A 120,732-nucleotide genomic window follows, 5' to 3' on the forward strand; every position below is an offset into this window, starting at 1 on the left:
CAGCACTGAGCAGGATTGCAAGGACCTTAACGATGTTAACGATAGCAAAGAAGTGCATGTACTACAGGGTCAAGGTAATTTCCTTATACCATAGATTCATTAGCAATAAGACCAGTAAAGCACCTGGATACGCAGACTTTCTGATTCACGGGATTAGTTACAATAGGCCAGATCCTGCCCACACATTTTTCCATTGACTTTCATGGTAACAAGATTAAACTCCAAAGCTCCCGACCCCAGAGGAGGTGAGGTCTCCATCATCCCATTGACTCTCCTACCTGGTTCCAACAATCAGGACATTTCATCTGTTTCTGGGAACTGGGAAACTTGAAATTGACAATTCTTCCTACAAGATTTCCTCGAGTGGCTATAAGCAGCCAAATAAAATCAAAGCCAGATCAAAAAATACCATGTAATCATTTGTTGCTTTTACCTAAAACAAATTTCCAGAAAGTTTTCTTTGTGAAAAAAAGAAAGCTTTAGCAAAAAAAAAAAAAATTGTCAAATTTTGATACCATTTCAGCAAAACATTTTACTCACTCCAGAACAACATAGTTTAATTTATATTTTATCTCTTTTATTTTATTTTTTTAAATAAAATGGAAGTAATTTTGAAAATTAAACAATATTTTAAGTTGAGAAATTTCATTGTATTTCATTGTAGAACATGTTGGAAGGTTTAGAAATGCTGAAACGAAACAGGATTTTTTTGTCTTTTTTTTTTTTTTTTACTTTTTTCCCCAAATTGAAACAATTCACTAAAAGCAGCAAATTTCATGACACATTTTGATTGACCGAAAACTGCATGTTTTAAACAAGCACTCGGTTTCAGATTAAACATTTGACCCTCTGCTCTGCCTGCTAATATTATTTTACCTTCATTACACATATGCTTATTATGAACTCTGACCTGTTTGTAGTGGGGCAAACAATACTTTGCTGGAATTTTTGTTTGTTAAGTAAAAATAAACATAGTCAGTGTTGTAATTTGGAAAACTAAATAGCTCACAACTTCGCAAATAATTCTTCAGATTGTGGGTCAAATACGAGGATCATCAACTATGACTGGCTTTCTCTAAACATAAAAATTAGGTTCATGAGGGGTTTTTTTAATTTTCTAAAATCCACCCCTTCGAGAAAAGTAGTGATCAGCCTATTAAATTTTCTCTAATGGCAATAGGAACATACCAGTCAGTGTACAGATATTAATCAAAACTGTGCTGACAAAGATGCCTGAGGGTGAAAAAACCTGTATACTCAAGCAATTGATTTTGCTTTTATTTTTTTACCAGTGTACCCTTGCCAAACCAAACGAGATTTGAAACAACAATGCCTGCCATTTTTCACTGTTAATGGCACATGATTGGCTGTAAGTGTAATCAGTTGCTTGGTACCCACTAACCATCTTGGAAAACAGGTAAATGCAAATCTGTATTTGTAAGAATATAAACACGTAATTAACATGTAGCTACAGAAAAACTACCGGAACATGAAGACTTAAAGGCTTTGACATAAACCCACAAGGCAGGAAGAAAAAAGTTGTTGCTTATTCAGGTTATTCATGTTTATTTTCCTTGGTGACAAGAGCATTTGGTCTCAACCTAGCAGTAAATTGTAGCCACCGCCCTGGACTTCCATTACAGTATTGACATCCAGAAGTAACCAAGGAGCTGAAAGAAATCTCACTCATGGATATAAATAATCATAGGGAGATAAATCGGGGCAGCTAATAGGCTTTCTCTTTTCTGTAATTGTCTTCCTAAAGCACTTCAGCACACACTGATCTGCACAGAGGCACGACAGCTCTGGGCTCACCCAGCCTCCGCAGCAGCAGAGCACAGCCGGACTTGGCTGAGTGTGCTGCAAGTGGAGGCAAAGTGCAATGGACAAGTGGGTCCGGCTGGTGTGGGCAATGTGGTGCAAGCCAGTACTCCCCGCCTCTGACCTGCAGCACTGGCCTGTGGATGGGGCACCCACGCAGCTACCACCACCACCCTGGGGCCAGGACCCCCACTGCGCGCTGCCATCACCAGCAGCAGTACATACATCTACTGCAAGAATCATAGCGGACACACGGTTTTCATTCATTGCAGAAGAGATCGTACTGATGAATGAATGCAATGCCATCCCCCCCCCGCCATAGTCCTTTCCTACAACTTAATTAACAGGAGGGACCCGCCACTTCCTCATAAGTGGAACTGAATTCAGCTTCGTTACAGGATCCAAAGACCAAATAGTTACATCTTCTGTAAATGCTTCCCATTCCCTCCTCCCCATCCTGTGAAAAAGCAAGGGCATTCTTTTACATCTGGCCAAACTTATCTCCATTTTAAAATCCTAGAACGTGCTCTCACGCAGCTGATTGAAGGAACGGGAATTTGCCAATGTGTTGACAGGACAGGGCCGTTGGCTGCAGTGGCTGCACCTCAGAACTCGCTCTGTTTCAGTATCCATTTGTCCTGGATTTAACCTGGTGACACTATCTGGCTTCCTCATGCTGCCATCTGTCCAGGATTTCTCCAGAGCCTATCCCAGAAGGCTGAAGTCTTGAAAGAGGGGAGCCACGGGACACCAACCGAGAACTGGCAACCTGTTGGGAATTGACTGTCACCCAGTCTCAAGGAAATCTATCCTGCAGACATGAGTTCTTCCTAAGATCCAAGAGAGTTACCAATTCCCAAGAAAGCTTCTACAGCTGCTAGCCAAAGGGCAGCTTGGACTAATCCTGCTAGAAGTGAATCTTTTAGATCTGGATTCAAGCCAGGAGGTGGAACTGGAGCTATTTGAGTGGCATTGATGGATGATACCCTCCTGTCAGTGGGGAGAGGGCAGACATCCATCCTCATCCTCCTTGACTTCAGCATTAACCATGAGATATTGCTGTCTCATCTGATGGGTGGCAGAAGTCCAGGGTAATGTACTAAAATTATTTTGAGTCATTCCTGCTGGGACACACTCCGTGACTTGTGAAAAAACATTATCTCCAGCACTACACTCCTTTCTCTTCTGGACTCCCGATCCGTATTCTTTGTGGTGCTTCCCTGTGTCTACACAGAGCCACTAGGTGACCTGGCATGGACTGAATTGCCAGAAGCAGTTAGGTGAAATACAGCTATACCTAAATTTCTGTGTATACACACACACTGCTACCGCCAGCACGGCAGTGGAAGAAAAGCAACTGGTTAAATCCAAGCAAAACAGAGGTAAGACAGATGGGAGACAGGAAAGCATCTTTAAGAGCTTGTCACTTGAGTGCACTATGCCTGGCATGAGGGTGCATTTCCACAATTGGTGTGTTTGTTTCATAATTTAGGAGTGCTCTTGGATTTGCTACTGATGCTAAGTTTTCCCATAGCAGCCTCTGCAAGTAACACTTCTGTTCTCTTCCATTGGCTAGGAGGCTCTCTGCCACCCTGGCAGGTGATGACCTTGTCTCCGTTATTCATGGCTGTGTCACTTCTCAGCTGGACTATAGTCATTTGAAATATGCAAGCACGCAGCATTCATGCTTAGAAAACTTCATTTACTGCTGCAATGCATCTCTTCAGTGACAAAGGCATATCAAACCTGGCAATGGGCCTGGCACCAGCTTCCCATGGAATTCCTAATTGAGTTCATGGTCTTCATTCTTATCATCCTCATCACATATAACACTTTGTATAAAGCTGCAGCGAAGGAAACGTTTGACAGATTCGCTCCACTAGCCCTATGAGCTCTCTGCAGAAAGAATCATACACATCTGTCCAAAGCCCTCAGCCTGTGGATTGAACATCTTCAGGGAACGCAAACCTTCAACTAACTTCCTCTCCATCATAAGGCATATTTCTCTGACTTGCATAAATAACAACAGCCGAAACACAAAACGAAGATGCTCCATATCCACTTCTCCCTTGGCAGGAAGGAGGGAGAGGGAATCGATGCATGACTGATGCACAGGTATGAGGCTTAGCATAGGGTACGGGGAGCTGGCTATTATGGAGATGAGCCACATGAGTTCACACCCCACCAGCTGACTACTGACCTCAGCCACCAATGACCCATTCCTAGGCCCCTCTCCCTGTCAAAATCTCTTTGTTTTGCTGCATGACCCCATCAGAAGGCTCTGACAAACAGTGCAGTGTCCCTTCCTGGAGGACTTTTTCCACAATGCCCGTTCCCTGTGACAGACTCTCACTCTGCAGATAGCACCAGTCCCACCAGCAAAGCCAAAGCCTGGTTGGCATAGTACGGTTGGCTTGTCATGGCCCTGGCCCCGGCTGCGCTCTGCCTCCCAGGACAAGGTGTCTACCTGGGGGGAGCCGACATGCAAGGCACACACTTAGGTCAGCAGTCCATATTGGACCTGTCACACCGGGGAGTTAACATGCGTCCGACTGGAAGGAAACCAAATCTGTCTCACCCAGATACTAAACTGCATGCATCAGCTCTATTTTTATTGTATATATTTTCCTTGTTCAAATAAGGAATTTACGTTGGTTCTGTACCTTGCCAGCCCCTCAGCACGGCTATTATTAACTGAGAGTGTAAACATTCTTCTCAGCATAGTAAACATGGTTTTAAAGTATGTTGGCAGGTCATTCGGCCTTTAAAATCACATGTTCTCTGAAGCACGAACCTTAATCCAAATAAGACTTTTTTTAATTGATTTTTCAAGTGCTGCCATATTTTTAAAGCATTGTTACAAATCCCATCTTCAAATAGTGAGCTATGGCTGAGTCCTGCAATCTAAAAAGATCACAGCAGATGATGGTAGGTCACGCTACCAGGAAGCACATGGAAATTATTTACTGTAAAAAATCTAGGAAATATGAAGATCTGCATAAGAGATGAAAGCACTTTGCTTAAGAGCAGCATTTGCTGAAATTCACACTGATTAAATTATTGTGGCAAGAGTCACTTTTTGGAGGTTTCCTTACTCACAGCTAACTTACAAGTCACTCATAATGCGGCTATTCCTAAGTATGTCTATATTTGGGGAACTAAGTATTGTAATGCACCTTTTTTTTTGCTGTAAGTACTCTTTATCTTCAGGGAAGACTTCTACCAATGTAATGGTCAGTTAGAGGTATTTGTTTTTCCAGTGTATTTGAACTAGTACAACTCCTAACGTACACCAGAATAAAAGTATTTATACAGTATGGCTCTACTTGCCTTGATTCTGTACTTGCAGTAAGAAACCACTGACACAAAGCATCTTTCTATCAGCTGAATCGTACCCACACAGTAGAGGTTGTGTTAACTTAATCAAGCCTGCATGATCTAGGACAGATTAAGCAAAGCTTGCTTAAAATGTCTGCAGCTACCTGCTTGTGATCTTCCTTAGGGAGAGGGATCACCAAAGCCACCACCAGTCCCTGGGGCACAGGTCTCTGCTGTGAAAACCAGAGAAGCAGATACTCTTTGAACAGACCCAGCGAAAGAAGTTGGCAGAGAAGGTATAAGTCACAACAGGTTATGTTCGACCATGCATGTTTTCCAGCCCTATAAGCCCTTCTAAGATTTTGGTGAACTGATTTTTTTTAAAGTTCAGCCGGAGCATTTTCAACTATTTTTGTTAGTGTGACTCACTGAAATTTCAAAATCAAATAAATGAGAGGAAAAAAAAGGACCTTTCCTTTCCAAGGTGACGAGACTCATATTGAAACTTCTGAAAGCCATAAAGTTTGACAGATACAGCCTACCCACTCAAAAGAAGAAAGAAGCATCTGGGGGAAGCAGCATTTCCTGACCTTCCCATATTCCTGCATAAGGGCCTTACCTGGCTTTATCCTCCATCAGTCTGTCGAAATCGCACCACCTCCTTCTCCTTTCTTTTCCCAAAGCCTGGAACAGCTCAGAGAATATGCGGCTGCTTCATTCTCACTATAATCATTATTATTATTTTGGTCCTGAGGCGAGGTGAGACCTCCAAAAGCGCCCAGCATAGGCCATGCCTGGCCGCCCCCGGCCCTGAGGCGTCCAGAGGGGCCTCCCCTCTGCCAGGGCCGTGGCCCCCGCGGGCTGGAGACAAGCCAGCAGGTTCACCCGCACCCACCCTCCTTTTCTGAAGTTTTGGGAGGAAAGGGGAAAAACACAAACCTGAAATTACCTCAGGAGCCAATAAGCATAAATGCCACAGGGAGCTGTGTGGACGCAGGCCATTATGGCTTTAAACGTGGACTCTGGCAGGGGGCAGCTAAAACGCTCTGAGGGACAAAGTTACAGACAGAAATACATATACCGATAAGTGGCTGGTAAATTCCTTGAAAGTGGAGGATTTTCTCCTCCCGTGGATCCTGGGTGGCCCTGGTGGGAGGGTTACCTCAGCGGGCCACTGCTGTGCCCCCGGGCAGGAGGGAGAGGCATGGTGGCAGCAGCAACGGCACGGCTCCGGCCGGCGGCGGCGGGGCTGCCTCTGAGAGAAACACCGCTTTTGGGTACAGATTGTTGTTCCTCATTTCCCTTTGTTTGCCATTGTAATCTCCGTAGTCATTCTCCTTGATAAACAAACAAGTGAAAAGATGCAATGAGGTGTAAGAATAGATTTGCACAGGGCAGACAACTGAACATTTAATTTATTTACCTCTCCTAACAGATACCTGGGGTGACATTTATTAATAAACGGCATTATCAGGTGTCTGATATGTAGCTCACAGAAATTAATTACCCAGCCCATGGTAAAACCATAACAAGCCTGCAGTGCTGTAACATTTGTGCTAATTGAAAATGAGATAAGTGCTGTGGGTGCAATTTGCATTCAATGCAGTGTATTAATTATCTTCAGTTCTCTTCATGATAAATATACCTGACTGAACCACTCTGCTAATTTACTGGGTAATAGAGTCATAAGTGGATTCCCTTAGGTGACCAGCTACAGGCATCGGGCTCTTTGCAACGTCAAGGCCTTCCTCTTTTCCAAGCACTTAAATGGCTTAGCAAACACGGTACGCTTTTTCTTGCAGGCTGCCTTGGAAGTACACGGCGGCAAACTCTTTTTGCGGCCCCCACGGCTGCTCAGTACAGAATTAGGAAACAACACCGCTCGGCCCGGGACTCCTGTACTCCGTAAAGTCGAAGAGGAGGTGGGCTCGCCTCCGCCGATGGCGCGCCGCAACGTTTATGGCAGCTCCACGAGGAAAGGCCTTTCCCCCTCCCCACTCCTCATCCTCCCCTCCCATTCATTTCACAGTCAGGTTATCGTGGGATTTAATTACATTTTGTGTGAAATATAAATTAATTGACTCTTGTAATACCCATAATGATCAGGAAAATTCAGATTTAAAGATACCGTGTAGTTCCAGTAGATTAAGGCACTAATTGTTCCGCTCTCACCGACTATGATTTATGTGGGGATCAGGTTACAAAACCAATATGTGCTCGAGTTAAAGCTCTGCGGTACCATACAATTAGGACGAAAGCTTTTTGTAAATGGGCCCAATAATGCAAAAAGCTCTTCGCTAATCCTGGTCTTTTTAATTCAGAGGTCACGCATTGTCTAAGGCAACCGCTTATACTGTACACAGCCACTGTCCTTTATTCACCCTCCTCCTCTTTAGCTTGGGTATCTGAATTCGCCACTAACCTTGGATGTGCTGTTACTAATTTCAGGGTAGGTGATGGCAATGCAAGGAGATCAGGGCCAGCCCTTTGCCGTGCTGCCCCTGGAGCAGCCTGGGCACGTTGTGACTGAGAGGTGATATCTGCCTCCCCCGGCTCCCCTTCAGCTTGCAGGCTGCAGATGGGGTCAGCTTTTGGGCTCCGCTGTCAAGTAAGCGGACATCCAGGGCAGCAGACGGATGGAGGTGACAGTCACTCTCGCAGATGAAGGGGCCAGGAGGTGGTGAGCAAACACCTCAGCCCCAGGAACAGGCAGTCACGGCCCAACCGGCTGGGTGGCAGCCCTGCAGGCAGGGAGAAGGGGCAGAAGCAGAGGAGGGGGGGACAGGCTCTTCTCCCCTTCATCCCACCTACCCCACAGCCAGAGGCACTTGGTTATCTTCATGCAGCCAGGTGCTTTTCCATCGTTTTGTCCTTGTCCATAGAGTGCTAAAATTATCTTAGTTTTCCCTGTTGAGCATTACCAGGACAGCTCTCCACCACTCTCCATCAACTACAGGATACCCAATATTGTGAATGTGTGCTCACAGGGCAGGAGGAGGCATTGGATGGGCATGCAGTCAGTGTGCCAGAGCAACTAAAAGGTGAGGAAGATCCATTCAATACCAGAAGAATCAGTTTCAAAAGAGGGTCTTAGGGCAAAAAAGCTGAAATTTCCCTTTTAAAACAGCGAAGGCTCTCCAAGCTCTTACTCTGTTTCTAAGCACATCAACTGCAAATACAAGTTAGTTTCCCAAAACATTTTGTGTGGCTGCCCAAATACTCTTTCCTTCTTGAGTTTGGTCAATCTAATACAAAAGGAGCACCGTAACATGTTAGAGCTATTTTTAACATGCTGATATGATCTGTGCCAGAGACCTTAGCAGTGACATCTACAAAGGCATCAACTGTACCTCCCCAGCCCTTTTCTCATTTTCTGGTAAGGAATTCTTTGGAAAGATAAAACCAAAGAAATCTTGTTTCTTAGAAAACTGGAGGAGGGGGGTAGGCTAGCAGTAGCATTTGGTCCAAATGACAGTCAAAATCAGAATTCTTATTTTTCCCATTCAGTGGGCAGAGGGAAGGAAAACGTGGTGGAATAGGCAGTTCTCCCAACCCAAAGCTTTCCTGAAATAGTTACATTGCTACAAGGACAGCAGGGCCTACCTGATGAAGAAGGATCTTGTAATGGCAGTGTACTGGAGGGGCTCCTCAGCCCAGAGCGAGGACAGGGTTATCCCACCCAAACCAGAGCTGTCTGATCCCATTGACATCTGGAAACAAGCAGGTATGGGGCAACATGCACTGCAGCCACCTTTGCTTTGCCATCCACTCCTTTTCATCCCCGAGGCCCAAGCTGGGCTCCTCTCAGCTGTAACTCCCCACATGGGCTATAAATTCTTTTTCTAAAGGAAGAAAAAGCCCAGTGAGGTGGGGGAGCCACAGCGTATCTGCAGTGCTCAAGGACCCCCAGCACAGATGACCGAGCTGCATCCCTAGCTAAAGGTGTCGCAACACCTGCATCTCTCACCACCACGCAGCCCACCAGCAGCTTCAGCAGTGTCGCAGCCCATCCTGGTGCCAGGGGGGCGGCTGCTGCGGTGTGCTGCAGGGGTGTCAGTGTCCCCACCCCTTGGGAAAATAGGACACCGCAGAGCGCAGACACGCAGCTTGCCCAGAGGTGCCCCGCAGGCTGAGGCAGGGCTAAAGCAAAACCCTGCGCTCCTGCATCCTGGTTTTGTGCTTCATGTATCAGACCCCACTGCCTTTGCACAAGTGCAGTGGATAAAACACTTTCCTGTTTCAGCAAAGCCAGCACTGCATTAGAATAGGACGTGAGGTGCAATAGAAAAAGCGGGGGGAGAAACATGAACAAAAAAGTCTTAACTTTTTGCGTGAAGCACACATTTGCTAAATAGAAACCTAATGGCATTATTGTAGCTAAAAACAGAGACTTGAAAATGCTGTATACATTATTATGCTCATTATCCACCAACTGCAAGAATGCTGTGCTAAAACTAACTCAAAACACCTCAGGTAAGGTAATTGCTACTAATGGATTTGAAGTGTACAAAATTGAGCATTATTACACAGACATCACATTCTCGACTTGGTGAAGCTGTTGGATATTGTAGTTACCAGCTCACTCATCTCTCGATCGGGGAGAGATTTGAGGAAAAGGGCAAGCTCTCTTTCATTCAGCACTGGAAGGAAAATTCAACAACACAATATTACAGCAGCCTGTTTGTACCTCTGTGGTTAAGATGGGGTCAGTGCTTGCTTTCTAAACCAATGCTTCAGAAAAACATCTACAAAAATTTGCTCCAGAAGTAAATGTCTCGGGAAAGATCTGAGAGTAAACTTTGCATTTGTAAACTTTTGCAACTGGTAGGTCTAAAGGAAAGAATGGGACAGGAGCCTGCAAAATTATTGTAAATGAGGGGAGCCATGAGTCCAAGTGACATATTCTGATGCAAATTAAGGCCTGGCTCTTCGAGATATCTTAAGGCACTATAAAGCCCTGCTGCCTAAAGACAGAAGACAGAAAATGATCTTCATAGACCCCCTCCTACATAGGGGGATGCCTGCAGGTCAATGACTGCAAATGTGAACTTTGTCAAAGCCCAGGTTTGTTTGAAACAAGAAATTTGATTAACCTACTTGAAAAATCCCATATAACAAAATACATCTAACACATTTAGTTTGCTTGATACCTTTCAGGGTGGGCAGGATTAATTTTTTTAAAATGAGTGACTATGGATAAAGATCCATGATTCCAAACACCAGTTTAACTGTAGCTACATCAGCAGCCTCCAGGTTATCCTCAAAACAAGTGGCTCCCAGGAGTTTTGATCTCTTTCATGAAAACTAAAAATAAACTCTACCAGAGCAAATGCTTTTCTAATCTTTGAGAAGTTAGGATAAGGTCATTTCTTATCTTAGTTACAACACCAAAGCTACGAATTTGTGTTTGGATAAAATTATGTAAACTATTATCATTTCAGTTAATATGTAGAAAGAGTATGTGGCCAGTACCTAACAAGTTTCAGTTCCTTATGATTATCTTGGGGGAAAGAAATTAAAAAGGCCGTGTATGAACAGGATTAAAGCAGTCTCTATCCGAGTAAAGAAAGCACAAAGAAATTTGAACTCACAGCTGCAGCCGAAGGCAATGGGAGCTGTGCTTTGAACAGATAACAAGCTAAGTCCTCTGAAAAATCAGACCATACATCTCAGATTGGGAACTTAAAATTAGTGAATACTTTTGTACTTAATCTCTTTCTGCCTCAGTTCTTCATCATGAAATGGGGATAATGCTACCACCCAATGCCTCACTGCAGTGCAGTGAAAATAAGTTCATTAATGTTTATGAAACATTCAGTTACCATAGTGATGAGTTCTATAGAAAAGCCCATGTGGAAATTAATATTTCTGTCTTCAGAGCAGGGTTTGAATAGAACACATTTAGTAAGGCCTGGGGCCACACAATGAGGAGAAAAGAAAACAGTAAATAACTTGCCATTGAAAAATAAAAACAATAATCAAATCAAAATGGCCTGTTAAATGAAATAATTTTTTAATAGAAATTTTTCATTTTGGTAAAAATGTTGTTAAAAAAATCCAAGGTTTTTTTTGCTTTGAACTTTCACTCCTCTAGTTTTCTGCTTTCGTCTTGCTAGCATGGGGGAGAGGGGTTCACCATTTCAGAGCCACTGTCAAAACTAGAACCCCCCCATTTTTTTTTTTTCTTTCAAGTTGTTTTGCAGTCAAAAATGTGGTCTTTCCCTTAGGAGAGAACATTTGCCAAAAAGCAAGGAAGAAAAATCTGAATTCTCCATCAGAATACACCTGCCTTTCATTGAAATAGATTATTCAGGGCTTTCTCCCTCTTCTCTGCTTTACTCTTTGCTCTTTTATACATTTCTGCCATTGCGTCCAATAGAAATACAGTGGGAGAGTCTTCTGTAGCAGCTTTATTTTCATTTGGTGACTATGCTCTTCTCTGAAAAAAGAAGTTTTGAAATGTTACAGAATGACAACATTGAGGTGGGAAGAATAAACTACTGGAATTATTTATTGAGTTCATGTATTGATTTGATACCAAGGCTGGGTTGCTTACCTGCTTTTTCTTTCTGATGAGTAACACTGTTGTCCTGTTAATTACCAGTTATTTTAAAACTATTATTAACAGTTTTAAAATATAGAATAATAGAAATAAAATATTTCTAATGTTCCTTTAATAGGAAGCAGAGGATCCTGTTCACTCATGCTGAACTTCCACAAAAGAGAAACCCCATGGTGCGTGGCTACAATTGCCATGAAACCCTGGTTAGCCTTGCTTAGCCTTACCGGGGGGTGCCTCTGCCCCCCCCTTGTTAGCACAGGGAGACGCTCCTAACGTACGTGTATAAGCTGCGGAGCTTGGCCTGGGAGCCAGCACTCCCGGCAAAAGACGATATTTCTAGTTAAGCACAGTGTCAAATGGGCTCGTGCAATCCACAGTCCCAAAATCCTGTTAAGACCAAGACATTAACAGGATTTTGAAAACAATAAATAAATATTTTAAAACCCATAAATTTTAACAACAGTTCAAGCAGATCTAGTTAAAGCCTTTCAACTAAACAAAGGTAAGACGGGTATAATCTTTTACATTTCAAGCCAAAGTCTGAAACTAATTGGACTTTGCAGGAAACTCCACCTACAAGAAAATTATTTCATGGTTCTTTATTATACAGATGCAATTCTCAGGCAGGCCTGGTGCTGAAAACCAGTGAAGAACAGGCGCTCGATTCGGTGAATGCGGATTTTATTTCAGAACACCTACACTTCTGCATGGCACCTCAGGCTAAGGAAACAGCAGCATCGCTAGTGCTGTGTTCTTGCTGGGACATGCCGGGAGAGAAAGAGCAGCCGTGCCTGGACCTTCAGCATCTTATTGCAGGGGGTGGCCTTGCCCCACAGGCAAGGACCAAACGAGCCCACAGCTATAAGCTTGCCCCTTTGCGACAGAAAATAATGCTGGCCTTTTTCACAAACTTCAGGAAACTTCCCCAGGCTGACAGAAGCGTTAATGTTTTCCCTTAGGAAAAGCTCTTCTAAGCCGAGGAAGCCTAATTATGAGACCTGCAGTCTGCTACACAGAGCTCTTGTACCCAGAAATGATGTGAGGGACAATTGCCAGGACTAAACATTTAACGCATCAACAGGTGTTACATGTTATGCATCAATGAGGTGTACATCACTGAAACATAAAGACCTAGCAAGCCGGCAGCACAACTATCAACCAGAACAACACAGCCATAAAATCCTAATTAGACTCATACACTTGTTATGGACATTTTTATTTATTGACATGGTCAAATTAACAGGCAGCAGCATTTTATTTTAATGATAGCCTTGAAATCAGCCCAGGAAGAAAGTTAGCATTAACATCCAGATACTGCATGCCATCCACATTTAGCCACATGAACGTATATTTTAAAATAATAATTAAATGTTGTCACCCTAATTACGTTACCTTGAGCAGGTGAGAGAAACCAAGTTCTTTATCAATGCGTATCTTGTTTGTTCTATTCCCCAGCTGTACAGAAAAACCACCCAGCAGCAGAAATTCAGCCAGCTTCATAGTTTTACGTGCGCACAGCCACGGGCCTGATCCCTGCCTGCTGGAAGGAGCAAATTCAGGCAAGTGCCAGGAATAAATAGCTTTTATCAGAACACGGCCAGCCGGGGTTTATCTAAAAGTGCCCACAAGTTTGTGAGCAAGATTGGTTGCCCCAGAGGAAAAGTATACTTATTTATATACTTCCAAAAAGCAGTTGCTTTACTGAATGAATTATAAGTTGTGGCTATAAAGATTTGTGTCCATCACCGTGGAGTGGCAGACTCTGTAAAGCAGACAAGATGCAGTTGCCATTAAATACTGGCGCTAGCTTGGCCACGCAACAGTTTACAAGGCAGGGGGGAATATCTCAGCATGTTTATTATTGGAGGGGGGAATTTAGACGGCCAGCCTAATCGTTCCTTGAGATAGGTAAAGAGAAAGGAATTGGGCAGCAGTACGGTTAGCAACTGGGTTAGAGAAAGCACACAGAGCAAAGGAGAATAAAAAACATTTTGCAAGGTATTTTAAGCAAGTTTGCATTTCACTGAAAATCGTAGAAGTTCTTTGGAAATGACGCACTTTTGGAAATTAAATCATTGCTTCATGCATATAAAACGTACTCAGTGTAGGTGCCTTCACAAACCAGATTCCCCATTTTAAAACTTCTCTTTTATCCACCTTAAACAAGAATATTCCAGAAATTGCAAAGGAAAACTGGGAAATGATCTGTGTGTAATAGCTGAACCAAGCAAATTGCATATTTTGCATGAATTACTATAATGTGCTCTGCTTGTTGGTAATTTCTGTTGTATACAAAGGATCACAGTTGCAAAAAGTACCAACATCCCACATTCAAAAGTGATTCAGGAGTCTAATTTCATAGTCCAAAATGCTGAGACACTTAAAAAATACAGCTTGAAATCATAGTTCACTTCATCAAGCTATAAAGTTTCACACTAAATCCTGCTCCGTAGCTTGGATATAAGTTGAAAACTGGAGAAAGAGAAAAGCACTTTTAGGGGTTTCCTTGGTTCTTTTGACTTGGCACTTACACATATGTGTGCGGATAAACCCACCTGAATCTGTGTGTTTTTAAAAAAAACAAACAAACAAACAAAAAAAAACAACAGCGAAAGAACCAGAAAAGCAATTTTCACTTCAATTTTCACTGAAAGATTTTGGTTTCTTTGGGGAAGAGCAGGCCTGCAAGCTTACGTGAAAAAATGTTTTGCACAGCATTTTTAATTAAAAAAAAAAAAAAAAAAAGTTGAAGGTGGGAGAAGGATCCAATCTCTGCCCGTGAGGGAGAAGGGGGAGGGCAGGGTGGGCATCTCGGGCTGCAGCCGCAGGTGTGAGACAGGGCACGGGGCAGGCAGAGCAGCTGCCCCCCCTCTGCAGGGGGCTAAATTACTGTCCCCAGAGATCTTCCCTGTCCTGGCCAAGTCAGGGTACAATTTTATAGCCTTTCTTCAAGTGATAGCAATATCTGGGGGGAGGGCCAAAAATGGGGGGGGGGGGAAGGCAGTTTCCAGTATTTGTCATTATTATAGGTTATATATACAGGAAGAAAGTTAATTAAGCTTTAAAAAATCCATCACACATCAATGGGTGCATTTTAATGAGTACAAAAAGTTGAGGTGTTTACTGCCAATTAAAGTGGTTTTTAAATAAGCATTAATTAACACAGAAATTCAGAAGAAAGTTATACCTTGTCAAAGAAAGGCCAGTGCAGGCTATGCCCACTTCTGCTCCCATTCATACTCAGATAGTAATTACCACCAACCCTATATTTTCCATAATAATGAGGAGAGGCTGTCATGGCTGTCAAACAAAAACAAAACAAAAAAAAAAAAGGTAGTGCACAAAAATACCCTCAAACTGAAGTAAACTTTTTTTTAGCGCCGAAGCCAGAGGAGACGGCAGCGTGGAGCAAGGCAGGGAGTGGGGCAGTCAGACGGCCACACCATGGGCAGCTGCCCACGCACGGCCCCTTCCCGGGGAGCACAGACCTGGCTGCATGGGGGGAAGCCTCCCCAAACTGGGGTTACGGCCTCCATCCGGCTGAAGAAAGACCAAAGAAAAGCCAAGGAACAAGCAGTTTCATCCCTAGGGCTTCACCTCGTGGAGGAGCTGGCTCTCCTGTGAAAGCCCAAGGAGCTGGGTTTTTTCCACAAGCAAATGCTGCCAGATTCACTCCCTGCTTCCCAAAGTCGGGTCAAAGCAATCACTGAAAATAAGTTCAGTTTGCATGTGCACTTCCAGCTGGTGCAACTGGTGACATGGAAAGCGGTTTGGGCAGCGCTCCTCCATTCTTTAAGGTATTCTTAACAATTTGTTGGGAGTTTCAGCTGTATTTCAACTAGTGTCAGTCCCTGAGTGGGGAGCAAAGGGAGCAAATTCTCCCATCACTAATCAGTTACATCTTTAAATATCTTAGGAAATATCTTATCCCTCCCCTAATGTGCATCTGAGGTGCCAAATAAGATTTTTAAACTGCCTTACTGAGAATGGATTCTCTCCTCAGTTCCCCAGCTGCGGAGAAACAAGAACCGTGCTGCCTTTTCAGACGACAGGAGAAACGAGTCCCGTTCCCAGTACCCTAACAAGTTTCGGACAAATCTTCAGTGCAGTGTGTTTCAAGTTAATTAAAACAAAAAGAAACATAGAGAAGAAGGATCTAGATACGCACAGACTCCTGTTCTTCATGTCCCTGTCCCCTGGCAGGTCGTTCGCGTGAGTTGTGTCACTCAGAGAGTGCGCAGTGTATTTCTTGTGCCTATCGGGCAGTATCTGGGTGCCTTTTTCCTATACCATGTCCTCAGGCGATATCTGCAGCGAAATAAAAGGAGAACATTAAAGCCTAGGGAAGCTTTGTTGAACTTCGCTGGACAGGGCCTTCAGATCTTGCACTAATCTTTCTAACATATCCGATGGGGCTTGAGAGGAATATTTTATTGCTAGAAATAGTTGAGCGATTACTTCAGAGAAAGGACGGACGTAACACAAAAGAGTTTCCAAGTACCGACAGGAAGGAGTGTTGCTCATGCGAAATTCCACATTAGGCGCTACAATAATAATAAAAAACCCACCGGCCCTTGTGATGTCTGAACTCCCCGACACTGATATATGGAGAGGGGAACAGAGGAGGAAAAAGACAGAGAGAGCAAAGCAAATATGCCGGGATGCTTACGAGCAGAATACAGGAGCCAAGTGTCACAAGTTGACCCTTTGTGTTTGCACTGAAATTTGACCAGTCCAGGCAAAATTCCTTTCGCGGTTTATACCTGGTTTGATTTTTGTTGATAATGGCTATTTCTCACAGCGTTGTGACATTTAATGCCGTTTAATCAAGACTTCAGAGAAGGAGTTACAATTTTAATCACTAAAAAAAAATTCATTGTTACACATTTATGTTTTCCTTAGATGGATTTGACCCAGCTCTGATTAAGGGCTGTAATACATAAGCGTTGTGCATACAGAGGCACAGCAGGAATACAGCTTGCTTCATAACAAATGAGCTGCGCACATCCAAGGAAAACGCTCGCTCCCTGATGACTGCAGAAGAGCCCTGGCCCGTCCCATGCGAGAAAACCCCTCAGGCTTCCCGGCAGCAGAGCTGCACATGGCGGCGATATCGGTGGCCTCCCTGGGGTGCTTGTGGCTGCGGTCACCTGCTGCTCAGCTGGTGATCAGCTAGATCTGCTGTACATCGTCTTCAGACTCCCACCACAGAGACACCCAGACACCAGCACATTCAGGTGTTTCATCATTCAGGAACAAGGAAAACAAGTGAGAAAACTGTAGTGGATATAAATCATCTGCAACTTACTTATTACAGTGAGTATGGCACCGGGCGTGAAGCTTCATTACTGTGAAGCACCTAAAAAGCACCTATTTAGGTGTGTATCAAGCACCTAAAGAAGAGATTGAAGTGCCAATCGCATCACGATCAATAGTACCAAAGACCGAGGCTTCGGCCCTGTTTTTTCAGGCCCTCTGACATGAGGCTATTTGAACTGTCAGTGCTCTGAGGCTGGGGATGCTCCTTCCTTCAGGCTTGCATACAGGTTGTACAAGATCACAACATGAAGACAAAACAGTGGTATCTCCCTGAACACAGAGCAGACTTTTTTCTCTCATCCACCAGCCCTGTGGCTTGGTGTCTTTCTCTGGCAGGTCCACGTCATGATGGTTGGGATGGGGACCATGCCAGCCCCACTGCTGGCAAGAATCATTGGTGTTTTGGTTTTTATACCAAAATCCTGTTTAAAAAAAAAAACAGTGGTGACAACAGACACATTACCAACAGCACGGTTGAAAGGTGGAAACCTGAAGAAACCTGACCTACTTTCAGCCACCTTCTGGAAGCTCTACTGACTCTGCTCTGAAGGTGGACTCCAAATTCAGCCGACTGTGCCGGATTTCTGCGCTTACCTCTCTTCAGTCCCCAAAAAAGGCTAACTTCTCTGTTGTTCTTTGCGGCTGTCATGAACTTCACAATTATTTAAGTGGCCAATTGATCTATTTTATTAATTATATGTAAAGATAAGTTGTTATTCCTCTTATAATGATGAAAGATGAAGGGCAGAAGGAAGGTTTTGTTGAAAAAGACCTCTAGCTGAATGTTGGCTTGTGTCCTGAGCCAAAAGAGTTTGTATTGTTTCCAAAGCTCTTAATTATATTCAGAATATTGGGGTTTTTTTTAATATTTCATATTCATCTGGAAGTATTTTCATTAGCCACATAAACTTGTGCAGCTCTTGGGCCTCAACATACAAGCTATGGGTAGGTACTAAAAAGAAAGGAACATGTTTTTAAAATGCTTGAATGGAATGAAAGCCAAAATTCCTGCAGCAAACCGTCCTTTCAGTGGGTAGGAGGCAAGTCAAAACCCTTGAAAAAAGACCGAAAAATAACTGAGAGTCAGAATTGCCGTCACATGAATTATAAAAATAACATTGAATAAATTACATGGTTAATAATTGGAAAACTCCCCAAAAGCATATGTAGGGAGGGAGGAGGAAAAGGCGATTCCCTTGGAACTAATGTAGGGACTGTCCAGGCTTGAAGGCTTCGACTGAGGCTTCCTGGCCTGGTCAATAGGCAAAGCGCTGTGCCATACTCCAAAGACTGTATACTTACGTTGGGTTTTTTTTTTTAGTTAAGTCTGTTCAAAAAAGTACCTGTATGCTCTGAAATCAATGGGAGCCTGATTTTATCCACGTGCTGATCTCTACGTCCCCATCAGAGATAGCTGGCCACCCTAAGTGTCCTTCCATAGGATACGCAGGATTTTTCACAAGTGTGCATCACACAAGTGTGAATCTTCATTATAACTAATGTCTTGCACTGACATCAGTACTTCAAAATAAAAACGGCGGATAGCACTGGCCTTCCCTGCGCCTATTAGGAAACTGATAATAAGTCTCAAAAACCAGCAGCACTGTCAGGTTCAGCTCCAGCAGCAGTTACAGCCTTAGGAGAGACACCTTGTCCCTTGCCAACATCTTCATGCATCCACAGCCTTATGAAAGAAACGTCCATCTCATTCACTGCCACATAAATACACAGTAACCAATCTCTCTAAACACTGATTTGACATTTTGGTTTCAAGTTTTTGTCCAACTAAACAATAGGTTCCTATTTCATTCAGGCCTTCTCTTTTGGTCAACCCTCAATAATATACCTTTTGCTTAAAAAATTACCTGCACACCCGAAGCATTGTAAAAGAACCACAGAGACACTATAGCGTAAAGTAGGTCTGAAGAAAGTCTCAAAAGACATCTTTTTTTTTTTTTTCTTTCCCATTGACTGTGTGGCAGGAGTCCTGACTTACACCACCCTCTCCCTATTTAAGTGACAAAGGTCAATTCAAAATTTCCAAAACGGAAACAAATCTTTAATTTTAGATACTATATTTACAGAGATGAGGCCAACAACGTGACAGGATCGTACGCTGGTATGAAGGCGGATATGGTTGTGCAACAGGAGGGAGGTCAAAAAGCCACCCCCCCAGCTACAGACAGGAGGCAACCAGTAGCACAGGTTCCATGCCCCCGTGCCAGAAAAGCCAAACCAAAACACACAGCCTCACGTGCCCCCGCGCACGTGCTCCAAACCAAGGTGTGGGACCCCTAAATGGGCCGTGATGCTGCTGGGGACATACCGCAGACAGGACCTAAGTTCTGCCAAGAGATCTGTTACCTGTATCGTAAGGCCAGCTTGCCAGATTTTTTATTTGAAAAACAAAAATGACACCTCTTTTTAGAGAAAAAAAAATATGAATTAACCACAATAAATAAAAAAAAAAATAGAGTACTATATTTCTAAGAGAGTCTGAATAACAAGATGCCCTGAAAATCTCACGTGCAACAGCTCTGAGCATTTACAGGTTTCTCATGCGCTGTATTGTAAACCAGCAGCTCATTCTTCTCAGAGCTTCAGAGGTAAGAGCGCACAAATGATTAAACAAGCAGGTTTAACTGTCTTGCACTGACGAGGAATTTGTCAACATGGGCTCAGTATTTATGCGGATCTGCAGCAAATACTGTACGGCTGCAGGAGTCAAACAGCTGTCTGTCAATAAAGCTATTCTCCTCGCTGGAACATAATAGCACAGACTCAACATGACCCTCAGAGGCCTCTTTAAGCTGCCTGGCTGTCTCCTCCTTCCCCATCCCTCCAGAGTCCTTCACCAGCAAGAGCTGAATTAAAAGGGAGAAAGAAAAAAACAAAACAAGAAAAAAAAAAACCACCAACAAACCAAACCCACGCACGTATTAGAATCTTTTCTATCCATCTTAATATTAAAAGCGACTTAACCCTGGGCAAGCCTGCCTACATGGGCGACCCGGAGCTAAAGCAAAGTTAGGGAAAGACAGCTTTGATTCACGGCACGTGAAGGGCTACCGACAATCCCTTTTAATAGAGCTTGCAACATTAATGTAGCCGGAGCCACATGCGACACCCATTAGGGCCAGGGAGAGCTCCCACGCATATATTTCAAGGAAGCAGTAGATTCCCCGGTCCCAGAAGCTGTCTTCATTACAAAAGTCTAATATATCAGAAGAGAGAGAAAAGCTCGGCTTTTAGAATGCATTTTTTATTATTCAGCCTTCAGTGGAAATGTCACCTTTCTAAAGCAAGCTGTTATCATGTGTTTCCCATGCCAAACACATGGCCTCTAAGGAGAGGGTTTTATCTCTACATTTTTAGTGATTTGTATTTCTCTTTCAAGGAGCTCCATGCCTTAAGGCACCCCAAACGCTCACAGCACAAGAAGGTAAGGTTACACGAGATGCTGCCAAAGAGGACAAAAAAAAAAAAAAAAAAAAAAATATAACAGGGCCGGGAGTCAGCGCAGCTTCCGATGGCAAGCCACCCTACCAGATAATTCCCCTCCTTTAGTAGATTTAATTATTATCCGTTTCCTTGGTTGGGACCATATTCTCAAAGAAGCAGGGCGCCCATCAAGCGCCGCCGCCGCATGACAGGCTGCGGCGCAGCCAGCACCACTGCCCCGGCGCCTGCCAACCAGCCAGATGCTGCCACATATTGGCATCTGGGGCCTGGAAAAGCAACCGTGCTCTCCGTTTGGCGGCGGATCCTGACCCCAACGACTGAAGGAGACAAAAGGAGGATAGACGGGAGAGGGGGGTGGAAATCTCTTCTGACAATTTCACTGGTAAAGATTTAGACAAAAACCTATTGTTTAACCACTCTCAAATGAATAAGTTTCGGAGGGGGCGAAAAAAGCCCCGCACCCGGCATGTTCTAAATGCTGTCAGAGTCCAGGGTGCAAGGACAAGGGGTTATTTATGAAAAGAAATAATGAGGAAACCAGATGCCTGCCTTTCTCAGCCCTCTGTGCTCCGGTCACCCTCACGGGGCATGTGCAGCGCTGCTCATCAAAGACTTCTCAGCCTTAAAGCGAAGGGCAGGCGATAACTAACTCTTCCCATCTCTGTTACTTAGCAAAATGCCCTCCCTATTTTACAGGGAGGCTCACGCAGTCCAACAGTGGCACAGCAAAGGCTGAGGGAGAAGAGTTGCCGACCTCACCCCGTCCAGGGACAGCAACGGGACAGCCATGTTAAGTGCACCCGCCACAATAGCATATAATAAAAAACAAATAAAAAAAATAGCCTATTTCTCTAACGCTGAGGCTGAAACTACGCAGTTATGCTTAAAAGTAGGAAAGTAAATAAGCTCTCCATACCTGTTTTCATGAAATTGTCTTCTCTCTGTAATTGAAGGGCAAACTCCTGACCCCAGCAAAGTCAATGGGAAAACTCCTGGTGATGTTAATGGGGCCGGGACTTCACACCGTGCACTTACTTTACCCTAGAAAGCCGATTAGTCCAGGACTCTCTGCAGTGTCACAGAGGTGCCTACAAGGAGCCGGAGCAGCCCAGGTCCTTCTCAGGGGAACTCACCTCTTGCTTCGCCTTACTGGGTCTCAGCTTTGCTGGGCCTGGCAGACACCATGAGAGACCAGGGGCAGGTCATGGGGGACTTCCCTGAGGTCAAAGCGGGTGTGAGGCTGGAAAGGAAGGATCCCAAGGAGGCAGAGTAGCGGGGAAGGATGTTAAAAAAAAAAAAATAAAAATTAAAAAAATCTGGAGAAAGGATAAATGCCACTTGGCTCATGGTCCACGTTGTTGAAGAAGCTCTTCTCCATGCCTGGTTCGTAAAGGAAGATTATGAGCTGGAAAATGTCAGACCACGGTGCACAGGCAAGTCAGCAAGTGGAGCGTAGCTAGCTAGCGCCGTGCTCTAAATCATGGCACAGCACCGGCCTCCACCGCTCTTGGAGGCTCCTTCCTCGTTATCCCACCACGGCGCAGGGCGCCATAAAACTCTTGTTATTCGCACGCTGCTGGGGTAAGCAATTTCCTAACCCTTTTACAACCCTCGTGCTTTAATTTTGTGGGAGTAATTCTCTCCCTTTGTTTTCATCGGTACATGGGGATAACAGCTGCATCTAATAATCCACTCCTGGGTCCCAGCGTTTTGGGGTGACATTTCAGAACCAAAGGCACAGAAAGATCAAGAAAATCTGTGACCGGGGCTGAAGGATGTAACACAGGACACGGGTGGAGATGGCTGGGAAAACCTAGAAAACACCCCAGGGATAAATGGCTCAGCTCATGGAAAGGGGTGGGAAAAACTGCTAGAGGTGAGGTCGTACGGAGGCAAAACAGCTCTGTCTCCAAGGCAAAGCAAAATGAGGTTAGCAAGGCTTTGCTGAGGAGGACCGCTGACCCCCACAACATCTGCTCTTTCCCTGGCTGGCCCATCTTTATCCAGCTCCACCACTTGCCAATTGGCTTGTCTAGCTTATTGCCCCCAGAAGGACTTTTCCCAAACTTGCCAACCTTAGGATCTCAGCAGCGAAGCATCAAGGCGACCGCCCACAGCCTTCCCAAGAGGACGCTAATTCCCTGCTGCCCGGCATTGCACGCTTCCCCAGCCCTCCCGCCCATCACAGTGCCACTGCAGCCCTCTGGCAGCAGCTCTAATCCCTCCTGATGGGTCCCTGGGCCAAGAAGATGGAGACAGAGCTGCCTTTGGAGAAGGAGAGCCTCTGGTCTGCCAAGAGGTGGTGAGGTCCTGTTGGGGCAGCGCATTAAGCCATGACCCACTGCCGGGAGTTCCAAGCATCCTCTCTGCTGCACCCTGATTAGCCCCCTCTGCCCGGCAGCGGGGGCGCAGGAGATGGCACTGCACAGCACAAGCAGGAGGTGGGACCACCTCCACCGCAGAAGTTGAGATTTTCTTGAGGACACCGCACCTTTGGACCAGGGCTCCCTGTCTTTGTTCCTGCAGATGGCTCAGGCAGCGACCAGCCCTGGGGTGCAGGAGACGGCTGTGCGCTGCCAGTCTCAAACCACTGCTGCCAGCAGCAGCTGCTCGGCACCTTTTAAGCAGGTCCCATTCTCCCTCTGGGAGTTGGCTCTGACACCCCTTGCCAAACTGCAGCTGGAGCTGCACAAGGCGCCCTGTCCTGGGGGGCTGCCTGAGCCTCTCACGCACACCCCCTGCCCCCACTGCCAGCTTCCCCACTGCTCTTCAGCCAAGTCCCCCCCTCACCTCACACCAGCAGAAGCTGCATGGTCCAGCCCTGTAGAGGAGATCACACAGGAAGTCCTTACAGCCACAGGGTGGCCAAAACCCCAAGCCTGGTCTGGTCCTCACAGCACCCCAGCCTGCCATTTGTTGGTGCTACACGCTAAATAACAACCTTAAACATACATGGTGCCATGTACCGCTGCAGAGCGACAGCCCGCGGGAGGTCTGGCCTGCCGTGCCGTGCAGGAGGCCACTAGGCAGAAGCACGGTGGACAGGAACAAAGGGACAGGTTACAAGAAGGGCCTCTCCTTAAGCATCTCCGCACCCTGAACATGCCGTGCAGCGAGGACAGGCAGTCCTGAGGTAACGCAATGCTGAGGTGAGGGAAGGGGCAGCGTTTAAACGGCCACTGCAGCAGAGAGACAAAGAAATCCCATCCATCCAACCCCTCAGACCCTGTCAAAAAGCTGCGGGGCTCCGATTTGAATGCCACTTGCGGCTCACAGGAGACACATGGAGCTGAGGGCCAGCTGCGAGAGCTGCTCTTCAGCCACAGACGCTGCTGAGTGGCAGAGGACTTTGGGGTGCTCAGCCATGGACTCGCCGGCACACACTGGGGCCGGGTAAAGGCCCCCTCAGGCACCGCGTGGGGCCAGGCAGCAGTCGGCAACCAGAGTTCAGCTCACAGCAAAGCCCATGCAGAAAGCACAAACCCGAAGAAATCAACAAATGTACTTTTTAATTTTATTGCTAAAATCCCTACCATAAATCTCACCAGAGAGGAAGTTTCTGTTTCTCCAGCTTCCTACTCAGTGTCCTTGAGAAAACAAATGACACCACACTCAAAAAATAAAAAAAAATCCCATAGTGGTTTACTTCGCACTTCCCTGTACCTTGTTATGCTGAGTGCTTCATTTAGAGAAGGCTGACCTCCCCAGCCTTCTTCATCCCAGTGCCCTTCGCTGCGGGGACACACCAAGGAACAGGTTTAGCACTGGAGAGAGGAGCCGGGTGGATGTTCCAGCGCAGGTAACCCTGCCGACTCAGCATCCCAGAGGTGCACCGAGAGTCAGCGTGACAGTGACTGCTGTCTGAGAGGTGATTTTCACAGGAGATATAGGACCTCTGCTACAAGCACAGCCGCTGTGAATACAGCCATTAAAAGCAAACAAAGTTATGCCCCTTGTATTTCATCAGATGCAATTTCTTCTGTAGGTCTGGGCAGGAGCCCACAGCAATTCTACCCAATGCAAACCTTCAAAGGTCTTGTCTCCCAGTTTTTCTTAGTAGGACGCAGAAAAACAGAGTGGTTCAACAGGGTGCAATGAATTACCACTATGAGATGTCCTAAGCGTGTTATCTGCCTTGCCTGAACACACACAGGAGAATAGGAAAATTTATAAGCTTATTTTACTGTGTTTTACATGGACTCTCGCTAATTCCTGTGAACAAAATGGCACTGATTTGTTTTGCTATCAGCCATTAGATGTAACAGAAGGAAGGTGGAATGGACTTTGCGCTACTTAGCAATCAGCAAAATAAAGATGTGTGCCACAGGACTTCATAAGAGGCAACAAAAAGAAGATACCTAGAACACTTTCAATTTGTAAAAGCCAAGGACAAAAAGCATTGATGAGGTAGGAAGGATTGTCTTCAAGAACTAAATGTAAAGTTCAGAAACCCAGGGTCTGAATTAGGCTTGACAGGTTTTGTTTATTAAAGGAATACATGTAAACACCAATACAACATAATACACGTTAAAGGAAAAAAAACAAAAGATAGAAGCAGGATTTTTTGTGTGCAACTAACTCCAGACTGCACTTCCTTTACCAAAACCATTACGTGAGTCAGCGGTAAGGTTACAAAAACCAGTGGCACCTCAAAGGCTCAGTTCTGGCAAGCCATATTGCCAAGTGCCCCACTCCTTCCAATCTCCGTGATCTAGATTTCCTCACTACTAACATACTTGAAAAAGAAATATCTGTGTCATTGACTAAACCAAGTGCCTTGCAGTGAGTGACTGGTCCTCTGGTTTCTGCTAGAACAGCGTTTTCCTCCTGCTGCTCGCAGAAACCAGCTTGTGCTCCTGTGCTACCTTATCCTACCTTTACTTGCAACTGGCACACGGGCACAACCTGAACAAGAGAGCATTTTAAGGTAACATGGAAAATTTTTAATTTCTTTTACAGTTATCGCCAGGCAAATGCAACGGGTCAGATCAACCCAGGCAACAACTTTATCTGGTGGCCGGGCTAGAGAGCCCCAGGGATGGAGTCAGGTGGCCGAGGGAAGGGAGGCTTCCCTTGAGCAACGAGCCCTCTCCAAAGTCACAGCCAGGGCAGTGCTGGAAGGAAGCTCTGGATCAGCTTGGTCTCCGCATTAGAGATTTCCGACCCGCTCGGCGCAGGAAGTTGTTCCTGTGGCTCACCTGAGGGAGTTCCTGTTATGAAGCCAGAGGGTGGTAGGTTGAAACACAGTTTCTGCGAGTGATGTAATCTTGGACAGCACTCCGTAGGCAGTGATACTAGTGACCTGGTTACAACCTGCGGTGTTGTTACAGCCCCTCTGCTGGCCTGGTGATCACAAGAAAGGGAAGAAAGAAAAAAAAGAGGGGAGTGGAATAATTTAAAAAGGAAAAAAAAAGTTTCCAGATTTCCTTTGTTTAAGTGAAGCATTTTCCTTTTCCACTTTATTTGAATACACCGACCTGGTGTCTAACAGATGGAGACTGTGCAGATGCACTTTTGGGAGTGCCCATAAAATACACTGCTAAAATACAAATGGAGCGATACTTTTTTTTTTTCTTTTTTGAGTTGTAAATTCAATAATCATTGCTGTCACCTCACTTTCCCAAAGGAATTTGCCCTTTGTTCTCCGGATAAAGCTGGGGAGAAGAAGAAAAAGGAAAAAAAAAAAAAAAAAAAGGAAAAAAAAAAGAGTGAGAGCGAAGGGAACATTTAGGAAAAAACCCACAGATTCATAATCTGTACAAGCATCGCAGCGTACAGCATTTGTACGTCAGGAGCCCATACAAGCATGGCTGCTTAGCAGCAACAGCAGCGCCCAGCAAAATATTCTGCATGTCTTATATTCTTCTCCCGTTCTCCAGACCTTTCTAACAAACAAACAGGTCAGCTAATTGGCTCACGCCCAAGTCTTACCCACTAGGGTTTGCTCAGAGATGTCACTTAGTCATTTGGCATGAGCAAATCCCAGGCTTCTTCCTGTTCGAGCAGCGGAGTGGGTGAAGGCTTTCTTTGATTTATTAAGACTATTAACAAACAGGAGAGTTCAGAAGCTTCCTCAAGCAGAAGAGCACGAGCAGAAAGGTTTTTTCCTGAAGTAGCAGCTAAAAATAGGACACTTAGAGGAAGTAAAGTTCATTAAGTGATAAAGTGGTGGCTGCAATAATGAGCAGAGTTTTTCCTTTCTTAATCTATACACTTATTTATGTAGCAGTACGTTTTCTTACTCCTTATTAGAGTGCTAAAGGAGTGTTTATCCAGCTGAGGAAAAGAAGATTTCCCTTTCTGTAGTGACTTTAACATGTAGCTCATCAAATACAAGGGAGTCAAGAGTTTTAAACAGACATTGCCAGCCAACAAAGTACAACGTTTGACAGCATTATTTGCCTTTTATATGCTCTTTCCACGGTGGGATATGATATGCCATTTTCAAGACACATTCCACAGTATTATGTAACAGCTTTCTTAATTTTTAATGGATATATTATTTTCAATGTGTCAACTTTTGCATAAAGCATTTTAGTATTTTATTCAGCATATACCATTAATAAATTATTTGCTCCTTCCTCCCCCCACCCCCCCCAGAGCTGCACTTAGCATAGGGAAATGGGCTATTGACACTATAAAGATACTTTCAACTGGCACAGTCTATAGACACTTCCATCATCAGACAAAGCACCAGGAGCACATTCCTGTTTCTACTGGCAGCGCTGAACGTGCTGCCCAGGAGTTTCATCAAAACCCACCCTTTGGTGAAAAGACAAACACGTAGCAACAAGTTGCTGTAAAAATAAGCTAGCACCCTGTACAACCAGTGATTCCTGTTAAAAGTGGCCCGATTGCTCCAACGTCCTTTAGTCATCGCGTCCAAATAGTTTGGGACATCCAAAGGAAGCAAGTCAGGGTGCTTCTGTGCCAGAGAAACTTGTCCACTTGACCTGAGTTTGTTCAGAGGGCACACATCTCTCATCTCAGCAGATCTGCCCATTCTATAAGGGCAAAAAACGGATGAGATTTGATGTCTTCCACACCAGCAACGCCAGCACCAAGACGCTCCGCAGGATTAAACTGCAAAAGCTTGATATAAAAAGAAAAAAATATATATGGATTCAGTGAGTAAGAACAAAAACAACTGCTTAAAAGTTCCAGAAAGGTCTAAGGTAAGGGACATCCTACCGTTTTCACGCTCTATGAATTACTTTCAAGAGTGCGAAAGCATACTTGAAATTCCTAAAATCCAGTAAATGGAAGAAGACTTTCCTTTCCTTGAGTCTCAGTGGTACAGTCTTCAGAGCCTACTGATCACAGCATGCAATTCCCTGAAGCACTGCACATGGGGACTTCATTTTAAGTGTAACCTCATTTTAAAAAAAATAGAGAGCAGCAGTCAGAGCCTGCATCGGTAGAACTCTGGACACTGCATCTGCTTCATGTTAACCTTTGCTCACACCACTGTACAGTGGTCTGTAACTTTCCGTTTCATAAATTGTGAGTTGGTCCTAAAACATCAGGATAAAAAAAAAAAAAAAAAAAAAAGAAAAGTTGTAGAGAGTCCTACAAATGGACGAAAACTGAAAAATCAAACCCCCACTGAAAGAAACAAAACAGTGTAATGGCTTCATGGAAATTTCCTAAAATTCAGCACCTCGTTTGCTTTTTAGTTGTACATCACATGCTGAATTCATGTGAAAAGGAAATCACAATATTTACATCTGTTTAAAGATACCAATCCATATAAAAGGGAATGCAAAGGTAATACTCCAAAGAGACTAATAAAGACACACAAAAATATTTTGCAGTTTTAGAGAACTGTTTATACTCTATTCAATTACAGCCAGTACAAAGGCATGATTTCTTTCTTGCTTTTTCTGCAACAGCTAATAAGGTAGCTTCTCCCGGTTGTCACTTGGAACAATGTGTATTCATATCTTAATGCACTCAACATCTAAGTGAGTCTACATCCATAAACATAGGAATTTACACATTTTAAGATGGCTCTGCTATTTACAGTCACAATGTCACATAGTAAAGGTAGCTCGGTGACAGTGAATTGTGCTGCTCCGGTATCTTCCACAAGCCAGCAGAAACAGATGCGGCCAGTGTCTCTCTGCCTTCTGCTGAAACACAACCGACACCAGCAGGGAGAAAATACGCACCGACACATTTTCTGGAGTTTGTCCTTCCAGAACAACTTTAATCTCAGAAAGCAGATGCAACACAAACCACAATAGAAAAGCCATGTTGCATGTTTTGTTGGTTGTAAAGCCTGGAGGTGCCTGAAAAAAATACCGGGTGCAAAATACCAAACCAACATAAAAATAGCAACTTCATCTTTCACCAGAAATAAGCAGTTCTCTGTTTTCTTAGAAGCTGGCTAAATGAAGGAGGTGTTTACAACGAAGTCACCTGCACTGGAAGCCACAGCAGGAGACAACGTCTGACACGGTTTTCTGTATAGCTGTACATTGATCCCGGAGAGTTACTCTGTGATGCTTTGACCTGTTTACCCTTGGCAGTGGGGGGAAGGAAAGTCGCAATGACAAATTGCTATCCATGCCAAGAGAGCTTTCTTCCTTTTCCTGACAAGGCTTCCTCAACAATGAATGGCAGCTTCCTTGGATAGTCACACAACAAAAATGTGATTTACTATCTCATATAGCCGAGCCTCCACCAGATAAGTCACCACCCTACACTAGAAGGCTTAACCTAACAGGCACTGGGGTGACTGTTCTCTGAACAGACACGGCCTTGTAATATATCTGCGAGTGGCAGAGATATATTTGCCACTTAAACCACAAGGGGCAAAAGAGTCACTCTTTGGCATATTTGAAAATAGGCAATACATTAGTCTGCAGTGAAGAACTATCCTACGTTGGCCGGGAGAAGTGGACTGGACGACTTCATTTGTCTGCACTTATAGTCTTAATGGGAGGAATTGCCTTCATCAAGTGTGGTTTTGCTTTCCCTTAGCCATTTGAGTCCTGTAGCACCTGTGGGTGAGGGCAACAATTTGCTACCATCTAACAATATAAATGCAGATTATAGAAAAATGGGATTTTTCTTTAGTCACTTCCTTTCTACGTTTGCCAGAAACACAAAGACATGTGCTTTCATGTTGATTGACTTCCTGTCACCTAGTCAAAATAGGAGGTCCAAACGTCTAGTGCCATTTCCATTAATCGTTTCACAGTAGTGGCACAGAAATCAATCTGTCATGGGGTCTTTTGACTCACTGAATTTTCAAAATCTCTTTCCTTTGTTTTCTTCAAGAACTATTTTTTCCACTCTGCTCTGTTCAAATCTACATCTAAGTGATGTCGTTATTTATGCATCCACTAGCAAGATACTCTTCAAAGCCAAACAACACAGTTCACATTTATCACTTATTCTACTCAAGTGGAATAGGCCAGATCCAGGCTCCACTTCCTCAGTTAGATCAAAATTAACTAGAAGGAAGATAGCATTACCTGAAATTCAAGACCCTGTACTACAAGTTTATTCTCTCAGTCCTGACCACCTAAAGCTATGAGCAGGCTAAAACCAGCAGCCAATGCTATTCCCATTAGTTTGAAAATGGTGTATCAGTCTGGAAGGTTTTCTATATTTTAAGGTTTCCTACTCTGTCTCTTGTCCAACCTACCAGTTATCTTCTTATTACAAAAGTCATTGTATTCACAATTTAAAGTATTTTTCTTAACAATTGGCATCCAGAAGGTTTCCTGGAGGACCGCTACAGATTTTCAACCACATCAAGGTGACACACTTCTAATCAGTGTGTTACAGGTTTCATAGTACTTAAAGCTATCTTGCTGAATTGGCATCAACATTTTTTAGTTTAATTCAATTAATCACAAATATTTCCATGAACATTTAGGGCAGAATCCCTAAAATGTTCATGCATCACCAGCAGGTGTTTCCAAAGCACTCTGCATTGACCAAACTCGTTCTTTGAAGAAATGGCAAAGCACTCCAGTTTTCTACAGACACCTGGCAGCAGAAGACAAAGTTTCCAGATGCAACGAGACAGCCGGGCAAAATTCATCAGTGCCGACATAAGACTCATCCACATTCCTATCAGCAGCTTTCTGTTTTTACGTTTACTTCACCAGAACAACTTAGGTAGGTAAGTATTTGTCCAGTCTACACATGTACCTATAGAAAATAAATTTTCCCCTCAATTACCTGCTGAATCAGTGATCTGGCCTCCTTCGATACATGGTCTGGTATACTCAAGGAAGTGTGAGTGTTTATTCCTGATGGATGGCACTCAACCAGAGGCTGAAGAAATATTAAAAAAAAAAAAAAAAAATCAAAGCAGGCAGATACATTTATGAATTACAAAACTGTAATGTTGGATTATCTCCTAGTATGCATGCAAATTAACACACACAGATAAAATTTCAGTGCTTCCTAGTATGAAGTACAGATTCTGGGAGGAATGTCTACAGGCACTGATGTCCCCCTGGAGATACGGTTTTAGAACACTTACTTCTTAGTGCTTGTGCTCTATTGTTCAATCTTGAAGAGTCTGGGAATCTGGTGGACTTTGCTTTCTTTCTGTCAACTAATCACCAGTTTGATTTGGCTGAGCACTCAAAATGCCAAATTAATGCGTAACAGCAACATATGGTTTCTACACTGTCACAAGAAATAATACTGAAATTATAAGGGCAAAAATGTTGTAAATGTAGAGAAGGAAATGTTAGAGAACTTTGACTTCACTGTGGTTAAGAGGGTAGCATGGGTTTTGGTTAATTTTTCAGTCATGAGTTTGATATTGCTATATCAAGTTGTTCTGCTGAAGCCTGAGCATGTTTCGTTTCTCTGGTGCCATGCAGACCAAGCAAATTGAGGGTACTCAGGTTGGCAAAGCCCATCTGAGAAAGACAAGCAAGGAAATCATAACTGGGCACACTACTTGTGCAAAACTACTGGCCAAGAGGTCAGTTTTACCAAGTAATTTGCCCCCAGCCCTACCTTCCCGGTGAGGAGTTCAAAAAGAATGGCACCCAGGCTCCACCAGTCACAGGCTTCTGTCTCTTCTAGGATAGCACCAACCTCTAAACACGAGACATTTCAATTAATATTAAAAAGGTCAGTTACACCTTCAAAATTAACATATATTTACAAGGTGACTGTTTAATGCTGACAGAACATATACTAAATACCACAGAGCTTTCATTATGCCTGCAATTTAGTTAGCCTTTTAGCCACCTACAGATTGCATTGTTCAAACACAGCAACACTATACATTTCATGCATAATTTGCCTTTTCCGTGCATACATAGGCATTTTCAAGACTTGTAAAAGCATTACACTTAGGATTCTTCTATACTGGACTAAAACTGGACAGTGACAGACAGTAAAGCAAAACATATTTAGCCAATTTACCCTGGTCAGAAGAGCTGGACTGACCAGAGTGGCCAGAAGCATCCGTAAGAGCAGCACAAGGGAGGTTATAATAGTCTACTGCATGCCTTAATTTTCTCTTAGAGGGCAGGATTCGTCTCATGGATAACCCACACCCTTTGCTGGGATCACCAAGGGAGGCTTTTCCCAATAGCCTCTTGTGTCTGTTAGGAACCAGATAGAGATGCTAAATCTATTTCACACAGCCTAATCGCAGCCAGCAATGGTGTACTGCTACAGCTCAGCCCAAACTGTACCTAGGTACAAAAAGTTGTTTTCCCCAGCATCCAGCCAGCACCCAACACTCTCTTATCGCTGCCCGTGCACAAGAGACAGCAGAGAGGTGCGATGTGAGTTATAGAGTCCCTTGCTAAAGATGTTCACATATTCAATAGCATGATCCGTGCAGAAAACCTGGCCTTCACTGACTCATGCTTTAAACAACAAAAATTACTAAATACAAACACACCACGCTGTCTACTCTAAAACAGGCAGGAAAACAGATTGCAATGAAGATGAAATCTTCATTTTGACTGTCAAAAAAATGCAGAAGCTGCACTAAAATACCTTTGGTGGCAAAAGCCACTCCAGCTTCCCAGCAGAGGACAACAATTAGCATATAGTCACATAGCTGTTGCCGTGAAAAGCATTGTGGCGTGCTTGAAAAATCTTGCTCATCGTTTTATGGAGCTTAGCGTGAGCACAGCCAAGGAGAATTACAGATGAGTCACACTCCAGGGTCAGGGAAAGGAAGGCGGCAGCCCCAGACCTCCCCAGATGCAGGGATGCGCACACAGGCGGAGCACAGGGATGCGCAGAGGGCTGCCCCCTCGGGCAGCTGCCACACCAGCTGGAAGATGCTCAGCACCTTACAGGACTCGGATGAGGTCGCTCTCACAAGAGCAACAAGGAAGGATGGCTCAGACATTGTTTCTTTAGGTAGGACATCCCTCACATTGAAAAGTTTATTACAGCTAATGGCATTCGAATGCCTAATACATCACTATAAGGGTGCCAAGCGTTAGAATTTATTCCATTCCTTACGGATTAATACTTCTATCAGTATCAAGAAACTTTTACAAAGATACAATGGCAGCCACATGAGGAACTGTATCAGCATAATTACGTGCATTTTTAAAATGTTTTAAGATCCCAGACAGGCACCCAGATTAAGTTGAAATTATGGTAAATTGAGAGAATCTGTGTAAAAATCAAAACCTGTTCTTGCAATTTAGTTTCACGTCTCTTCAGAGAGGCAGACCTTTTAGGTAACTGTCCTTTAAAAAAGAAAAACAGCAAAAAAACCCCACCAAACTCAGGCCTTTTCACATGAACCAGCTTACTGAAACCTACTGAATGGAAATGCCTTTCCAGTCTGACTGTGATTTCCTAGCACTGTATGTTCCAATAATGTACATTCAAAAACAAGATAACATGAATGGAAAGTAAAATCTAAAAACAAATACTTTAGGCTTAAGTGCAGAGTTTTCTTTCCCGTGTGGTTTTAATCCTGTGGATATTCTAGAGTAAGGGAGCTTTCTTCCAAACAAGTGAAGATTTTTATTTTTAAACTAAATTCCACACTTATTCCAGAATAAGGACAGTAAAGCCAAGAGTTAATTAAGATTAACTACTACATTCTCAGTTCCTAAACTACCATTAACTTCCCCATATTGACACATCTCTAAATTTTCGAATAATGCCACAAAAGGTGATAATCCATTCTTCCCTAAAGACATTCATCTGGGATGGGCCCTCTTGAGTTACAGCCCATTATAAAACAATATTCTAAAGATGAAAAAAAAACCCCATCATTCTGAGCACAGGGAAAAGAAAAATTACAAAAAAAATCATTCCTGAGTTTTGGCATTATTTCCTTTTACATTGGCAATCACAGATGCTGATCCAGTTCTTTGAAGCATCAAAGTTACACTGCCTTCTTTTGCAGAATCACACACTGTTCATTACAGGAAGTTGACGTAACCTTACTTACTTCACTGATGAAGAAAATGGACACAGAGTAAGAGTCAAAAAGTAAACTAGAGTCCACTTCTCCAAAATCCAAGCTCATATTTTCAACTGTAAGAACACTTTCAATATATGCCAAGTCAAACCAAATGTCATTGCAAATCTCTTAGGAGAGCAGCACCAAACTCTTCCATCCACTTTTGACCGTGACCACAATGACACAAGTGGGATAAATTGAGAACAGTCAAGTAACACAGATTTCTCCCTGGGCTGAAGGGCTCTGTCTGGGTTCTCATGCACACAGCATGAAACTGCGTGACAAGTCATCTGAACCAACACAGAACAGAAAATGGAAAACTCAGCTGAGGGAAACATCGGAGTATCCTTTTTTACAACAAACTAAATTTTAGCTCAGCTTTTCTCTTATTACCCAATGTCTGCTTTCCTGCTGCTTTCCCTAGGTCCCAAAGTTTCCTTACTTCAGATTAAAATAAATGTTTTCCTTAAAAAAAAAAAAAAAAACACAGAAAAAAGAAAAAAATCATTGTGAATACTACAAATAAACATGTGTTGTTTACATTCCCTTACTTCAAACAGGTCGCATTACTTCTGATCCAATACGCTGATCATAATAAGTTCAGGATATCACATCAATATTACTGCATTTTATCTTGACTACACATCATGGGAAAATTTAGAAACTATAGATTATGAAGTGCTTTCAAGTGATACAGAGTAGCTAGCTAATGTAATATACCACACAGGGCATATGCTTTTTTTAAAGCTTTAATATTGCAATAAATCTGAACTACAATATCTACCTTCACTAAGAAAACATTTTCATCTCAATCCATCAGCAAAGTAATTTAGACAATAAATGGTAGCGACCCATAAGCTTAAGTGAATAACATGGGGATATTCGTGCCAATTCTTTACTTCATGAACCTTGAAATCAAGGACCTTATCCACATTTGTACAAACATAAACGTGCGCACACATGTGCACGCTGTTGGTGTTTTCTAGGACTAGCAGTACAAAATTTGCAGGAAAAAAAAATATGCCTATCATTCTCAAATACAAAATCCTTTAAAATCAGAGAAATAAAACAAGTAGAGTGGAAAAAAAAAATCAGTAGCTCTTCCAACTTTACTGCAATTTCATCAAAAGAGCAAGCTTTCTTCTTTCTCCCTTCCTGATGCACGCCTATATGACATCTAGCACCAAGCAGCACATGTCAATGGCGAGGCTAAATTCCTGAACAGATGCAATTTCAACAGCAGCCGTTAGGGTAACTGAAGGGAAGGAGATTTGTAAAACGCTATCAGGTTCAGATAGAGACAGATGGTACAGGTAAACACCTTCACTGCCCAGCACTGTCCTCCTTCCAGAGCAGCTGGGCTCAACCGAAAGGCCATTTCTTTATGGTTTCCATACTTATCTCAATATTTGCATTATACACAGTAATACCTTACTTCCTGATAAGGGATACGTAGCTGGCAGTGATCTGTATTTTTAAACAGAAGTGCCAGTTCTAAAGTAAAAAAGCAAAACCTCACCTCTCTTGAACACACATCCTCGATAAAGTTATTAACCGTAACACCAAGGCTGATTTTCTCATTCTTTCTACAGCACCTTAACCTGAAATATGCCCTTCATGCTGAAGGATTTCAAAGGCTTTTACTACCACACCTCAAACATTTTCTCCAAAATACAGTTTCCTCCAGGGCTGACGATAAGGCCTCACAACCAGCACATACAAACACTACTTAACATAAAAGAAGCCAGGCTTAAAGGTGGACTTAGACATTCACTGCGCAACTCTGGACAGATGGCTTGTGAATCACCAAGAACAAAAACTCAAACAAAAGCTTTGCAGGATAAACTGTAACATCCAAAAACATGCATCTGAAGTCAGCTCACAAGAAAATGGGCTCTAGGTGGAAGTACTGCTTCTCCAAACACCTGGGAGTCAGGAAGGGCTTTGCACTGAGGTGGTTCTCCTGGAGTTAAGAAGGGAACCATTTGACTGCTGGTGGACTGATAAGAATTTCTAAACCTGAGAAGGCCCCTTCCCTTACCCTGTGTTCCGAGCAGAAACGGCACACCTTCAAGTATCGTTTCTGCCCTGATAAGAAAACAAGGAGACCCATCTGAACTACCATCAGGTGTCTGAAACCGTTCAGGAGGAAATGGACTTGTCCAACATCCTGAAAACATCAGACACAATGTTTTCCCCTTCTGTGGCCATTAAGATAAACAGTATTGCACGAAAAACCATTAGAGTCGCTTCGAAAATTCTATTTACCTTACACTCATTTAATTTTAAAAGCTTACTATTTTGTCATATTTTAATATCTATATATGTAAAGAAGCATTTGCAGAGAACCAAGTAAAATGAGTCCAAGCTAATTTACCCTAGGCAGACTCAGTCAGCCAAGATATCATCAGATACAGCCACTAAATAACACATCACAAGCAATCTGGCCATAATGCTTTGCCTAAAATGCTTTAGCAATTTATAAAACGGAGTATTGAACCAGCTATAGTTAAGTATAAAAAGTTTATCATGGTCTTTAAACAATAAGGTAGTGAGGCAAGTCCAATGAATATCTGCTAAAATCAAATGGAGCATGAAAATAGGAAGTTTCATCTTAAAGGTATTCAAAAACATGAGTAGCTATGTTCCTCTTTGGAAGGAATTTGCTCATGTCACTAAAAGAAAAAAAAAATTAATAGAGGGAACTGTGTTCTTTCTTCCCTTTAGCAGCCCAAGATGGATTTAAAACTTCCTCTAAAATAATCAGGTGACAAAGACACAAAGAAACTTTTTACTGCTCTGTTATCAAACCAAAACAAACACTAATTAACCTTTCAGCTAGCTCCATTTATTTTCAAAAGGCATCTTGTATACTATCTTCAAGTTTTAGCCCCACCTGTAATAATAATAATAATATTTTAAAAATTTTAAAAGAAAATAAATAAAAACCCAAAACAACCACACAGGTAAATTACAGTTTCTTCCAGAGTTAATAACTGGCTTGTATGTCACACAGTCTAAATTAACAGATTTTTACAAATTAACAGCTTCGGTACATCTTACTGCTTATTCTAGTTACAGAGTCTACGAAAAACCACAAGAACACGTACTTCACCTGAAACATGTAGAGTACTTACAACAAGCCTGAGTGCCAAACCGCATCAGATTATTTTCAGAAAATACCTGATTCTCTCCCCAAACCTATGCTTTCAATTACCTACTCCAGGTTCATGCCATCTTGCTAGTTTGGGAGCAGTCAGCTGTCATGGTTTTCTGTGGGACACTCAGGTGTCTTTGGAGAGCAGTATCGCTCCAAATGGTGGTCGTAAAGTCGTTACTCCCAGCTTCGCAGCAATCAGTACTTTTTCTGCAGCTCCAGACCTTTCCTCTTATTCACACCAGCCATACATTTTTCATGTTAATATTTAGTCCTGTTTCCTATTGCCAGGGCATTTCAACTCAAGCTAGCCCATCCTTCTTTGCTGCTCGAAGCTCTTTCACCTGCCCTGTTTTTTCTTTTCCTTTTTAGGATTATCCTGAGACATTAATGTCACACAAAAAGCTAGGACAGAGTCAGAGACAAAATCTAGGAAGTCCAGTCTTAAACTATAACCACGAGACCAGCCCACCCCTCGACACCTCTCAGGGTCAACGGCACTTTAATCTACCACAGTTATTTTGCTTCTTAAACAACCTACTCAAATTAGATTACTATAATACAGAATCGTAGATTTAATGAGTGCCTGCAAGCTCCTACTGCAAAACACGTACACAAATAATATGCAGGTTTTCCAACATCAAATATCTATTTGGTAAACAAAGGCAAACTATTTTTTCCTTATTCAGTAAATAAAAATTATAGCGTACAGGCTAATAATAGCAACCTAGCAATTCTTATTTTCATGCCATATGTTTTAGGTTATCAGCTGCACTTTGCATCTGTATTTTCAATTGTCTAAGAGCAGAAGTGACATCTTCATTTGAGAGCATAAAAATCAGGTTGCACATTGAAACATTTTGGTCTTTTCAGGAACAAAATCCTTTACTCACAAAGCCTTCTTTTTGCTTAGGTTTCACATTGCATACAATCAGTAGCAGGTCAGATAAAACCAAATATACCATATATTTATGTGCAGGCTTCTGCGAAGGCTAGTTTGTGTAAATAAGGCTTGATTATAGCACACCGCTTTCGAAAGCATCAGAATAATATGATGCATTACTGATGGCCAGTTTCCTACTTAGGTTTTCTTTTGTAAGCTTCCCTTTAGCTTTACAATCTCAACAAGCAAATCTCCAGTTTTTAGTAAACACAGTCCGGTGAAAACTCATTATTTGCACAAGAAAGAAAAAAAGACTCCAGAAGCAGGCCAGTTCTGAAATCTCGTCCTCTGAAAACACTACAGGGATGCGCAGAATGCATCCCCGCTGCCGGAACGAGAACTCAGAGAGTAAATAAAACATCTCATTCACACATCGTATTCACACAAGAGGTTAGACCAGCAAGCCACTTCTGTAACGTGACACTTCACAGGTGTAGATTGAAAGTGTACCAATTATGAGTAAATCCTCCACTTACTCAAATGTTTTGGTCAAAGGCAGTCTCGCCTAGGCTGTGGCTGTTTACAATTTTGTCTTTCTCTCAGGTATTAAGCATACTATGAAGGGGCTTTATTAAAGAAGTTACCAATTTGATTGTAAAAATCATGACTCTCAAGAATAGAATATAATTATTATTCCATTTAAAAAGTAACGACTCTTTATATTTAAGATCACAAAGATGGCAAAACCGGTACTTAAATAACAGAAGGTGATCATTTGCATTTCAAAATTCATCTATCTTGCTTTTCCCTCAATTAGACCAAAACATGTTGATTCACAGGTTTGTGTGTGTGTTTGTTTCTTTTTAAAACTTATTTATAGAGCAGAATAATGGCCCCCCTGCTAGGCTGGCATTTGCTCAAGTTTCTGTCCGTGTAAATTGAATCTGTTACTGGAATTTTCCCCCCTTCAGAATACCAAGGCACATTAACTAAGAGATAAAGAGATACATTGCTGATACTATCAGCCACCAGGCAGGTGGATAATTCGAGGGGTTTTTTGTTAGTTTTTGTGGGGGGTTTTGAACAAATATGTGATAAGAGTTCTCAGGGGGCATGGAGAGCAAAGGGCTGTTTAAACAGAAGTGAATCATTCTCATCTGATCTGCTAATAACTTTGTATTCAGACATCAGCTGCTTAGCACGCTTTAAAACATTCAGAAAACAAAATTACTATAAAGAGGAGGAAAGTTAAAGAAAAAAACCACATAAACCTCACATTAGTCACCTTAACCATATTAACGCAGCAGAAATTCTCAGTTACAAGTGTTTATTTTCCTCTTTAAAAGCAAATGGGTTATTCTTGGCCAACCCCCCCCCCCCCCAGTTTTACTTGAAGTGGTGTTGAGTTTATAGGGGATGATTTATAATCCATCATTTCCCTTGTGGGTTAGAGAAACAACATTTGACTTATCATAGGTGAACAGCAAAGATTTAGTTTGGCCATTAATCAAAGTATAGCACAGCCGCTACTTTTAAGCATCTGCGGATAGCTTTGTTGTTGCAGTAGTTGGTTCAGCGTGAACTTTTTTTTTTTTATTGAGTAGAACTATGCAAGGGTAAAGAGAGTTATCCAGCTTTACCAACAGATTCAAGAGCACTATAACACACCACGACGCTGAGCTTGCGAGTACAATTCTTGATATGCAAATCATTACAAATAAACCGCATCATCCGTCTCCAGTTCTTATGCGAAGTTAGGCAAATTAGAGTCAGCAAGTGCAACAGCAAAATCCATTAATGGTACAATGCCACCTGCCGTCAATAGTGGAGAAGTGCCACTTCTTGCAACAGATTTAGCCCTGCTTTTAATTTATGCACGATATAAAATGACAATTGCTATTTCATACAAAATTAATTATATTGCTAGCAGGGAATGGCATGCAGCATTTTTAACTATCTCTTGCCTCATCTTTTTGACACTTCTTCATTTATAATGTTTGCATTTGTTCTATTATTTTATATATACGCTACACAATCTCTTTTCTACATACGCAGTCACATTGCCTCTCCGCTTTTCGTAGGATAACAAGAGCTGAGCAAGTTCTCGCTATTCACCAAGGACCTGATCACTGTTTGTGTACCAATACTACCTTGCTTTGCTTTAATACAAGGTTACAACCTGGGGCACCGAAAGTCTCAAATACAAAATCCTAGATCTTGCAAGCAAGCTCCACGTAGTTGGACCTCTATTCTCCCCTGGGTCTGAAAAGATTCGATATTGATACCTTATTATCCCTAGTCCTTCCAGGAATTAGAGCCTGATATATAAATTGTAGAATCTAGACTCTTAATAAAAGCAACTTGAAATTTAAGTATGTCCTCAGGCACTTCACTACTAAGCACTTTATAACTTGTGCTGTAAATAAATAACACCTGAAACCTTATAAATTAAAAAGATAAAATTCTTTCAAATATATTTTTTACGTTTCACATAACTCTGCAATACAATTTCCTACCTATTTTAAATTGAAGATACCTGTTTAAATTTCAACCTGCTTAAATTTCACATTCACATCCTCTCCTTTTTCTGCCTCCAAAATTTGCTCCTTAAAAATCAATGCAGAAAAAGAACTGCATGCCAAGACTCATCATCTGTTCTCAGTTTCCAACACCAGACCCTAAAAGAGAGCGTTTTGATAAAGACTTCTTCCTTTCCTTGCATACTTTTAATGAGTGTGTTTAAGTAACAAAATGTTGAAATCAAGTCACATGCAAGTTATCATATCAAAATCCTATTCTATCCCGAACTCTGATGAAAACACACACCAAGCTAAACACATGGAAACAAAATTTTACAAGCCAAGTTTCACTGCATCCTTCAGTTATGAGAGAAAAGGAGAGGGAAGGCTGAGTAGCCAGAGGTAGGGCAACACAGCCCACAATACTGGAAACACCAGGAAAATTCAAAACAAGATAAGAGACTCACTTTGAGTCACTTTATTTAGTCACTGTGTTGTTTTATGGTGAGAAATTGTAAGACCTGATGAAGTTTTGTGAAGATAACTTGTTCACCTCTAGAAAACTGCAGCCTTTCCTTCAGCCAGAAACAAAAAGCAAGCTGTGACCAACGTTTACAAACAGTTTTAAAAAGCAACTTAAAAATAATAAAAAAAACCTGAACTTGCCAATTTCTCTTAGTGTATTGAACTAAAGCACAAGTATAATTTCAAAATCCTTATTCCAAGAAGCAGCCTGAGGAGCAATTATATCATGATAAAGGAGAAACATGGGTTCCGGGGACATGGTACACTCCTTAAAATGAAAAGTGATCACCCAAATAAAGGGCTTGCTTTCCCTGTAACACTGGAGCCTTAAGAAAGCCCACCAACATGATTATTTTTTTAATACCGATCAAAAGTTCTAGAAAAAGATTTACCAGCAGCAGTAGCTCTAAGAAAGCTTCTCTGGACTCAGCTATACAGCGTTATTGAAGGTACAGGTATTAAACCATTGCTCCGAATTTGGAGCACTTGGCTCCAAAACATATTTTGTACTGCTAAGTTATACCAAGTATTACTCTCCTACGCAAACATTAGCATGAAATAGCTACACTAAAACAAGAGTACCCTTTGCAGAGATAACATTAACATCAAGAAATAGGGAAGGTAAGAATCATAGAGCAGTATCAATTCAGCCATCTTGCATTTATCTAATATTTGCATTTGCAAATCTTCATCTTGTAGCTCGCCAGCTACGGACACACAAAGCAAACTGCAGCTTGGGGCAGGGCACAGAGGGGAACTTAACCAGGAAAAGCCCGGATGGATACCACACCTGTGCTGTGAGGTGGAAATAATGATGGTGTGCAAAACTTTAGTCTTGCATTTGGGGACTTCTAAATATTGTTTCAACTGCTCCCTAAACACTTAATTACTGCAGGAGTTGGCTGGTTGGGGCTTAGGGGGCAAAAAAAAAAAAAAGCCTCTCTTTGGATCCTCATTAAAACACAGAAAAATTAAGCTTTGACTTTCACAGCTCATTAATGATGACAGGGTGTGAAAAGGCTGCACTTCCATCTTTGCTACTACTCAACTAGGGAGCGCTTTGTACAAGGCGGGGTTAGGGAGGCAGGAAAACACCTCTTTCTAACAGGACGTCACGCCCGTTGCCAACCAGGACACATTTCTATTTAACAACTACAAGAATTGCTGGGATTCCCCAATTTTCTTGTTCTTGAATTAAAGTGGGGTGAGGGTAGAATGAAGGTGTTGTGTTTGTTTTGGTAGGTAAAAAGAATTCTTTTCTGTATTTCCTGCCCTTTTGACTTGCACCCGGATAGAAAATATTTTATTTACTATTTATCTCAAGAGGCTGGCATTCAGATTTTTGTTGAGATCTTACCCCCTTTATTCACAGAGAGCAGTTCCTTACTGTATTTCAGTTGCGGGACTAAGTCACAGAATAAACACCTGATGCCAAACTAATTTCAGAACTTCCATTGCTGAAAATTCTTATTCTAAATCTTTTGAGCACGTTTGCAGACTCTGAGCTTGAGGATCACCTGCACACCAAGTTGCAATGCCCAGCCAGACCACGCGCTCAGCAGGAAGAGTATGTTGGCATTTCAGATTCAGAGTAAAAAAGGGGAACTGAAAATCTGAAGAGCCTCACACTAGTCATTTCAACTCTAAAAGTAGTTTTTCTATGCTAGCTATGAAATTTTTAAAATATGCAGTTATAAGTAAAACACATTATTTTTGGCTGTCACTACCATTTGAACACTATATTAGCAGAAAATAAATTGGAAAAAGGAAAAGAGGGAGGGCTCAGTTTCAAGCGCCATCCCTGATATAGAAACCCAAGAGATATTGATTTTATCACCCTCATGATTGATGAAAGCAGTTCTAAGAAAAGGGCTCTCTAAACTATTTCAAAGCCCACTGTAGCTCATCAAAAATGTCAGAGGCATCTCTGAGCCTATTAAGGTTGTATTTTTCAAACTGCTATGGTTTTTTTTCCTCCCATGTTCTTTGCATGCATAAATTTTTTGTATTTTTAAGGCTCTTAGCGACATCTTTTCAGTCTGTGCTTTCCCTTATTTGCTCTTTTCAGTTATCAAGACGTACTCACACATAGCAAATAACCGCAAGAAAACAAAACATTCCTTAAATTTGCTTAAACAAGACATTAAATACAATTACACTTTATGGAAATGATCTAACAAACACCACCACAGTTCAACAATAAAGCAGTTATGAGCCCTCTAGCTTTTTAAGACATTCAGGAAAAAAGCAAAGAAAATTCAGATACTGCATGATCTCGAGCTCTACGCTATAGAGGCTCTGTGAGAAAATGAAAGCTGATAATCTACTTTCCACCAAGTGAAACATTGTAGGTGATTGCTCTAACCTGGGGCACAGTACATTCTCTCTATGGCATCGTTGTCACAGGAATCTTCAACCTCCCTCCACCTGCTAAAGTACGTTAGCTGAATGTGTCCTAAAAACAAAACGACAGGAGAAATCAAAACATTTTTCCCTTCCATTTTCTGCAGAAGTGAACTGTAATTACTCCTTTTGTAGCTAAAAACAGTATCATTAAGAATAATGGCATCATTAAGTACTAGAAGCTATTACTGGGGGTGAATTTGCTGCACTGATAATGAAGCTCTAGACAGGAAATGAAGATACTAATTACAAGATAAAACGCCTACTCAGTTAATTGGAAGCAACAGCGAATAAAAAGAAATGCATTTGCAAAAGTTCCTGACCTCTATCATTCAATAAGATGTTGTTTGGGTTCAAATCGCGGCACACAATTCCTTCTCTATGTAAAGCATCAAGGGCTACGACCATTTCAGCTGCCCATCTTTGAATGCAATCCTCTGGGATATAAAACCTGGAGGTTATCGCTAATCTTTCGTCGAGGTCCTGAAAAATTTGATGTATTTCCTTGCTACTTGCTACTGCTATTTTGTCTTCCCTCTTTGGTGCTGTCTTTTTACTTTCAGCTGCTGGTAACAAAGCCGGGTCTGTTTCCCCTTTCCCAAAGTCTCCAGTTTGATCGGAAAACAGCAACACTGCTTCATTTCTTAACATGTCTCCGTCCAAGCTAGTATCTTGAGCACCTGAGAGCGGGTTGGAAACAAATAAACTTTCTTCTTTGCTTGTCACGTTTAAGGAGCAGGCTCCAAGCCCTTGAAACAGAGCCCCGTCTTCTGAACTACCTACCTCTTGATCAGATGTAAAGAGGGTCCCAAGAGCTCCCTGAGTGACACCACTTTGTCCGTTTGCTTCCTTGCGGGAAGGATTACCCACTTCTGGTGCCACATGATTTGTCTCTTGATCAAGTGCTTTGCATGGCTCTGCAGAATTATTTAATTGCAAGACATCAGGTGTTTCTAACAACTTTACTTCCAACATGTCCCTATCAGTTTTTGTAAACTTTGTCGGCCTTGACACTGCTGCCTCTTCTGTTTCATCAGACATACCGGGTAAGTTTATTAGGAGATCAGGCCTTCCTTCATCAACGCTATTTACATCATCAAAAGCAGCATCCTTAAAGGAGATAACTGGCACAGAGTCATTTGAACCCCTGCTTACAGTGTCATGAGCTTTCACACCCATTTTGCTCTCTAGGGCATCCAAGCTTCTGTCATGATCTGGGACAGAAAACAACGGCTTCAAAGGCTCCGATTTCAGGTTATATATTTTTTCTCCAAAATCAAGCCCCAGGAGCTCACTAGTGCTATCTTTGCTGTCTATCCTGAAGAGTTCCATGGGGCTGTTCTTTGACTTAGTTAATGAGTCCAATATCCTAGTAGGGCTAGCTATTTCTGACTCAACATCATCAATGAAAAGCTTTCTTTCCTGAGATGTAATCTGAGAGGTGAAGCTATCACTGCCAACGACGCTGCCTTTCTGTAAGCAACTTCTCTCTTTGGTATTTAGACCTTCGCTCTCTAGTTTAACCACCGGTTCCTCATTTAGAGAGCCAGAATCAATTTTTTCTTGCCCGTATTCATTGCATAAGGTTAAATAACTAGTAGTGCACTCTTCTTCTGAGCTGGATCCCGAGTCCATCCACTTTGAACTCTCCTGGCCATCTTCCTGGTTGCTGCTGTCATCCTGAGAGCTTGGCGTTAGGCTGCTCTTCAGTGGGACCACCTTCAGCATGCTCTCCCCATAGCTTTCTCTGGAATCAGTGCTGCTACCCATTTCTTTAGGACTAGGTGTTGGCTGCTCCAGGTATATTTTAGTTGAACTGGATGTTCTGGGTTCAGGAATTTCAAAGCTCTCCTCAGGACTTCTGTTTAAGAACTTACTGACATAAGACCACAGTTTTCCTCCTGCAAGAAAAGAAGGGGGGGAATCTCTTAGTTTCACTCAAAACAGAATCTATTTCATTATGAAACAGGAAAATACCCTTATTGTCACAGTACACTATATCCTTAATGCCCACAAAGCAAGTTGGATCCGCTACCTCAGGAGGAAATAATTACAGGGACCACAACTTGCTTTTCAAGCAGATTTGTATTAATATATAAATATTTAAAGAGCTGCATCTGAGATTAAGCTTCTTTTTTTTTTTTTTTTTTTTTAAACTTCAGTAAAGTCTCATTTCAGAGTCTGTCTCAAGTTCCATGGTGGTGACTACTCTCCATCTGCTGTCTCAAAAGAAAGTAAAAACTAGGGAAGATCAAATGGTCCAGTGCCTATCACCACTTCTGCCTGTACTGAATACTTCTGTACTATAGCTCCCAGCTCATAAGCAACATTAGGGGAGATGGACTAAAAACTAATTAGCAAGTTCAGTAAGGGGAAGGGAATTACCGCATATTAGCAGGATATTTTAAGGATCTGTTTCTCTCATTGAAGAAGTGGGTTTTGTTAGCTAGGTGTGGATGTATTTCTTCCTTTAACTTTAGAATTCAAAAATTTTTTTACGCCTTGCTGCATTACACAAGCATTTATCAATACTCTAAGTTACACTGGCAAACCAGCTCCTTCACATTAAAGACTCAAAGAAAGTTACAGCTCCAAAAGTAATAGTTACATTTTAAAAAAAAATACAAAATAAAACTCTATGTTTCCAAATATTGTACATAACAAAAAAGTTTACAGACTGCAAAACATAATTTGCACAACATAAATCAAGAAGTTGCTGCATCTCTTGGTCAGGCCAAAGAATTTAGCTTAAAGCTAAAAAGTCACCTTTGATAACTTATGGAAAAATACAAAGTCAAGATATTTCAATTTAAAAGATTGTACAGAAATTCTGGAAAATGCAGGGGTTCTAAGAAAATCTTTGTAGAAGAAAAAAGTATCCAGCCCACTGGGCATCTGCAAAGTTTTTTATTTGTTTTCTCTCTCCTTTTTTTTTTTTTTTTTTTACTTATTTGGATAAAACAGATTTTTTTGTTTTTCCAAAATACAGTCTTTAATAGTTATTTTTAAACACTCTCCAAATCAGGCAAAATTCCTTTAAAAAGTACAATAAAAGAAGAAAGTATTTTTCATTTCCTAGGAACAAGTCTTCTATATTCCCAGGTATTTCAAAAATAACTTATCAAAGGCAGAAAAACCTTGATACTTTAAAAATGAATTTGAATAATATAACATGGAGTTTTCTTGCCCTCCATCTCCCTGGCTAAGACAAGATTTGTTTTTGAAGGGGGGGGGAAATCTCACTGGTTGCGGTAAAACTAAGTGTATTAAAAATATTAAGAGGGAATTCTAACAGCTTGAGTCCAGTGGTAAAAATGACAATTTAAATCTATTAATCCACATGGTTTCTGACATAAGCTACAAAGGGACTTAGTAGGCCAGAATGACCCTTGCCACCTTCTAGAAGATGACAAGAAAAGATGCCAGGTAAACAGAGAGGAGCAAATGGAAGTAATGCTCGTAGAGAATGGAACAAGAACTGCTATACTGACCACTGCATTGCGTAAGCACTTTAGATACTTACCCAAAGACACACTTAAAATACACACTTAAAATACCTACAAGCCTGCTGTGCCACCGCAGCAAGACACGGCTCGTGAGTCCCTCCCAGGAGAGCAGCAACCCTCAGCCCAGCCAAGGAGACTGCCTCCCCAGGCAGAGACTGGCTCTGAGCTTGCCTGGACACACAGGACAGCCTGGACACCGAGGGCCCTGGTCCTGCCAGAAGCGCCTGACGAGCAGGACCTTGCCTCCGTGAGAAGCAGTGAGCCCATTCAGACCCTAAAGATGAAGCTACTTTCCTTGAATAAGACGCGTCACACAGCAGTTCAGCAGGGCCAGGCAGAGCCAGGGCACTGCCATGCTTTCTGAGCCCTGCAGCCTACTTAGGACTTTGGAATTACTGGTTTTAAACTAATTTGGTAAAAAATAAGAGTTGTTCAACCCATAATCGCCAATAATTCTTTTTCTAACATTACATTCTTACATTCATTCATGCTTTCGCTATGGAATGACAGGGAGAGAAAACAACAGGAAAGCAAATGAGAAAGAGAGCAAGAACATACGCTTTTTTATACATGTGTGAAAGACTTTCTCCTCTTTCCCACACTTTCATCCATGACAAAAGAAGCAACACAAAAGTTTAGATTTACTCCAAGATTCTGATGGAACAATTTTTTATAACAATTAATTTTCTTTAAAATTTCAATTAGATTAAGTAAACAGTGCTTGCAAAATAACTTTGCCCAGTTTATTAACTAGGCATGGAATTATTCGGGGTCATTTAATACCAAACAATAAAATCTCATTTGACAACCACGCCCCTGCTGCATTTAATAAAACACAAAGTGTCCCCATCCCACCTGCATTATATTAATTAGTACAAGCAAATGCTAAATATTTCCATCTTCATATTACTAGTGTTTATTACTTGCACTTCACAAATTTCTTACGAAAACGCAAATCTCGGGTTTCAAAGGGTGTTCACAGACCATGACCCACGAAGACCCACATTACACGTTTGCTTTGGACAGTGCCTGGCACAACAGCCCCTCTGCCTCCAGGCACGGCTTTAATGCAAATATCAGCACCATCAGTCCTTCCTCAGATCCAAGTAGCAAGAAAAGGTCTTTCTAATGGAGGCCTGAGTTGAACTTTGACCCAGGGGCACAGAAAGCTCAAAATCTTATTTCTGTGATCTATTGTCACGGTTTTTCCCTGTGTCATTACTGGATACCAGGTGTGCTTTTACGTGTGACACCTGAACAGCTCTCACTGACCTAAATGTTTCGTACCCCTATGTTTAGGTAAGAAAAGGCTGGGCTGCCCGACAGAATGAAAAGTGCAAGAATTATCCTCGCACAACTCCGCTTTTCACCTGTAGACAGGTCAAGCTGCTCTCAGGACAACTCCCGACTTCCCCTCCCTCCACCTCACTTCATGCAAAATTTCATGCAGCCTCCACTAGATTTTGGCCCCTACTCGAAGTCTAAGTGTAGCCTAAGAAAGGAGACCCAAGAAGGATGAAGGAAGGAAAAGAGACATGTTGACATCAATCCTTCATAACTCCACAGAAAAATCACTGAAAGAGTCAAGAGGTTCAGGCTACGTTTTTAAAAATGTTCAATTTCAAAAGCTTCCAGCAAAACTAAAAATTTGCAGAAGACAAAGAAAAAAAGATAAATCTCTTTATCCTTACAGTATTCAGGAATTCACCATTGTCCACCTGTGAAAACAGACAGAACTGTGACAATGACTCATTTTCTACTTATAAATGTATTACTTTACCTTTTTAAAAAAGAAGTTGCTCATTAATAATTGCTTGGACCTAGAAATCACAGCGGAAACGACTACTTACTGCAACACCAATTTAGAGTTAAAATGCAAGTAAATATGAAATAAAAATTTTATTATGTCCAAATATGTTTACATACAAATATTTCAAGACTGGCCTCCTGGTCAAGTGGAAATACGTAAATAAATGCTATTCAATAATTGTGTTCTATAGTGAAAAACAACAATTTTATTCCTTTCTGAAAATGTCCAATCCAGGGTCAAACAAGAGTGATATTTATATCTGGGTATATAATTATGCCTTTATGAATGACATACTAATAATCTTTCCCCCTCTCCCCATGTGTTGTGTAAGATCAAGAAAACCCATTAGCAAGCCATGCTAATACAGTATCAGGAATCTATAAAAACTAAAATTACAGAAATCAACCCAAACAAGGAAGCTTCAGTCATTGTCAAATAGTCTAACATACTAAATAACTATAACAGCTACCGGTTTAAGCTAAAGTTTATTAGTGTTTAATACAATTTCAGAAGTACAGTATTAATAAAACCAATTATTAAGATTATTTTCTTCGACCATGAACTGACTCTACAACCAATCTAGCTCGCTCTTTCTGGTTTTATTAGCACATGAAAATCACCAAGCTCTACATTACTTTGCAGTAATTCAATGTAAAATTACTTATTAGAATTGCCTTACTAAACCACATTTCCAGCACTCTGGAGGCTATACCTCTGCTTCGAGAGGCAGAATCTAAAAAGTTAGTGTCCAAAATAATCAACAGGAAATTTCAGCATAAAGCGACCAAGTGATGAAGCTGCCTAGGAATCTTGTTAGTTCCATAATATTCGTATATTCTTTCAAATATTTCTGCAGTTTTTTGATGTTCTGCAGGAACAACAAAGAGAAGAAGATACAGGGACTATATACTACATATAGTACTATACAGGGGCCTACAGGAAGGATAGGGAGGGACTCTTTATCAGGGATTGTAACGATGGGACACAGGGCAATGGTTTCAAACTGAAAGAGGGTAGATTTAGATTGGATATCAGGAAGATATTTGTCACTATGAGGGTGGAGAGACACTGGAACAGGTTGCCCAGGAAAGCTGTGGCTGCCCCATCCCAGGAAGTGTTCAAGGCCAGGCTGGATGGGGCTTTGAGCAGCCTGGTCTGATGGGAGGTGTCCCTGCCCATGGCAGGGGGTTTGGACTAGATGGTCTTTAACGTCCCTTCCAACCCAAACCATTCTGTGATTCTGTGATATAATGGGATAAAATGAAACCTAACAGATCAGCAAATTTAGTCTCCTAAACACGTTTTTGTTCTAGCTGACAAGAAAAATTCATGACCTGTTGGATTTTTCCTCACCTGGTGCTCAGACACTTACCATTTCAGCTTCACATCCTGAAAGACTGGCTGACGAAGGAGGCATATTCCAAAATAAATCAATGGCTTTTGCTAGCTTCCCATGAGTTTACTCTGAAGGATGATATACTCCAATTCCTGCAGAACTGGAATGCAGCTAAGAATGCAGTAATCACTGTGCTTAAGAAATCCCCAAAAAAGTTAAAGTGAACAATCCAGGCTTCCAAATAATTGTGGATCGGATAGAGAAGAAAAACAGAGTACTGAAAGACATCTGCCTGAATTATTCACCAAAACCGGGTGCAACTCTCTACATCACTGCATAAGAATTTGTTTATGGCCACAAGTACCAATCATAAGTCATGCACCTCGTGCAAATTAACATTCTTCCTTGCTGGAAAACGAACAACCTTATGGTTTTCTTAGAATCACTGTTCTCCTTTTCAATAAAGGTATGTCTACTGGTAAACTTCATCATGTTAATATACAATGACTACATAAAATTATGCTTGTAGAGTTTCTAGGCCAAAAGGGAACCCAGACATGTAGGCACTACCATGATATAACAATAACATTTCACTGCATCCCAATGGCTGCCCCAGTAGGGTTGCGGCGTACACATGAATTGGAAGCTAATCTCCAGCCTAATCTCTAACATGACAGTAGTTACAAACACCAGTCTTACATGCACGGCTGCTTCCACGGCTGCTGGTGAATCTCTGCTACAAAGTTTGCTAGTTTAGGCAAAGCTCCCACTTCCCGATGCAGTTTGAGCAAAAGCTATTCTTTCAAAGCAGCCTCCTGAAAAAGTCACTTGCCAAGGACCATATCACCTTTCCTGCATTTTCCGATTGCTGTCAAATATTTACAGCTAGTACTTATCTCCTTTCCTAATGACAAATCCCCAGCTTTGCAAGCCAGAAAGCTACCGTGCTGTTGTCTATCAATTCCTGCGTGCAGCAAGCCTCTTCAGCATGAAGTTTCTTGAGTGCTCTCCAGATTGATAGGAACTCCAGCTTGTTTGTGCTTAAAGAGATTTGACAGCTTCTAACAGCCACTTAAACTTTGATGTCCCATGGAAGCCCCCCAGCCTATTTTTGAAGCATCTGTTTCTAAAATTTCTGGAGTTAGTAGTGCCAAGAAGAAGCGAGGCCTTATTAACATCGGATTGGCTCTCTATCACACTAGAATTTGCCAAGTGCTTTCCAACAAAGCTACAAGATAACTTTATGGACTTTTGTGCTTCTGAGACACCCTTGAAGCCTCCAACTGTGGCCATGAGAAAAGCCTGTAAGAGAACCCAAGACCTCACTCACTGATTCTGAGCATGTAAGGGGCATCCTGATTTACAAAAAGAAAAGAAAGAAAAGAAAGAAGTCTTCCTCCTAAGCAAAAGTCTGTGGTCAAGCTTGCAGAATTCCATACGAACCCAACAGTGCTGCACTTAATAATACAGTCAAATTTTACTACAAACAGGAAATAGTAAGATGCTTAGCAAATACATACTGTCTATACATAAAATTAAAACCTCCTCTGAACTTGCTATAATTCAAGCCATTGCCCACTTAATTTAATATTTTACCCTTGAACTTCACGATGGTGTTAAGAGCATTCATAAAGTTATGGAATAAAATTTCAGAGACTATCACTTAAAAAGTACTGTCCTAGAAATTTTTATCCTTTCCCAAAATGAAGTACAAGCACCTTCTCTATTTATATTTGGTCTGAGATGGACAAAATTTTAAGATAGCTTTATCTGTAGGGATTCCTGATATTACCATCCTTGTAATTTAAACGGTAAGTGCTACTAACATAAGACTGATGTGATAAAGCCCATCATCAGTGGGGTGAGCAAGACTAGTCCCTGCATATATAGTACAGCATAACTTCAGCACTATTTTTATTCTTGTTTTATTCACATAGAGACAGAAAATGAAGGCTTTCTCCTGAATCACTTTCCAGAACCAGTCTCCTGGGACAGGGTGAGGTGCACAGGCCACGCAGTTCTAGGTACAACACAAAATTATTGCCCCCGTTAGGGATTTGGGATCAGGCCCTACACCTGCAATATGCTTTTTACATGCATTCTTGGGCAATTTACTCATCATTTTGTACCCCAACTATCCCTCTTTAGAACAGAATATATCACGCCTTTTTCTCTCCCTTTGCCTGTTCTGAGCCCAGACAGTAAGTTCATGAAAGCAAGGGACTATCCTTAAAGAAATTAACCTTGTTAATTCCCTGATAATCAGGGAAAAGTCCTTATAGCACATCATCATTTTTGAATGCTTTGCAAACAAGGATAGAGGTGAATCCATTTCCAAACTGCACGCTGCTTTAACAGAAAATTAGGGAAAAACCCTATGCAGTTTATAACTTATACCCACAAGTGTCCAAGTCAAGTGAATCCATGTATGATGTATAACCAAAGACAGCCCTCACCCACATTGAAATCCCTTCTGGTCCTCACAGCTCTCCCCTTCCTCCCCAGCACAGCCTGCCAGTCCTCCATCCTCTCTGCAATGCTCACAGTTCTTCGCACGCCCCCTACCTCCTGCTCCCCTTCAGAGCTCTCCCCATAGAAAGCACTCATACCTCCTCTCCCATCTCCACCGAAAAGTAACCCATCTCACTCCCATGTCTCCTGCTTGCACAGCTTTCACCCACAGCTGGGAGAAAGGCAACATGAGCTGTGGCTGCCTCCAAGTACGTGTTTGCTGCACGGCCAGCCAAAATTGAGGATGCCTGACAGACACCACCTCCGCTGTTGGCAGATCAAACAAGTGGTGTGGGGTGCTGCACGAGGCTGTGTGTTGCACAAACCTGATTTAGAAGGCACTTAGTAAATTAAAAATTCTCCTCCCATAGAACTCAAAACACGTAAAAATGTTACAGCCAATGTTGGTAAGAGCAAGACATTCAGGCCAAGCACATTTCACTGGATTTGTGACCACGTCAAAGACAGATGACCAGGAGAGAGTTATTCTTTTATAAGGACAACACCCCATCCACCCCAAATATTAAGCTGAGGTTTCTGTTCTTAAATGAAAGAGCTCTGATCATGCAATGTCTCCTCTTGTGATTCTTCTCACTGTTGTGCCAATAAAATTATCACTTCCAGGAGACTGATTATCTTTATCAACTGGTCACATTAAGCCTTCCTCAAAATTTTTGTTCTCTCCATCTGACCGCTACTACCCCCAAATTCCACTAATACTTCCCCCAGTTTTCCATTTGTTTTGAGCAGAAATGTTCTTCCTGAAGAGAAAAACTGTAGGTATTCAGGAGTATTAGGAACAGGTTTGAAAAATTATTATTTTATCCTGCCTCTAATCCTTTGATTATGCCAGCCTTAAGGGCAGTTGGTATCTGACAAGGGTTGGTTTTTAGCTTGTTTGGGTTGGTTTTTTTAAAATATTGTTTCTCCAAACAAAATGTACCAGCTTATGTGGAGATTACAGTTCAGGCGAGAGTCTCCAAGTTATTCTGCTGAATTACAGAGACCTCAAGAAAAGAAGCATTGTACAGTGCAGCACTGTAAACCCTCAAGATCACCATCAGGCAGCACTGTAATGTGAGGCCTTTCTTCCTGCCTCACTGCTCATGGCAAAATTAAGTCACACATACCAGAAACAGTCATTCATGTTGTAAAGTTAACTTTAATTGGCCTCGTGTGACAAATTGTTCATGAAAGAGCCAAAATCTAAGTTATTAGGAAAAAAAGAAATAATATTCAATGTAATAAAATTATCTTCTCTACCAGTTAGCTTAGTTCCTTCACATCATCCATTCTGACTGAATTATTAACATTTCCTAAAAAGAGAACTATTAGCAATCCCAAAATTTATATTCTGCAGTCATTCTAAACAAATATGGGTAATTACATTTAGGGAATATTTAAATCCAGGTGTTAGACAAAAAAATCAAAATGTAATTATTTTGTGCCACCTGTTCCCTGTACATTTAACAGGAATTTTACAAATAGTTTGAAGGCACAACTCTGTGGTTCTGCTTTGAACTCCTGTGTGATACCACTAGCTATTTTCTTAAAAATCCAGATGAGAATAACTATGTGATATTAACCAACAGGCAAATGTTCATGTTTTTTAGCAGCGAGTTATTAAATTCCTGTGTGGATACTTGTCATTTTAACTATAAGATGCTAAAAAGATTTACTAGCCAAAGACTTTATCTCTGAGAGATGGCTGTAAATACTGCAGATAGTTGTTGCAGTCAAAGCACTCATTCTCCTGTAGAAAATAAACAGTTGGAAGCTTTCGATATTGCTACAATTCAAGTAACCCATCAGGATTTGAGGCCATTTGAAACAGGAATCAGATCCACCGCAGAACAAGGGGTAAAAAGGGGGAGGGACGGAGGATTGGAGTGGGGTGTCTTACATGACACGTCTTAGGCACACTAGAAATATTTTAATTAGATGTATAGGAGATTAATTTGACAATGAAACATACCGTTGATTAAAACTTAAACCTTTTGAGTCTTTTCAGCAATATACTTAAACAAGAGACAAACCTTCTGCATGCTGCAACACGAGAAAGACAGACTCCTCGGAGATGATGTACTTGTGCAGACACACCATGTTGGGCACACAGCGGGGGATGATGGTCGTTCTGCTCCTGCTGTACTCACTACTTTTCCTTAGACCCTGACAGAGAACAAAAAGGTCAGTTGTACCCTCAGTTGCCTTTGGAGCCTGCTGTGCTCTGTGTTTATCAACCAAACTAATCTATCCGAGTTACTCTGGGCTTCAGAGAAACCACTCATCTGCTGCTCTATGCCCCTCGGTCCCCCGAGGCTGTGCTGATGGCATCTGGCGCATTTCCAGAGAACAGAAGATGGCACAAAGCTGCCATTAAAATCAATTACATGGGTCAATGTTTTTATTAGAATCTCTCTCAAACTAAGTCATCAGGATGACACTCAGTTATTTCCCTGTGACCTTTTTTTAAAATTTTATTTTTGTGTGTGACCAAAAGACACTATTAAAAAAATTCAATTCAAGTTCTAAAGACAAAAGAATGCCTCAGCCTTACAGGTAATCCTCACATTTCCATTGTACTTTACTAAAGACAACAACCACCACAACAAAAAGGAAAGGAAAGGATTAGTCTCCTTGAGAGGTAATGATTTTTGGGAGGTAGCGCAGAGATGAAGTTGCCAGAAGTGAAAAAATTGATGTGGGAGGGAGAAAGGGAGGGGAGAGAGAAAGAGAAAAAAAAATTATGTCAATAGTGTGACCTATTACAATATTGATAAACATAAGCAGTTAAATGGGAAATTCAATGTTACCCTATCTGCCAGTAGATAAAGTGAGGTTCTAATATACAAAATCCACAAATAAACCTGTCTGAGGAATGAACAGGTTTTCTGTACCCTGCAGATACTTCAAACAAACAATTTCAAAGGCCAGATGCACAAAGTTAAGGCAGGGTTGTAAGCCAAACCTGAAGCGAAGTTTCAAATTGTTAACAAGTAATTAGAGCTCCATGTTTAGGACACAGTTTTTCAGCCCTTCCTCACATCAGCAGTGGAATTCACGTCAAGGGGAGCCTGAAATAATGGCCACAATAACAATACTCGTACTAAACTAATTCTCATCATCACAGATGCTCCAAGCATATTGAGATCTTGATCTGAGCACTTTCTGAAACACAAGAGAATAATGTGAAAAACTTTCTCCTGACCAATTAACTATTCATTAATTCAAAGGTTTAGTGACTTTACAGTCAGTTTTCACAGCCTGCTGATGTAAAACACAGGAAAACAATTTTAGATAAGACCAATCGTCCATTTCATCCCTAATCCACTTTGGCCAATATCATATTCTTGAGCTAAGAGAAGACCAAACACAAAGTGTTGCAGATGCACTTGGGCTAAGGAGAATTTTCACCTTCACCAGCAGCCTGCACGTGTCCTGAGCCACCAGGGCTTCACAGATGTTTTAAGCAGCACATCAAAACTGTGATTCTTTACCAAAGCCTGCTAAGGTGTCGGCCTCAACTGAGTAAACCAGCACATCTGAGCACTAGAGAAGTTACAGAGAAAGGAAGGGAAAGCAACTGAACACCAATGAAAAGAATTCCAATGCACTTAATAGGCATATATGTATTAACATAACAATATATCACAGAGGTAACTCTATACATTAGATGCAAATCGATCTTTGTGTGGTGATGTAATTTAGGAGGCCAAACTGTTTAGAGAAGTAATAAAAGACTTCACTCACCTTCAGTATAAAAGTCTGCTGTGTTCTAGTGTCCATTACAAGCAAAACCTAAGCAAAAAGTATTCAGAGAATTATTTAAGATTCATATGAATAAGTTAAGAAAACATGGTTCTTAACTCTAACATTGAATATTCTTACAAAGGAAGTGATATAAGTAATAATTAAAAAAAATAAAAGCCCTGCAGTATACATTTGATAACCAGTCTTTTTTTCGGAAAGAAGTATGATTGAGGATATAGAGCTCTAGAGAACTTCCAGAGTGTCACCTGATTCCCAGTCAGTTAAATTAAAGAACGAACCCCAACTTGGTAACAGAAATAACCAGTACTTTATAATTAGAGCAATAATCTAGCAGAACCCAAGTTATAGAAATGCAATGGTAGCAACACAATGAAGCACAAAAAGTAACCTTCACATAGCATTACCTTCCTGCCACACTTCACTTAAATCCTCACTGTAGCTACCTTCCTAGTCCAATACTTTTCCGCCATCAGGCTTCCTATACATCAAACATGTTGCCTACCAATGGCTTACCAGAGGAGGTTTTGTGTTTTGGGTTTTTTTTTTCTGTGTGGCTCAATAGCTTCTTTCCAAGCAGCTAAGCTAAAAACTGGCCACACACATGCTCAGGCCACAAAAAACTGTTTTATCAACCGTATAGTCACTGCTGTCTCATTCTTCCATTGCTGTTTTTGTTTTGCAACACTCATAAGCCACAAGAGAAATGACTGCAAGGAAGTCCCTTTGTGCTACTGTAAACTAGTATTAAGGTAACAGCAACCAAAAAAAGAGGATTTATTTAGGGAGAAAAGAGCGGATGGGTTTGCTGCAGAGAGAACACCTACAGCTGCAGAGAACATCTGTTAGGAGTGCATCACCTCTACTGAAAACACTTTAAACACAACACAGCAATGAGAGGAGTACTAAATAATGTCTTCCTTCTTAGTAAGCTCCATTTATTTATATGTTGAAAACAAACCAAACAAAAATATCTATGTCTATACATATATCAGAAACTGCATCTTTAGGGAGCTGGAACCCTCCGCATCTCCATCTTCAAATCACCCTGCTCAGGAGTTAATTGTTTTCAAACTCCCAGAACTTCTGTTTGTTGTATGTACTTGTACATACAAGAGGTACTTGAAAAGCACCAGCTGCAAGACCACCACACAAGCAGCACAAGCACAACCCTCCTCTAGGAACAAGAGTGTGCACCCACTGTTTATTTACAATAGATATAGTAAATTTCCAGTATAAACATTCACACACAGTTATCCCAAAATATTTAGGCTGCAAAATCAAACCGCTAAAGAGCTGAAAATGCCAGCACTGGGGTTCCCAAACTGAGTTCAACAGACAGGATGCAGCAACTCCAAGTCAACAGACACGATGCAGCAAAGACTAAGTCAGCTTGCATCAAAAGAGACTTCCTGCAGGAGGAATGACGTGTCAGGAGCAATGTGGTGTTAGATTCAATCAGGTGACAGGAGAAGGACAACACAGCACACAGTCTCCCTTATCTCCCTGCTGCGTGGGGCAGCGATGCAGTCATGCCCCGCTATCTCTTAAAGGGTGAAGTCTACCCCAGGTTGACATGCTGACTTCCCCCACACCAAGGGGACTGCAGAAACTGCTGTCCCGTGCAGTTTCAGAGGGTGCAACGGGCCCAGGAGGGGAGGTCTCCGGGCAGGGTTGCGCTGGCTCCCCCCAAACAGCAGCTCCAGCTAAGCAACCTTGGCTCTTTGGGATTGCCACATTCAAAACACTGCCCTCCGCCTCTCCCCATCGCATCCCGAGCATCTCAAGCAAAAGGAGGAGAATTGGGAGTCTTTTCTAATCATTCTTCTCTCACCAAATTTCATCAGAAGAAAAATGACAGACAACCTCTCCATCTCAAAGACCTCCTCTTTTACTTTGCTAGGGTTGCACCCAATTTTAAAAGCTGTTCTGTATCTTCTGGCAAAACAAGTATCAAGTGAAGTTGGTGCTGCTGAGATTTTTTGACAAAGGAATGACACGCAGTTTCCATGTCAAGGGCACCATAGGGAAAGGCAAATGTCCCCAGGCCACTGAGTTTGCCAAACAATTTTTCAGGCCTTTTACGTGGGGCTTCCAAAGCTACCTGGGAAACCAGCTGAATAAAACTGTAAAACTCGTTTTTTTATTCTTGATTAACCAAAGGGCGTAAAATTAAAATTAAAAAACAAACAAACAACAAAGAAAACCAAGGGAACAAGAGAAAAATAAAAGCCACTTTACAAGAGGTACCAAAAGACGGACAGATAAAAATGTTTTGGAAACAATTATGTGTTTACAGTCACTTTCCTTCTTCTTGTCCCAAGTTTGTTCGTAACTAGACACTGTTCACATTGAGGCAACAAATACAAGAACATATGTGATTTTTTTTTTTAAATGTGCCCTTTGACTGTCAATATCTCCCAAACAGGTGTTGGCTAAATGATTATAAATTGGCCTCTGGATACACCTCTTCAACTGAGCCGTACAGGACTGGCGATAATATAATTAGGCCTAAAAACATCAGGCTGGTGAATGCTTTCCATCTGTTTGGCAATAATGTTTAGTTAACAATAGTCTTTAAAAGAAGCACCTTCAACTTCAGTTCTTAAAGTTATTTATAGGGCCATTCTTAACACACCAGCACTCTTGCTAACAAGAGCTTTAGCCACTTGGAAATTATTAGCCATACGGCTGTATATGAAAAGGAATGGCAGCATTTAACATCTGTATCTCTCCAGATTTACAAGCATCAACCTCATTTAAAGTCATTTCTTAATGAACAGCTCCGTGGTCTGTATTAATATTATAGTTGCATGCACAAAGATCATAAGGAGCCAAACATTTTTTTAATACCAACAGTAGGCCAATCAGTAATGAAGCTGTCAGCATAAAGGACAGAATAATAGCTTCTTTAACCCTCAAACAGGATTTGTTCATTTGTAGAGTAGAAGACACCAATTTAAAAACTGCTCATGGGTTTGCTCACCTTTATAAAGACAAAAATCTAATTTGGTACTAATTTGATACAATTGTCTTTCCAATAAAAGGCTCCTAAAGCCATCTTTTATTCCATGATAAAACAACTGCTATAACTAAAACTGTCATGAAATAATTACCTTTGATAGCATACCTTATTGCACAAATACAATTAATGTATTCCTCCCTTTCATTTTTCACACTTGCTTATCAGCACTGTATTAGCATATGGTGTAACAGAACAGATTACTGAGCCCTCACCCTATAAGATGACATATAGAATGACTACCACTAACAGGAATAAAGCAGACAACGGGTCCCTTTAGGGCTAGCTTCAGCTGTTGCTGTATTACAACATCAAAATGAAAGCAGCAGCTACAGTTTTTTAACTGTAATAGCAACAAATAACATTTGTGTGCCTTTGAGGTTAACTACCTAGATGGACTAACCAGTCTTACTAACCAGCTTCTTTCTTCTTCCTTCCCATCAAGCATCATACCTTCCCCCAGTGATGATCAACTACACCTCCACTTCATTTCATAGAAAATTATTTCTTTCCTGATTCAATACCGACCTTTCCGCAAGGCTGTTTACTTCGCAAGGGACTCCAAGAAGCCCAGGAAGATCCATAAAAGTAACTTCAAAAAGTCACCTAGTGATGCTCTGTTTGGCCCTGGCAGACTATTTACATGCCCCCTCCCCAAGACAAAAATCTGCTTCAAGGGAAGGTAGCCTGCACATGTATTACAAAAAGCTGGTTTAACCAGATTCACCCAAATAATTAAAGGACTACATGAATGAATAAATCACCGTCAGAAAACTGACATTTCAGGAAGGGATAAGACCAGGAAAGAGACTGTCACAAGTATATTTGCTTGACTTTTTATCACACATCCAGAGCAAAGTGAGCAGCTCTTGGATGCGATACCAAGCTGCTGCAGAAGTGCGTAACAGTAAGTCTGTCATTGACACAAATGTCAACTTATTCTCATCTCATGCTTTATAGCCAATTTCTGGATAGTCGTGCTACCCCAGCAAGCCTTTCCTGTTTGCATTCCTTCACACTTCTCCCCAGTTGCAAAAGGCAGTGCTTGCAAGTTCTTCAATAATGCTTTTTCTAAGATTTCTTTTTGAAATGCAAAGTGACAAGCTTCCACCTTATTGGCACAATGGGACAAAACAGGATTCCACATAGTATTCCCTGCTGCATAACTCTGTCCTTCTCAAAGCAGACCACACAGAAATGCTCGCGTTAGACGGGGCTGTTCCTCGCCTGCATAAACTGATGGAACCTGTTTCACTGATGATGATGACTACCGTGTAACTTGTAATATCTAATACCTTCTAACAATGAGCTGTCGGCTGTAACATTCAGCATCCTTTCTCAGAGGGGAGGGAGAAAAATGCACAGCAGGGCATTCCTGGGCACTGAGCAACTAGACTGTGACACAAAAGGAGACAAGGCAAAATCCTATTTGTATTACTAATGTACGGAGTCAAGGTCTACGTATCATGCTGGCTTTTGCAGCACTGTTGCCTACTCGTTCTTTCCCTATTTTTCTGCATTGATGACAACCTCAACGTGGCCAGAAACAGTGACAGACAAATAGCAATTGCCACAAATAAATATATAATGCAAATAAGTGTATTCAGCAGCACAGACATCCCTATTTTGTACAAGCATCGGGCTCCCAGGCACATCACAAAACACAAGTGAACACAGCAGCGTTGCATGGCAGCATCTCAGCGAAGTGGCAGATAGCAATAACCCTCCGTGATGCCAAATAGGATTTTCTACTTGTGATTTTTTTTTTTCCCCCCTAAGTCAAGGGTTAATTCTGATGCTGACAGCAGCTACTTAAAAAAATTAGCTTCTTAGATTTGATTTACAGTGTATCCAACAGCTTAGTGGAAAATAAATTAAATTCAATTCAATATAGTAGGTACAATTAATTGGAGAAAAATAAAATAAAACCTTCCTGGTAAATAACCATAGCCTAGCTTTAAGAAAACAGTTAATTTTAGGATCCTTTAAATGCACAGAAATTAGCAAATGTTTCAGTATGCTAATTTTTTTTAATTAAAAGATATTTCTGCAGTAAAAGCTCTTTCATATGCACTACTGATTCTTCATCAAACGTTAAGTTTCCAACTTAACACCAGTATAGCCGGTGGCAGCCTGAAGGTTTACCATCTGCTGCCACCCAAAGTCACGGTGGCCACCTTCAGAACATATGCATCAAAGCCCTGAGATAAGAGACTGAAGGAATACTGCAGAAGTCAGCATAAGGGGAATCACAAACCCAGAGGCAGGCAACAGGCAAGTCACCAGGAAAAAAGAACGTGGTGAACCATTAGTCACCCTACCGAGCAGCCAACCAAGGTCGCGGGGGACAACACTGGAAGAACTAAGGACTGCTCTAAATGCACTGCTCTCCTGCAGGTGGCTTTAACATAAATGCAGTCCTCTATCACACTGCAGATGTTTGCTTCCCCAGTCCCCCTTTCTTTTCTGGGATTTTTTTCCTCCCTTCCTTCCCCCCCATTATCTAATATTGATTTTTTTTTTCCCCCAGACTCCACACCTTCAGGCTGTGGCACAGGACATACTTATGCTTTTTAGTTACTTGAGCAGGTTTTTAACACTGATCAAAATAAACACCTCAAAACATATTTGCTTACAAAAACGTGGCTTTAAGTTCACTAACATGGGTTGAAAAATAGCTTGTGCCAGATCAAAGAAAATGGAATAGGACCTCTTACTGCAGTACCAGATACCTGAAGGGTTTTGAAGACACACAAGAGCTAAGGGATTACTTTAAAACCAGCTCCATTTTTTTATTAAATTGCCATTCTACACTGCAAACACATCATGTAATAATGTCACCAGTGGGCCATCTACTAATTCTGGTCCTTATCTCCTAAACAAACGGAATCTTACCATAGGATAGATTCTCTAGCACAAGTCCTACAAACTTCAAAGATACATCAGATGATCACCTAGGATTTTAATCCTTGGGTTTACCTCACCAGTTGGAAAATCCCGTTACAGGTAGTGACAGATAACCAGAAAGGAGAGAAGTTGGTCACCTGATCCTAGCACAAGTGCTTGGGATGGCAAGAAAACCTTAGCAGGGGCTGGTGCACAGCTGGGTGCCGCACTCAGGCCACGGCTGCAGTGATGAGGCAGAAGCAGGAGTGCAATTCTCCCCCAGCTCTCCTCAGCTGCGCCGGCTGTCAAGGCTACCAGGATTAAAAGATCTACTTAACACAGATTTATTCTTGTCACTTTTCAGATTACACCACCCGGACTCTCGCTCGTCTCCCTCTGTCGTTATAAAAAGAGATTACATTTGGCTAATATGTATGAAAAACGTGATTATTGCTTATCCTGGTACCTGTGCAATATGAATTATCTTCAGTTTGCAATTATTCCTCCTTTCAAACCATTATTCTAAGGAACTTACGGCTCGTATATTCTATGACTTGCAATAATAGTGTACTTAAAAGACAAATGGTGCAGCTCTACATAATGCAAATGCTAAAAAAGCAGCATATATTCAAATTCCAATTTTTAAATACTTTTACTTGGTCAGTAACAGAGAGGAAAGTCCACTTTCTTAGAGCAAACTAAAAACTGGCCAATAAATGACAAATGGTGAAACATTAACCTAGAAAATATATCTGGCAGGTTATACTAGAGAATACAGTTTACAATATGAAATGCCACCAGGCATCGCAGAGAAATTGCCTGGGACCAGTTATGTGCTAAACAATAATATGTAGGAAAACAAGCTTAATTGTAGTTTGAAAGAAAGTATCTCTATAAATTATTTCTTTCTGGGGGCCAGAAGATACATAATAGTTCAGCCTGTACTGCAATATTCAATAATTTAATTTCTATTTTACAAAGGGAAGGGTAAAATCTGCATTACTTGACTCAATCTTAGGACTGTTTTATGTCAGATGTAACAAAACATTCACTAAAGTCAAAAGAAATTTTAGTGAGACAAATAAGAAAGAAGCTAGAGAGAGACAAAGGGTTATAACAACAAAACACTCAGAAATGTTCAGACCGGTATAAATGGATAAATCGAAAGACTTCAGGAAAACAAGTGGCAGGTGTTTGAGGGCAGGGAAGAAGGAACAGAACTATTTCTAGCTGGGAGAGAGACTGGGTTTTAAAGTTGAACAAGCTTTGTTGCTTGTGGCTTGAAACCTGACTGTAGCTTAGGAATAATCCTGCAGCAGTAGGGAAAGGAAGGTAGCAAGCCAAGAAATCAGTTTTGACAAAAACTCCGTAGTGGATTTGATTTTGTAGGACTTGGCAAGTCACTTAGGAAACTAAAGGGTTATCAAAACTTGAAACAAGCTCTTAAAAGTTTCTTTACTTGTATTAATAGTTACTATTATTGCTCAATTTCAGATTTTTAACCATTTTTGCAACTGCTATTTTTCATTATGCCATGTTCGGATGAGGAAAACTTGCTAGTCAGTTGAATTCATTACAACATGTGTTCAGCCAGTTTCTCTAAGCATTGCAATGAAACAAGAATGAATGTCTGAACTCAATGGTGCTGTTTATTACAGCTCCCTTTTCCCCACACCTCTTATGTACACCCAGCTACTCATTCAAATCCATAAGATGATCTAAAGATGCTTGGCAGTGTGCACCTGAGAGCCATGTGAGAGAAAACATCTGCTATGGTCAACTCAATTTCACAACAGCAACAGTCTTGTAACTTCACCTCAAAATAAAATTCCCAATACTTAAGTTTCTAAAAAACAATAATGGGACATAGCTACCTATGTCCTGTTATTCATGCACAGCACACACACTGCCATAAAAAGAGCCCATTTCTCCTACCCTCTGATTAAATTCCATTAAAACTAACCATAAACTGTTTGAATTCAACTATGGGTCTGCAGATCATGCATCCAAACTCTACGTATTTGCTATATACTTGTGCTTTTTGGCACTTTCACTCATCAAGCAGACAAATAGTAATCGCACTTTCTAAATAATTAATAATACTGATTTGGTGGTTCTGTATATTTCTAAAGATCAATTCATCAAAATGTACTACCATCAGAGTTATGACTTCTCACAATAGCAAGACAGCCACAAAAAATAACCCATACTCAAGATTAACAGAATTGCTTCCAATTCTTCAGAAAATAAGTTATTTACTTCTAGAATCCTCTTCAGAAACTCCCAAAATAATTTTAGCAAGGCCCTGATGAGAGTATTTTATTTTATAAGGTTTCAGATTGTTCAATAAAGCTTAACGAACAGCGTATTGAACAACAAGCTCAAATGTACAGACATCTGCGGAAGAACTGATCACAGTTACACCAGTGCCAATACAGACAATGTGGCTTGATGGGGGACCAAGGGAGGGGATAGAAAAGACATAAAAGACAGTCATTGGTTACAGAAGCATAGTTATTACTTAATGCACTCTGCTTTCAAGATGAATCTTTAAACTGAATGAATCTAAATAACAGAGGGTTCTAAAGAATAAGAAATTGGGTTTGAAACAGCATTGTGAAGGTATCCAGCAGCACCATAACAAAGTCGTTTCTTTAGGGGCCAGTTGTAGCTTCAAAAGAAAGACTTGCCTAGGGCAGAAACTCAGCACAGAATCCGCAACCCTGATTTTTAATTAGGCAAATTTTGAAAGCAAAAATCTTTGCTATTCAAAAAGAAGTTTTCTACTTTAAGGTACGTGAACTGATAAAATAATTGATCATGGCTGGTGATAACAGTAGCTAAAATATTAGCCTGTTTTCAATGCAGTACCTCTGGTAACACTAACAAGAGCTTTGCTGCCCAATCAGCAGCACCTCACACTCCACTTTCGCAGGACAAAAGCCACCTCCATAATTAAATTAAACTTCTATTTTCAGAAACCTACTCACAGGTATAATCTTCCCATAATAAACATAAAATACCTGCAAACCCCACCTAGTTAGCCTTTGACACCATGAAGTAAGCAAACACAGCAGCAGCAGAATTCAAGAAAAACGGTTTCCTCAAGCAAAGTGTAGGTCCTCTTGGGTCTATTAAAATAGTTGGATTTACACCACAGTCTTTGCATGAGAGCGGCAGCAGCAGGATGGGAGGGGAGGCACAGATATGGTCATTCTGTGAATTTTTACAATATTTTAAGGAGTTTAGTAAGTTAAGATATCTGACTCTCCGATTCAGCAGAAAAGGGTCAACATAAAACACAGCAAAAATTATTCAGGTGACAAGGAAGGTGGAAAGGCAGACAGAGGGAAAGATGGCACATTCAGAATAAACTAGGCTAAAATTAAATGTCTAATCATCCTGCCTAGCCTGAAATAGTTTGAAAAACCCAGAGTTTCAGGTAGCAACGAGCATTTTGTCTGCGAAAATGAAGCCAATTCAAAACATTTCAAGAGGCTTCAAAAGAAGAACAAAGACTGACATTACTCTAAGGGAAGGCACTGAACCTTTCAGCATTTGATGGAGCGCAGGTTAACAGCTGGTTTTCTCGAGGCAGCACTGCAGCAGGCAGACACCACTCTGGGCTTCAAGCAGCTGTGGGAGAACAAGCCTGCAAACCAACCACCACCATTTTTAAGTCAGCGTGTTTAAGCCAGTCTTGCACAGGATTAGACAAGACAGCAGTGAAAATGATGGTGGCCCATTACTATCTATGCACCCATTTTCTGTGGAAACGGAAGCAGCTACCTCAGAGTTAGAATAAGGGAAGAGTATTTTCAGGCAAAACTTTGTGTGACACTGAGTCACAGACTTGTGCCCAAAAGCACAGCATCTTCATTACTGGCCCTGAAAATCACAATCCATTTTCAAGAACAAACATGCTATCTCATCTGCTTGGCTCCGGCGAGGATACTTAAGACATCTATTTGGATTTCTCCACGATGTGAGCTTCAGGGCATACGCAAGCAGAGGAGGCAGCAAAAACCAGTGATGGTGAGGAAGGAAGTGAGATGGTGCTTTAAACCAAAGGCAGGGGCATCATCTCCAGCACACAGATACATGTGCACACTTTTGCTTCATATTCACGTGCATTTTGTGTATGCATTATAAAACCAAATAAAACACACTCAGAACATTTGGGCTTAGAGCAGTTTTTCATTTGCCTCACAACTTTATGAACACTTAAAACATATGAAAAAAGACAGCATGCTCAGAATAAAATTAAGTTCATAATAAGGAGAATCTGTAAGCAGGTATGCAAAGTACAAAGACACCTGAAAGAATATTGCTCCCTTTTTTATACAATACTTAAAACATTAACTCTGACTCCTGTGATATTGTTTACACATGAGCATACCAGCTGTATACCCAAGCCTGTTACTCCACACACACACACACATCTCCAACACCAAGATCTTATATTTTTGTCATCACCAGAACCCTGATTCTTCCCAACTCTGCCGCAAAGATCTGGACGCATTCAGCTCGCACCCAGGACACTTACTAGGGCTGTGCTCAGATCTAGGAGATCTGATAACACCAAGGGCTCCAAAAAGTTCATTCTGGTCAAGCATCTTCTCCAGTGACTGTTCATTATTCTAATACAAGAACGAAGATACCGATAGTCTTTCTTGTCTCATTTCCAACACTTCTGCAGCCTCACATCGTCAGACTAATTCACAAAGTCCATGCCTACTGCGCCCATTTAGTGGCTACTAATTTAGTTAGTGCCTACTAATCCAACAGATGGGTGCTCTTTCCAACCTGTCTCTCCAATACGTATACAGTGGCACACAGGATAAATTCTGTACTTACAACTGAGAAAAGAAGATACAATGAATATGAAGACAGAGATGAGAAAACCTTGTGTGCTACAAAAACAACGATAATACCAAACGCATATAGCCCTCTGAGGAGAAGTTATCAACTTATGCACATAATTACAACAGAATAGGCAAAGAAAAACAAAAATCAGTCCCTGTAGCTAGGTTCAGTCCAACAAGAAGAAGAAACCAAGAAATACAGACCTTGAGATCAGCTACAGGTTTTCTGATGCACGTTACAAATGCATAAATAGACCATGCGCCAGTACATCATGCACAAACCAGGGACTACATAAGGAACTACCAAAAGGCACAAGGGAATTGGCATGGCAAAAAGGAAATGAGTCTTTACAGTCTGCATCAGCCACAGCCACATTGCTGAATAATACATCATCTTAAAAGTATTTGGTAAGGTGATAACTAATCAGCATTATCAAAACAATGCAGCAATTCTTTTGGTCTCTTAATGAGGCTTGCAAAAAATCCGTATGGTCCTTTACTGTTTACAAAAGGGGTATTACCCTGGGATTTTGGAAGACATTATTTGCGTAAGTCAAAAATAAGCTTGGCTTCATTGCTGAATCTCTGTCTTTGCTGGGGATTTCAATTTCAAATACTTAGGGAAGGAGAACAGTCATGCATGTCCCCAGCCCCCATTTCAAGTGACAGTTCAAAAGTAGGAATTTCTACCCTTCTATATTTCAAGTATCCACCAGTTTATTCAACTGAAAACACATCTACTTGTCCTTACCCCAGTATTGTAACCATGACTTCGTTTTTGAAAAACAGGCCTCATCCTATTGAATGCCACCAAACATGTACCTTATCCTTTAGCTCAAATATATTTTGCATGACCTTACATGAATTGCTTAGATAAAAGCCTTTTTTCTTCTACTTTTGTTATTTTAAAGTGCAGATGCATTTGAGTCATTTTCCTCTTTTGTTTCATATCCTTAAGATCCACAGCTTCAAAGACAAAATGTCAGCATGCAGTCGATTTATGACTGAACTCTTGAAGAGACACTGAAGAATTACCTTGTCAATCACCCCAAGGACTCTGAAGGCCTTCAGTTCCTCGGCAGGGCTCCTTAGGTTCCAAGAGGGCCTTGAACTTAGTGATCCTGGAGGCTAATGGAAGATATCAAAGATTATACATCAATCAGGGTGGTACTTGAAGGAAGACTGCCTGCTGAAGCAAATGCCAGGCTGAAGGAAACTAAATTTATCATAAATCAGAGAGAGTGAAGATGAAAGGAGAAGTTTTCTGTTTGTCCTTAGTGGGGGGGGGGGGGGAACTTGAAAGTAAATAAAAAAATATCAAGATAACATTGAAAACAAAAATTTTAAAAAGAAAAAAATAATGAATTTTTATACTTTATATGCTTAATGGAACCTGGCAATCGATTACTCAATTCTTACCCCATCACAATAATCAATCAAAGCCTTACAGGTATTCTGGATACAAAATAATTCAGAGATCACTGAGGAGGAGAAAGCAAATTAGAGGCTTTTTAAGTCTGAAGAACATAAAATACAGAATTATAAACAGGGTTCTCTTGCTCTCCGGTGAGCTTTATGAAATCCTTTTAATAACAAGGTGCACAACAGAAATGATTCCTAAAACTGCCTTAGAAAAAGGTAGCTAGCTATGTATCGTTAATCTAGAAATTAACACCATAGCAAGAGAATTGGCAGGTGCTAACTATTCAAGTAGTTAATACGCATAGGTTTTTGTCTGTGCCATGTTTTGTAGTTTCTCAAGGCAAACTCAAAGCTTGCACGTCAGAGGAGGGAACAACGTTTTAAGTGGAAGTCTTCTGGGACAAAGATCAACCTCTTAAGCATCGCATATACCTCTGGCACGTTAACAAACATTTTCAGAAGTTTCTAGTTGCCAACTGAGAGAATTCATTAGATCCTCCTCCAAAAAATTCAACATGCAGCTTCTACTAGAACCGCAGACCTGGATCTCTTCCTCAGAAATAAGGTAACTTCATTTGCAGCATTGTTGAATGCCAAACTCCTTTTAAGCATAACCTGGCCTCCCCAAGTATACTTCTATTGCACAAAGGTAGAGGAAGGTGAAAATCCTTGATTTTTAGGCTTCTAAGAGGTAAAAAGGCAATATTTAACAAATATGTCAAAGGAAAACTGCTGGTAAGCAATTACACTGTGGACGAAGTGCTTAAGTATCAGTGAAAATAAAGAAATTTTCCCTTATGATCAGAAAGTCCCAGGAAAAGTGAAGAACCTGAACAAGATAAATTCCATTTGCCTCCCCGATAGTGTTTCCTCTCCAGCATCCTTACTGTACTATGCTCAAAGGCTAGAGCACCTCCTTGAAGCCCTCCCCAAAACTGTTTCCCCTTCATGTTGCCAGTCAACCACCTTCTCTCCTTCCAAATTCTTTCCCAGAAATCAACGCTTATTTAAGTGCCCACAAAATTCAAAAGAAAGGATCATACACGTGTTCAAGAAGCATAGAGAAAACTGTGCCTTTCTTTTGTGTTCATCTACTGGGCTTGATGTTCAAAAGAGTTTATTATTTCTCTTCATTTATTTGCCCGGGTCTTATAATTGTTGTGTCATGTAAACACTACCAAGCAAGAGTACCAACAGCAGTTAAGAGAAAACAGCCCGGATTCTACAAATCACTAAGAAAAACTCTACATGAAGTTTTTTTTCCAAATCTAATTTAGGTTTCACATTCTAGCAAGCTGTTGGAAGGTCGAGGGAGTTCTTTTGTTAGGTTGTATTTTACGAGTGTGCAATTTTTCTCCAGTAACGAAATATTTGCTTTGAAACAAAGAGTTGTGCTAACACTGAGTTTATTCATGACAAGATTTCAAAAGCATTCTAAGGAATACATTTAATGAAAGAGAACATTTCCAAATCCTCTAGACTATTATAAAAGATTTCCATTTCTATCGGCATACTATTACATTTTATAACTATTCCTCCATAATCAAGCTTTTAAAATTTTCTCTTATGCATAAGATTTCAACGATGAATTAAGTTCACACATCTCTAAAGAACTTAATAGTTGTCTAATAATGCTATACAATCAGACTCCTGCACCCACCATGTCTGAAGAGCCCAAGAAAACTACTACATATTTTCAGGTCCCTCTCTAAAATATCACCAATGGTGGCACCGTCAATAATACTGGGTACACACATTGTTTTCCATATGCATGTTGTATAGACACTTCTTACCTTAAAATGGTTAATAATCACATCCACAGCTCCCAGTAGCTTCTCCATTTTTATCAGTTTCAGGTTATTTTTTGCTCTTTACAGTACTTTGGTTTCCACTGTTGCGAAATCTAATAGTGGAGCCCAGTGATGAGGAGGCATCACATTCTGTTGTGAAGCAAGCTGGAAGCAAACTCTAAATACCCAATTCCCAGAACTACAGCAATTAAGCATTCTATGAAGCTGCCTGTTCCTCTGAATAGGGTAAAAATCCAAGCTCAGCATCTAGCCAGCGATAAGAAAAATAACTAAATAACAGCTCTCTCATCAAAAATAGAGGAACAAAAAAAGAAAAGGAGAGTAACAAAAACTCAAAGGCTTCATTTGCCTATAGAAATAAGGCATTTATATTCTAAAGAAAGTGGCAGGCTACCTCTGCCTGCAGAAGGCCTTCAGCAGCTTGTCCAAATGCTCTGCAAGCTGCTCAGGTATCCCAGGACCTTCTCCCCTGTGGCTGGGCCTTGATGTGTTTTGAAACTATTTCCAGACTACACTGAGCTGCACAGCTGGAGTTATCTGACTTGGGATTGGTGTCACCAGTTCCTTTCCCACCATCAGCTTTTGGCTAGCATATGCTAATTTCAAATGGAAAAGGATGATGCTGATTGTGATGCTGCATCCAGCAGCTTGCAGCCACCATTTGCCTTTGGAAAGCTCTAGTTTTGCAAGCTACACAATGAAATATGGCAATAGTCCTTGCCTCAGCTTTGTCATCACTGCCAGCAGTTATAAGGGCACGGGGAGAGAGAGAAGTACCCCACCAGCCAAGCAAGAGGAAAAGCCTCCCATGTTAACCTAATTTAACGCAAGAACGCTATCCCTAGCATTTAATGGGAAATCATTCTACTGCTGATGCTGCCACCTTTGACAGCAGTCACCACAGAACTTCAGGATAAAAAAAAAAGCACTTTCACAAACACCAGTGCAGAGCTGCACATCAAAATGCAATCCCCCCTCACCATTCAGAAGTCGACGTCTGATGACTTCAGTAACCATCCCCCTGTAGCGTGGCCAGACCCTCAGCTGCAGCCAGGAGATGCCTTGTTTTGAAGCAGATACTGCAGGCCTGAGGTGCGAGGCTCCACGCCATGGGTGCGAAAGAGCTTCCAGCTCTCCTGGCCTGGCAGAACATCCTGGCCCCTTCCTCATTCTGCACCACAGGAAAACAAGGTTGCATCTCTGCACGCATCTGAACGCGGAGACAGAGCTATGGCGTGCTTCAGAAAGTGCCCCGTGATCACCAATTTGTGTCTGCATCTTCCCTGAAGCTGGGACACATCTAGGGTCATGCACATCTGGAGCCAGCAGCAGATAGGAATGCAGAATGTGATCTTGGAAGCCTTGAGACTGAATTTCTTATTTTATGTTAAATTTACATCTCACAGAACTACAGCAGTGTATTTTCTTTATACTTCATGTAATTTTCATGCACATTTAATGAGAATTTTCGGAAGTAAGATATCCTATGAAAACTGCAAAGATTGAAGACTTTTTTCCTATTTGGGCATCAGGCTTGCATGTAACTTGTTACTAAATTGCTTTGAAAATCAAAAATAATTGACATTTTAAAAGACAACAGCTTTTATAACACTGCAAAAAGAGACAATTCAGAATATAAAAAATTGGGCACAAGTACAGCCAAAAATAATTTCAAAGAGTGAAAAAAATATGCATTATAAAAATACCGACAAAGTTAAAAGGAACACACAGCCTATATGTGTAGCTATGCTGGGCCTCACAGCTGACAGCTATGTAAGACTGCAGCTTTCTGACGGTCAATCCAGCGTAGCTCCCACTCATGTTTGGAGGTGGCTCCCCAGAGCTGCTACTTATAAAGGGGCAGGGAAGAAAATACAGCGTGAGAATCTGCAAAGTGGCCTGCTGCTGCCATCACGCAGCATTCTTGAGCGTTTGTCATCAAGAAGGTCCTTGTGGCTGTTGTGCTGTGCCAGAGGAGGAAGAGAAGGACAGAGTTTGCTGCAGCTTGCTTTTCCGGAAGGTCTGCATGCCTGTTTACAACCTCCAGAAGCTGTCTCCACATCTCCCACTCCTATGGGTCACAGCAAGGCTTTCTCAATGTTTACAAGACCCTGTCAAGTGAGTTCCCCGTTCATGGTCAGTCACAATTGCTTCAGTTCCTTGTGTTTCTTTTCAGCCTTAAGAAATCTTCTATCCATCCTTAAGCCCTCCACCCGTAACCTTTTTCTTTTTTTTTTTAACAGTGCCAAGTATTCTCCAAACAGCTTTTCTTGTGCTCCTTTCTTCACCACTCGGACTTTCGACCACCAGGGTGGTTGCCAAGGATGCTATTCTTGAGGGTCATCACTGTTGGCTTTTTGTTAAGGCAAGAAAAGTAACAAACTATTGTTCTTTGGTTTTGTTTCCATGGCATCAAAGATAATTTTTGCTTCTCAGCTCTGAAATGCCAGGCCTTTGCCTCTAGGGAAATCTAGTCTTCAAAGAGGCAAGGGCCTGGCATTTTGGGCCGCAGAAGAATAGCTCACTTCCTTCTGCCCCAGGTCACCAGAGAAAAGCCGCAGTGCTTTACTGTCACATGGTGTTCAAATGGCAAATAGATGGCTTCGGGTGCGTTTAGCAGGCATAGTCTTTTGAGGCTGCTGCACGTGGTTCAGCACACAGCTGGCAGCCCGAGCTCTTAGGAGATACAAGAGTTTGAGAGGTGCATGACAATAATCAAACCTGCACTTCTGAGCTTACCTCCTCCCTTGCTGGACATTCCTCTGGACTGGTAGATGAGAAAAAAGGAAAGTGTAATCTCTTAAAGAAGGCCAGGTGAGCCTAGTTTTGATGCTGATCACTGTGGTTGTTCCTTGCAAGGGCACAATAGGAAACACAAATCTATCTAACACCAGACATGGGTGACAAAAAACAGTTCTGCCTTGTAACATCAGGTCAAGCACAAGAACTTTGCCTTAAATGCTGATGCTTGCTTACCAGTCAGACTTCTTCCTTCAGTGTGCAGTCTCAGCACCCCCACTGCTCATGAAGTTCCCTGCACTGAACCATGCTTCCCATAACCAAACTGCACTCTGCCAATTGTAATATAGGCACAGGTACTGCTAGGATACAGTATTTGCCCATCATTTTCTTGCAAACCAATTTCAGTGAAATGGTTTAAACTGTGCTGGGCTAACAGGTGTAACAGCACTTGGCCATGCTTCTAGGAAAGGCTTCCTCAGTGTAGTAACGGAGAGATTCTTGTCAAATACTTCAGTGTTCCTCCAGAAGGGAAGCGATGAGAGACCTCTTTACAGATTCATGTGAGCAAAGAAGGCATTGTACAGTGTTATTTAAACATTTGCGTTTATATTCTATCCAAGCACCAGCATTTGAACAAGGGATGGCATCAGTCAGCATGACCTACAGCAGTAGGAGGTGCTAGCGCTAACAGACCAGCCTTTGACCAAAGGCATGTAAATAGCAGTTAGAGAAATATCAAGCTGGTGGGAAGCGATGGTGGAAGCAGGCATACACACTAACCTTGTACACTGTAGACTTAATTTCTTTAGGAGAAGGACACAAAATGTCTGCATGTGTCACTAGCATCTCCCAAAAATCACGCTGTATATAGGGGCAGGTCGTTTCAGTGCACTTATCACTGGGGTGGAATAATTCACGCGAACTCCAATATAAACTGTCTTGGGCAGTAAAAAGGATAAGCAGTAACTAAGGTGCAAGAAATCCACGTCTGCTCATCAACCAATGTGCAGCAAGAGTCATATTCCTCAGTTTCCTTAAGACACTAAGCCAAAGCACAGAGCATACCAATTCTTAGTGGTTCCTACCATTACCCTTACAATAACTTTGGGAGATAAGTCTTCCTTCCAATTAACTTTCAGCTATCAAGTTGGAGACAAGCTGTTCCTCACCACAACCCCCATGACCCATCAGCACCATCTGCCCTTGATGTCAGTAAATTCCAAAGCTCTAAGATGAAAGTCAAATTTATGCATTATGAAGAGCAGCAAATAAAAGATACTAAAATATATGTACAGACTTAGGTAAAACAAAGGCAAATTGTGAAAGCATGGCTTCTTTTGTAAAAAGGAGAATAAGACAGGTGCAACATTTTGCTTGTGCCAAGCCAGATTTGCCTTAACTTGTCAATTTTGAGTTTCAACACAGAAGAATAATGGTATTCTAGTCTCACTACTTTTTTTTTTTTTCTTGTCTTATCCCAATTAATCCTGCTTTCCTTTGGATCTGCAAAGAAGGCATATGCCTTATTCAGTACAGCATAAAAGAGGAAATACTTTACCTCTCAAATTCACATATAAAAATGCAACTTATTTCTTCCTCTTTCCCAACCACAATTAGATTTTAATCTTATAGAAAGGCAAAAATACGTTGTTAATGTTTTTTTTCTTGTTCTGCAGTTTCCAAACATACTGAGGTTTTCATTCAATATAGATTCTTCCTCATTTTCAAGGGTGTTTGACCCAAAGAAAGACTACCTAGTAAGAGTTCACATCAGTCCAAAATACTAAATTGTTCAAAGTACAATTCATAGCAGCAGCAAGACTCCAAATCTCACAAAATATATCCCATTTGGAACATCCTTAAAATCGTACTTGTGAGCTCTCACAGTAAAAAAAAAAGCTACCCTTTAAAATCAGTGTTTTTGCTTTTTTAATTTACTTATTAGGCAGTTGGATTTTACAAGACTTCCCATTTTTGCAGCAGTCGTCTCCTTAAAGCATTTTTAGATCCATGCAAAATAAGCAGCAATAGTCTTCTGCCCTTTTTGTCCTTGCTTGATATAAATGAAGAGAGATAGGAAGTTGGTAACTGTCATATTTACTACAACGGGGCGTTCATTGACAATTACACACATGACTGCAGTAAAAGTCTAAAGTAAGAACAGATAAGTCCCAAAGGAACTGGCTGGGGAAGGGCAAAGTAGAAATGTATCGAGGGTGCCTTGGAATAAGCTTTGTTTGTTTTTTGTGCAAGTATAGATAAGGGTGTTTCTGCTTATGAAGTTGGGAATTACGAGAAAAACTCCTCAAAAATCAAGAAGCAGCTGATCACTCAAGCACATGCAAGAGAGACATCTGAAGGGATCAGGAAGAACCTTTGCTCAATTAAGTCCTTACTTTGTGGGAAATTCATCTCTCATCTCCCCCATCATGTGCTTGAGTCACTTCCAATACACCATGATGTGCTAGGCTAAAGAAATGAACAGCCTTTCTGCTCTCTACAGGACCAAGCGATATTCTCACGGGAAAGTCAAAAGAAATGTTACATTCTGGTGGGTTTTTTCACTTTATCTTTAAATTCTTTAGCATGATTAAAAATGTTTACATCATTAACTGCAGACTAGAAGGAAAGCATGCAAACAAACAGGCCTGGATTAAATCAAGCACTCCTTGTAATGCTATGAAATGCAACCAACAAGAATCAGAAAAGAGCAGCAACTTAACAGAAATGTAACATCAAAATACTCCTCAGGCCTCCTGAAAGAGAGAAATTCTAGACAGTTTTTGAACCTCAAGCTTGAATACCCTTTGCTAAAAGACAGGACAATTTAATTCTACCAAATTCTTTTTCAGAAAAAAAAAAAAAAAATTAAAGTTTACCATAGAAACAGATGCATCTTCAGAGGATTTATGACAGAGACTGGAAATTTTTTCTGCACGCATAAGGTATTCTGCAGTCTTCCTTTTCACTGCTTCTCGACGAGTTGGACTTGATTCACCTCAATAGAGAAAAAGAAAGTTATTTTTTCTATAGAGAGAGAGGTACTAAATAATCAAAGTACATGACTGCTTTGATTCTACCTTTTTGATTTCCTTTGGGTTATTCATAATCAAACTTACGGATATGCATCTTATAAAAAGCAAGTACTATGCTCTGAGAGTTCTACAAAAATAACAATTTAAGCCTTTCTATAGCCTAAGGTAAATAAAAAGTCTTCCCTCATTTTCCTGTGATCTGGTATATGTTCCTATGGTAACATAAGTAAGAACTGAAACAAACCACTGATCCAAACATTGTACCCCCAAAAAAAATCAATTAGGGAAGATACAATAAGACATTTACAACAAAACAATAAAGAAACTTATTTTTTCCCCATGTTTCTAACATGAACTTTCCTAAGGATAGAAGAAAGTCAGAAATGCTGTCAATATCCAGAAGGCAACATGAGAGACACCAAGAATTTTTGCTCACAGCTTTCTGATGCTATGTGCTCCTTGCCTGTTGGCTTGGGGTGACACAGGAAGAAATGAAGAAGCGCTTGCACCAACTACTTCACTTCCCAGATGACCGAACAACCTTTGTGTTATATCTAATCTATGTAAACTCTTCCAAGAGGTGAGAATACTGTGATACCGCACAAAATCTGTATTCACTTTAAAACTTACAGTTTATGTTTAGGCATTTACATCGTGAGCAGTATGAGCAGTAATTGTTATAATAGATTCCATTCGTGATGTCAGCACCCAACTGCTCAACCACCAAGCAAAGATAAAAAGATTGTGAGCCACAATTGTTATAACAGAGAATTGAGATTACTATGCTGAAAAATAGTTACAGACAACTGTCCCAGAAGAAGTCAGAGCAATAGCAGAGACTTCTCATGGCCCTGACGGTCTCTTCCAGCCATAAATGAGGCCAGATGAGACTTGCAGAAACACAGCCTTGGCTGTGACGGGCTTCTGCACCGACAGGTGCAAGCCAGGACCTCTCGCAAACCGATGCTCAAACAGGGCAAGGAACTGCAAGGATATCTGCCTAACAGCTACGCAACATGAAAGACAAGGCAAGGAACAGGAGAGGTAATAAATCAAACACGCAAATACACAAACCCTAACAAACAGCAGATAACAGAGACAGTAACAAAGACTAGAATTCATAAGACACTGATCAATGGAAAGGAACCTCTGAGTGTAACCTTGAAGAAGTTCAACCAGAAACTTGGTAACTGATAAGAAAAAAAAAAAAAAAAAAAAGCATTATTGTGGGTTATCAAGAATGAGTCTCATAAAAAAGAGAAAACTTATTAGGGGATGTCTGAGGGAGAACTTGCTCTGTAAAGTCTTGCACACAAAACTTGCTGTGGGAGGCTTTCTGGGGGGGATTGTGGCAATGTGTAAGATGTTGTGAGATGTTTAGGGGTAGGATTAAAGGTGAGGAAAGAGAGGCAGTCAGTGTGGAGGGGGAGGCACAATCATAAGAAAACAGAGGTGGGAATTACGCAGGCCAACTGTGTGCAAGCAGGCTGCTTGTCAATATGGTTGTCCAACTGAGCCCTTTACCCGACCACCACTGTCTGTCTTACCTTCTTATTAAACTCTGCCCCTCGCTATTTTCTGTCTGAGTGTGTATTCTTTGTGCATAAGATACTTTTCAAGCCAGATAAGCAGGCAAGTGAGACAAAATGTCTGAGAGCTGGATCATGGAGCTGGGGGGCAGGGGGGGGAACGGCATGCAGAGTGGGGCAGCTATCAGAGAGACCTGGACAGCAGGTCTTTCCCTAACCAGCAACATTTCAAAAGAGGATGGTCTGCTCACGCTGTCTGTGGTTGTGTCGGTGTCTCTAAAAGCAATACCCTTCCACTTGAGTCCATCTGTTTGTGGCCAACCATGCCCATACAGAATACCTGCATGCACGTGCAAGCCCCTCTCAGAAATTCGCACTCAGTTTCACTACTGGTAGCACCCAAAGAAGGGGTAAGCTGCAGCCATGTCTCTCCAGCAGCTCAGGGCAGGAGGAATCGCTCTGATCCTTCAGTCAGACAGATCTGGCTTCCTTTAACATCGACTCCTTAATAAAGGAGGAGGAGCAGATTGTTTGACTGCTCAATTTTCCCAAAACACTTTCAAGATGGAAGATAATAATGAAAAACTGAGTACGAGGTCTCTTCAGAAAGCTCATGGAGAGTTCCTCTGCTGTAGGCTCTCAGAGCTGCTGTTTTCCTCCCACCCCATGCAAGAGGGACTGAATCATTGCTTTTGTTTTTATCAGTCCTTAAGCTCGGAGAGTGAAGGTGGCAGAGGCTCTTTTCCGCTTTTTGTTGCCACTGTCTACTACTAGTCCTTTTGACCCTGCTAAAATAAAGACTCCCCCTCCTTTTCATGACTACAAACTACCTGAACTCACAGAACCATCACACAGACTGCATCAAGAATAAGCAGAAGAGACTTATGATCTACTCCAAGGTCTTCTGTAAGTGATCTATTGTAAATGTTATTATCCACCTCATAGCAGGAGGGAAAAGTGATTGTCACCTCCTCGGACAGGACACAGCCTTGCTCTGCAAACACCTTGGACTACACTGGGTTTGAGAAGAAGCTGGACAGTCAGAAATTCAGTGCACTTTCAGCATACAGTGTTATGGATATGTAACAATTTCTCAATAATTTCTATCCTTCTAAAGACAGAGGCAACTTTGTACCAGGCCCAGCACTTCTAATATCAGCCTCCGCTGGTAGGCCTCATCTGGGGAAATTGCCCTAGATGAGACCGCCAAGTCTCATTTCCATCTAGGATAAAAAAAAATAACAACACTCAATTGTTTGAACTTGGATTTGGCTTTATCAGAAGAGAATACAAACACAGTATTTTATAAACGTGTGTTGCAATTTCTTAAAACATGACTAACGCTCTTGCTTTCATCTCTACATTTAATCTTACAGCACCATAAAACCTTCTTGTGCCAATCCACTGGTGATCACCCACATTTCTCTTAGACACACGAAGCTGTAGTCGCTCAGGGAAAACAAGTCATCTGCACAGCAACAATAAACTCTTCAGCTAGCATTTTCTTCGAGCAGACTGGTAGAAAACTGCTAAGTTTGTGTCTAAGGCTATCGTAAAAGTCAAGCTTACTGCTTAATTGTTAGTTATGAGTATTTAGTTGGGATGTTTATTGCCTTTTTTCCAATGCTTCAGTAATTTTATAGTAATTAATGCAAACAAGCTAGGATGTCCCCTTAGAGCTGTCTTTGTTCTCCCTACTTCCACAAGACATTAATTTCAGTTTTCCTTCTACTTTTCCTTCCTGAGTGACTTGTTAAATAACATTTGCAAACTGTTCACTCATTAAAATCTTCAGTCATAAAAGAGGGTGTGGATTCACAAAACAACATTTACTCAACAAGTTCTTGCATCTTATTTCTTAGTTAATTAACAATTCAGTCTCTGAATACCATAACAGGTGGATGCTTGAGAATTGGATTTATGGAAGTAGGATTTAGGCTCTTTATTCTTTATATTGGTTTAACCAAGAAAGTGTAAAAAGCTACGTTCCAATACAAATTCCCATTTAAAAAGCCACTATCCCACAAAAATCTGTAAAGAAACACAGAATATAAATTCTAAAAAAAAAAAAAAAAAAAAGTGTTACTTAAAAAGCCTTAAACACACGTAGGTGAGTAATAATAAAGACCCCATTAAACTAAAAATAATATTTAGCATTTATGCCAAATTTCAGGTCATAGAACTCTTCACTTAAAACCTAATAAATCACTAAAACACAGTGCTAGTAGAACAAATCCGTATATTTGACAGATGTTAAAGCTGTGATGCAGACTTTTGCTTTTTTTTTTTTAAAAAGGCAATATTGCATTTTGTTATGGGATAGTGGTTTTAGTTACGCAAAATGCGTACTCTTAAAAGAATCCACTAATTTATTTCTAGTTAAGACCTTTTGATTTAAACAGTGTGAACATACTGAGCTCCTATTTCCATTCTGTGGTTAGCCCACAATAATCTAAAGAGGTATCTCTCTCTAATTACAATTTATAACTTGAAAGGCATTTTTCTTTAAATGGCAGCAAACAGGAAATGTTTAAACTGTGTCAAAGCCTTTGATGAATCTTTACAACTGCTCATAAAAGATCATCCTGCTTAAAATAATATTGATTTTTCATTTATTTTCCTAGATACTAGAAGATTTACGTTTCATCTGATCAGGATCAAAGCTTCTCCCCCCTCCTGATCACTGGGATTAAAACAGCAATGTCATTTTACATGTTTAAAAACTACACTGCTAAAGCAAGATATAAAAGTGTAGCAAGGCTGATCATAGAGACCTTAGAATAAAAACCCCTCAAGATTCCCCGTCTCTCTCTCTCCCTCTGCATTTGCTACGGAGCAGCTGTGCCTCACACAGATTCACATGAATGAAAATATTAAGGCGAGAAACCACCCACTTAGTTTATTTTCCATATGACTTTCCTGTAATTATTTTGTAAACTGTTCACACAACAATATATAAAAACATCTGCAAAAACAGGTAATTAATGTGTCAAGCCAAACTAATGCATTTTTTATGGTGTCCATGCTTCGTCAACTGTAATTATAACTCTTTTTAAGCAAATGATGATGTGTTTGTTGCAATGTGCAAGTGGTTATTTTAGATGCTCTGTTTACTATTACTGCAAACAGAATATAAAAACTCTACAGCTACTCTGTTGCACATATAAGCCTTCATCTACACAAGCACAAGCAGGCTGCTCCCTCATTTTCCAAAGGCTTTGCCTATTTCAAAGAAATAAAAATATCTTAAAATGAAAATTGGCTTTGGAAAGGCTGACCAGGCCACCCGCTGACCAAAGTAACAGTAGCCAGGACATTAGGACAGCAGCCAACCATTTAAAATTTGTTCTTTAATTTTTATTTCTAAAGATGGCTCAGCTACAATATATTTACAAAACCAGACGTTCCTAACAACATTCAAACAGTCTTGAGGATTTGACAGAGGAAAACCAAAAATATCAGAATAATTGTGTCACTGAGTTCATCTGTGACTTGCCCGTTTGGTTTCCCATAGTCTGCTGACTTGAGTGAAAAATACAGAGAAGCAGCATTTCCACAGAATAGGTACGCAGTAGTAGCAACTGGGAAAATAGCAATATTTTTGTTTGTCTTCTACTTACACTTCATAGCACCTCAGAAGGGTACATACCTTTGAAAGATCAGCTAACTCGGTGTTGAAGTGTTAAGTGTTGAGCTCAGTTAACTCTTTACTCAGGCATCAAATCTTTTGTAGTTCTATCTATTGGATAAGAAAATGACTTATGTTCAGGTATTAATAGCAAAAAGCTATTGAAAGGAGGCCATATCCAACAAACTCAAAAAAAAAAATCTGGGCAGTAAGGACCATGAAAAATTCCGTCCTTTTCCCTGAAATAATCTGGGTTACTAACAGAACAGGTCTCAGCTGCATAGAAGTGCTCTCAAACTTGCTCTGGTCTTTAACTATTCTCCTCCACAGATCTAGGATGAAGTCACATGGAAGATGTGTATCTTACTGGATGGTAACAAAGAAAGATAGCTCTAATCACCATTTGCCACTAACATATACAATATCCCACATTCAGTAAATCACATAGCACCCACCCAGGAATTCTAGATATTCCTTCCTTCCTTTGTGTCCGACCACTTCCAAATCATCCCCCACCGGGCATTACAGATTTTCCTCAGGAAGAGCCAATCTGTCAGGACAACCTCAGTGCACTCCCTACCTAACTAGCTGCTTGACCAGGGTGTGGGTATTTCCACAGAAAAGTTAAGGCTAAAAAGTTAGCATTACCTGTCCCAATCCTCTATAACCTCCATATTCCAAATCTTCCTGCTTTTCTCTCAGAGTTACTAAAAATATACGTGGGCTGCCTTTATTCAAGAAGATATCAGAAGAGATTTGCTCCAGGAAGGAATGTCCTCTTACAGAACAGGCTACAAGGAACTTGTGGGAGACTGCCTGTTGTGCTAACCCCAAACTCCATGTTCTTAACAATTCAAACAGTAAAACTTTCTCTAAATACTGAAATCTTCAATGAAACATTTATAATTGCCAAATCTAACAGCTATAATACCATTTTTTATTTTTAAAAGTTTCTTTATCTTCTTCACAGTCTTCCTGCACATATCACTCAGCTGGATTGCTGAATTTTTCAAAGAATTGCTCTCTATAAAAATGCAAGGGAGTAAGCCTTAAAAGATTTATTTCTTCTCACAATGAAAAGAGGTTTAGCAGCACCTTCCTTATTAGTGGGTAGCCCAGCTGTTATTTTTGCCTAATTGGTTCAAGAGGACCTCTGTTCTTCTTAGGGCAAACACTTCTTACATCATGTGAAGCAGACTCCTTTGTCCATATTAGCCAAACAAAAGCTCAGGCACACCGTAAGTGACAATGCGACTCATAATCCAGCACAGGTTTGTGACCACTTTGGACACAGTTTTATAACCCCGAAATTTATTTCAGGAAGGGGAAGAGCTGCTGATTTTGGAACGAGTCTCCACAAACTTTCACAGGAGTGTAGGTAACCTTTAATTTTCAAACAATTACTTAAGTGAAATGTGGCAGGTGCTGGGGTAGATGGACACTTCAGCATCAAGGAAAGATGCTATAGATTTTAGCAGCAGGTGGCACTTTGGAATTGGGAAATAAGCCTGCCAGCTCATCATCTCTAGTGTGCTATATATTATATTAATGATGAGTTCCTTTGAGGTGGTGGCCAAATTCTGCAGCTGAAAAAAACCCCTGTAAATATTAAAAAATAATACCAAGGTTAAGCCCATTATGGTAAAACACTTTGATGTAAGCTTTCTTTTTTTTTTTTTTTTTTTTAACATTTTGGGAGTGTCAGAATTTATTAAAATGCACCACATTTATCAGAAGCATTCTTTATTGCTTTTTGAAGATTCAGGACAGTACTGTACTCTAGCAACCAAGACAAAAAGCCACTTAAAATTTCAACCTCTCGTGCTGAAGCACAAATGCATGACAGTGAGTGAACATGTAAGAATTCTTCTTCCAACTTTCCAGTGTGCTTATAACTATTATGTCTGTATTTTATATGTCATCTTCATTGCAGGTTGCTCGACACCCTTACAGATCGGTGTCGAGCAGATGTACAGATCACAGGACTTCACAATTCCTGTGAAGTCACCAATTCTGCATCCTGTAGAAAACCTAAGGTTACACATCAGTGGTGTAAATGTCTAGGTAAACACCTCTCTGGGAAAAAAATGTTGGCATACATGCCAAAGTTAAGATTACATAGAAGAATGGTGTGGGTGAAATGTGCTTGAGTGACCAGTAAAGCAGGAGTCAGCAACACTCAAGAGAATAAGAAACTTAACCTTCCAGAAACACTAATCAACAAACATCTGTTTATAGAGAAACTCTCATGTTAAATCCACAAGGTTGGCAGTAGCTTTTCATGTGCATGTGTGACTATCTGGAAAAAACTAAAATGAATGGTCACAGAGCACACACCATTTCAGGGAGGAAAAGCTTAACTTCTCACCCATCTGCTAAAAGTTGTAGTCTTAAACTGCAAAGTATTTCACCAAAGTAAGACTTCACAATGTGAGAAATATTCTTGAACACTTTCCTGTAAAACTACATTAAGAATAAGGGGGGGAAAAAACTCCCATGAACATTGTAAGACAGAAGGACAAGCAGTGGCATCCTAGCACTGATGAAGAAACAGAACGGTGACAGCAGCAGCAGGTCCTCCAGCAGAAGCACCACAGGAAGAGAGCACTGACAGTCAGAGCAAGGAAAGAAGTTACACAGGCCGCCACCACCACAGAAGAGAGGAAAAGATTTTCCAAGTTTTCTGCACTCTTCCTTCTTAATTAAAAGGACAAGTACAAATTAGAATTAGCAAACACAAACGTTCCTTGTTTCAGAGTAGAAGGAACCCAGGCGCACAGACACCTACCCCTTTCAAGTAAAAACAAGTTACTGTAGTTTGAAGCAAAAAGTACTGCAGAAAGAAAAAAAAAAGACAGATGAAAAAACAATTACGAGATTCATCAGTCCTGATGGCCTAATAGTACTCATATCTATTGTGTTAAATATAATTCATATGTAGTTTTATATAGTAGTATGGGAAATGGTATTTTTCCATGAGCAATCACTAAAATCTCTAAAACAGAAGAGCCAGCAGCAGGCCCTGTAGAGATCAAACCTATACTAGTCCTTCTATCTGTGAAGCTAGACAGGCTGTTTTTTAAGATACTGGAAGGGAAAAGAGGGAAAGAGGACAGGAAAACAGAAAAGAAGTACGTGAAAAGAGAGAAGCTGTATAGGCAAGAACTGGGGGGAGGGGGGGAGATAATAATCAGAGCACTGATTATCATGCAGCATCATGTCCTTACACATATCTCTGCAATTTTTCTCTTCCAGCTAGTAATTTGCCTCAATTCACCTACACTGCCCAAGGCATTTAATTCTGCAGCCAGAGACTTCCATTTTCTCACCTAAGGACAGAAGCAGCACTGTAACCTAGACCAGTTCCATCTACACTGTATGCTGGAAGAAGTGGGGCAACCCTGCTAGGTCTTCTGATGGGAGATAGAAACCCCACATAGCAACAGTCAAAAAAAGATTAATGCACTTAGCTGCAGCTAAGTGCCGGCTAACAAGAGCTGAGATAAAAGGCTGTGCAGGCAGGAAGAGATGTCAGTCAAAGAGGCTGGGCACAAGCAGCAACCTGGCTAGGAGCTGCTCTGAGGACAGACTTGGAAATCTTGGAAAGGTCAGATCAACACCAAGCCAACAAGGCTAGCTGAGTCCTCCAGAAGAGGGAAGAAAGGACAGATTTGTAAGGTCCAGCTTGTCACATATTTATTAATTCTTTAACAGCCACATGCTAAGCAACCACATTCAGAGTCGTCTCTGCATCATGCCCTACATGTTGGCTTGCAGGTGTTGCTACAATTGACCTTCACATGTATTGCAAGGCTCGAAGCTGTGCAGCAGGTTCTAAACCCCAGACCTTTATCAGCCTCTTGGTGCAGAGAAGTCTTGCAGTTTAAGTGGAACTTTGCCTTGAGTACTCCTTTACATAGCTCAGTCTGGCTGTATTTGTACATTAACCAACTTCACCATACTTCACTGGCAGATGCTATATTTTACTGCTTTGCCACAGTGAAGTGTCTAAACCCAATACTTTTGCATATGGAATGACATCACTCAGAGTGTCACCCAGCATCTACTGCACAGTAATGGATCCTATAGCACTGATCTGCTCTGAAGCTCCATGTGGTCTACAGTAGGCTTGGAAGCCATCGTATTTCAGTTATGAACAGCTCATAGCCCATATTAGCATGGGTTACAGCATCACTGGCAGTACAGTGAGATTAGATAACTATTTTTTTTTTTAAGCAAACCACAGTATTTCAAACATGCCTCCTTAATCTATCTGCTTGTCAATAGACAAGTTCTCTCACAAACATCTAACCTTCTAAAACAGCAGCTGTGATTTCAAGATTGTATGAAGCACTAGGAGAGGGAGCACTTGGTATTGCTGCTTAGAAAGTTCAACCCAAATGGTCCTACAGCATCCTCGCAGTCCAACTGCAGGAAAGAGAGATGGTTTTCAGCTCCTTTGGAAGGAACTGGGGCAGGAGCTTTTTGTCCTGACTGCTTCCAGCCTCGGTGGAAGCGTAAAGCTACAACAGCGAATAACACCATAGCAGCACACAGGTCTGAGATGAGGTGGGGGAGAATTACAGTTCCGTCAGTCACCCTGTCATTACCTTTCCCTGCGGGGCCCAGCACAACTCTAAGGTTTACCTGAAGACATCAGCTCACACCCCAATGCATCTTCTCAGAAAACAGATCTGTTGTTTCCTCAAAGATGTTGCTCCAATCAGGCACAGCTGCTGGCTAGCTCAGAAACTGCCTAAGAGATTGTCACTCTCAATGAAAAACACTACTCAGAGGACTTAACAAGTGAAAGGAATTTGAAATAGCTACTGTGTTATAACAGAAGTTGTCTTCATAAGTGCTATTCGACAAACAAGCAAAGGTGCTTTTCACTCTGGAAGCCAGAAACACACTCGTGGAACAGCCATGGCTCCTCTTCCACTTTTCATAAAGCACTGTCTTCTTGGCATTCTGTCAAGCATGCTCCTGTTTGCATCCCTGGCTCCATCACAAGTTCAAATCATAGCCCATCATAATCCCAGTAATTAGACACAAGTTGGTTTGTTTTCAGTATATCCAAAAATATCATCTAGTTGTCCAAAGTATTCCCAGCGTTTCATTGTATATGCATTTCTGGGTTAAAAGTCAAAGTCATTTTAGCAAGGTTCCAGTAATTTGTGTAATTTTTGTTCCAGCTCTGTTTACTAGATAAACATTAAAATAGCACAGAGCAGTGCAAAACTGACATTCGCAGCCCGCTTTCAAAGACACCATCAGCTTATCTAGAAATTGTAGATACCAAATGCAAAATACAGATACCTAGAAAACAGCTTGTGGCTGCTAAGCTGGCTTAAGAGGCACCACATACTTTATGCAACAAGGTCCATGCTGCATAGCTGAACCAGCCCCCTAAAACAAATAAATATTCATTGTGTCCAGCCACAGCTGCTACACATGTGAAAACAAACACCCCAACTCTCTCACAGAGTAAATGGATCATCTCCCTTCGGACATTAATGTGTAACATGGAGCCTTGTATGTAATAGACCAGCAATGAACACATTTGCTTTCTAAACCACATGGAAAAGATCCTGTACTTCTCCACATGAGTTAGACTGACCATATTGTGAAGCATTCTTGCATCACCATGTGCCTGAAGTTACTGAAACCCAGCAATAAGCAATAGTGTTAACTCTGTGTTTATCACACAGCTCAGACTGCCCCGATCTATAATGGATGAACGTGAGAACAGCTGGAGTTGGAACAAGAGGAGCAGTTTATACAAACAGGGCTCCCTCCTTTATTACAAAAAACTCTTTCCAGAATTTCAGCCTCCTGATCCATTTTTTCCTAACATAAACTATGCCCTACACCAAAGTCAGAAAGCACTACTTTGCATAAAACACAGTTAACTTCCAGCCTAGAACTTGGTGGCTTGCTATCGATTAGTGCGTTTTTTCCATCACTGGGCCTGAAGCAATGCATTGACCTCAAAGTGCTCTGACATGCTAACAAAACAAAGGAACATCTATCGTTGCGAGCCAAAGTCTCTATCAGTTAGTATACTTAGTATGCTTAAAAAGGCAGAAGATTTGAATTCCAGAAGGTTTCAGCTCCTGAAGAATTGTTCAACAATCCTACACAACCCTCAACAGACCTGCCTTCCAAAAGGCAGCAATGCCCAGAAAACGCAAGAGGGGCAGCAGAATCAGTATGTATTCAGAGGAAAAAGGAAATGATGGCAGCGTTCCCTCTCACTGCATGCAAGGAAGCTCTGGTATAAATGAGTGCAGAGGTACAAGAGGTACAGTCAGTTCAACGGATAGTCCAAGGGCTCTGCTGCCAGTCCAAGAATGCATTCTCCTCCTTCCCACTGACAAACACGTTTAATATTAAATGCATGTACCGAGCAGAACCAGGCCCGTGATGTATAAAGAGCGGATGCCCAGAGTCCAAGGTATACACCAGCCTCTCGGAGTGCAGACAGTGTTTATTCCCCAAGTGACACACAGATCAGACCTTTTGGCAGGACTGTGAATAGGACATTAGAAGATTTAATACTAAAACTCTGCAAAAGACTAGCAGAGGTAAATCCACATGCACCTTGCAGAGTATAATTGACACCACTACACTTGTGAGAGCATGTACACACAGCTGAAAATGAAGTCAAGATACACATTTCTTTGGTGTAAGCTTATGTGACACCTGCCTCACCTGGCATTAGTATCATCAGCTCAGAGAGCTGGGAAGTTGTCAGGAGCGCATGAGACTCAAGTGTGCTCCGACCGCCTTTATGGAAACCAGCTACTTGAAACTAAACAACACAAGTCCATAAACTCGCAGTAATAAACTTACTCATACATGATTTTGACGAGGCAGCCTTAAGAAGCACCAAGCCTAAAGGAGCATCTGGCAACAGACACCCCTATCTTTCAGATACATCTAACCAACTTACAGAGGCTTTACAATTCTGAGGCGATCCTGAGAGAAGTTTCAAACACAGAGGATGGATGATGTTTATTTTTTCCCCAGTACATTGGTTACATTTCCAGATTCTAATTTTTAGGTGTCAATTTCTATTTTCTTGGTGCCACCACGTGGCAAAAGTATGTATTACCATTTCACACGCAAAAGCCATTTCCAGCCCATTCTAGAGAGGCCACACATTCTGCAGTGGCTGTACAGTGAAAGGTAATGTCGCTTTATACGTGTGTAAGTATATATGAACACTGTGTTTCACTTTCAGATATTACAAAGGCTTATTTAGACAAATTAGATTGAAAATAATCAATGGCAGAGACCAAAGGCATTTTGTAACAATTGCACCATCCCTCTTTGAAAGGAACACAGTATTATGCATGTGAAATACATAACCAGGGGTGTTTAAATAACTGAAGTGATTAAAGGTTTTTTTTATTGCAACATACAGTGAATATTCACATATCAATGCTAAACATACCACCTTCGCAAAATAGCTAGATGTAAAAGTGTGATAAATATAGTTACTGATTTTTTTGTTGTTGTTTTTTGAGGGGTTTTTAATGTCCTCATAGATCCTGAGAAGGTATATATTTTTAGGAAGGCATTTGAATCAGCCCTGTCTTTATACAGAGGGCATCAGTGTCTCCCTGCCAACTTGCAGAAGGTCCAAAAAGAACGGGACACAAAATGAGCTGTGTGTACCCAAAGTAAGTTCCCAGCAGAGGATGAAGATTCATTTGCTTTGCACCTTCACAGCCATTCTGTGTAACATGTAACACAGACAGCAGAGAAAGAAGAGTTGACTGCTAGGAACTAGCCTGCGTACATTTATGTTCACAAGGGATAAGATGCCAGTTAAAAAGCAACTCATTCCCATTATTCCCTCTCCCGTGCTGATGCAATGTCAGGGTCTGCACAGAAGTTGCAGGTGCTGGCTACACATGTCTTCATCCACCAGGAACATCTCCACCCCCACACACACAGAGGTACCACCATTATAAATTTATTAATAACCCCCAATGGACTATCTGAGTGGTATCAGGAAAACAGGGAAGAATATCACAGTTTTCTAAGACTCCTTGAATTTTTTCCTAGCCTGAAAAGCATGGATGCCAGTTGGTGAGAGAAAAGGATTAGTAGTCATCTGAGGCAGCTGCATACGTAGCTAGTCAACAGGAAAGAAGCAAAGCTCCTTGGAGGAAATGTTAGCAAATGTAAGTAAAAAGCTCAACCCACTCTAGTTTAACAAGTTAGTATATATCAGTTAAGCAAGTGACCTATTACACATGCAAGAAAAGCCTTTCACAACTTCAAGGTAAACATATTACCACAAGGATTACCATGGATTTAAAGCCAACATGTTTAACCACTGTCACAACTCAAGTACACACGCATAGCTACCGCAGCTCAACTGATGTGCGATAGCCTGACTTGTGTTCATGCCCTAATAGTTTGAAACTGTTTAATAAAGAAAGCTTTTTGAGGCTGAAACTTGAACTGTCAGTTTAAAACTGCATCATGGCAGCCTTGCATAACGGCGCAAAACCGAAGTGGTTAGGACAAAACAGCACATCCTTCAGAAGACCATAACTGAATGGCACACAGGTCGATGAAGAACTGTATTAGCAAAGAAAGAATAGCTGGGCTCTCCAACAGAAGTATTGCCAGGACATTCAACATCAAGAATGAAAAGCATTTTTACAACATGGGCGAGGAAAGATAGGGTGCTATTGAAAAGCCACAACAAGCAGCAAAGCAGCAACCCTGATGACATCACTGGGACTTGAAAAGAAAGAGGTGGATTTACCTTTGCCAAAAAGTGTAAGACACTTTAAGCAAAGGCTATGCACATATCTTGGCCCACACCTCTAGTTTTTATCAGTAACCTACTCATTATTTTTTGCCAGGCCCCGTTAAAGCAGCTCAGCAGGTAACTTCCATTCCTAGAACTGTTCAGAGTCTGGACCACTGCTGCGCATCATACTGAGATGCAGCAAAGGCTTCTGCTTGTGTGTGCTTCAGTACTTTAGCATTTAAGTTCAGATCTGGAGCAGCATAATGCATCTGTGCCGTATACCATCAAAAAAAGCCACAATTCTAATCTTACTCATTTGATCTGTGTGGGACAGAAGCACAATACACAGATCCTGAATTCACTCCAGGAAAGAACAAATCTTTTCCTGTGCTTTATAGCTTTAAGCCATTGTTGGACAAAATGCAAATATATGAGGATATCACTCTAGATTCTCAAGAACTAGAGATGGAAAGGGAAAAAATTGTTCCCTAGCTGATAAGGTGCAAGGACACTCCACAAAAATTTGCATGTAGTTGCATCTGGTCAGTTAACAACAGCTTTTGCAGACATACATTGACACACCAAAATCTTTTGGAAAAAAAAAAAATCTTATTCTCCTCTAGCAGCTTGTACGCATCCTTCAGCTAGAAAAGGAAAACAGTTTAGTGGAAGAAGCAAGAGGCTGTGAGCCAAGAATAGTTCTAATCCTGTTGTGATTGGGAAGTTAACCTGAGTCTGCCTCTCCCCATGCGTAAAATGGGGATAATTAATCCTCACTTAACCATGTAAATTAAATAATATTTCAACAGTGCTGCAAGTGCCACATATTAATTAATGCCTAGGTAATAAAAAGGAAAGAGGCAAAAGTGGAGCACTTTGCTACTTACCTGCAAGCCGAAGGTTGTGTCACAATTTTAAAGTACGAGATGTTCAGCACTTCGAAATTATCTTAGAGAGAAGGATTTTTATATCTCTATCTCTCTCATATGCACAGCAACTATCAAGCATGTGAAAGCCAGGCACACATCATTCTGCATTTCATATCACCTCTTTGCAACACAGTAAGCTGATGTTAACTAAGGAAATGCCACAAACAAATGGGAAGATCCATACCTTGAACACCTTCCAGAAGCAGATCAACCCCCTTTCTATAAAAGCTGAAGGCAGCTTCATAATCTTCTTCCTCCTCCTTCTTCAAGGCCAGTTTTATCAACTCGCCTGCTTTCTCCAAGTAATCTTGTTTGCCAGGCTTGGGTTTTAAGCTTCCACTAAACAAACTATGGCTTTCCCTCTCTCCTTCAGGTTTGCTCCACTCCTGCTCAGGTGCCAGTGTGCTTTGTACTGGGGGTTCAGAAGTAAGGCAAAGGCCGACAGCTCTACTGGGAGAACTTTGGTTGGATGCCATTCCATCATCTAACTCAGCAAGAGAGTCTACATCAACTGTCAGAGAGATCAAGTCGCTGTCACTGGAGAAGCCTGAAAACATAGTCAGAAAGACATTCATTATCCCAGATTTCTCATATCCCTTGGGAACCTCAAAAATTCTCTATCCCACCCAAAGATTTTAGTTTTCTTCTCACGTATGCAGCTTCCTGAGACTTTGTGCACAGAAATTCCCCACATAAATTTGTCTTAAAAATTATTTTTTAGTACCTGTAGAAACATGTTTTTTAAAATTAGCTAAAATCTCCACAGAGCAACTGGTCTTAATTTTAATACCGGGAATGGAGAGACCAACGTCTAACACCCAACTTAAACTTTCAAAGCCTGCTCACAGTTGGGCTCCAGGAAATTACAAAACTAACCCTTTCAGTGTGAGTGCTATTACAAAAGTCAATCAGGAGGAGTGAAATTACTGTTGCAAGAAATCCCAAATTACTGTTTTAAATCAGTACGGTGAAACATCCGAAAACCAGTAAACTAGGAATTTGAATTAACACAGTTACTGTCAACTTATGCATCATGCAGCACTAACTCACATCTACTATGCACAGCCTTCTTCCATTGCTAACATGGTAAAATTAATTAGCTTACACCACTTTCATTGAAATTTGAGCTAAAACATATTATTTTACATTTGCCAAAAGCTAGAAGTATATATACTTACTGTAAGTTGACCTGCAGCAAGTTAGCGTGGTTCTTTGGAAATAAACAGCAACAAAGATATTTTACATATACACCATTTCATTCTGTAAGGATTATTATCCACAAAAAGCATTCACTCATAATTATGACTTTCTAATAATTTAAATTCCACAAATGTCATGGAAGCAACTTCTAGATCTCACCTCCGCACTCCGATTGGCTCGTAAGTGTCACATCATCAAGCCCACTTAAATCCTTTCGAACTGAAAAGGACAAGAATGACAAAAATGTTTCTGACATCCTTTTGTACCATAGATTAGATGTTCACTTGACATCAAAATGAAAGGGCATGACCCTACCACAGGTAAAAGTACATAATATGAAACTGCTCTTTGACCGGCTATCAGAGATATCCATTTGGTAACACATCATTAAAATTGTGAAAGTGATATTAGATTTGCTATTTCTCATTGCCTCTGAGGTTAAAAAACAAAACAAAGGTGCTTGCTTAGGGGGGACTAATTCAAGCCTCAGCACTCCAACTCACCTAATTTCAGTAGCAGCAGCACTTTAATCCCTATCTCACTGCTCTGATGATTTACAGCTAAGGAGACTTAAAACAGGAGAGCCTTCAAAGCTGGGACCTACACACCAAAAAATACCTGCCAGCTTTTAGTCTCAAAAATGTCATTCCAGAATAGTACCCTGCATGAGACATATGGAGTGAGCCATGAATTTGGCAGTGCCACCTGGATATCAAGTAGCAGTTTGTTTTATCACCTTGGCACATGTACCCACAGAGGCAATAAAACAGGCAACAAGGTCAAGACATTTAGCTGTTTGCACACACAGAGAAAGTAAATTATGAGCTAAAACCTGGTATCTGTTTTTGTCTGTATTATCAACAGAGTCAAGAGTTTATCCACATTATCAGGTAAAGTGTTCTGACTTATCTTCAAAAGGCATGTGGCAGTAGCAAGGAGCGGACTCAAAGGCAACTAACTCAAACTTTGTTTTTGATTTTGCAACTCTAGAGTTCGAGGGAGTTTACAATTTATGGAAGAGGAGTAAGAAGGCACTGTAGAAATATTGCTTTTCTGAAAGCTAGCAGTTCCTTTAATGTGATTGAGAAGAAAAAGACACGAAGGAGAACAGATTACCAGTCCTCTTTGTCTGAAAGCAAGGGACATGATATCTAGTGACACAAGACTACTTGAGAGAAGGGAACAGGGCGCACAGAAGAAAACGCTTCTCATCTTTTCAGGGGAGGGACATAAAACAACATGTCCACGCAGAGAAGAAAACTGCCTGTGTAGCCCCAAGTCCTGCAAGAAAGCAGAAAACCTCGCAATAGAAGAGCTGGAGGAAGACAGAGATGCATTAATTAGCGTATTAATAATGGGCAGTTCACCCGCCCAATTTAGGGACAGCAAAAAAAAAAAAAAAAAAAAAAAAAGATGAGCTTCCCAGTGAATTGCTCTAAAGAATTTGGCGATTGGTATAGAAAGACTTTTGGAGAGGAAGTTGGATATTTGAACATCCCCATGTCCCCAAAGAGGAAGACAGAGTGACTGTTTGTCAGGAGTATCAGGTAAGTATAATGATGCTGAAATTGAACATAAATACCGATACTCATCTCTGCCTTGTGCAATTTCACTGGGTATATGAGGAGTCAACACAGTTTCCAAAAATTACTGGAAAGCCTGGATAACCTGCCCTTTTGAAAAGCAGGTTCCTGTGAAAGCATGAACGGCCAAACTGCTCTTACAAGCAAGGTACTTATTGCTCATTTTGGTACAAAAACATTTCTGCTACTACCAGTTTGCATCTTCTACCATTAACGTGCACCCCTTCTGCAAAGTGAACTTTGTCTGAAAAGAACAGATAGAAGTGATAAAACACAACCCACCCTTATAAGCAAACACCAGCACCTGCTAAGGAATGGGTTTGATACTTCTCAGTACAACAGCTTGAAGGAGCAGTGCCCACGTGGAGGCCCTTGAATGTTCACAAAAACTAACACAGTGAACTAGCCACAGTTAACTATGATAATCAGAGTTGGAAAAATTAGATGCAGGCAGGGTGCCCTGAGGAGCGGCAGGGAGAGGTCTCAGAGTCGAGTATTGCCACTGCCATCTAGAGGCCTTAGAGACAGATGTTTCCTTCTGTCCCTAGTCTCCTCCTTGCCCCAAACTTGCTTTCAAACGTAAGAAAATATGAGCTGGAAGACACATAGGTTTTTAGAAAATGTAACTTCACAAAAGTCACATTCGGCATCTGGAAATCCTGTGCTCATAGTTGTTGCAAGTATCCCCTAAAAGCACTCCAGCCAATTCAGAAGAAGGGTATCAAAGAATTTTTCTACTTTACAGCATTTTTTTTTCTTTTCAATATTTTATCTGACACAAAGGAAGTGTTTTTCTTCTAAAAATGAGGCCCTTGTGAATAAAGAATAGAAATGTTCACGTTAAGCACTTTTTCTTTTATTAGGCACAATGTAAAATGGGTGCATTGTCAGAATCTGGAATGTTAAATTTCACAGAAGTAGTGCCCCTTTAAAACTAATCACCAGGATTTGATACCTACCCTCTGTAATTAGACAGCTCTACACCTTTCCCTTCACAGAATGAACTATTGTGGGGGCATCAGTTCATTAATATCATAGAAGATACTACAAAATAAAATGCAAAACTCACTGCACATGTAGAATGTATTATGTAACTAAGCATAAAGTTACTGACATTGATAGATCCCAGTGGCAAGTCATACAACCTCAAACAAATATAAACAAAGCACCATTAGAAAACACAAGCACTTCTTGTTATTCAAGCAAAGTTTTACCAAAGCAAGTTCTATGCCAGAAAGAGACCAAAGGAAATTAAGTAATTAAGGAAAAAAAACCCTCCCAAATAAGCTTATTAAGTGTTTAATAATGTGATATATACATGAGTGTAAAACAGTTCCAAAGGAAAATTTGAAGGGTTGGAAAATAATTTCTTAGAAGTCACAAGGACGCAAGCATAACTCAGAAATACATAAATATCTAAAAGACTGCGTGGTACTTGGCAGGTGATCATACACAGAGATGCTTAAGCTGGCTGAGCCTCCAGAGGCTGGCAAGAAGCCCCAGCACAGTATTTATTTGGGCTGAGTGACCCTACCAAGCTGACCAGCTATACCATTATCTAGTGCAAGTGAAGTGCCACTAAAATTACTCTGCACGTGGTATCCAAGCCATCCATGTGCATCTTTTACATTGTGCTAAGGAAATGCAAGCTTCGGAAAAGGGAGACACCCTCCAATGACAGAGCACAACCAGAAAACATTAGCAAGTTAAGGAAGATATTTACGGTTTTCGATCTAACATTGCCCACACTGGCTCTAACACACAACCTCTCAGACCTTCAAGAATAGAGAGTTCTTCTCAGGAAAAGAAAAAATGCTCGCAGTTTTTGTAAGAGACTTGAACAACTTGCTTATCTCCCTGAACCCTGCAATAAGCCTCAACATTCACCACTTCCATATGCTGAATCCAGAAGACAAAGTTTTAAAATACAATGCCAACTCGCTTCTGGATTTTACTAAGCACTGAAAGCATGGCGACAGCCAGAACACAAACAGCTGAATGCGAACCCTCTGAAATGAATGAGGCAGTTCAAATCTTAGACCTATTTTTCATGCTTTAGGCAAATCCAGACACCTTTGTATTTATTCATCAACCTCAAAATGTTTTTTAAGTTCTCTGTAAATTTTTACAGCTTGAGGCTTGGGTCATGAGTAGTAGCAAACACTACCACGCTGTTTGCCCAACCTCTTGGAAGCAGGCAGGATTATGTACATTTAAACCAGAGGGTTCTGTTCAGTTAGCACTAAAAGCAGTTCTTTTTGAGCGACAGAGCGCTAGGACTTCTAGAACGGACTAAAGAAACTCCCAGAAAACTTCCTGTTAGAAGTAGACTTTCAGTAGTGAAGAGCTGAGCCCAACTTCGCTTTTGTTAATCCCAGTTCTGGCATTTCTGTCATAACAAACAAATAGAAACTGGATGCCAGTGCTCCTACAAATACAGCACTTGTCACGCACCTGCTGCTTTAAAACAGACCACATTATAAGGTTACATGAGAAAAGAAAGCAAACCTTCAGAGCTGCAGTCAGACAGGTTGTCAGTAAGAGAGTCAGACAGAGGCTCAACAGGACCAATCAGTTCAGACCCATCATGTACCTCTCCACCCTGAAAAGAAAGAGGGAAAGGAATTATTTAGCTGTTGTGCTCTACAGAAAGTCTCATCATATAGCAGTGATAGTCAAAATTAAATTTCCTAACCAGTGAATCCTCCATTACTTTAGAGCTAATGCATTTAATTAAACTACATAAGCCTGCAAAATTAAACAAGGGCTTTTGGTTAGGCCATGTTTGGTCACCGCAAACTGTCTAGCTATCTAAACAGTTAGCCTACTGCAGCTTCTGTGGCGAGTAGGAGAGTCCTGAACCATCCAGGCTGCAGGAGGTCTGCCTGCAAACCCCAGCGTTTAACAAGGAGAGAACAGTGATGCTTCTGCTCTCTTGTGGTACACACAGTCTGTACCCTTCAGTGGCATTCCCAAGCTCCGCAGATCCCTTGCGCAGAAGTATTTGCTCATCAGAATAACATCCCACCAATGACCCACTATCTTAAGTTCAGTTGTGGTCGAGACTGGACAAACAGGGAAGATAAGGCCAGGGCCAGCATAAAAGGACCTTATTCCCTCCCAAGCTTGGAAGGAATCAGAGGTGAGTGAAGTAACAACAGGAACAATTAATTGCACAAAAAAACACCTAAATGTTTTGTTCGATTTTTTTAAATTTCTGCTTCACATGTCAGGTGTACACTTTCCGGGCAGCTATACTAGAAACTGCACCATTTTAAAGGCAGTGTTACACATGGGCATTGCTAATCCGTCTTGAACTAGCCCAACGCATTTTCACACTAGCCAGCCCATTTTTCTGGAGTCAATAGTACACAGATATACGCAGCACTCCCTTCAGTTGTTTCTAAGATTTCATGGTCCAAGTTTATCTCTCCATGGCTATTTGCACAAAAATCTGAAAAGGAACAAGCCCGCCCATCAGCAGAGCTGAAAGACACTGGCTGAGCTGGTGACTGATCAAAACCTCAGACTTTCTCTACAGGAAAACATGACACAATATCAGCTAACAAATGAGCCTAAATCATTACACCTGCATAACTCCCCTTGTGGACCTACGTGTTCTTATTAAAATTAATGCCTTTCTAGATTGATTCATTGTCTAACAAAGCCAGAAAAGGTCCATTGGAAGGCTAAAATTAATACTTTTGTTTAGCAAAGGAGAGGAAAAGAGTTCTGAACAAATACACAAAACCACAAACCAGAAATATTTCCCAAGAACTGAAAAGTGCAAATGCAAATAAACTGAGAAGTAAAATATTCTAACTCAGCCTCCCATTCATTGCTGCCACCAAAGCTTAAAGAAAATTATCTTAAGTATTTTAAAGGGCTCTGCAATAACTGCAACGTAAAAACAAGTTAGAATTTTTGTGCTTTGCTGTAATTTTGCTTATACACATATATCATTTAAATATACTTAACACATTTCTACACTTGACTCCCATTGCATTCAGATGAGCATTTCTTTAATTCCAGAGAGTTACTATCATGTTTACATGTAAATTTATGCTTATGTGTTTGTAGAATGTTGGACCAAGCTAACTAAGCTCCTGAAAATAAAGCGGTTTGAAGAAACTAATGAAAACAAACCGCTTCAGATGTAATAAAGAGGAAGCCTGGATCAACGTATTACCCTAAACTGTGTTTTGCAGAGTGGTTCTCACAACACTGTACCGGCAGCACATTTGACTAGTTATACGCCTGGATCTGTTGTCACGGATCTGAATCCGTAACAGGCCATAAGAAAACAAATCTAGACAGTCTTTCTTCCTTTCCTTTGAAACTATAAACACCTACATAAAATACAGAAACATGACAATATTTTTATTACCTCCCTGCTGCACGCCTGCATTTAACATCACAGGTTTTGCTCATCATTCAATAAACAAAAATGCCAAATCCCTTCATGTGACATTCCTATAAAACTTTCCACCTTGTAGAGGTATGGTATAGGTGGTTTTTTTAAGCCACATTTCTCGAGTGAATGGAAAACTCCCAATCACTTCACAAAGCATGTCAGATCAGCTCACTGTCACTCCACAGTTTATAAAGTAAAGCAGAATCAGCACTATGCTTTATTCATATCAGTAAGATGCAAACACTTCTGCAAATACTAACAAACCTTAAAAAACTCTTCAAGCTGTTTGCTGTTATAGAGGGCAGGGATATTAGCAGAAAACTGCAACAGATCTTCAGCACATTGCCTTCTTTCTTCAATCACAGTTTCATCAAATCGCCCTGGAAGAGACACATGGATTGACAGTTTTAGAAATAACTACACATTTATTCTGCAATAGTAACCACCATGGGAAAAAAACAAAACAAAACAAAAAAAAAACAAGACAAAAGCAACCTTCTGGAGACAATGCCCTGAGTCTATGAAAGTCATTCCAGTGCTTCAGGAGAAGATCGCAAATCTTCGAACTTCCTATTCTCAATTGTCTCTAGTCCCATCTTCTGCAATCCGCTCGGATGATGAAAGCTGGCAGCTACGACAAGAACTCTTCGCCCTCTCATCGTAAGAATATGCGAGGCAACACTCTTGATTAGCCAAGAGACACTAACGGGTGTCCAGTGTTATCTAACAATAAATGATACATGCACAATTTGACAATATGCCAGTCAGTGTCAGCCTTGATTATGGCCCAAATCCTGCAAGGAGCTGAGCATTCTTCATATATTCTCAAGAACAATGCACAATATGAGCAGATAGTAAACGAAGTATTGCTAAAAGCCCCCAAACAGGTCATCGATTCCAAGGTGCCATTTACGGTGGAGACAGAGTGTAGGGGAGATGGTGAAGCCCTCCTACCAGGCACTGAAGCTTTCCTCTGAAGTAGCTCCATGCAGACAGAGTTTCATCTCCTCCTAGATTCAAGAGGTAAGCAGAGCTGGGAAGCAGCTCATTTACCAAAACGTATGATCCTTCCCTTTTCCTGCCCAGCACCCAAGGCATTTCAATTAGAAAAAACATAATTTAAAAAACAATCTCACAGTTCACCTGAGAGACTTGCTTCTCAGGAGAAAGAACCCTTGGATTGCTACCTTAAATTCACATTCTTCACAATTGCACACAACTTATTTTAGCTTTTCATATCAACATGACTTTGTTGTTGAAATCGTTACAGGTTTACAAAAGGAAAAGGGCAGAGGTTAACAGTAATAATTGGAGGAGAATGGAACAGATATTGGAACAGCTATACAGAGGGGAAAAAAGGACTGGGAAGACAAGTTCAAGAAACAGTATTGCTATAACAGCATGACCAGAAAAATAAGAACCACCTGTGACAGCTCTGTGGCATTAACCTTTGAAGAGGACAAAAGAAACATTGAATACAGAAGCAGAATTCATTTATACTCAGAGCAAGTAAAAAAATAATCCCAGAAGAAAGTATCAAAGCAGGATTCTTTCCAGAAATTCTTCAAGTAAATAGCTCCTGCCCATGTGGTACCAGAAAAAAGAAAATAAAACTAGAAAGACACACACATACTCACAAGATCACAAACAAGGCTTTTGAGGGTTATTTTTCCATGAAAGGAAAGGAAAGAATTCATTGGGCTAATTTTCAGTTGGATCGGTTCTGTGACTTGTTCACCCTACCCTTTCAACTGTACAAACTTTAGCAGCCGTTCAAAAGAGCGAGCAACAAGCAAGCAGAAAGAAGGCAAAGGCAATGCTACCATGTTGAGTGGTAAAACTGGAATCAGGCTCTATTAAACTGCTCATCAAACTTCCTATGTCTTCAGAGCAACACTCGCTGGGGGTGCGTTAGAGCTTTTACTTCATTCCACACAAAATAGGACATCATGAAAAAACAACTTCCCCCAGTAAAGCCCAGCAGCACAGGAGAGTTAAATGAATCTAAAAAATAACATGAACACTGTTATAACGAAACAAAAAAAAAAAAAACAATCGCAAGGAAGTAAACACCGAACAAGGCCAGAAACAGGTAACTTTTGCAAGCAAGTAATTCTTTAAGATATTTTTCCTTGTTTCCCAGGGATCTTTCTCTCCCTGATCTGTTTTGTCATCAGACCCAATAAAAATTAATTTTCCTCATTCACACCTTCTCAGTGCTTCCACCAGACAGGATGTGTCGGGACCAGCAGAGCCAGGCTGACCGGCGCGTGTTCACCGATTGTCCAGGCACCTGCAAACCCATGGGTACGAGCTGAGCCTGCCTGGGCCCCGGTAGCACCGCAGCACGCGCTCCCTTCTTACTCAGCTGCCGTTTCACAGACTTTGCAGAAATATGATCACATTTACAACCACCTTCCCTCTCAAATTTAGCTGATATTAGCTGCATGAGTAAGAGGTTTGACTGTCTGACAGCACAATTACATAAGCCTTATTTTCTTAGGAAGCCGAGCTAAAATAAATAAATAAATGAAACACGTGTTTGAGCAGAGTCAGTGAAACATTAGTCACTGTCACATTTTCCAGCTCATCAGCATCAGATACACTATCAGGACAACCACTTACAGAACTAGAGGACTTTGGGGAAAGGAAGAACATAATTCAGTACTTTGTTCACAGACTATCTGGGATCTTGCTGGCAGTTTCATTCCCAGCCAACCCTGCGTAACTCTTTCCCCCTCTCCCTTTTTTCATACTTTCAAGCAATCTAGTATTGTTCAACACTTTCATTATCATCCTTCTCAATCAGATGTTCAAAGGGCCAGTCTGGCCCAAACCACAACAGATACCCAGCTGACTCTTCAAATATTTTTATCAGGAAACCTTATTTCCACTACTCTTTGCATCTCCGACACATGGAAACTTCATCGTAGGGATTATGTCTTTCCAGGGTTGTAGGAAGCATCACCTACAATTTTAGCATATAACAAATGCATTAGCATAGTTCTGCCATTCCTCCAGCAATGATCCATTCAAAATTTCATATATACATGGAAATCAAATGTAAATTTCTGTGAAGAGAATCCACAGTTCCTCTTCTGGAGCAGATCTGGACAACAAAACAGGCAGCAAGGTTTGTGTTCATGTTTCATTTAGTTTCTCACAAGACTTCCAACTGTACATGATACCTAATTCTTAAACGTGCTGCTTCATTTGGTATTTTCAAGTCTAAACAGTATTGTTATCTGAGCTTTATAATGTGAATCATCTTTCTGACTCACTGCTAACAAGTTATCAGTATCTGGGGTTTTTGGTTTCTCTGTGTCCAGAGGGAGAATATTTTTTTACACTAGAGTGCATTTCTACAGTTGTTAGATACAAGAAACTCTGAGTACAGATTTACCAGATTTTGGTAAAATGCCACGTATAGCCAACATATGGGAATACTTAAAGTATCCAACAAAAAAAGTAGTTTGAAAATACTGAATAAGTTATGTTGATGAATATTAGGGAAGGAGAGTAATCACTTCCCAGAAATAGGTATCATAATTGCTGCGTAACAATTCAGAGAAGCTTTAACAGCTAGATTTGTTAGGACATTTTAGACTCCCATGCTCTAAGTCATTATGTTTTCTCTATAAAATGGGTGGAAAGGGTTCAAGTGAAGCACAGAAAAAGTGAAATGATTTCTTTTCCCCACGCATAACAAGTTTCATGCTTTGATGTGAGCAGCTTTATTGTAACAGCATAAAAATACACACACTTGTACATTATAATTATCGAAAGCTGTGGTGTAAAACATGCAATGCAGTTCAGCTCTGCAGATGTGGCAAGTCTTTGTTTGCATGTAACATGGAAGCACAGCATGACTCATTCATTTTTAAATACCTGTCAGTTCCACAGACCACCTCCTAAAACTCTAAATGCTGAACTTGAGACTCTGCGCAGGTTTAAATACTTGTGCTACAAGTAAGTTCAACTGTCAGAACCACCAATGCTCATTTTGTGAAGTGTACTCTCCGCAAAATAATAGGTATACATTATTTAAAGCACTCACATAAAAAAAAAATTAACAAGTTGCCAGCAACTACTGGCAATGCTACTTAGTAACTAGTTTAAAAGCTGGAACTAGTGGAAAGTCACCACAGGGAAGAAACACTGCAGAAACGCTTCAATAAAGCAGCTTGAAAACAAAAGATCTTAATACAGATGAACCTTGCAGCTCACCATTAACTAAACGTGACTGAAAACATTTGTCAAAAACTCAAAATCCACTAAAAATATATTTTTCCTGTAGTAGAAAAAATACTAGTACTGATCTGAAGATAAATGCTTTAAATTTAAATAAAACACACAGCAGCTATTATGTGTAGAAGTGAGATGGAAGGATATGCAGTAAAATTTTATGCTTTAAATGGAAAAATTATTCTTAAATTGAAGAGTCAGACATTTCTGTTCCTTTCAGCCATGCAGTAATCACTTAAAATTTATATTTATTACTTCTTCTTTCCTGTATTCTTCTGTGGCTTAGCTTCATTCAAATGTAGTGGGGTTTATTTTGGTTTATTTTTAATTTCAAAGGGCTTTTTGTAAATAACTACATTGACTATTTCTGTAGATTTCCTTCTCTTACAATGTACATTGCAGTCACTTTTGCTCATCAAATACAATAGAAGAAGAATGTCTTTCAGAAGGGGTTTCACTCAATTCTTCCATTGCTTACAGAGCTAGTGCAAAAACAGCTAATTTGCTTTTCTGGCATTTTAAAATTATTTAAAACATTAGAAGCCCGTGCTCTCTTCCACCCTGATTTTCTTTTTTTTTTTTTTTTTACCCCTCTTTCCTCCCTTATGGATAGCTACCATAACTTCTACCTGAAATTACATTATGCTTTGCAAATATTAGCTTTTTAAATAACTTGTCCAGTAAGCACTCTACTCCGTAAATCTGATATAAAATCATGTCAGGGTGAAATTAATAATACACTATCTATTTAACCATTAGTGCACAAGTTCTAACACAGCACTGAAACTTACCCACTTCCAACTTCATAAATAAGCAAAATAAAAAGACATAGAAGTTGTATACAATTTAGCTGATGTGAGAGAAAATTTAAACTAGGAATTTTATCCAGCTCTGCAAAGAGAAACATGAAATCTGCATCAGAGTTCAGCTTCCTCGCATTACACTTAGCTGATCCACACAACAAGGGGCTAAATCAGAGGCTCCCCCAAAGCTGTAGGAGCCGTTTGGACTTGGGTTATAAGCCAGCTTCAACTTGTTCGAAGTTGTTTATGTTAATACATTCTTTAAAGCATCTCAGTGCCATGCCTACATGCAGTAGACATCAAAAATGAACACTAAATAGCAAAAATTACAAGTCTGTGGCAGCAATTTGTCCTAAAGCATCAAATGGAAAATTTGTGCCTTCCAGGTTGTCTTGCCTGCAGGGGAGTTGCATACAGTTTCTCCACTACTCAAGGCAAAAGAGGGCCAGCAAATACTGCTACAGAACTATAACGTCGGGCAGTATTAAAAGTGCTGTCACACAGAGCGGTGGGAAGAAGGCTGACTAAACAACCTCAAATTTTGGCACTTTCCAAACTGACAGGCTTGGCTATCCCAAAGTAATAGTAAATGTCAAAAGAAACTCATGCCAAAAAGCATAACACAACAAAAAAGCACAACTAAAGAAAAATTTTTTTCAAAAAAAACACACAACAACAAAAAAAAACCACCCAGAAAAAAACAGGAGAAAATGCCGGGGTGCACAAAAGCACAAAAAAAAAGCTTATGCTAACCACACGCAAAAATGCTAAAAAAGTTTTTGCACACTTTTTCCCATGTGTAGCACGTAGTAAACACATGCCAAAAACACCAAAAGCATACCGAATGCCACGACATGTTACAACCATGACAAAGGGAAAAAAACACGTAAAAGCATGCAATAGATATAGGTCCAAAAAAACTGCAAAACAAACACTGGATGCTAAAACACGCTGATGTGCAACACACAGGAAAAACATGGAAAAATATGCACTAGATGCATGCCCAACATCGCTAAAACTGTACACAAGACACCTGTAAGAAACAGCACTAGATGCATGCCAAAACACACCAAACAATGGCTGGATGCTAAAATGTGCACAACACATGAAAAAAAAAGTGCAAAGACATGCATGACAATAAATATAGAACACAGGCACAACGCATGGAAAATATGTGCAAATACACACAAAAGCATGCATACCAAAAAACACCAAAAAAAAGAAAAAGCAGCCAAACATACTGGGTGCAAAACCCACTCAAAAGCACATCATAGATGCAAACCAAAAAGATGGCATAAGTGTGCTGTATGTTTAAAAATGCACCAAAACATCTTAGAAACACTATGGCAATGGAAAACAACACTGCAACAACACCTCAGCAATGAAAAAACATTCCAAAAAAAGGTGCAAAATCCTTGGCAAAAGAAAAAGAGCACGGTGGGAGACGCATGCCAAAAAATACCAAACGTGCTGGACACTCAACACTGCAGCAATGCCAAACATGCCATGGCAATGCCTTAGGAACCAAAATCCACACCAAAAAACAGGCAAAATCTACACATCTACACCAGAAACCTTGCCAAAAATAAATTAAAAAAAAAGCACACTGTAGATGCATTCAAGAAAATGCCAACCAAACTGGACAGTAAATACCACAATGCACAGTGCATACAAAACCCATAAACACAGGCTGGATGCTTAAAAAAAAAGCGCACTACCACCCTAAAACAACTTGTAAACATCACAGAAAGCCTTAATAATCCCAAAACACCTTAGACACTGAAAAGCCAGACCAAAACCACCTTAGAAACTGAAAAGCCTGCCAAAAACCACATCAAAAAAAAGCACATGGTAGACTCATGCCAAAAAGAATGCCAAACGTGTTGGAAGCTTAAAAACACGTTAAAACCCCCAATAATTGCACACAGTAGATGCATTCCAAAAAAACCACCAAATATATGGACAGAAAAAAAACAAAAAACAAACAAACAAAAAAAACCCGCTGAATAACTCTTAAAAACCTGCTGAAAATCATGCAATATATGGAAAAAGAAAAAAAAAAAAAAAAAAAAACACACCACCGAAGAAGTCCTGGACAGAAATAATGATGTGGCAATGCCCTAGGAACCAAAAGCACAACTAAACATGCCCCAAACCCACAACAGAAACCTTGCCAAAAAGGAGAGCACATGGTAGAGGCATGCCAAAAAACATCAAACATGCTGGATGCTAAACACCACAGAAGGTCCATAGAAAAAACCATAAACACAGGCTGGATATTAAAGGAAAAAAAAGAAATAAAGTCCAAACACACACACAAAACCAACTTGTAAACTCCATGGAAATGCCTTAGTAAGCCACAAAACACCTCACAAACTGAAAAGCCCCCCAAAACCACCCTAGAAACCAAAAAGTTTGCCAAAAATCCCATCAAAAAGAGCATGTTGTAGATTCATGCCAAAAAAAAATGCCAAACACAGCTGACACTTAAAAAAATAAAAACAAAAAAAAACTAAAAAGCTGCACCAAACCCATTCCACACAGTTAGAAACACCTCAGAAACACTCACAAAGCAGCACTAGATGCATGCCAAAAAAACCCACCAGACATGCTAGACATGTTAAAAAATACTGAGAAATGCTTAAAAACCTGCTGAAAATCATGCAATATACACATGAAAAAAGCTACACCTAAGCAATGCTGGACACTGAAAAAAACAAAACGCCACAGCAACACCTTGGGAACCAAAACCCATACCAAGAAAAGGACAAAATTCACACCAGAAACCTTGCCAACAATGACAGCAGATGACAGATGTTTGCCAAAAAATACCAAACACGCTGGATGTTCAAATCACACAGGGTACGTCCAAAAAAAAAAAAAAAAAACCCACCGAACTAAAACAACTTTTAAACACCATGGAAATGCCTTAGTAACTCCAAAAACACCTTAGAAACTGAAAAGCCTGCCAAAAAAAACACACCAAAAACATGGTAGATGCACATCAAAGAGCACCAAACACATTCTGGACTGTCAGCAACACCTTAGAAATACTCAAAAAAATAAGTGGTAGATGTATGCCAAATAAAGCCAAACATGCTGGCTGCTTAAAAACCTGCAGAAAATTGTGTGGCATATGCATGTGAAAAAAACACCAAAGAAATCCTGGACACAAAAAATGCCACAGCCACACCGTAGGAACCAAAACCCACACCAAAAAATGCACAAAATTCGCATCAGAAAGTTTGGGGGATGAGGGAAGAGCAGATGGGAAATGCACGCCAAAAAATGCCAAACAGCATACCAGATGCATACCAGAAAAAAGCATAAACAAAGGCTGAATGCTTTAAAAAAAAAAAAAAAAAAAAAATACACTAGAACAACTTGTAAATGCTGTGGAAATGCCTTAGTAACCACATAAGCACTTTAGAAACCAAAAAGCCCACCGAAAACCAAACCAAAAAAAAGAGTGCATGGTAGACACATGCAAAGAAATGCCAAACACTTGTTGGACACCTTTAAAAAAAAAAAAAAAAAACAACAAAACACAAAACAACAACAAACATTAATATGCTTGGAAAAAAGGCTCAAAAGCATGTGGTAGATGCACACCAAAAAGCACCAAACCCGTTCTGGATAGTTATCAACACCTTAAAAATGTCTTAGAAATGCTCACAAAGCACGTGGTAGATGCATGTGAAAAAAAACACCAATGCTGGACACATTCAAAACTGCTGAAAAGCACTTAAAAACCCACTGGATATTGTCTGGCATATGCCACCAAAAAAACAGCAACACTTTGTCCTGAACACAAAGAACACATGCTTAAAAAAAAAAAAAAAAAAAAAAAAAAAAAAACAAGCCACAAAGCCACACCGCTAAAATAAGGACAACACACTGCCAAAAAAAGTATGGCAGATGGAGTTCTATATGGAGTCATACCACTTCACTGAAAGCCCACCGATAGCTCATTCATGATGACATACACACCAGGATTAAGTTAAGACCTTACACTTTTAAGAACTAATTACTTTTTGCCATGTATTTCTCATGTAGAGTCACAATCCTCTTGTAAGTTGTTTTGGTGAAAGAGTTAACTGCTATATGTAAAACAGATCTCAAAAGCCAAACTCGATAAAATTGATAATTACAATCTAATTCCTAAAATAAAAAATTCTTCTCTGCAACAACCACTTGATACTTTACTATAACTCATCACTAAAAATTACAGACAGCTCATATATGAAAATCTTTGTTCATTGTTCAGCTACTCTTCACAAAACTAATATAGACTTTATGCTCCTGAAAACAAGGGAACATAGGCTGTAAGGATCCAGAACATATACGTCAATAAATATTTGAGCTAATATCTCTAACATGGAAGCAAGGACATAACTACACCTGTTAAAAAAAAATAAATAAAAGGATCAAGCCATGAGACCAGCACACCTACAACTTAGACACAACAAACCAAAAACTTGTGTAGTAAAAGCACAGGAAAGAGAGTTCCATGCAGCTGCAAACAAGATGTATTTATAGATACTAAGTTATCAGAGAATTTCAGCAAGTCAGGAAGAAATTATGCTTACCAAATACTATCGCTTTGGCAAAAGGTGGAAAGAGTTCTGTATGTCTGCATAGGTTTTTATGAATTTGCCAGAGATCTTTGTGAAGTTTCTTAAAGTCACTGTATCTCTTCCAGACAACTATCTGAAGCAGAGAAAGGGGAAAGAAGTATTAGTGAGGTTCATTGTTCGCATTGCATCACACCACAAATATATTTCTTTAAGCAAACCAGACCACTACCTTCAGCAAATATGTTTAACAAAAACATACAATCTGAACTGTCAACTGTTGTTGACAATGGTTGTTACCATTAAAAAAAAAAAAAAGTTCATTATCGTTCCCCAACCCCCATTTTGGCTAACAAGACTACAGTGCACAGAATAAAAAATATTAAGTAAAGGCTGAAAGAAGGAAACGGAGAGGGCAAAGGCAGAACAGTTTCAGTCACACTGAGATCCAGAGCTACACAGGGAACCAGTAAGAGAGGAAAAAATGCTGAATAGTAGTAGTGTTGCACTATTCAACGCTCAATAGCATGCTACGCTTGGCACAGCTGCAGGAAGAGACATGGGGAAGAGACACAACAGCAGAAGAGAAAACAAGGGAAGAGAAATCAAAACAAGCAAGGGATTCTAAAGGGCAGCATACTGAGCACCCAGGACTACAAACCAGCTCGTAATTTGTTTATGTAAAATGCTGATCAGGTGTAAATTCAAGCCCACATTTTAAATGGTTTACTACTAATAACCCTGATCAAAAATTGAATATGTTCATTTTGTAATCTAGACAAAAATCTCCAACTTCAGGAATGCAGAGAGAGCACTGGTTCATTATACCAGCTTTTCCTGATCCATCCTTTCCAAAAAGAAGTAGTCATCTCCCAGACAGGTATCTATCTACCTTATCCTTCTTGCATCCATTTTTTTATTCTTTACATTCAAGGAAGAAAGAACTAAGCAACAAAATTTACACTTGACTGCTAACAGGTTTGCTATCAGGATGAAAAAAAAATGAAATTTGACATTTTATATCTTGGACTCATTTTTGGTCAGACTCACTAAGCCGTCATAATAAACCTCAACACTAATATAAAGTGATTGAAGTAGAACAGAAGAAAAAAAAAAAGAGAGAGAGAGAGACTGCAATACATTCAGCAGCTCCAGTGTTCCGTCAGTTAAATGTCTCAATTAGCTTAATACAACTAACCGCAAATTAAAAGATTCCAAATATTTCTGACTGATTTAACAGGTTGCCTTCTCATAAGCAATCATAATTGAAAAATTACTTTTTTTCAAGCAAACTAGATTTAGAACTAAGTAAAAGTTTTAATTTTAGAGGGAGGTTTTTGTTGTTGTTTTGTTGGAGTTTTGGAGGGTTTTTGTTTGGGTTTTTTTAAAACACTAAAGTCAGATGCCTTCTAAATTTCAGGAGATGCATCAGGAGATGTCCCACCTACAGAACAATGCAGATATAAGGTAAAAAGACCGTTAACAGCAGATATGCAAAGCTTATATATAGCAACACTCTATTCACCTTATAAACTTAGCTATACTGAAACTAGAAGTCAGTCCTGATTCAGCCTCACCTATTGTGCACACATTTCCAGGACTCAATTACAATTAGTACTTGGTGCAGTTCAAAAGACAAAGGAAGAAAAATCAGGACCTCTCAAGAAGGCCAACTAGTCATTTTGCTATCAGAAACAATTTTTCAATGCTGTACTTCCATCTAATCCAATATCCAGAAAGTAGATGATTAGCATTTCTTGAGCAGTGTGAATACAGAACATAAAATTGCTTAAGATGGTGAAGTCTTGAAACACTAAGTTACTGTATTGTCAGTACTTGGAGACAACATGAAAAGCTGCCAGAAAATAAGAGCATGAGACTCTGTTCCACTAAAAAAGCATCATTTTTTACTGTTACAAGTGATCTCTCAATAGCAAAGAGGGAAAAAATAAATATAAACATTTAAAAATAAATAAAGTCGCTTGCATAGCAAAAGCAGTCAAGGTCATCCTAGAACCTTTCACAAGCCCACCGAATCATGCCTTTGCATGCATGCAGCTCAGCAAAGTTAGCAAAGTTCCCACTCTAACATACTCCCTAGAAATCAGATTTGGAAGAAGGACACGTTCTACCCTGAGGCCCAGTGAAGCACAGCAAGTATATCATAAAACATATGTTAGACTCGTAATACAATAAAGGTGCTTGTCATGGATAGAGCCAGTAGATCTCTATTAACTCATGCAACTCCTCTGTTCCACAATGAACAACCCTTTCTCCTCTGTCAATGAGTAAGAGGAAAAAAAACCCACAAGACTATCCCTAGCTACAATTGCCTTATGTGCCACGTTGCCACCATCAGTCCCCAGAAGCAAGGAAATTAATGTTAAGTCCACTAGCTTTTCTGTGTCTATTAACTCCTCCACACACAACTTCACTTAACTTCTTTCATCCTTTTGAGAAGAAAGCCCATACAAGGTTATCTTCCTTCCTGTCACAGCAACAACAGCTGGGATTATCTTGAATTGTAATTGGCTGCAGTGGGAGAGATGCTGTATTAAAGGCTTGTATCCCAAAGGGCAGTTAAAAGAGGTGACAGAAAACTGGCAAGTAGGGTTGAGGTCACAGTACACAGCCTTATGTACAGTTGTACTAATGTAATGGATCTATTAACATCAAGCAGTGACATTAAGAGAGACTTCTGAATGCGCAGGCAGGCACAGCTAAGTGGTCCTACATAGGTGCGGGAAGGGGGTTGCATGAGACAGATCGTAAATCAACAGGGTGGTTGTGTGCACAAAATTTTGTCTATTGAATTTCTTAATTGAGCATTCTGGAAAACTGAGGTAAATTTCTTTTCAGTTGGAACAGGTTAGGAGCGTATTCTTTTTCTTTCAATGCCTGCCCACAATTCTTTTTCCATCATAGGAAGCCACTGTATCAGAAAGGCTCCCAACATATGTGGTTTCCTTCACTACAACGCACCCTCATGGCAACTACCGTCTAGGATATTCATTTTAATAACTAGGTACTTTCAGATGCTTGCTTATAACAGAATCACACCACATCCAACATGTTATCACATGCAAAATAATTAATTTGATGCAATGAAGGGTAGAAAAGGGCAATAAGCTCACAGGACATTTATGTCTTCTTGGAGACTAGAGTGTGTGCAATCCTGTATGCCGAACCTACAGGCCACAGATCAAAGCAACGACTAGAAGATACGGTTTTGCTATTGTTTCAAAACTACTTAACAGGTATTCATGCAATACTCTTGCTGAAAGACACTTACAATATATTTTTCTGATGAATGGCTCATCAACAGCTGCTATGAAGTTTTGTCCCACAAATGAAGATTAAGGTAATGGCAGAATGTGCTCCTGAATAGGTTCAATTCAGGAGTCTCCCTGGAAAAGGTGAGCATCAAGCCACAAACTACAGTAATGCAGCTCTAGAACTAGATCCATGATCGTCTCCGATTCTGACAGGCTATTTTAATCTTATAGAGAGTAAAATAAAATGCAAAAAGCATGAATGCTCATGTTTGTCTGATTCTGAAAATTTCAAAGGAGGATGCAACAAAGGGGTGTTAGGTGTATTAGCCAATTCTCACCTCTGCCAAGCCACTAATCAGTAACTCATGTTTGACCACACAGAGATGCAATGAATTCATTTATGGGCTCTTCTTTCATCAACTATCCAGGTTCTCCTCAACTGTAGTAAGAGACTGCACCAGAAATTGAACACATGCATATATTACACAATGTCTGAAAAGCCATAAGGGTGTTCTTTTGAAGGAAGATTTTGCACGTACGTAGCATAACAGTATCAATGTCAAGTGATTAGTCAAGAAGAAATCAAGAAGGAAAAAGAAGATTTTAATAAAAAAAAAAAATCCAAAAAAACCAAACCCACAACCCACACACACGTAGTGTGTTTTTTTGTCTCAATACAATGGTTCCTCACAGTCTTTTGAGGTATTAAAGAGGCACAAGAATACCGCAGACCCTTATTCAGAGCCTTTTTGGAAGAGGCACAGAGTTAAGCAATTTTACCAAAGTATATCACTGGAAAATACTTAAGGAGCCTCAGAGAGGCATAATATATGACTTGCAGTCTAATCTCTCTCAACTACTTCTGTGTTCCTCCATTTTCTTTCTTCACTAATAGACAGTAATGATGTAGGCTTTTCAGTGAAGTATTGGTTAAAGAGGAAAAGAGTACCTACAGCTGAGACCTAAGACTTGGATTGTGGACTGATCTTTAATTTTACCAGTAGGAGTTAAGTAACTATCAGTTTGCCAATTCCAGCCCTGAGAAAAGAGCTTGCAAAGTTATCAAAGCAGTTTTGTCATCAAAAGACATTTTACTCCCTTTGTTTCAAGTCACAATTCCATCACTGAGGGCAGAATTGCAATGTGTTACTCTAGCTACCCTTTTCAGCTATGAAAAGTAAAGACAAATGGAAAAATAGAAAAAACTGTTTGCTCAATTACAACCACAAAACACAGAAATTGATAAATTACATCAAAGATGCTTCAAAAGGCACACTGTGATACACAAAGACATTTGCACAAGTTTAAACTGTTACCTCCTGGACATCCTCTGGATTTTTTCTTGAAACAATCTGAAAGGCAAAACAAAGAAAAAAAAACCACATAAGCACTTGGATTTTCAGTTGGAAAGTTAGAGAGTTACATACGATGATTTGTTGATGAAGAGAAAAATCTGGAAAGAGGCAAACAGTTGTACGTTCCTCTGCACTCAGAAATGTTTTCATTTAGTTTTAGAAAATTCTAATATCCAAATACAACACAGTGAAGTATTTTAGCAGCAGAGTCAGTGTTATTAGAAAAAAAGACGTACATTCTAGGCAAAATGGCACAGAAGGCAGCTCACAAAACAAAGCTACAAAGAGCACATCCCCCATCATCTTTCCAGTCTCTTCCTATTAATTCATATTAGGGCCACATTACTCCCAATAAGCGGAGCTAATTAAGGCTACTTGGCTTAATATAAGCTGCACACAACCTCACTGTGAACGCGAGGCTTTGCATTTACTAAAACAGTATTTCCACTTTACTTACAGCCATCAATGCGCACACACGTCTGACACTATCCTTGTGTGTTTGTTTCTTCTTAAAACACTCTTTGCCTAATTAATTATAAATGACTTTGTTCAGAGGAAAATTGCAGTGAAAACGAGGCTTGGCTACACACCACAAAGAAGCCTGTATTTTGTCAGGATTTTTTTCTTTAAATAAATATTGATCACAAAAGTCTTTGTAATCCAAGTTCTGTATTGTGCTTATAAACAGCAGTAAGAGCATATCCACACAAACAAACAAAACAAATAAAGACATCTTTAATTCATAACTGCAATTATCTCCTGCAAATCAGTATATCCTTCATTATAACTCAGCCAAAGCTGTTTAACAAATAATTAGCCTCTTGTTAGCTAAAGCAAAATAGGGCATTCTCAATCCAAACGGTCACACCCCAGAATAATTAATGCTGTGAATAGGTGATGCATATAGGCAAGCGCAAGGAGACCGCACTACTTGCACCCCAGAGACTAAAACACCATCCCGCTGTACCGCAAGCGCCACGAAGCAGTTGCTCAAAGATGGAAGTCACTGAAGCTACATTTTCCTCTTGCTAAGTGACAATAACATACGCCTCACACTTCCCACGAACAAGCTCTCTTCCTCCCTTTCATTTTTCAAGAATCCTTGCCAAAGCCTCCCAGATTTCGTAACATCAGTTTACGACACAGCCCAGCCACTGTAATCTGTCACACATTTTTGAGGAGAGAAGACAGAAAAGAGAAGCGTGACCTTCTCTAGCAATCTCCCAAAAGACCTGAAACATTTTCCTTCACAAGTCTAAGTTCTTTCTCTCACCTTGCACATCAAAGTCCTCTTCTTCCAGCGTAGTCTACATTGATAAAACCTTCCTCAACTTTTCCTCACTCTTGAGTAATCTAACATTTGGCAACTTTACCAAATTTTAACCTTGGCAGCTGTTGCTCCTTCATTCACTACCAGGCAGTTCATATGTACAATTGGTGAAATATTTCTAACCTTCTTTTCTAATAGCTGGCATACTTGATGTAAGGAGCCCGTAGAGCTGGGGGAAGAAGATATCATAGGCATGGCTACACATCACAGAAGAACACCAAAGGGCACACACCAACTGCTTTGCTTTCCAGTTCACCTTTAGTTAAAGCCTTGCAATAGTTTTGGCAGCTAGGTAAGTTACCAGATGGGCAGAAGGAGACCCAGAGAGATGAGTAATTACCCAGCCAGTTAGTAAGAATCTGGAATAAAACCCACAGGCCCTGTTTCACGCTTGTTCTAATGTTACATTGCCTTCTATATCTACCAGCCATGCCAACTTTAAGTCAGTACGTAATAATTTATGTGTTGTCCTACTTTGTTCTTCATATCCTTTTCTGAAGGTCAACCTCAGAAGAGGTCTGCCCCTTCAATCCAACCTATAATCAACCTAGAGACTTGGCAAAGATGATCTGATCCCCCAAATTTTCAGTGCACTTTTTTAATCCTCCCACAAGGATCAATGCAGTCGGCTCCTTCTGAAAATCTGTAATGCAAGCAACCTTAATCTATTTTTAAAAATATCATTAGGATACCCACCAATGAGCTAAGCAATGCATAATTACTGCGTTAGGCTCTGAAAACAGAAATCCTACAAGGATCCTCACCATTGAACAAAGTACTTCAGATTATCCTGTTTCTTGTCTGATCTGCAGCTATCCAACACAACTCATTAGAGTGTTAATTATAATTGGTAATTGTAATCTTCTAAATGATCTTAACTTTTATTAGTGGCCTATATATTCAGATATCGTTACAGAACGCTCCTCGTATCACAACTTGCTGATATTTCTTTCTGTTCTTTAGCCTTTAGAAATGGATATAAAAAAGCCAATATTAATTTAATTTTGTCTGCACTTACAATTATTTCACAGTTTACAAGTACATAAAATATATATTCTTTGCTATAAAAACAAAACCTTTAAGAAAAAGATAGAAGAAGGACAGACCACCTTCGCACTCAGAAGAGACTGCATGGGTAGTTGTGCCTTCGGGTCAGACGTTTACGACACACTAAACAAATACTTTCTCATCCATGATTATTAATCTATCATTATATTGGAACAGAAAGTTTCTTTAACTTTGTTTCACAAAGGATTTACTCATACAGCACTGAAAGGAACCAGAAATCTGCACTAGCACATACTGATTACCCTAGATCTCAGCCAGAATAGTATTCAGCACCATGGGAAGATACACCTCACTTTTTTTCTGGCGGTCCCCCAAAATACCTGAGCATCAGCAAATACAGCTGTAGTGCTGTGATATCAACCATGTAGCCAGATCACGGCAGGAGCAGCAGAGAAGAGCAGGAGGAGTGAAAAAGGGAGGGTAACAGATATGTACATTGAATTACTTTTAAATCATTTTGCTCAGCATCTAACTCCCCAAATCCTCACTTCAAGTACTATGTCACAGATTACCAGATAGAGCCCTACTGAAACAAAAGTTATTCATAAATACTTCTACATTTGTGAATCCAAAGCATCCTTTGCTGCATAAAAGAAATATTTTTTCACTTTGGGGATTTTAGATATCAAAACACACGGAAGAACTAATGATCTCTGGTTATCTCAGTTTAATTTGGAGAGTTCACAGACTGATCAGCTCCTTGCTCGGTACTAAATCCCACACAGTCAGCACACGGCCTGATTCTGCACCGCCTCGCTTGGAAAAGCACCTGCTCATCTACAACTTATGGGACATGAAGAAAGAGTGACAGTCCTCACTACTCAGCTACAACTTGGTTTTGAACAATTCTGCATAAACAAAAATAACACAGAGCACTGTAAGTGGCTTCAGCCAGTAAAAACAAAGCCACCAGAATAAAATAAGCTGAAGTCTTGGCTCGTTCCTATTACTTCCGATTGCACTGGCACAACTTTTAAAAACACACACAGACACTTAGCCCATCATGAGCTACTGCAGAAAGATGCGATGGCACTGTTTTCCTCCTCGCCTCTGCCTCAGGAAAGGCTTTCATAGGGAAAAATGACTCTTTTTTTTTTTTTTTTTTCCCCTCTTAACAAATACTACATTTTATTAGACTAAAAAGAATGTTTCCAACATGTCCCATTTTTGTGTTTGGTGGACTTCTATGCATATATTTGACAAAAAAGAATTAAAAAAAATATTTTTAATTTCAGAAGTCACACAAAGTGATCATAGTCAAACAACCCAAGTGCTACAATATATATACACATACAGAATTCTGTATTCTTTGAGTTAAGGGAAGGATGCATATAAACATACATTGCTGTCACAAGCAGAACATCTACAGCTGCAGTAACTACAAGATGACAGGTCACTAAAATAAACCCTGTCCCTCCGTGACACTTTCTGATCCTCTCAATATATCCCACCATATCTGTGACCTGAACTCCCACTCCTCGTGCGTCTATCTCCACGTATTTACTTACACCCCTCCCTTTTTGGCTGAAATAGGAAAGCGGAGGAGAAAAGAAAGCAAGAAATCTTCCTAGAGGAACAGAAGCTTTCAGCAAAACTAGCACCAAGACAGCTCTTACAATACTGTGATTTGCTTCAGCATTCCTCCTTCTCCTACTAGGCCTCTTTTATTCATCCAGACCCTCTTCTGCCCAAACGGGGTTGTACCCGGGGCAGAGGTAGCCCTTACGGAAGGGGCTGTTTAAACACTCAGTCCAAACAGCTCTGCGCTTACAGCGTAGGCGTGCGGCGCCTACACACTCTGCTCCCTCATCTTCCCCCCGCAGCTGTGGGGCAGGCGGGAAGACACAAAAATCCCAACCTATCGGAGGGATTTGGGGGAGAAGAGGTGGGGGGAAAAAGAAAGAAATAGAGGGTCGTCTGGCTTAAAGCTATTCTGCAACAAACAGGAAAGAAATTGACAGTTAATTGCAAAGCGCGTTTGAGGCAATTACAACGTCAGGTGAAGCTGCAAGTTTGCAGGCGGGGACCGAAGCTGAGCTCAGGAGAGGCCGCCGTGTCCGGGCCTCCCTCGCCTCCCTCCCACCCGTGTCCCTGAGGGGGGTTTCCACGTCGCGACCGGCCCGGTCCGCGCAGGACAGGTGGGATTCCCCAGGAGCCGGCCGGGCGCAGGCTCCGTTCCGCAGGCAGCGGGCGGCTTTAAAGACCGAACAACGGGCATGCCGGGGCGCGGGGGCCTGAGCAGGCGAGGGGCCGGCCGGCGGCGGCCCGGGCAACCGGCAGGGAGGAGGCCGAGGCCGGGGCCCGGCCGGGCGCTGACTCACCCGCGCCGTGACCTTGTAGACGGTGTGCCCGCGGGGGTGCCGCCGCGGCTCCGTCACCGTGTAGAAGCGGGCCAGGTCCCCGCCGCGCTCCCGCGGGCTCAGCATGCTGCCCACCCCCTCCCTCCGCCGCCGAGCCGAGCCCCGACCCAGGCGGAAGCGGCGCCCAGGAACGCCCCGCCCCGCCCGGGCGGTGCCGGGGGCCTGGCCGGGCCCGCCCCGCCCCGCCGCCGTGAGGGAATGCCCGGGTGTTACCCCGGGGGTCTGGGCCGTTCCGAGCGGGGCCTGGGCGCCGCAGCCCCGGGATGCTGGATGGCCCCCGGCCCGGTCGGGCCCTCTCCCTCCCTCCCACACCGCTTCCAGTTGTGGGCTTTGAGTATCCCTAGTCCCTAAGAGGCGTTTGGGATGTGGCCGCCCTTTCGGGAGCCTGGAAGCCTGCAATGGCGTGGATGAGGCCGAGGCGTCATGGTCAAATCGCCCGGTCCCGCTCAAGGCGTCCTGTCAGGGCAGGGCCGTGAGGGACCACAAACACAGCCCTCCCGTGGCTTCTACAAATCTGTCGTAAGACCTTCCACAGAGCTGGTATGCTGCTTCCAGCGGTTTTCCGCAGGCGATTTTAAGATACGCTGCCCTAAATCTGTAAGGCAGAAATGACTCACAGATTTTAAAGAGGAATGTTAATGGCAAAGCGAGTTCAATAGTTACTGAATTGCAATGTTTCATGTCTTCTCCAGGTTCTCTGAGCTGTGCCTGGCTTCCCCCTGCAGATGGGCTCTCATCTGCCGAACGCTTTGGTGCGAGCAAAGTCTGCGGGGTGTGAGGTGCACGGCTTTGGTCCAAAGGAGCACAACGTGGCGATGCACGACCTTCTCTTTTCATGGATTCATAGGATTACAGGTACCTTCAGCCACTTGGCTGAAGTGGGATCTATTCCAATGTAGATCTATGTGAACACACATCACACTTCAGATTATATGAACTGTTAAGGTTATTTTCTTTTTTTTTTTTTGAATCATGGTGTTTTAATTCACTTAATAGCAGCTGTTAAAAATCAGCTTTTCATTACCAGGTTATTAATATCTCTGACCTTATGCAGGTTTTTGGCATAAAGAAAAATACTTAATCGCATTTCTCTGTAAAAGATGCTAGCGTCTTGTCCTGAAGCTCATGGTAAACAAGTGTCTCCTTTGAGGATGAATGAACTGCATCATGAATCTTTACAACATTCCCCATGACAGCTATATAAAGCTCTTCTCTATAAACACATTCATTTTCTGAGTTCTTGATCAGATTCACTTCTACAGATCTGGAAGGAAAAGCTCACCTTTGAATCCTTCTAAGCAGTTTTGGTGCGTCACTGTTCGTCAGTACTGACGGAGTTTCACCTCTTCCTTATTCCTAGCAATTACAAGATTACTGTTACTCTTAATTTGGACACTGCCCTCACTCAATTCTTATCTCATTATAATGGGAATTCCAACCTGTGTACCAGAGGGGTTAGACAGAATGATCTCAAGGACACTTTTTTACTCTCATCTTCTCTCTAGCTTTAGCTATAGGAAACTTGCAGCTATTCAGATGTAGTGGCATCACATCCAAAAACCAAACAGCTGCTTGAAAACACACTTGCTCAAGAAAACAAGGAACATTTTCTAGCATGGTATACTAATTACTTGATATGACATGCAGCTCGTATAACCCTCTAGTGTAATAACATGATTAGACAACCAGTTCTGGTATAAATTTGCTTATGAAATAGCACTTGCTTATAATGTCTCATAAGATGTGGTAGTTTGGAGGTTTTAACGGTATAAATAGAAACCAATGGGACTGAAGCAATCATTGACTAGTCCCTGATGAATTACATAATAGATCTCATTTAAATTTCAATAGCTAACTCATGCATCTTCCAAGGAATAAATTCCATCTTGAAATGCTGTCTAACTCAAAAGCTGCAGTTTGGTAGGAGGAGGAAGGAAGAAGCACTAGGAGTAGAGAACAAAACAGAGAAGGGTGTATTGCAACTGTATAACTCCATAGCTGAACCAAGAATAGCAATAAAAATGATCAGATACATGGAATAGCTTCCCCACGCAGAACAATGGAGTAGTCTGAGACTTTTCAGCATGGAAGAAGGAATAACACGAGGGGATACGATAGCGGTCCACAAAATTATGAGTGGCATGGAGAAGATGGATGGAGATCGATGGATGCAGATCAAGAGAGGTGATTCTCCTCCTCTACTCTGCTCTTGTGAGACCCCACCTGGAGTACTGTGTCCAGCTCTGGAGCCCTCAGCACAAGAAGGACATGGCCCTGTTGGAGTGGGTCCAGTGGAGCGCCACGAGGATGATCAGAGGACTGGAGCACCTCTCCTAAGAAGACAGGCTGAGAGAGTAGGGGTTGTTCAGCCTGGAGAAGAGAAGGCTCCAGGGAGACCTTATAGCAGCCTTCCAGTACCTGAAGGGGGCCTATAAGAAAGCTGGGGAGGGGCTGTTTGCAAGGGCATGTAGCACTAGGATGAGGGGCAATGGTTTTAAACTAGGGCAGGGTAGGTCTAGATTAGACATTAGGAAGAAGGTCTTTACAATGAGGGTGGTGAGACACTGGAACAGGTTGCCCAGAGAGGTGGTGGAGGCTCCATCCCTGGAGACATTCAAGGTCAGGCTTGACGAGGCTCTGAGCAATCTGGTCTAGTTGAAGATGTCCCTGCTTACTGCACAGGGGTTGGACTAGATGACCTTTAAAGGTCCCTTCCAACCCAACACATTCTATGATGATTCTATGGACTGTTCAGTCTCTCTTAACACAAGAACCAGAGATCAGTGAGGCTGGTAAGAATGAGGTCACAAAATTAATAATAATGAAATAGTTCATTGCATGAGTGCTAGACCTGCAGGACTCTTGTCAAAGGATGTTGCTGATGTAGAAAGTTTGCAAATATAATCACCTGGGGGAGAGAGTCACTGAGGGTAACTAGAGAGACAAACACATCAGGCTTAAGAAATCTGCTGAGCTGAAAACAGCTAGAGGCAGGGAGAGTATTCACTTGAAGTTTGCCCAGCCCCTGCACATCTCTAGGCATCTGCTGCTAACTGCTTTTAGAAGGCAGGAAACTGAGCTCAGTGGACCATTGATCTGAACCACCACGGCTGTTCTTATGTGCAGTATAATCAATCAAAACATCGCTCAGTGAGTCAGTAGCCTCCATTCACGGGGGAGTTTCAAAAGCTCAAATGACTCACAAAATACTTGGCTTCCAGTTACAAATCAGAATTTGGAGATGCCCACGTTGAAGAATATCTCTTAACATCGTATAGCCAACCCAGATATACAAAATAATAATCAGAGGATAATAAACAATCCACAGTTAAGTGTTACTAGCTTATTAAGACTTTCCTAGGTCAAGGCAAGAAATAATAACAAAATTGAGAAGAGAAACAATTTGCATTGTATTAATAGGTTAATCTTTTACTTATCTTCTATTTTCTCTGTTACATAATTAATTCTTATGCTTATCAGGACATCTTCCTTTTCCTTAAGGCTTATCCTAAAAACCCCCAAAGCTTCAGCCCCTCCCTTTTTCTAGCATC

At 40.9% G+C, this 120,732-nt stretch overlaps 1 protein-coding gene and 1 long non-coding RNA gene across 18 annotated transcripts; both read right to left on the reverse strand.

Moving 5' to 3' along the window:
- Nucleotides 1–6,016: 6,016 nt before the first annotated feature.
- Nucleotides 6,017–14,349, reverse strand: LOC128907177 (uncharacterized). Its single transcript, XR_008465499.1, has 3 exons — nucleotides 13,094–14,349; nucleotides 6,302–6,476; nucleotides 6,017–6,185 (listed from the first exon to the last, which is right to left on the reverse strand). It is a non-coding gene; the product is annotated as an uncharacterized LOC128907177 (long non-coding RNA).
- Nucleotides 14,350–24,945: 10,596 nt separating this feature from the next.
- On the reverse strand, nucleotides 24,946–117,295 carry RPS6KC1 (ribosomal protein S6 kinase C1). Of its 17 annotated transcripts, none has more exons than XR_008465493.1 (18): nucleotides 117,143–117,294; nucleotides 112,385–112,420; nucleotides 107,809–107,929; nucleotides 98,436–98,551; nucleotides 96,266–96,359; nucleotides 92,334–92,393; nucleotides 91,159–91,521; nucleotides 75,957–76,075; nucleotides 68,138–68,230; nucleotides 56,312–56,359; nucleotides 54,598–54,730; nucleotides 43,722–45,299; nucleotides 43,361–43,450; nucleotides 31,475–31,557; nucleotides 30,680–30,775; nucleotides 28,654–28,773; nucleotides 26,414–27,574; nucleotides 24,946–25,825 (listed from the first exon to the last, which is right to left on the reverse strand). XR_008465493.1 is itself a non-coding variant. In XM_054195665.1 (18 exons), exons 3-18 carry the CDS (start codon nucleotides 111,464–111,466, stop codon nucleotides 27,464–27,466), a joined length of 3,285 nt encoding a protein of 1,094 aa, XP_054051640.1. In that variant the 5' UTR covers nucleotides 111,467–111,520; nucleotides 112,385–112,420; nucleotides 117,143–117,245; the 3' UTR covers nucleotides 24,946–27,463. The 17 variants fall into 17 exon arrangements, 12 of the variants coding, with proteins under 12 accessions (XP_054051640.1, XP_054051638.1, XP_054051642.1 ...); XR_008465491.1 differs by having other exon boundaries at nucleotides 24,946–26,136; XR_008465492.1 differs by having other exon boundaries at nucleotides 25,960–27,574.
- Between the last annotated feature and the right edge of the window lie 3,437 nt (nucleotides 117,296–120,732).

Source organism: Rissa tridactyla, chromosome 3 (assembly GCF_028500815.1).
Source record: "Rissa tridactyla isolate bRisTri1 chromosome 3, bRisTri1.patW.cur.20221130, whole genome shotgun sequence".
In the NCBI taxonomy this organism is placed as follows: Eukaryota; Metazoa; Chordata; class Aves; order Charadriiformes; family Laridae; genus Rissa; species Rissa tridactyla.

Bases quoted from the DNA above. Each gene is read 5' to 3' on its own strand.
- RPS6KC1 (XM_054195663.1), bottom strand. From the start codon at position 117,247: ATGCTGAGCCCGCGGGAGCGCGGCGGGGACCTGGCCCGCTTCTACACG. The intron at 76,076-91,158 runs GTATGGATCTTC...TTCTCTATTGAG, and splicing joins GCTTCTGGAAGGTGTTCAAG to GTGAATCAAGTCCAACTCGT. The intron at 30,776-31,474 runs GTAGGGCTGGGG...ATATTTCTTCAG, and splicing joins TTGAACTCCTCACCGGGAAG to CCTCTGGTTGAGTGCCATCC.